General features: G+C 41.0%; 5 protein-coding genes across 8 annotated transcripts; 2 read left to right on the top strand and 3 right to left on the bottom strand.

Moving 5' to 3' along the window:
• The first annotated feature begins 15,118 nt into the window (after nucleotides 1-15,118).
• ZNF397 (zinc finger protein 397) lies at nucleotides 15,119-22,915 on the top strand. The gene is made up of 3 exons (XM_047086935.1): nucleotides 15,119-15,600; nucleotides 15,870-15,993; nucleotides 19,229-22,915. Exons 1-3 carry the CDS (start codon nucleotides 15,187-15,189, stop codon nucleotides 20,275-20,277), a joined length of 1,587 nt encoding a protein of 528 aa, XP_046942891.1. The 5' UTR covers nucleotides 15,119-15,186; the 3' UTR covers nucleotides 20,278-22,915.
• A 1,604-nt stretch (nucleotides 22,916-24,519) lies between these two features.
• LOC124517579 (zinc finger and SCAN domain-containing protein 30-like) lies at nucleotides 24,520-37,107 on the bottom strand. Its single transcript, XM_047086936.1, has 4 exons — nucleotides 36,544-37,107; nucleotides 30,925-31,423; nucleotides 30,484-30,622; nucleotides 24,520-27,278 (listed from the first exon to the last, which is right to left on the bottom strand). The coding sequence occupies exons 2-4, from the start codon at nucleotides 31,330-31,332 to the stop codon at nucleotides 26,347-26,349; spliced, it is 1,479 nt and encodes a 492-aa protein (XP_046942892.1). The 5' UTR covers nucleotides 31,333-31,423; nucleotides 36,544-37,107; the 3' UTR covers nucleotides 24,520-26,346.
• Nucleotides 37,108-37,523: 416 nt separating this feature from the next.
• On the top strand, nucleotides 37,524-60,546 carry LOC124517577 (zinc finger protein 271). 2 transcript variants are annotated; one of them, XM_047086933.1, is made up of 3 exons: nucleotides 37,524-37,583; nucleotides 47,006-47,237; nucleotides 57,567-60,546. In XM_047086933.1, the coding sequence occupies exons 2-3, from the start codon at nucleotides 47,138-47,140 to the stop codon at nucleotides 59,576-59,578; spliced, it is 2,112 nt and encodes a 703-aa protein (XP_046942889.1). In that variant the 5' UTR covers nucleotides 37,524-37,583; nucleotides 47,006-47,137; the 3' UTR covers nucleotides 59,579-60,546. The 2 variants fall into 2 exon arrangements, with proteins under 2 accessions (XP_046942889.1, XP_046942890.1); XM_047086934.1 differs by lacking the exon at nucleotides 37,524-37,583 and adding an exon at nucleotides 46,304-46,370.
• Nucleotides 60,547-73,422: 12,876 nt separating this feature from the next.
• ZNF24 (zinc finger protein 24) lies at nucleotides 73,423-84,062 on the bottom strand. Of its 2 annotated transcripts, none has more exons than XM_047086915.1 (4): nucleotides 83,958-84,062; nucleotides 81,517-82,017; nucleotides 81,122-81,269; nucleotides 73,423-78,976 (listed from the first exon to the last, which is right to left on the bottom strand). In XM_047086915.1, the coding sequence occupies exons 2-4, from the start codon at nucleotides 81,934-81,936 to the stop codon at nucleotides 78,438-78,440; spliced, it is 1,107 nt and encodes a 368-aa protein (XP_046942871.1). In that variant the 5' UTR covers nucleotides 81,937-82,017; nucleotides 83,958-84,062; the 3' UTR covers nucleotides 73,423-78,437. The 2 variants fall into 2 exon arrangements, with proteins under 2 accessions (XP_046942871.1, XP_046942870.1); XM_047086914.1 differs by lacking the exon at nucleotides 83,958-84,062 and adding an exon at nucleotides 83,232-83,551.
• Nucleotides 84,063-102,786: 18,724 nt separating this feature from the next.
• Nucleotides 102,787-110,693, bottom strand: ZNF396 (zinc finger protein 396). Of its 2 annotated transcripts, XM_047086917.1 has the most exons (4): nucleotides 110,277-110,693; nucleotides 109,856-109,997; nucleotides 103,486-103,827; nucleotides 102,787-102,918 (listed from the first exon to the last, which is right to left on the bottom strand). In XM_047086917.1, the coding sequence occupies exons 1-4, from the start codon at nucleotides 110,691-110,693 to the stop codon at nucleotides 102,872-102,874; spliced, it is 948 nt and encodes a 315-aa protein (XP_046942873.1). In that variant the 3' UTR covers nucleotides 102,787-102,871. The 2 variants fall into 2 exon arrangements, with proteins under 2 accessions (XP_046942873.1, XP_046942872.1); XM_047086916.1 differs by lacking the exon at nucleotides 102,787-102,918 and having other exon boundaries at nucleotides 103,312-103,827.
• Nucleotides 110,694-122,545: the final 11,852 nt, after the last annotated feature.

The raw sequence follows: 122,545 nt of genomic DNA, 5'->3' as shown, positions 1-122,545 counted from the left end.
TAAAAAAGCGGTGACAGATATACAAAACTGAATAAGCATAAGATAAATCACACCTTAAGCGTTTTGCTATGAAACTTTCCAAGGCTAATTATTTTTTCTTTATACAACTCAAAAGTAGGTGTTTTAGAATTTACTCTGTTACAGTAGCTTTGTATTCATGAAACTCTGGGCCAAGTGTTCCAGATTATTTGGTTCCTTAGGCTGTTATATTATTTTTTCCTTATAAAGAAAAGGATGAATCCCTTAGATATTGAAAATCTAAATTTTCTATGTTCTGGAAGTATTAAATGTTAGTGGGAATGAGAAATGATACTGCAGTCTCCCTCGGATCCTACTGTAGCTCTGCCCTGCATTATCTGGCCAACAGGTGGCAGCATGCTCCAGGGAAAAGTCTCAAGAATCCCGTGACTGTTTTTCCGGAATATTTGGCAGTAGTACTGCCAAAGTACTAAACTGCGGATAAACAAAAATCTATTTATTCTACTGGGTCCAGCCAAAGTGTATTTCCACGTCTAAAAGTAATTTAAGGTTGCATCCATTTTACAACTAGATCTGGTATCACCACTATTGCCAATTATCACTTGTTAACTCACAACAAGTGTAACACAACACAAACTAACAAGATTCCTGCAAAGCCAGAGAGATAAACAAACAAGGGGAGGGTGGGAAATAAGAAATTGACAACTGTTTGAATATTCTGAAATACTTCTAATATGCACATGATGACCTTTCTAATAAACATGATTAATAGGTGATATACTTTACTGTTTATACTATTAACCCTTCATATATAACTACATTATTCTCATAGATACTAACAATAATAATACTATCAACTACAAAAACTAGTGAGGATTTTAAGGTCGATTAGTTTACTCATTCTTCGTGCAAGTAAACACTTCAGTAAAAATAGAGGTATCTATCCTGTGGCATAGGAACTTCTATTTAGATGAACATTCAACAACTTCATATATTTAATTATACCTGTAGGATTTTACTAGCATATGATCCTTTTACAGACTAATAAAATTATAGTAAAATGTTGGGCAAGTTATGTTTGAAAAATTAACACTCACTTGTTTGAATTTATTTTTGGTTGGTTTGATTAGATTCAGTCATTAGCAGAATGCATTCACTTGTGTGCTTTCGTAACATTTCCTTCTACCATGTTGTCATGCTTACTTACACAAACTGTTAATACTATCCTCGATTTTAAAGCTTTAAGAGATCCTCACATGTTCTCTATTTAAAGGGTTACTACTTGAGTCCCTGGTTTCCATGCAGTTTCCTAGGAGACTGAGAAATCAGTTGCTATTTATTTTTTTTATTTTTTTAATGTTTATTTAATTTTGAGACAGAGAGAGACAGAGCATGAATGGGAGAGGGTCAGAGAGAGAGGGAGACACAGAATCTGAAGCAGGCTCCAGGCTCTGAGCTATCAGCACAGAGCCCGATGCAGGGCTCGAACTCACGGACCGTGAGATCATGACCTGAGCCGAAGTCGGACGCTTAACCGACTGAGCCACCCAGGCGCCCCTTAGTTGCTATTTAAACACAAAACAGTTTAGTTTAGACTAAACTTGCTTAGCTGCACATAATTTACTCGAGACTTGTTTAAAATTACGTAAAGGAGTAGCCACTATGCTTAGAAATGTGTTGAGTATGAATCGGTTTATGACCTTGAATTTCAAAGGAAACAGAGACTTGTATAGCAGATCATCCACTCATTGTGATGGTAGCACAGCACTGGGAGAAGCGCACTTACCATCATTCCACGTCTACCGAATAGTTCATTGAGTTGATAAGTGCAGGACCAATGGTTAGATCTTTCTGTACCCCAGTCTACCCCAATCGTATGCAAACAGTCCAGACATTTGTTCAATGCGTGTCAAAGTGAGGATGACAATGGTGATGGTAGTAGTTTGGTTTGCTAAGAAATCAAACAAAGGAAATTTACCCAAGAACTAAATGGTAATAAAAACATTTAAGGATAATTTCAAAAAATAAGTACTCTCAATTTAATAATATGTTCAAGTGTTTTGCAGGTCCAAGGAATACTATTATGAGTAAGTTAAGAGGAGCAAATGATAACAGAGCCCCTCCTAAGGGCTAAGTGAGCCTTCACAGGGAAATAACCTACACATTGTCCTTGAAGGATGCTGAAGATTTCAACCAAAAGCTCAATGTTATTAAAGTCAGGACAAGGGCAAAGAAATTAAACAATAGCAGGAGAGAAATGGAACATGATTTTGGTGTCCAAGTACACAGGTAGGTAATATCGGTCAGGAGAAAGATGCTAAATGAAGTGGTAAAAGTGTGCACCTTATATTCTGAGGATACAGCAAGGCAGCAAAGACTTACAAATAGGATGATTACATAATCGGATTCATATAAAGATTTCGACAGCAATCTGAAAGATGCATCGGAATAAGAGGGCAGATAGGAATCAAGGAGATTAAGAATCTATTTACAAGAAAGACAAAGGCCTGAATTGAAATCGTGGAAAGGTAAAGACAACAAATTTGAGCTATTTCAGATGGTAATTCAATAGGACCACAGTTTAAAAATTACCAATTTTCGGGGCGCCTGGGTGGCGTAGTCGGTTAGGCGTCCGACTTCAGCCAGGTCACGATCTCGCGGTCCGGGAGTTCGAGCCCCACGTCGGGCTCTGGGCTGATGGCTCAGAGCCTGGAGCCTGTTTCCGACTCTGTGTCTCCCTCTCTCTCTGCCCCTCCCCCGTTCATGCTCTGTCTCTCTCTGTCTCAAAAATAAAAATAAACGTTGAAAAAAAAAGATTAAAAAAAAAATTACCAATTTTCCCCTATACTGGCCCTAAATTTCTGGTTAGTCATGACATTATGAGGTGTTAAAAAAAAAAAAAGTGGGGGGTGGAGGTTAAAGTAAAGTAAGGCAATTACTCTATTATAATTCCACAATAACAATTCATTATCAATAATAAGATTAAAAATAAAGGAAGGTAGTTGAATTGGAATTGGCTGTGTGAATGTTGAAGCATTGTTGGACTATTCACCAATACTGGAATTGATGTTCATACAAACCAGGAATTAAGATTTGGGGCTTTGTAGATGTAATATTGTGATGTAACAAGCAATAAATACCTGGTCTTCATCCCTGGTTCCTGGCACAGAGCTCCTAAAACCCTTGGGATTTTCTGAGTGGTAGGAGTGAGAGAAGAGTTTTGTTATTCACAGTAAGCCCCTTTCAAGTATACTTGAGTATATATGCTAATGAGATGGAACACGAGAGCTGGTTGCCAGAGGAACCAACCACCTGATTAGAAAATTGGAATATTCAGTTTTGCATTCTACTTCTAACCTCCAGGAAAGGGACAGGATACTAGAGATCAAGTTAATCATCAGTGGTCAATGATTTAATCAATCATAGCTATGAAATGGGACCTCCAAAGGAACCTAAACAAAGGCATTAAGAGCCTCCAGGTTGGTGGCACAACCCAAACTCTGTAGGGACAGAAGCTCTGGCACCCAGGACTCTTCCCCACTTCACCCTAATAGCTCTTCATCTGACTGTTCATTTGTATTCTTTACAATAAACCAACAATAGTAAGTAAAGTGTTCCCCTCAATTTCTGTGAGCTATCATAACAAATTATCAAACCTTTGGGGGGCTGTGGGAACCTCCACTGTGTAGCCAGGTTGGACCAAAGCATGGATAAGCTGGTAACCCACTACTTATGATTGGTATCTGAAGTGAAGTGACAGTCTTGTGGGGCTGAGCCCTTCACCTGCAGGGCCCATGCCAGCTCTGAGCAGCTAGCGTTAGAATGGACTGAATTGTGAGACTCCAGTTTTGGAACTGGAGAACCTCTGGATGTGGGGAAACCCACACATTTGGTATCAGAAGTCTTATGAGTAAACAAACAGTTTTCCTTTAGTAGACAAGTCAGGAATGGAAAAACAAACGTGGGGATCATTTATGCACAGAGTGAAATCATTTCTTGTAGATGAAATATATATGAAGAGAGGAGTGTTGAACGTGAGCTGGGCAGAAGCCTGTATAAAGGAAGTAGGTACAAAAGAGGAGCTAGCTAGGCAAAGTGTGGATGGAGCAGTAGAGTGGGAGAAAAAGATAGGCTGTCCACAGTGACAAATGCTACTGTTCAGAATGGATAAGGATTCAAGAGCCAACTTCAAGGTACTGGCAGTTACAAGGTCACTACCTTCAAAAGTTCAACACTAGAGGAATGGTATCAGGAAACTGGATTGTGTTAGGATGAGTAATGTTTAAGCATGTAGCCTTATCTCTATATCCCCATAATTTCCAAAAACTCATACTTTAGTGTAAAAGTAAATTACACTAATTTACTAATCGTGCAGCACATTAAGAAAGTGCAAAAAATGTGACAGCTTTGGCTCTTAAAGAGGCAAGCATTATCAGTCTCAAATGTCACTGAAAAGAACACTTCCATTTCCCCCAACAGCAATGTCCAAACTATATTTTTGTTTTTAATGACTTTTATAATGTACTTAGAGCATAAGAACCAAAAGTAGGGATGGTAATAAATCACCACATCCAGTGTGAAATAAATCCCGAACTTGCAAATCAAAGGATAAAAACAGACACTCCAAAGAAAACAGTATTTTATCTTTAATCTGTTTTTTACAGAATTAAATAGCATTCTTTCATCAATCTTAATCCTAGTGTCCCTTAATTCATTTACTAAAAACACAAAGGGGCACCTGGCTGGCTCAGTTGGTAGAGCATGCAACTCCTGATCTTGGGGTTGTAAGTTCAAGCTCCATGTTGGGTGTAGAGATTACTTAAAAATAAAATCTTAAAAAAATTTTTTTTAATTAAAAATAAAAAACAAACTAAACAAACTAAAGTTCCTGCTCCTGCTTTGACTCTAAGAGTAGATAGGACACCAGTTATATTAAATTGAACTCCAATTCAAACCTTTGTCAAGTACTCCATGCTATCCCCTTAGAAGAAAGGAACAAAACCATTTTCACAAGTAAATATATAAAGAAGTCATCAATGAAAACATATTTTCTCCTGTTTGATCATATCTTCCTGGAGGAAGAGAAAACTAAAATTCATCTGCCCTAATTTTCCTCGCAAAAGGCAATTTTGAAGGGATTTGTCAAAACAACCTATTAGGTTTGCAACCCAGGCCATCAGACAGTAAACACAAAAACCCAAGCAAATGAAATCTGGTCATAAATGGCCCTTCCGTGGTCAAGTGGCTCAATTTCCTACTTCAAGGTAGAACCACTTGGACATCTTCACCACCACCAAACCACCAACCCCACCACTTTTCTTCCCCCTTAAACGCTTTCACTTAATGTAAACATCAGGCCTCTGGGCAGCTAAGGATTTCCCTCTCCAACATGATCACACTCACTGGGCTATGGTGTTTCTGATTTATTATTTTTTTTCTTTAATGAACTTATAATGCTTGTGTGACAAGGGAAAAAAAGGTTTTATTGTTTAAATAGTTCACTCAAGTCACACCAATAGGCCCCAGTTGACATCTTAGAACAGGAATCCCAGTAGACTACAAAGTCTATAAAGACAAAAATAAGGGATTTTGGTGGGTTTTAATCTCTGCTGTATGCCCAGCACCTAAAGCAGGCTCTGGTACATGTGGAAATTTGGACATAATTGTTTCAAGAATGGATCAGCATCTACATATGTCTGACTCTGAAGTCTACATTCTGCCACATCAGTTTCCCAAATTAATTTGATAGTAAGAATCATCTGAGGTATTTGTCAAAAACAAATTCCTAGAACCCTCCCTCAAGGTTGTAACTGAAGGCCTAGAAATGTGTATTTTTAACAAAGACACTAAATAATTCTTACCATTGGACAAATCCAGACTTACAGCACTGTTGTTTCTTCTAGCCTCCACATTCTCCTCACCAAGGCAATTCCTCCTCCCCAAATACCGCCAACACACATTCATCAAACACTTCTGAGTGTATTTATTCACTTGATGCTCACAACTTATTAAGTAGGTAAGTACCATCACTTTGCCTGTTTTTTTTTTTTTTTTTACAACAGAAGAGTAAAGATTAGAACATTTAAGAAGCTTGCACAAGGTCACAGAGCTAACAACAGAGAGAGCAGGGATTCAAACCCAGTGTTGCTCCAGAAACCAAACTCCTAACCATTATGTTATTCTGCCCATTCCCACTGGTCCCATCCTCCCCAAAGTACTGGCCCCAAATGTCCCTTTGGGTACCCATTTCTACTCCTGGTGATGAAAGTCATCTTGTGGTCTCTATATAAGTGATCACAAATTTCAAACTGGTAGACCACATAAAGGAATATCTACAAAACGATATTCAATTGGATCTCTTTAATATCACCCAAAGAAGTTGCCACTTAAAAGGGACATGTTATTACCTGCAGCAGTATAATCCTAAGCATAAAAGCATAATATAATGAATTTTTAAAAGCAAAACAAATACATGGAAATGCAAGCTGGTGCAGCCACTCTGGAAAACAGTATGGAGTTTCCTCAAAAAACTAAAAATAGAACTACCTTACGACCCAGCAATTACATTACTAGGCTATTTATCCAAGGGATACAGGTGTGCTGTTTCAAAGGGACACATGCACCCCAATGTTTATAGCAGCACTATCAACAATAGCCAAAGTACGGAAAGAGCCCAAATGTCCATCAATGAATGAATGGATAAAGAAGATGTGGTATATGTATACAATGGAGTATTATCAACAATCAAAAAGAATGAAATCTTGCCATTTGCAACTACGGGGATGGAACTGGAGGGTATTATGCTAAGTGAAATTAGTCAGAGAAAGACAAAAATCATATGACTTCACTCATATAAGGACTTTAAGAGACAAACAGATGAACATAAGGGAATGGAAACAAAAATAATATAAAAACAGGGAGGGGGACAAAACAAGAGACTCATAAATACAGAGAACAAGCGGAGGGTTATGGGAGGGGTGTGGGAGGGCGATAGGCTAAATGGATAAGGGGCACTAAGGAATCTACTCCTGCAATCATTTTTGCACTATATGCTAACTAATTTGGATGTAAATTTAAAAAAATAAAAAATAAAACAAGTTAAAATAAATTTTAAAAAAAGCAAAACAAATCCAGAAAAGGTAAGCAAATTAGGTTGCACCTTCTGAAAAGTATTTTAAAACAATATATTTGGCCTTCAAGGGGCCTGAACATTGGGCAGTATATAAACTGGTCAGTCATTTACCACCATGCTGCCTGACAAGATTAAAAATTAATTTTTCATTAGGCACTGTCAGAGAGAAACCAATGGGTATTCTATGAATTCACTGTTCTGTAAAAAATTCAAGTAAAACCTACGTTTCCTCCTAAATGATCACTATGACAAGGGCACCTGGTTGGCTCAGTTGATGGAGCATGAGACTCTTTATCTCAGGGTTGTGGGTTTGAGCCCCACGTTGAGTGTACAGATAGAGGACTTCATAAAATCTTTAAAAAATTAAAAATAAATGATTGCTACAACAAAAGAATTGAGGCAAATATTACAACCAAGGCAACCAAATTAGATTCTTAACATGTTCACTTTCCCACAAATAACAGTTAAAATGAAATGAGGTGAATGTCTTTTAGTACCCAAGTCCTACAGCTTTTTTTAAAAAGCTTTCTCTCCAGACTCTCATGATCCTGTCCACAAAACCATGAGAAAATGTTCCACTCTGCTTCTTTAGCTAAGTTGTTCATTTTATTACTCATACTCCATGCACTTTGAAAGGCATCACCTTTCCCCTTGCCTCATCTTAGAATTTATCTCTACTGGATCACCCTAAGGCAGAACAGAGTCCTAACAGAACCACTTTCTGAAGTGGCTGATAGGATTAAGAGCCAGGATGAGATTTGTCATTGTGGTTAACCTGAAAAGGAAGGGAAAAGAGTAAAACAGCAAAGAGTCCGCCTGTAGCTTTAACTCTGTTCCAGGTACAACAAGTGCATGGATGTACCTCATGAGCAACCCCAAGGGCTTTGACATTGATGCAAAGAGAAACAACTTAGTAAATAAGGCCTTTCTTTACTATTGTGGGTACTACAAATAAACACTGTCTTATTCTGTTAATACATCTATTATCTGTCTGTAAAAAATACAAAGCTAAACTGGTGACATCATGGTACCAGTAATAGAATATACAGTGTAATAAGCATTTTTGATATTTCTGTGACTGATGATTTGGCATCTTGGAGTCACAGTGTCATGCTAACAGTCCAAAGATTCTTTTGGTTTTTATATATTTATTTATTTTTACAAACACCTCCACCGTCAGGCACTCTGAAAACTCTTACAAACCCTCCAACCACAGGCCTCAACCAGGTGTTTTGCTCTCTGCTCAGTAGGGAAAATCCCCCCCAGCTACTTCCCAGCACTATAAAAAAAAAAAAAATTTGGCTCTAGTTCTCCCTCCACCCCTGATTCTCCCTGTGAGTAACCCCACTGACCCCATGTGGCATGCAGTGCCTCCCATCCCCTTGACACTTGTAAAAAACTTTTTTTTTTCAAAGGCAGTTGTCTCTGTGTCTGTCCTCTTACTATAGTTGATTAAAATAAATCTTGGGTTCAAACGGTCTAAGCATATTATCCAAAATTTTCCTTTCTGAAAACTTGCCGTCTTTGAACCCTTCAGATACATATTACTAGTTTTAGCACTGTTAAAAGATAAACTGAGGTAGACGAAAATTTTGAGGGTTGTTTTGAGCAAACGTCAGTGAGAACCAGGCAGGGCCAAGCTGACAATGGCTAGGGGCAATCCACCAGCAGGAGCCAAGAGAAAGGGCTTCTAGCACAGACACAGGAGCAAATCAAGGAAATTCTGATTGGCTATTGCTGATCTTGTTGCCTTATTTGAGAACTCTATTAGCTGTTTGTGATTAGCTGTTGTTAAGTGTCAAGTTCTTAATTTCGAGGCTTTTAAAGTCATCCACTCTAACTTAGGTGTTGGTTTGCTTCCCCAGGCTGCTAAGGCGTTAGAGTCACCTTAGTGGCTCCTTGTTTAATTACCGTAATAGCAATTACTGTAGCTCTCTTGTAAGTTTGTAGGCCAGGCCATACTGTAGAGACAACATGGAAACAACCCCTTATGGAGTTTATACTCTAGGAGTTATAGTGGTAAGTGAAGTGTGAAGCGTATCTTTTATTTCATGTGAATCCCTCACTTTTCTTACCAGAGTTTCACATATACTAATGTTCCATAATAAGTGCAGAATAAGGGAATGATCCATTTGCCTTAAGCATCAGAGGCCATTTTCTTTATTCTTTATTATTGAATAGTGGTTTACAGAGACTTAAAAAAAATTTTTTTTAGTATTTACTTTTGAGAGAGAGAAAGAGAGCACACACTGGCAAGCAAGGGAGGGGCAGAGAAAGGGAGAGAAAAAGAATCCCAAACAGGCTTCATCTGTACTTTCCGCTTAACTGGGGGCTCAAACCCACAAACCATGAGATCATGACCTGAGCTGAAATCAAGAGTCAGACACAACCCAATGAGCCACCCAGGTGCCCAAAGAGACTTTAAGTTTATTTATTTTAAGAGAGAACAAGTGAGCAAGCAGAGGAGGGGCAGAGAGAGAGAGAGAGAGAGAGAGAGAAAGAGAGAGAATCCCAAGCAGGCTCCACACTCAGCTTGGAGTCTGATTCAGGGCTCAGTCTCATGACTGAGATCACGATCTGAGCCAATATCAAGAGTTAGACACTTAACCAACTGACCCACCCAGGAACCCCTACTTTCAAGGAGTTTATCTAGCTTGATGAAATTGAAAGAGAGCACTGTTGAATGTGATACAGTAATTCAGGCAGTTAAAATTTACTGAATAGCCTTACTCACCAATTACGGATGTATGAACCAGGAGTGGGGCTTCACCAGATGCTGAATCTGCAACACCTTGATATTAGCCTTTCCAACCTGCAGAACAGTGAGAAATAAATTTCTGTTGTTTATAAGCCACTGAGTCTATGTGGTATTTTTGTTATAGCAGCCCAAACAAAGACCTCATGGCTAAAGTTCTTAAGAATAGTAAGTTGCTATCCCACTGGGAATTTTAACCAAGTCCTACACATTAGCTATAACTCTCGTCTACACCTCTTGCAGCTAAGTATTTGGTTTATCTTTTAAATATATGCACCATCTTATAAGGAATAACTAGAATTTCAATTTCTTTTTCTAGGTCTCACTTTCTTACCTATATAGGTGAATCAGCTTACCTACTGGAGTAGACGCTGCTATTACACACTCAACATTCATCATTCATCTGTTTATCCCCTTTTTCTGCCTCTTGGAAGGCAGACGAGAGTCAGTAAAGTATCCTCCAAACTGAGAAGGCACTTTGAGACCAGAAAAATGACACAAGCCACCCCCTGACCTTTACAGACTCTTACGGTAATGTACAGGGAGAATCAGGCAGACAGACGATCCGAAGCCTTATTCAGCTATCCCCCACTAAGTCTGGCTCTTAATCCCTAGTTTCTATAGAGCAAAGGGCATGAGGGGTGAGGTCATAGGGTAGTTATCTCAAGTGGTGTCACCTGTGCACCAGTTCTAGCTCTACTAATTTTCTAAAGTGGGAACTTCTGTGCATCCCTTTAGGGACAATTAGAAGAAGCCTTCCCGCATTCAGGTCAGGGGGTGCATCAATCTCCAAGGGGCCTGAAACATGTAGACCCCCCCCAAGGGAGGTCACTGCGAGGGCATCAATAGCATGGAGGGCCAAAGACAGAATCAGTGTTCTCAGCACACCTACACTGCCTTAACATTTCTGCCTTTTTAACATAACCTAATTTTGTTTACCTTCCCCACATTGTCTTTCAGGAGAGACTGGCCCCTCATACGTGGAATATGAATTTCAATTGGCCTGAGCCCATCATGGATGCCTCACCACTTTTTGGTGATAGGCACAGACAGTTGAAGCACTTTTAACTAATAAGATAAGAGAAGAAATCTGCTGGGGGGAAAAGTCGTCATTAGTCTTAAAAGGGGGCAGAACAGGGACTCCTGGGTGGCTCAGTCGATTAAGCATCTGACTCTGGGTTTCAGGTCAGGTCACGATCTCATGGTTCGTGGGATTGAGCCCCAGGTCAAACTCTGTGCTGACAGTGCAGAGACTATGTGGGATTCTCTCTCTCTCTCTCTCTCTCTCTCTCTCTCTCTCTCCTCTCCTCTCCTCTCCTCTCCCTCCCTCTCCCATTATAAATAAATAGAGGCATAACATAAGGGTGTTCTCTTTTTCTGCTCTGGATATTATCTGTAATCTGAAACTAAGGTAGTCATTTTAAGACCATAAGGGAAGCCAGACTGGAAAACAGTCCAACACACTTAAAAATGGCAGAACAGGGACACCTGGATGGTTCAGTCAGTTGAGCATTCATGAGCTCGGGTCATGATCCCAGGGTGGTGGTATTGAGACTCATGTCAGGCACCATGCTGAGCACAGAGCCTGTTTGAGATTCTCTCTCTCCCTCTGCCCCTCTCCTCTGCTTGTGCTCTCTAACATTAAAAAAAAAAAACTTTTGGGGCGCCTGGGTGGCGCAGTCGGTTAAGCGGCCGACTTCAGCCAGGTCACGATCTCGCGGTCCGTGAGTTCGAGCCCCGCGTCGGGCTCTGTGCTGACGGCTCAGAGCCTGGAGCCTGTTTCCGATTCTGTGTCTCCCTCTCTCTCTGCCCCTCCCCCGTTCATGCTCTGTCTCTCTCTGTCCCAAAAATAAATAAACGTTGAAAAAAAAAATTTAAAAAAAAAAAAATAAAAAAAAAAAACTTTTTTAACTTTAAAAACAATGGCAGAGCAAAAAGAGGGAAGGGACCTGGGTCCTCGACAATATTGTCAAGCCCTATTTACCACATTTGGTTGGTTCACAGCCAATCCCAGGGATGGCCTTACCTTCACACATGGAGCTATGTGGAATAATAAAAAGGCTTAACCAGTAAGGACATTTAGTAAGGTTTTCTATTACTGCAGTTAAAAGCATTCCTTCTCTCTTTGAATAGTTTCACTCCTAAGTTCCACTCCTACTTCTCCATGTAAGTAATTGTGGTAGACTGGACTCAAGGGTAATGTCCTTCTATGTTCAAGCTGCTCTTCCTGTTAAAAGGTGGAGTCTATTTCCCCTTCCCATGAGTGTAGTCCTTCTGCCAACAGAATACCGCAGAAGTGGGACGCCTCAGTGGCTCAGTTGGTTATGCATCCACCTTCAGCGCAGGTCACGATCTCTTGGCTCCTGAGTTCAAGCCCCACATCCGGCTCTGTGCTGACAGCTCAGAGCCTGGAACCTGCTCCTGATTCTGTCTCTCTCTCTCTCTCTCTCTGCCCCTCTCCCACGGGCACTCTGTTTCTCTCTCACAAAAATAAACATTAAAAAAAAAATAAAGAATACCGCAGAAGTAATGTAATGCCAATTCCAAACCTAAGTCTTAAGAGAACTAGCCTGTTCCCTTTCTTCTTCACTCTGTTGGAAGCCCTGCACCATATAAAGTGCTAAACTCCTTGGGCTAAGCTCCCGAATAATGAGAAACTGCATGGAGAGAGGTTTTATGGAGAATCAAGTAACTCCAGCACCAAGGTCACAGCAATGTGAGTGAAGTCTTCCTGGACCCTCTGATCTCCATTAAGCCATGCAGGCTGCCACCCCGTAAAGCATGAGCTAGCCATCTCTGCTAAGCCCTCCCTGAATTCCTGACCACAGAATTGTGAGCAATAAAACACCTGCTGTTTTATCTATGCAGGAACAGATAACTGAAACATATGGTAATATTCTCTTAATTGATAAAATTACCAGTTGGTTCACAATGATTAAGAACTAAAAGCTAATTATTTTTCCCCAGATATGTGCGTCCTAATTGTGTTAGCTCGCAAAAGATATTTCGAACTATGCATCACCTTGTGCCAAAATTCAAAAAATAAATACAAAGAAAATGTTTGTAAAAACTGAGAGTTGATATCATTAGCAAGTAAAACAAATTCTTGCAAGTTTAGAAAAAAATAGTAACACCTCAATTTAAAAAATGGGAAGAGCCATTTCCTTCAAGAACCATAAATGGTCAATAAACATGAGAGGGAAATACCTTAATCCCAAATTCACTAACCCAAATGAAACTTAAGTTAAAACAACATGAAGCATCATTTTTCATCTACTAAATGGCCAAGAAAAATGTAAACACTAAGTCTTAATGCCTGGTGGGTTCCAGTGAAAAAATGGGAAAACCCTCCGTTACAGTCGCAGAGTCTGGGACGCCAGTCTTCTTGAACAACGGGGACTCGGGCGTCTGTGTTCACGCGCTGCTTGACTTTGGGCACTGTCTATAGCTGTACAGTGGGCATAATAAAGCCACGGCACAGAGCTGCTGTAAGGCAAAAATGATATGCATACGGAAGAGCAATAGAAATGGTTACTTTTTGTCTGGCTTGTTCATCCACGTGTTTATTTTTGTCGGAGATACTGGAAACGCACTGGGATTACAGAAAATCCTAACACTTTTCTGGAAAACTGCAGGGGAGATGATAGGGAGTGGTGGCGGTGAGAGGTCAGGGTAGGAGGCAGCCAAGGCTGGAAGCAGCGCCCTCCCTCGTAAGGCAACCTCTCAGAAAGACGCCCGCCCGCCGACTCATTCACACCCGGGCCTCGACGCTCCGCGGGGCTCCCGGCCGGAGGGAAGGCGATGGGAACGAAGGATCCACGGCGCTGATTGGCTGCCTGTGAGCACGGGGCGGGATACACGGAGGCTCCCGAGGTTGCGCGAGCGGAAGGCCGCGGGCGCGCACTTCCGGTCTTTGTGGCTGGCCGCTTGGAGTCGGCGGCTTGCTCCCTGGCCGCTGCTGGGCTTCGTGGTGAGGGACGCGGGCCCTGAGCGGAGGGAGGGCGGGGATGGGGTGGGCCCGCCGCCCGGGCGGCGGGCGCATGGTGAACGAGCCCTGCTCCCCGGCCTGTCCGTCCCCGGGTCGCGACCCCTTGTCCGGGCGGCGTTTCTGAGCGTCCTGGGGACCAGAGGAGGCCACCTTAGGCCCTTGCTTTCCAGCAGAGAGGGCAGTTACTCCCCCACCCCGTGACTTCGCCAATGCTGAAGTTTAACCGGGATACAAACATATACACGCTAATGCGGCTGGGCTGGCTTAATAAACCTAAATGTTAGCCTAAATACTTCTAATCTCTAAAGTTACTTGTACTGTTAGGATCAAATTTTAATTGATTTGTCCTGCTGTTTCAAGGGCATACCCTCCTATGGATATTCACCCGTCCCTAGAATCAGGTCATGTGTGACCTCTATCACAAAATTTAATACATAATTATCTGTTCCCGTATTTTTCTCTAAATGTTTTCTCTCGTATATTCTAAGTTTTAGAACGGAGATTGACGTTTTTGCTGATTTTGTGTCTCCGTGACAATTGATACCTTTTTGAACACACAGTAAACGTTTTAACAAACGTTTCTTGGTTTATTCCTCTGTAGATTCATTTACTCACAAGCAAAAACCTTTGTATTCTTAAGCCTGGCTCACGACAGAGCCCATGGTAAGTGCCTCTGTGTTTGTTGAAGAAATGCATTGAAAACCAAATTTGATCAAATGGCAGTTACCAAAAAGTGTTTTTATTTAAATCAACTTCTGTTCAGTATGATTTTTTAAAATGTTGTTACTACCGCAAATGAAAATATTATTTGCCATAGCTAGAGGGTAACTAAAAATAAAATTTTAAAAACCAGTATTATTAAATCCTAGCTAGATACAGTTACCCTTGGAAGTCTGAGGCTTATACTTCATTAAAAAGGGAATTCTGCAAGTTTTACAGACAAAGATTTTTTTCCTATACCATCAGGATTGAAAGAAAATTGAAAAGGAAATTTCTCAGTATGTGATTCATGTTAATATTGCATTCTTTTGCTTCTAAAATAATTTCTTAGGGCATTAGTGGTAGAAATTCCACTATGGAAGATAAATGGGATGAGTGACTTTTAGTTTGTTGCTTGATTGTTTATTTAGTTATAGTCTCAAACTTCTTCCCTTTCAATGTATTACTGGCATGACTGATATTTATTATAAATCTTAGAGTTGTTTTTTTTTTTTTTCCACTGCTAAGTTAACAGTGCTTTTGTATCTTTCAGGCAAGAAGAAATTACTCAAAGAAACTGTGAAGTACAGTACTCAGTTGTGCTGAGCTTTTGGCTAAGCTGTTCAAGCCAAAATGGCTGTGGAATCTAGAGCAGTTTCAACCCTGGTACCTCAGAATCCTCAGGAACAAGAACTAATACTAGTGAAAGTAGAAGAAAGCTTTTCCTGGGGTCAGAAGTTTAAGCAGAGTGCGAGTACCCGATCCTGCCAAGAGTTGTTTCGCCAGCAATTCAGGAAGTTTTGCTACCAGGAGACACCTGGACCCCGGGAAGCTCTGGGCAGACTCCAGGAGCTTTGCTATCAGTGGCTCATGCCAGAGTTGCACACGAAGGAGCAGATCCTGGAACTGCTGGTGCTGGAGCAGTTCCTGAGCATCCTGCCTGAGGAGCTGCAGATCTGGGTTCAGCAACATAGCCCAACAAGCGGCGAGGAAGCTGTGACCCTACTGGAAGATTTGGAGAGGGAATTTGATGATCCAGGGCAGCAGGTGGGAACAGGGAGATGTGGTATGTTGTGGGAAGAGAAATTTACAGACTGATGCATGTAGCATCCTCATAGCAGTGGGATGAAAATTTGTCTCTACTGAACCATACCTTGAAGTGACTACTGTGCCCATACCTATCCCTGTCCTTAAATAGGTCTTTTTTTTCCCCTGTTGCTCATCCCTGGGGATGTCATTGACCTCTTTCAGATTTTTACTAAGCATTTTCCCTAGGGAGTTTCTCACAAAATTAACCATGTTTTAACTGATTTCAGGGACCAGCAGTGCCATGGAAGGATCTGACATGTCTTGGAACATCCCAAGAGTTAACAAACATCCCACTCCAACCTTTAAAGACACAGCTGAAACCCTGGGAACCTTGCCTTTCCCCCAAAAGTGGTAAGAAAATAGAAACTCACCTGGGAACTATTATCAGGCGTCTGGTTTTGAGGATACAGAATTAATTGGATTTTACAAACATGCCACATGTGAGCCTCCCCTTTATTACTCTGGACCAGAGGTATTCACTTCAGCAGCTTTGTATTTACTAACCCTCAGGAAGTGCAGTCAGTCTTTCTTGTGTCAGTTTCCCTGGCATTTATTCATTTACTCCTTGGTTATATAACTTAATAGGGTGCTAATACATGTCTGCTACTGTGGTAGGCACTGGGTCTCTGCCTCAAGGAACTTTTACATCTAGATGGGGTGGACAAGTGAAAAGGCAATTGCAATATAGTATAGTAAATTCTAGAATAAAAGTGGGCTTTAGGTACTGTGGGGGCACATATGAACACACCTAACCCAACCTTAGAGGTTCAAGGAGTACTTCTCAGAGGAGGAGACATCTGAGCTAAAATTTGAACAATGAGTAAGGAAAAAACTAGGTAAATAGGGTGGGAGTTTTTCCCATCCTAAAGGGAAAAACTTTTTCTACTCATACACTTCTGACACTGGATGTGTGGGGGTTTTCCTTCACATTAAGCAACACTAATTCTGACACACCAGAATTAGGGCTGACCCCACAGGTTAAAGTTTCAGTCCCACAAGGCTGCCTCCCTTCCTCCCCGCCGCCACCTCCGCTTGTAATGAATCCCCAGGTTACTCACCCTTCTTTCCGATTTGGCTGCAATTCAGACATCACATGACCACCTCCTCGGGTTTCATAGTTTGCCGTAATAGCTCACAGAACTCAGGAAAACACCTTGCTTACCATTACCAGTTTATTATAAAGGACACAGGTGAACAGCCATATGAAGAGGTACTTCAGGCAAGATCCAGAAGGGTCCTGAGCACAGGAGCTTCTGTCCCTGGGGAGTTAGAGGTTCACCACTGTCATGGCACTTGGATGTGTTCATCATCCTGGAAGCTCTCTGAACCGCTTTGTTTAAGGTTTTCATAGAAGTTTCATTACATAGGCATGGTTGATTAGATCATTGGCCATTGGTTAACTGAATGTCCAGCCCCTCTCCCTGGAGGTCAGGAGGCAGAGCTGAAAGTTCCAACCTTCTAATCATATAGTTGGTTGCTTTGGTAGCCAGCCCCTACCCTCCAGGAGTTACCTCACTAGCATAAACTGAGGTACTGGTTGATAGGGGCTTATTATGGGTAACAAAAGACACTCTTCTCACCTCTACCACTTAGGAAAGAAGTTGCAAGCGTTTTTAAAGCTCTGTGCCAGGAGCTGAGGATGAAGACCAAATATATATTTCCTATATTATAATATCACACAAGCAAAGGCCACAAAGTCCTGAAGGTGGGAAAATACAGCCCATTCTGGGAATTGCAGGTGATTCAATTTAACTTGAGAGAATTCATAGGGGAGAAATGGTGAGACATAACCAGAGAGAAAAAGGAGACACAGGTTGTGAAAACTTGTGGGACATCTTAAGTAGTTTGAAGGAGTGCAGTGGAGCACAGTTGAAAGGTTTTGGACAAGGGAGTAGTTGATTGGATTTGTGCTTTAGAATCTAGCTGCAAAGTGGAGAATGGATTAGAGGAAGGCGAGAGTGGAGTCCTGTTAGAAACTGCTGTAATCTAAATGGCCACAGTGAATAAATTAAGATGTATTACAGTGAGAGATGGGGACAATCAAAGCTGTCTCTTGACCAGCATTTTAAGTTGCATTGCAGTAGCTGGTCATGGTTAAAAGTGGAGAATGTGGGAAAGGAGTTGAGGATGATACTCAGGTTTTAGTCTTGAACAGCTTGGTTAATGATGGTGCTATTCATGTAAATGCGAAAATATAAGGGAAAAAAATATACCTGATGATGTGTTTAGCCATTTGGGGGCTTGTGAGATATTCACAAGTAATATCCCAGTTAACACTGGATATGATAGTCTAGAGTTTAATAGGGAGAACTGGGATAGAACTGGGGACCTGGGGAGACATTAGCTTATAACATAAGTAGTGATTGAAACCTGGGTGGTAGACAGTTTGTAGAGCGAGGACACATGAGAACCCAGAACAGCACCTGAAGGACCTTGTGTTTGAGTGATTGACCTTGAATCTAAGGAACAGCCCCCAGAAATCAGACTAACATAACCGGAAGAGAAATGTCTCTAGAGGAAGGTGTGGTCCCAGTGTCAGTGCTACAGGGAAGCCAACTAAATCAGATCCAGAAAGTATTTACTGGATTACACATCTATGACGTTGGTGACCTTGATGAGAGTAGCATGGTGGGGAGGGGGGTGCACAGGTGAGGCAGAAACCAGATTGCAGAACAGAGATGAGTAAGGCTAACTCTTTCAAGAAGCTTTACTCTGTGGGCACCTGGGTGGCTCAGTTGGCTGGGCATCCAACTCTTGATTTCGGCTCAGGTCATGATCTTGCAGTTCATGAGATTGAGCCCTGCGTGGGGCTCTGCTCTGAACGTGTAGGCTGCCTGGGATTCTCTCTCTCCCTCTCCCACTGCCTCTCCCCTGCTCATGCGCATGTGTGTGCAAGTGCTCCCTCTCTCGCTGTCTCTGTCTCTTTAAATAAAAAGAAGCAGCATCAGCTTTACACCGAATGGAAGTGAGGTTGCATGAAGGAGATGTGTAGGCAAGGGGCTTGATTTGAAAAAGATGAGAGGGGCGCCTGGGTGGCTCAGTCGGTTAAGCGTCCGACTTCAGCTCAGGTCTTCAGCTCAGGTCACGATCTCGCAGTCTGTGAGTTCGAGCCCCGCGTCGGGCTCTGGGCTGATGGCCCAGAGCCTGGAGCCTGCTTCCGATTCTGTGTCTCCCCCTCTCTCTGCCCCTCCCCCGTTCATGCTCTGTCTGTCTGAAAAATAAATAAAAAACGTTAAAAAAAATAATAAAAAAAAAAAGAAAAAGATGAGAAATTTGGGCTTGTTTAAATGGTGATGAATGGGAGTCAGCAGATAAAGAGGTTGAAAATAATAGGAAAGGAATAGTAGGTAATTGATCAATTGAAGTTTCAGAGGAAGTAGGAAAGAATAAACTTCAAAGTGTAGATATAGGCGTTAGTTACTCGAAAGGAGGAGGGAGGGACCCTAGTATGGCCCGTTAAAGAAAGATATATGTGGACAGTGACCTCTTTTGTAAGGAGAAGCCTGTATTTCCTCTCACATGGAAAGTAGGTATTGAGAGTGACTGGAGAAATAAAACAGTCTGTTTTTTGCTATTATCGTTTCAGATTGTGAGAACAGTGAAACAGCAACAAAGAAGGACATTTCAGGAGAAAAGTCACAAGGACTTCCCCAGGAACCTTCATCTGGAGGAATTAGTGAACCTGAAAGCAATTTAGAGTGGCAACAAGGAAATGCTACAGGGGAGAAGTTAAGAAGATCCCCTTCCCAAGGGGACAGCTTTAGTCAAGTAATCTTCACACACAAATCTCTGGGAAAGAGAGACCATCATGAGCCTCAAAGCAGCTTGATTCTAAGTACAAACTCTATAACTTATCAGAAAGTTCCTACAGAAGAGAGACCTTATAGATGTGATGTATGTGGGCACAGCTTCAAGCAGCATTCCTCTCTAACACAACATCAGAGAATCCATACTGGAGAAAAGCCCTATAAATGTAACCAGTGTGGAAAGGCTTTTAGTTTGAGGTCATATCTTATTATTCACCAGAGAATTCACAGCGGTGAGAAGGCATATGAATGTAGTGAATGTGGGAAAGCCTTCAATCAGAGCTCAGCCCTCATTAGACATCGCAAAATTCATACTGGTGAGAAAGCTTGTAAATGTAACGAATGTGGCAAAGCATTCAGTCAAAGTTCATATCTCATTATACATCAAAGAATTCACACTGGCGAGAAACCCTATGAGTGTAATGAGTGTGGGAAAACCTTTAGCCAAAGCTCAAAGCTTATTAGACACCAGCGAATTCATACAGGAGAGAGACCTTATGAATGTAATGAATGTGGAAAAGCTTTCAGGCAGAGTTCAGAACTGATAACCCATCAGAGAATACATAGTGGGGAGAAACCCTATGAATGTAATGAGTGTGGAAAAGCTTTCAGTCTGAGCTCAAACCTCATCAGACATCAGAGAATTCATAGTGGAGAGGAACCTTACCAGTGTAATGAATGTGGCAAAACTTTCAAAAGGAGCTCAGCCCTTGTTCAGCATCAGAGAATCCATTCTGGGGATGAAGCTTATATATGTAATGAATGTGGGAAGGCTTTCAGGCACAGATCAGTCCTCATGCGCCATCAGAGAGTCCACACTGTAAAGTAACTTGTGAATACAAGGAATGTTGTAAATATTTTGGTCAGATTTACATCTTTGTTAGTTGAAAGGGTTTACTTTGGAACAAGACTCCAGACTGGTAAACTACCAGATCTTGAGTCATTCTGACTTAAAGCAGCACTTCTCAATGCTACTGCAAATTGTCCTTTGAAAGCTTTTCCTGTGACTAATCAGAACAGCAGATGGAAGAATCACTGCTTCCAGCTTTTCTCTTACTATTAGGAATACTCAGGAGATAAGAAAAATGGGAATATAACATTGAAACCTCATTTTCCACGAGAATGTCACAAAGAGGGTACAGCAACCCAGGCTGTGTCACTGCACCTGATTGTCCACATACCAGGTTTGGGATATGGTGTGGACAATATGAGGGACGTTTTGTCTCAGGAATACAAAAAATTTACTGACCAATTAAGAACAATGACAGGGCAGCAAGACAGATGGGGAAATAGTTCATCAGTGACTTACTGAGCCTGTGACAGCCCAGAAATGAGGTAGTGAAAGAATCCAAACTAATGTATCCAACAGCTATTTTTTGAGGGCCTGCTTTGTGCCAGGCACTAGGAATACAGTGGGAAAGAAGATAGTCTGCACAGTTTAATGGACAAGGAAGACAGGCAGTGATATGGTATAATCACTGCTGTGGGGCATTAGGAGTACCTGACTCAACCTTGGATCAGGGAAAGTTTCTGAGAAAAACGATGAAGGATGAATAGAAGTTAGCCAGGAAAGTAGGCAGGCAGGCCAGGGAACAATATGCCCAGTAGAGGGAACAATAGACGAAGGTCGGGAAGAATGTCTGGCATATCTGAGAAATGAAAAGGCTGTTATGTGTAGAGCATTCCTGTTGAGTTCCTTTTGGGGTGGAGTCATGTCTGTTAAGCATGGATGTAGCCACAACCTGGTGAGCAGTGCTGGTAGTAAAACAGGAGCCAGTGGAGAAGCTTCTGTTACTGGACAAAACCTGGAGTTCTTGGACCACAGGGTAGAGGGAGCTGTCTTGGGCTTGTGTGAGCTGGGGGAAAGGGTTAATAACTATAGTTTCCTGGCCTGTAGGTTAAACTAGACCTTGGGGGTGGGTGGGGTCAGAAAGAGCCTAGCCTAGTGGTTAAGAGGTTAAGCATCTGTTGGGAGTCCTGAATCTTCCCTTTCCTAAACAGAGGACTCCTGGTTCTTAAGACTGTCAGAGCTGCTGTCTGTGTCCTGCTAACTCCCAAGGCTCTGGGTCAGTAGTTGCTATGGCTACCACGTTTGTTTCTGGGGCTACACCCCCACATTTCTAGTGTACTCCCTTGGCTCAGGTGCTAAAAAACGTTGTCAGTCGCCGAGTGACTGACCCCTCACAGGCACCTCACACATGTTCAGTTTTGTCTTATATCAGCAGTATTTCAGTCTTGTGAATTTTGTTAAGGACAATGGTAAAGGGAAGTAGACATAACAGTCATGGTCCATCCAGAGACCACCTCTGACAACCCATCAGGAAACGTATCCCTTGACTGGTGCTTCTCAGTGCAATGCAGAAAGGTGTCTAAGTTAGTGAGCAACAGAAAGTCGTGGTCAGAATACCTAACAGGTAAGAGTTCTAACACACCTCACCAAAAACAGAAATCTGTGGGAATCTGGAATCCTGTGCATAAGAAAATAATTTTCACGAGGATAAGTAGACAGCACTCCTGTTGGGGCATATGTAGATGAGCAGGTAATAACCAGGAAGAATGGCAGGTGGACTAAATGCCCATGCTTGGAGAGAGAATGTGAAGACAAAGGGATAGGATAACAAAGTAACATGGTAAGAGCTATTCATATTCAACTCTTAGGTTTCCTCTCAAGATGAGGACTCAAACAAACTGAAAAGGGTAAGATAATTATTAAGTAGGAATTGATAAAACAGATTACAAAAGGGAGAGATTGTTTATAAAGAGAGTTCTTAACATTTATCAGTAAGAAACATAATAGGTACTTTGCTGAGGGCTTTGTATGTATGTATCTTTCTCCAACAGCTCATATCTTGCAGATGAGGAAGTAAAGGCTTAAGATCATGGGTTAGTCAGTATCCTATCGCTAAAAAGTGGTGAGGTCGGACTTTGAACCCAGGCAATGGGAATCCAGAACCTTTCTGTGGAGCCACTTACCTCTAGAATCTCCCCATGAAAAAGTCCCAGTAGAAAAGATTGTACTTAAGTAAGCAAATCACAAAAGAACAAATGCCAACAGATGACAAATGGTCAGCCTTGCAAGATGTGTATTAAAGCAAGAGTTGAGATGGCACTTTTTCCCCCCTCATCAAATGAGAATTCAGGGAACCTGGGAGTTCAGTGCTGCTGGTGAGATGTGACTAGATACTGTCTCTGGCAATCAATACCAGAAGCCTTAAGCATTGCCTTGTGACTTTAAAATTCTACCTGTAAATGTATGCTTCAGAAAACATCATGAATGTATACAAAGTCTTAAAAGCTGTTAAAATGATGTTGATTGATGTCAAAAGAAATGGCAGCGTATCTTGGGTAAAAATATGTACACTATGACTCCATGTAAAAATATATTTATGCATTAAAAATACTGGAAATAATAATCTCAGACTGCTATACCGGCTAGCTGGTGATAAAATTACAGATGATTTAATTTTTTTCTTGTGATTTTCTGTGTCTTCCAAACTCTTCTACAATAAATACTTTTAAACTTAGAGAAAAAAAAAAGGTTAAAAGGAATGAAAGCCCAGGATAGTCAAGAAATACTAAAAGTACATGCTTTCTGTAGCATCTGTGTCCCTCCCAAGTCCTGGGAGGTTAACTTGTTAACTCCCACATGATGTCCTCATTAAGTGACAGTGGCAGACACACCCATCTCACACTAGTGTACCAACAAAAGCCATCTGTAAATTATAAATCTCTGTTCAACTACAAGTTATTTGTATGAAGGTTATCTGTAGTTGAGAAAAGCAGTAACCTTGAAGTGGAGCTTCTTGTTCACGTAAGTGCTTCTTGAATTCTGCAGCCATGGGCAAGTCACCTCACAACTTGACCCTCGGTTTAAAGGAGCAGGGGTAGGGGTGCCTGGGTGGCTCAGTTGGTTAAGCGTCTAACTTTGGCTCAGGTCATGATCTCACGGTTTGTGAGTTCAAGCCCTGTATCAGGCTCTGTGCTGACAGCTCAGAGTCTGGAGCCTACTTCACATTCTGTGCCTCTCTGTCCCCCCACCCTCGCTCACAATCTGTCTCCCTCCTTCAAAAAATAAACATTAAAAAAAAAATATATATATATATATTTTTTTTTTAAAGGAAGTGGAGTAGATGATCTATAGTTAAAGCTTCAACATTCTGTGTTTATGAAAGAGGAGGCACCAATATAGATTTTCTTCTCCAGCCTTCCCAGAAAAAGAGTAAATAAATTGTGCTCAGGGCCCTCTCATATATTTTGGTATAGAGGCTATCCAAGGGAGTAATGTTTACCTTAAATGGGTCTTGCAGATACACGGATTTTAAAAGATGTGCAATTTAGGCAAGATGCTTAGTTTCCTACCTTTTGCCTTCTCCCTCATTTCCATAGACAGCAATTAACTGTCCAGCTGAGGATTGGAAATTTAAGCAAATCTGACCTTGGTCTCTCCAAGCTCCCCCATGAATCTTTGTTTCTCTTGCCCCATTGAATGAATCCTCAAAGTAAGGGAGATTGCCGATTAGAATTATTTCCCATGCAGAAGAAACTGACCTGGAGAGCATTTCTGCTAAAAGAAAGGGTGAGCTCAATGGGCAGACCTCACTGATACCCACCCACCCCTTGCTTTCTGATGGGTCAGACACTGTTACTCAGTAACCCTATCCTCAGCAGCTGTCTTGTTGGCTGGTGCTAATGATCACAAATCTAAAGGGTCATGGGGTTTTTCTGCACAGGTTTCTTCTAAGGACCTGCTGAGAGAGGAGGGGAAGCCCTGGGCAGTCTCCCAGACTCCTGCCCCTTAAGTGATTCTGGTGGACGCAATGTGTATGGGTGTTTAAAGACGCTACTTGCTCTGGTTCCCAAAGTTTTTCAACCAGCTGTCCCCTAACTTTTGTGGCTTCACGTGGTGAAGTGCAGCCCCAGGGAATAGCTATCAGTTTCCAGACACCTTTTGGCCCAGGAAAGGAGTTAAGAAGCCAATTCCTTGACTTCTTGCCACAACCCCCTCACCCAGCACACCTCCACTCATGTTACCATGCTCCCTATTCCAGAACAAATCATTTCAAAGCAGGGCTTAAAATTCAAATTTTATTACAATACATCTTGCATTACATTCTAACACTAAACAGTTTAAGTATATACTCAAAAGTATAAACGTTAAAATCAATTACTAAAAATGATTTACCAAGAAAGATTTTTACCAATACTAGAGTTGGGGGAAGACAACTAGAAAGTACTCCAAAATGTTAACGTTTCTGTAGGTGGTGGGATTGAAGGTGATTTCTACTTTCTCATTTTCTGTATTACCAACATTTATAATTAATTCACAACCCAGGGGAAAAAAACTATTAAATAAAATTAACATGAAATCATCTGATTGTCACCTATAGGAAAGGGCAACTTCATCCATTTTAAGGGTCTCTCTAGACTTCTGATTGACCTCATTCAATGACAATCCCCCAACCTGTGGACATAAAGACTGTCCCTCTCCCCCAATTTCACCTCCCCTATTACCCATAACAGATTTGATCACCAAGTCTTCAGAAGTAACAGTATCTGGAAGGGAAATCAGGACATCTTAAAAGAGAAATCAAACTTTCTCTTACATAGGAATTGCCTTCAGCAATTAATGGTGGGTTAATTAAAACTGCCAAAATAAAAATCAACAGAGAAGTAGAGTTTTGAGGAATCTAAGGGGGTAATTCAATAAGGATTCATTGCCTTCAAGTAACTTAGTATCTTCTAGATGGTGATAAGGGGAGGGGACAGGAAATGAGGAATAGTAGACCTTGGGAAGGCAGACCTCTCACTCCTATGCTTCTGTGAGCTTCCCATTTCCTGAGCCCTAGGGGCACGGAAAACCAACACTGTCCCTCTAGCCTCCAATATGTCTTCTTTCCGTGGTGTACATACATGCCTTTTTCCATACGATGCACCAAAGTCTACCATCACACTGACTGTTCTGAGTAGCTCAAGGTCTCTTAGGTCACTCTGGGTCTGGGATAGGCTACCCAAATCTGTGATTATAAACAGAAAGAGAGAAATCAACACATGTCCTCTGAACCAGGGTCTACGAGAAGAAATTCCTGCTTGAAAGGAATCCTGATGAAGAGACCTCTACAGATCCTCTCTCCATACCTTTGTATGTGCTATAACCTTTGCCTATAATGTTCTCTTCCCTCTTGCCTTGATCTGCCTAATTTGTACACACCCTTTATTCCTCAACAGAGATTTCATCACCTCCAGGAAGCTTAAGTGACTCCTAAACCAGGTTAGGTGCCCCCCTTGTATTTTGACAGAATCCAAGATTTATCCTACCAAAGAACTTATCACACTTTACTGTAATTACCTGTTTAATAAATATATATGTATCCCATTAGCCCTTAACTCTGGGAGGGCAATGGCCATGTCTGCCCCTGATGGCTGGCACATAGCAGGTGCTCAATAAATAAACAAACCTCAACTGACCTCTGGAAGCTCAGGGCTGAGGAGAGAACTGGCAAGGGGGCAGAATGAGCTATAAACTGATCCAGGACAGAATTCAACATTTCACAACCTCACAATTCAACACCTCAGAGAACCGAATGACTCTCAGCACATGCCTCCAACTGCCAAATGCACGATGTTCTTGCTGGGCAGAGATCCTTGCCATTGAAAGCACCACCTTTCAGTCCATCATGTAAGAAGCTCTTTCAGGATCTCTGCCCCAATCTTGGCCTTACTGTGTAAGTGCTCATTCAACACGTCAACAACCATATTTGTGTGGATCTGCTCATACAGTAAGTACTGACTCAGACAGGAAGGACAGAAACTCTGCTCTTAGGAAACGTCTAACTTTCGTGCAGTCTCACCCCAAAGCGAATCCCTAGTATGACACAAGTATACAACTCTTACCCAAGACTTAAACTCTGGTGTGAGTTCTCTGGTGCTGCATAAGGCCTGACCTATGCCTAAATGTTTTCCTACATTCATTACATTCATAAGGCTTCTCCCCAGTATGGATTCTCTGGTGCTGCGTGAGGGCTGAGCTCTGATTGAAGGACTTTCCACATTCATTACATTCATAAGGTTTTTCTCCAGTATGAATTCTTTGATGTTCAATAAGGATAGAGCTTCTACCAAAAGCCTTACCACATTCAGTACATTCATAACCTTTGTCTCCAGTGTGAATTTTCTTATGCTGAATGAGGGCTGAGCTCCGGCTGAAGGCTTTCCCACATTCACCACATTCATAAGGCTTCTCTCCAGTGTGAATTCTCCGATGCCTAATGAGCTCTGAGCTGCCCCTGAAAGCTTTTCCACATTCACAGCATTCATAGGGTTTTTCACCACTATGAATTCTCTGATGTCTAACAAGGTCTGAACTCAAACTAAAAGCTTTGCCACACTCTTTACATGCATAAGGCCTCTCCCCAGTATGAATTCTCTGATGTCTAATCAGCTTTGAGCTCTGGCAAAAGGCTTTCCCACAGTCCAAGCACTCGTAGACCTTTCCCCCAGCGTGAACTCTCTGTCGTGTTACAACATTTGAGTTCACACTGAGAGTCCTTTCACTTTCGTTACGTCCAAGGACACTCTCTTCTGTGGAGATTTTCTTGTTGAAGACCGCCAGACGAAGATGTCTTTCCTGAGAAGGGAGCTGACTCATTTTGTTCCTTGCAACTGTTCCTTTTGGCTTCTCAAAGATGTGCAGGCCTCCCAAAGCTTCTTCAACTATCTGTCCTGAAGGAGTTTCCCCAGGGAGTCTTCCTGGGGATATCATGGCTGCTGATGCTACACATTCAAAAATTTCTTGCTTTGTTGTTAATACTTCATCACCCACCAGCTTGCCATCTAAATATGTGAAGAGAAAAATACTAGTGTCATTTGATCCCCATGTCAAAAGAAATGAATCTATTATAACCAGAACAGAAAATAACCAAACAAAATAGGTATTTACCTATTAGGAGGAAAACTCTTAAGAACTAGCTTCCCAATCTAGAATTTTGAGAAGTGGCCTGGGGTAGTGAGAGGTGGCACCCTCAGAAAGCAAGGGGGACAAAAAAGAGTCAGCACTGGAGAGGGACGGTGAGCAGGGAAACACATCAGTTAGAGGAGACAGTGATACATAGGAGTAGCAGTGAGAAACCAGGAAGCTAGGAGACAATCCTGGGTTAGAAGAGAAGATGCATTTTTTTGGTAATGAGGGAAAGGAAAAGAGGTGATAGGGAGTGCTCAGGAAGAAGAGAGAGGTCTAAGACTCTTAAATAAATGGTGCTCCTAGAAAAACAGGAGAGCAGGATATACGATTAGGAAATGCATTCAGGGTTAGAACTGAGCAGAGGTAGATGAGCAGGAACTAGAATGCGTTAAGTTAATTGCAGGTTCTGGTAGGTTCTAAGTAGATCAAACAATTATAAGCAAATAGAATAAGACATACAGAGCATGAGAAAAGGAATACTCTAGGATCAGGTAGAAGTCTTATATGTTCACTTTTTCATGTGTAAATGGTGAAAGGTAGATGGAAACAAGAGACAGCTGTGATTTCCTGGAGCCAAACTTTCAGCTCTCACAACAAGCCCCTCTCATTTCGAGATTTCTAGTAGCTCAGAAGGAGACTACTAGATAATGGCTGAGGCAACTTGAATTATTTTGAGGGTGAAAATCTAAAAAACTGCTCAGTTACTTTCATCCTCCCAAAAGTCCTCTAACCTCTGGGGTGCCTGGGTGGCTCAGTCGGTTAAGCATCCAACTTAGGCTCAGGTCAAGATTTCATGGATCGTGAGTTCGAGCCCTGCCTCAGGCTCGAGCCTGAGCCTGCTTCAAATTCTCTGTCTCCCCCTCTCTCTCTGCCCCTCCCTTGCTCTCTGTCTCTCTCTCAAAAATAAATAAATGCTTAAAAAGAAAAGTAGACAAAGGACACAGAGAAAAAAAATACAAATGGCCAATCAACAAATTAAATGATAATTCACTAATAAATAGCTATAAACCAAAAGTCTTCTAACCTTAAATACAGTTACAGACCAGGAAACTAAGGCTCAGGGAGGCAACATAACCTATGTGAGGCCACAGAATTCATAATTTAAGAGCCAGATTCAAAGACACTCAACATCAAGGCTTGCCGTTTTCCCCTAAGTCCCTTCTGCTATTTCCCTACCTGTTCAGTGTGGCCTATGTGGTCTAAAAGCCTTTTAACTAGGGATGTGGTCTTTAATTGCACATTGACAAACATGCTTTTAGCTTTCATGTTATGTAGATGATGCTCCACTGCCCACCCAGACCCGCTTTACTTATAGGGTGCCTCCTTGCCCAGCTGCTGTTGAGTGTTGGCTCCTAACCACCCAGTTGCCCTCTTCTCTGGAAAGTCGCCCTGGCTGATGAGAACCACCTGGCCCAGGATGTTATTTCCACCCTCGCTGCCCCACACCCACCGCCTTAAGAAGGGACAGCTCAGGGGCGCCTGGGTGGCGCAGTCGGTTAAGCGTCCGACTTCAGCCAGGTCACGATCTCGCGGTCCGTGAGTTCGAGCCCCGCGTCGGGCTCTGGGCTGATGGCTCAGAGCCTGGAGCCTGTTTCCAATGCTGTGTCTCCCTCTCTCTCTGCCCCTCCCCCGTTCATGCTCTGTCTCTCTCTGTCCCAAAAATAAATAAACGTTGAAAAAAAAAAAAAAAAAAAAAGAAGGGACAGCTCAGCACTGCAGTTATGCTGGAGGAGGGGAGGGTACCCCAAACCCCCAGAGATTAAGCCAAGGCTAGTTTTACCCAAGACCACATCACAACCCTGCTTCTCTCACTCTATTACAGATTTCTCCTGAAGAGCAAACCCTCCTTTAAATCACTTGTACCCAAATCTCCACATCTCAGGCTCTTCTTCTGGCAAGACATACTGTTAGGCTTGTGAAGAACCTATGGAAAGATTATAACCAAGGCTGTAAGGTCATAAAGCTTCAACAGTAGAGTTTGAGATGGAAGGACACTGGAGAAGGAAGGGGCTTTTCTTCCTGGTGCTGTTGTGCTCTGTTTGTTCCTGCAGCACCTGCTCACCGCCAATTAGTCCCAGAGGCGCCATCCCTCTGGGTGGCTTCCCAGCAAGTCTGGTGTCACGGCACCTCTCCACAAGGGTTCTCGGCACCCCAGAGGGTGGCTACCACAGCACACACACCCTCTCCCTGCACCTCATGAATGGCTTCCCTTGGTACCCTAAAGTGCAGCTTCCCAGAAAGTTCTGGCAGCACAGCACTTCATTGAACATGTCCATCCAGCCATCCAGTGGACCACAGCTGTGTCCTCTCCAACAAGATCTGGATCTCAGCTCTGACAGGGCAGGAGGAAGATGTGGTACTCTCTCACAGATTTGTTCCTTCCTTGGATGCTGTGCCTCAGCCCTAAAGATTCCCTATATGTGTTATTCCCGTATTATTTAGACTTTTTTTTTTTTACCACTTAGTAATTAACCCCATTATAGTCAATAATTCTTTTTTTTAACTTTTTTAAGTTTATTTATTTATTTTGAGAGAGAGAGAGAGTGCGTGCAAAGGAGGGGCAGAGAGAGATAGAGAATCCCAAGCAGGCTCGACACTGTCAGCACAGAGCCCAATGTGGGGCTCGAACTCTCGGACTGTGAGATCATACCTAAGCTGAAGTAAAGAGTCGGATGCTTAACCAATGAGCCACTCAGGCACCCCTATAGTCAATAATTCTTAACATTCAACTTTCCCTGTTCAAGCTACTATGTAGTTTCTATTACTGATACACTATTCATCTCCACCTTAGAGACTGCCTTGCCAGTGGACCATTAAAAAAAAAAAGAGTATATTGGTCTTTGAATGTTACGGGTGTTAGAGAATTTTATTAGAGACCTTAATTCTTCACCCAAAGTTAGAAATTATATTGGAATTTCAGATTCTAGGCAGAGCCAATGGAAGAATATTTCAAGGCACGGAGGGGACCTTTCCACTAGACTTAATGAAGCCACAAATGAATGTCATTAAGAAAATGCACTATGCCAGAGATGATAGCCCCACCATCATCCTCAGTCCCAATGGACTGTGACTCCTCACCTCCCTCGTGGGAAGCCTGGGACTCTTCAGTCTCACTCTTGCACTGGTTCTCCAAGGGCTGGAGCTGTATACTCAGAGACTTCAGTGCTCCTATGGATGTCATTTCCTTCCAGATCATTCCTTGGCCATGAGCCGTGTCCTAGGAGTAATCAAGTACCAGCACTATGATTCTGAGGATACAGAAGAAAAAACAAAACAACAACCAAAAAAAAAAAACCCTAGAACAAAGGGACAAGGCAGCTGGAGTCAGAACCTCATCCAGATGATTAGAAAGAAAACAACAGGACTAAAAGCCCTGGTGCCTTGGCCCCAGTAGACAAATAATAACCCAAAGACAAAAAGTTTGTAACTTTCTGATAGCCACGTCAAGGCCACTCATAACTTACGTAACTATTAACTTATAAAAGGTAAAACTAACAAACAAAAACACCTACTTCTTACCTGTTGCCTTGGTTCGTCAAGCTCTTTCTCCAGCTCCTCCAGCATAGTCACGGCTTGCTCTCCGTTCTCGGGCCGGTGCTCTCGCAGCCAGGCCTGCAGCTCCTCAGGCAGGATGGCCAGGAACTGCTCCAGCACCAGCAGCTCCAGGATCTGCTCCTTGGAGTTCACCTCGGGCCTCAGCCACTGATGGCAAAGCTCCCGGAGCCGGTTCAGAGCCTCCCGGGGCCCAGAGGAGTCAGAGTAACCAAAGTGCCTGAACTGCTGGCGGAAGGTCTCCAGGCCACAGGTGTCTCCCTGAAGGCCAAAGTCCTGCCCACAAACATAATTCTCTTCTTCAACCTTCACAACTATAAGTCCTTCTTGTTCTTTCGAAGCATGGTAGGCCAAGGCTGCAGTTTTTCCTGACATTCTTGGCAGAGACAGTCTGAAAATGCTGCTCAGTTGAGGCAGGGAGGGAATGAAAGTCTGTGTCTAAGAATTCTGATTCTTCAGGTAGTTCCTGAGATGGACAATGTGGAAAAAATGTGTTTAGAATACAAATACAGGATTTTGAAGACCAGCTGCCAGACAGCGTAGTAATGAAAAGTGACTAAAAGGGAGTTTCCATATAAACAATATAGGGATGCCTGGCTGGCTCAGTAGAGCATGCAACTCTTGATCTCAGGGTCATGAGTTTGAATACCATGTTGGACATGGAGCCTACTTAAAACATAAAAATAAAATAAATAATACAAATAAATAAACAATACATTAATGGTGATTCAGGACTTTTTCAAGACATGAAATAGAAAATTTAAGAATCACCAAAATCAACTCAGCCTTTGGAAATAATGCTAGGGTTAACACTGGGGATAATAGTCCTCTTAGATCATGGAAAGCAGGAAAAACACTATGGTATATTATTACTTCTTAGAATAATAATCACCATTTTATTGAGTACTTACTAGATGCCAAACATTAGCTGGGTATTTAACATAAATTTATTTAATTTCCCTAATAATTCTATTAAGGACAATCATAATGTGCTCATTTCTAAATGAGGCTACTGAGAAGCATAAGCTGACCAAAAAGACAGGTAGCCCGTAAGCAAGAGAACCAGATTCTCCAACAAGAGTACTGAGCTCTATTAGCCGTGGGGTCTCCCCCAAAGAAGGGAATTTGCACTTAATAAACACCTATTGGGGCACCTGGGTGGCTCATTCGATTAAGCAATTAAGTGTCTGACTTCGGCTCAGGTCATGATCTCACAGTTTGTAGGGTTGAGCTGTGTTGACAGCTGTGCTGACAGCTCAGAACCTGGAGCCTGCTTCAGATTCTGTGTCTCCCTCTTCTCTCTGCCCCTCTCCTGCTCGTGCTCTGTCGGTCTCATTCTCTCTTAAAAATAAATAAACATTAAAAAATTAAAAAAAAAATAGGGGCACCTGGGTGGCTCAGTCGGTTAAGCTTCCGACTCTTGACTTTGGCTCAGGTCATGATCTCACAGTTCGTGAGTTCCAGCCCTGCATCAAGCTCTGAGCTGAAAGCACAGAGCCTGCTTGGGATTTTTCTCTCCCTCTCCCTCTGCCCACCCCCCTTCCCCCAGCTTGCTCGCTCTCTCTCTCTCTCAAAAAATAAATAAATAAACATTTTAAAAAATCTACCTTTCATGGGCGGGGCACTTTACAGATACTATTTTATTGGGGTTTAACAATAATACTATGTGATAAGTATTATCATCCCCATTTTACTGATGAGGAAACTGAGATTTTTAAAAGTTAAGCAATTTAGGAGCGACTGGGTGGCTCAGTTGGTTGAGTATTCAACTCTTGATTTTGGCTTGGGTCATGATCCCAGGGTCTTGGGATCAAGCCCTGCATCAGGCTCCACACTGAGCACAGGGCCTGCTTAAGATTCTCTCTCTCTCTCTCTCTCTCTCTCTCTCTCTCTCTCTCTCTCCCCCTGTGCCCCTCTCCCCTGCTCTCTCTCTCTCCCTCTCTCTCAAATAAAATAAAGAAATAAAAGTTAAGTAATATACCCAAGGCCCCAACCTGGTACATAGCAAAGTCAAGATATGAACTTAGGATTGCCCAACTCTAAAGTACTTGTTTTTTTATTACAGATAGGGGTTAACCCAAGACAATCATGGTTGGTACTATTTAAGTGATTTAAAAAAATGTTAGGAAAGGGCCATGGAGAATGGCCAGAGTGAATGTACAAACAAGGAAAAATTCTTGACTTTAAGTCACAGGTTCTAAGACAGTACAAAGAAAAGAGGAATGAATTCCTTCATCCATTATTTCGACAAATACTTGAGCTGTGTGCTAGGCAGTGTAGTGAACAGGATTCTCAGGAGTAAAAGGTGTGTCCTCAAAGACTCCATAGTGTGGGAGAGCAACAGGGAAACCAGGAAATACAGTGTGGAAAATCCAAGGATAGAGGGAAGCAGGCAAGGTAGCACAGAGAAAGACAACTAAGACCAGGAAGACCTGCCTGCCTGGGAGAGACATGTCAGCAGTCTGATAAGAGTAAGCCAGGTGAAAATGTAAAGTAAGGTCATTCAGGCAAAGACAACAGTCGGTAGAAGATATGGCCCACTGAGGAAACTGCAGGTGTTTTAGGAAGGCCAGACTAGTGGTTGTCTCCTCTGGCTCAGAATCAGCCATGGAGCATGGACCCCACAACAGACTTCCTGAGTCAGAATCTCTGTGGGTAAGGTTTCAATAAGTGCCCCCAAATGCTTCTGATGTGAAGCCACGGTAAAAAAAAACAAAAACAAAAACAAAAACAAAAACAAAAACAAAAACAAAAACACAGCCAGAAAGCCTGGGGCATAGTTAAGAAATAGTGAGAAAGGAGATACCTATGGTCTGACAGGTTGCATTGCAGAGTTTGAAGTTGATCCCCACAGCCACGGGGATGGCTGGAGCGTCTGTCTGCCCACTCAAGAAGGAGTACAGAGAAGAGACAGAAAGCGGTCTGTTGCCACCACTTGGGCAAGGAGGGCCCGAGCTATGGGAGCCAAAGGTAAAGACAGATTTGACAGGAATTAGACACACACTGGATAAGGGTTTGGAAGAGAAAGGAGTCAAGAACTTGGATTTTTGGCTGGTGCTGGTGACTGAAATGATTTCTTGAGGTATTTATGACAAAATTCAGTCTGAGATACCTACAAAGCAGCGTTCCTAAACTGTGTTTTTTCCATATACACCTAAACAGAGAAACTCAGGAATATTTTTCCTGTTAATTTTTTTAGTATTTGAAAAATACTAAACACATTTGTTTAGTTATCATGTGACGACTGACATTTAAAAAATCCCCTAGCGATGCATCATCAGATCTGTGCATCACTGTGTACATAGCATTTACCAAGGGTTGCATCCTTTACTTAATGACCACTGGTCTAAGTCATGGATCTTGCCCCTTAATTTCAACATGTTTATGATACTATTAAATTTCTGTTATAAATATTATGCTCCTCTACACAGAGTTCCATAGGTTAGCCCTTAAGTCTACCACTGTTTTCACTGTCTCCCAGGCATCTCTACTCTGGATCTCTCAGCTGAGCACCAGCCCTATTTATTCAGTTTCTCACTCCCATAATGCCTCTTGAATTTCTCAAAAGGACCTCAGACAGCACATTCATGACCAATTGATGATTCCTCCCACTCCAAATCTGCTCCTCTCCCAGTGGCCCCCTCTCAGGAAGTAGGAACATCCACCTGGCTGCACTTCTAGAAACCTGAAAGCATCCCTAACACCTCCTTCCCGTGTTTAATGCAAATTAAGCCCTCTTGATTTTATTGCCTATCTCCAGAATCTGCCCCTCCCCATCTCTGCCACCACGATCTTCATGCCAACAACCATCCTCTCACACCATACAGTGACACACAGTATACTTATACTGTAACCAGACAACCTTTTCAAATTGCAAATCTGATCCTGTTCCTCTGACCAGTTTTTTTAAAAAGCAAAAACAGAAGCAAAAACAAAACCTTTAGCCAATCTCTTTGATTATACTCATCTCATTTACAGATGCCCGAGATGGAACCCCAGCCTGAGTCAGAACCTCCTACATGGGGCTTTATATTTGTAAAACATTCTGCAAGTAATTCAGATGTGCAGGCAGGGTTGGGTTAGTCAAGGAGGCATAAGAGATACAGTTAAAGAGAATTTTGATCCTTTCCCTCAGAGCACTTCTCTCATTTTGTCCATTTATATGCTTTAGTGGGACTATTGGGTTAATGCCTATCTTCTCCACGATTAAAACTGTAAGTTACATCAACATTTTTGCTCACCATTTTATCACTATCACTCAATCCAATGCACAGTACAGAATATGTATATGTATATATATATCCACATATATATTCATATATATCCATATATATTCATATATATCCATATATATCCATATATATCCATATATATCCATATATATCCATATATATTCATATATATTTATATATATGAATATATATCCATATATATTTATATATATACTCATATATATTTATATATATGAATATATATCCATATATATTTATATATATACTCATATATATTCATATATATATTCATATATTCATATATATACTCATATATATTCATATATATATTCATATATTCATATATATACTCATATATATTCATATATATTCATATATCTATATATATAAATGACTACTACTATTGTAAAAAAAAAAAAAAGTTTCAAAGAGGCAGTGGTCAACATTGTCAAATGCCCAACAAGGACTGAAAAATGTTTCCATGGCACTTCTCATAGTGCAGGGAGATGACAGCTCACAGGAAAAACACCAGCTTTGGAGTCAAGTGACACAACAGTTTGGAATCACAGCACAGCCTCTTACTAGTTGTGTGACAGCAGTCACCAACCAAACCTTTCTAAGATTCCATTTTCTCTCCTAAAAATGGAGTTAATAATACTTTCATTGCAGTGTTACTATAAGAATTGGAAGTAACAGACATCTAGAGTAGTGCTTGATGTATTAAGCGTATCTTTTTATTCTGGCGTTTTGACATCTGGGCCTTGCTTTCACTGGAAGGACTGTCCTTCCCAGAGCTAGCAGATGCCTAGAGATAATAAACTCACCTACAGGGTGCTTTTCATATGCAAACCAACCCAGAGCCCACACCCCACCACCTCCGGTACTGGGATTTCTCATCCAGGGCCACCATTCCCCTGCCCTAATTACCCAGGGTCAGATGCCAGAAAATCAGGCACAAGCCCTATGCTTCAGAGCACACTAAAACTATTCAAACCAGCCAATCCCAAACCTGTTTACCCTGCCTCACCCATTCCTTCCCACAGAAACCACGATACAGGCTCCTGCCCACTTTCCCCTCACCTGGCCTCCTGACTGATCCTGTGATTTCACCATGTGTGACCATGTGGGGCATGGCATGACCCCTCCTCTTGGAAACCATGAGTAACACACTATCTTTGCAATGGCAATCATCTCCAGATCTGTTGGCCTCACCATGCCTAAATAATAAAACTTAAATTTTAAAACACTTGGCCCATAGCAGGTTCTCAATGCATGGTAGATATGGCACAAGGGAAAGGCAAATTCCACATCACAAGGCATGGGATATAGAATAGGTTTTATTGGGGAAACTTACCAGCTAGGGGTCAGTAAAATGAGCACAGGTCCTGTGATTCTTCCATCATCCCACAAAAGGGAATTCTGGAGAGAGGTGCTGCTGTTTCAGGGAAGAGCTCCTTCTAACTTCTCAGTGTCAATGTTAAGAAAGCAGCCTTGTCATTGGGGGCCATAGGTCCACTGTTTGGTTGATCTATGTTTATTAAGTGCCAGTGTTGACACAGTTGTCTAGGGAACCCCTATGGAGAGGGCTGGAAGCTTAGATAGGGCCCTTCCCTCTGGGAGGAGAGATCCTGGTCCAAGCTAGCTCTTAGTCCAAGCAACTCAAGGACCTCCAGGGCACTTTTGGACAAAACTGCTTGTTACAGCATGGCTGTTACTATAATGTATCTGCATTGTTTGCTTACTATATGGTAACAAAAAACACTGAGTTTTTATTGTAGAATCAAGCACTGTCTACCTGTTCATTTCATCTTCACAGTCCTTTATGGTCTAGATTCTACTGTTTAACTGAACAGAAACTGATGTTACTTAATTTGTCTCAGGTCACATGGTTTGGAAGTGATGAAATCTGGACTGTTCTGAAACAAAACGGTCTGACTCCAGAGTCCATACTCTTAGATATGTACTCTGTTGAACTGCCTTTTCACATCTGCCTTCTCCACCAAACCAACGGCCCCTTCCAGGAGGTCTGTGTTTTCCCACACATTTCTTCAACAATACAGAATGCTTACTTTGTGCAGGCACTGCGCTAGGCACTGAGCAAAGAATTATAAATAAGACCGTGTCCTTGCCATTACAGAACTTAAAATTTTAGTAGGGAGGCAGACGTTAAACAGAAAGGACGCATAATTACGTGATAAGAATTACAAAGGGGAAAGTAGAAAGGGCTCTGAAGGTGACTGACAAAGAATCTATCTAACCTAGACTGGGGAAGTCAAGACGGTCAGCTGAGATCTGACTCAAGAGCGAGCTCTGGCCGCATGAGAAGTGGGAAGAAAGATTCCATCAGTTTATCTCCGACTCCTCAACCCGTGGCCTGGCACACGGCGGAGCACGGTAAGTGCTTGTGAAGTCAAAGGGCACTAGGGCGGGTGGATGGGCAGGCAAACGAACAAATGCGTGAAGAAATGGCCCGACTGACGGATGCGCGGACGGACGGAAGCGTCGAGGTGGGGCGGCCATCTGGTACGGCCGCAGGCTCTGCCTGTGTCACGGCCAGGCTGAGGCAAAGCGGCGGGGAGGGCAGAGGCCGGACGGGGGCGGTTTGGGAAGCACCCGGGGCCGCGCTGCCGGACCGCCTCACTCACCCTTCGCTCGGCGGGCTGCGGGACAGACCCCAAGGAGGGAGCAGAACGGCCTCGGGCGGCGCGCGCCGGAAGTGGGAGCGGGCGCACCCCTCTAGGAAGCCGGGAGGACTGCATATTTGCAGCTCGGTGGCGGGCGCGCCGCGCGGAGGCTTGGGAAGAGGGATGCGAAGCCGGGGAGGAGTGCGCCTCTGCGGGGGACCTGGGCCCCCACAGCCCCGCTTCAAAATGGTTGACAGGCGACGGAGAGAAGAAAAAAGAAATACAAGAAGAGAGAGAGAGTTATCTCCAAGGATATAAAAATAGAACCTTCCATCTGTACATTTGGGGAAGAGGAAGACATGACCACATTCGTACACCACAAACGCCTGCCTTCAGTGCCAGTTCTGGACAGTTCGGGGTGGAGTGCGTGGGGACGGAGGGGAAGGGCTCAGCCCAGGCTTGGCGAGGGTGCAAAGCGGAGAATCGACCCTGCCGTCGTGGGCAGGGGCGTGCAGGGCCATCACGGAGCAGAAGAGTGAGAATAATTTTCTCATAGAAGGCGTTACTCAAGCTGAGTCTTGTCTAACGACTAAAATGTTGACTTAGAGGAGTGGCCAGAGGCAGAGCACCGCAATGGGAAGTTCAGGGCATGCTGGGGAATTAGCCCAGCATCTTAGTTGGCTGGAACCTAGGCTGAAGGATACAGTGGTGTCACGTTTCGAGAGTTTCAAATGCCACTCGGGAATTTGGAATGCATTTAGTAATCAGTGCAAGCCGTTTACACGTGACAAGGCCTGAATTATACTTTGGGGAGGTATCTTACGTAGTAGAGTGGATTAAAGGGCAAAACAGGTAAGAAAAAGAAAACAGGCATTTGGAAACATGAACTTAGCAGGATTTGCTAGTATCTGAAAATATGATTGAAGATAGAGAAGGGGATGACATCGCCAAGGGAGATCTTACGGGAAAATAAACAGGGAATGATAAAATACCAGTGTGTGGGGGTGGGAAGAGCAAGAACATATAAAGAGGAGCTTCTCAGAAGAGAAGAGCCCAGATGGTTCAAACATCATAAAAGTCAAGCGAGAGTTTCAGGAGAGAGAACAGGTTACTAGCAGATGGGGCAGAGAGCTGGAGGAGGTGAGAATTCAGGTGATGCTGGTTTTTTGGTTTTTTTTTTTAAGCAATGTGGGTTTTTTGTTTTTTTTTTAACATTTTAGTTATTTTTGAGAGACAGAGACAGAGCAGGAGCAGAGGAGGGTCAGAGAGAGAGGGAGACACAGAATCCAAAACAGGCTCCAGGCTCTGAGCCTGTCAGCACAGAGCTGGATGTGGGGCTTTAACTCACAAACCATGAAATCATGACCTGATCGTAAGTCGGGCGCTTAACCGACTGAGCCACCCAGGCACCCCAGGTGATGGTGTTATTAAGGGGAGGGGCAAAAGAAGGGCTGGAGAGAGATTACCTGTGGAATGTACTTGCCAGGGGTTAAGAAGTGTATGATAAGACACTGAAAATAGGTAATAGTTTCTTTGAGAAATGTGGTCGTGCACGAAGGGACAAGAAAGGACACTTGGTTGGACTAGACAACAAGATTGAAAGATGTCTGTTTTTTAAAGATACTAGAGATCTAATTTGTCGAAAAAAGGTAAAATGTGAGTAGGAAGAAAAATTGAAGATAGAAGAAAAGAGAGATACATAGCTGATGGGGAGAGAATGATACCAGATAGGTGGAGTTGTCTCAGAAAATAAGATGAAGCATTATAATAAAAAATGGTGCATTTTGGTCTTTGTTTTTTGATGCTCTGAATGCAGAATAGCCAAACAGTATTGGTTAGTAATGCTGATTTTATAAGTAAATAAGTGTACATACAGTTTGTTGAATTTTCACAAACGGAACCTCCTCCTGTTCCAGCACTCAGCAAAGAAACAATATTATCGGTCTTCATAAGTACCCTCTGTGCTCTCAAGTCCCCACCCTCCCCCCTGAAAGATAGCCACTACACTGAACTCTGAACATGATAGGTTGGTTTTGCCTCTTCTTCTACTGTATATAAATGGAATTCAATATGTACTTTTTAAAGTCAGTCTTCTTCCAACATTGTGAAATCCATTCATATTGTTTTGTGCAGATGTATGCCATACATTTTTATTTCTAATAATATTGTAGGATTATACCAATATCCATTCATTCTATTATTGATGAACATTATTGAAAGTGAGGTATTTAAATCTCTATATAATTTTGGCATGTTAAACCAACCTACTAGGTAGGTTTACACTGGTACACACTGAATCGCAGTGTATAATTCTTTTTTATGTATTAATGAAGTTAATTTGCTAATATTTTATTGAGGACTTTTGTGTCTATATTGTTAGAGATATTGGTCTGTTTTCTTTTCCAGATCACTTTCTTTTCCTGTGATATCTTTGTCTGCTTTGACATCAGAGTAATTACTGGCCCTCTCTATTTTCTGGGAGAGATTGTGAAAGACTGGTATTCTTTAAATGTTTGATAGAATTTACTGGGCCTTTGCTTTTCTTTGTTAGAAAGTTTTTTATTATTAACTCAATTTATTTACTTTTCATACATTTATTCACATCTTCTATTTCTTTCTCAGTTTTAGTAATTTGTATATTTCAACTAATTTGTCCATGACACTTATGTTGTGTAATATGTTGGCATGAAGTTATTCATAGTATTCCCTTATATTCTTTTAAATTATTACCGAGTTGGTAGTGATGTCCCCTCTTCTCTGCTTTTGTTAATCTCTCTCTTTTTTTCTTGGTCAGTCTATTAAAGGTTTGTCAATTTTTGCTTATATTTTCAAAGAACAAAATTTTGGGTTCATTGATATTTCTTTATTATTTTTCTGTTTTCTATTTCAGTAATTACTACTCTAATCATTATTAATTCCTTCCTTCTGCTTTTTTGTTGTTAAGTTTACTGCCTATTTTCAAGTTTCTTAAGGTGGAAACTTAGATTATTGACACGAGATTTTCTTCCTACATAGGCATTTTATTTTAATTTTTTTAAATATTTATTTATTTTTGAAAGAGAGAGAGAGACAGAACATGAGCCAGGGAGGGGCAGAGAGAGAGAGGGAGACACAGAATCCAAAACAGGCTCCAGGCTCTGAGCTGTCAGCACAAAGCCAGATGCGTGGCTTGAACTCATGATCCTCAAAATCATATCTTGAGCAGAAGTCAGACGCTTAACCAACTGAGCCATCCAGGCATGGCAACCTAGGCATTTTAAGGCTATAAATTTTTCTCTACATGCTGCTTTGGATGCATCTCATAAAATTTTATATGTTGCATTTTACTTTCATTCAGTTAAAATATATATATATTTATATTTACATAAACATTTTAAAGAATGATATATATATATTTATATATTTATCTATATGGATAAATATATATTTATCTATCTATATATTTTTTACAGAATGAGAGAGCACACACACACATGTGAGATAGGGGCAGGAGGAGGGAGGGAGAGAGACAGACAGACAGACAGACCCAAGCAGGCTCCACACTCAGCATGGAGCCCGTCTTTGGGACTCAGTCCCACAACCCTGAGATCATGACCTGAGCCAAAATCAACTGGTGAATGATCAACCAACTGAGCCACCCACTCAGGCGCCCTGAGTTTAAAATATTTTCTAATTTCCTTTGTGATTTCTTCTTTGAAGCACAGGTTATTTAGATATGGGCTATTTAATTTCCAAATATTTGTAGAGTTTCCAAATTACCCTGTTGCTTGTATGCCCCTTGCGACAATGGAAGCTTCATCAGCCCCTCTCATTTGAGGTGGCTCTGGTCTCTCAGCCCTCAGAAGTGGAACCCCTCACTGGGTACCCCATTTCCTGCATGTAGAATCCTAGAAATCTGACAGGCTTCCTTCATTTTGTCCTGTCTCTGTCTGATTCAGTCCAAGCTGGCAGTATTTCTGGTGATACAACATTCTCAAAAACCATGCTGGTCTTCTGTGGATATCAAGGGGATCCCACAGTTATATGCAGGGGTTCTCCACAGATCCTTCCTGGATAACCCCATTTCTGTTTCTGGTTTCTGTTGAGATAGTTGATTGGAACCATGAGTCACACACCCAGTCCTCTCCACCAAAAGTTTTCTAGCTACATTCATGGCTTTGTCTCCAGAGCAAGGATAGGCTGGGAAATTTTCTAAATTATCAAGTACTGATTCCTTTTTTGCTTAACAGTTCCATTCTCAATTTATCTCTTTCCTCTCACATTTTACTATAATCAACAAGGAAAAACCAGAACACATCTTTCATACTTTGCTTGGAAAGCTCCTTGTCTAAAAATCCAAGTTCATCACTTACAAGTTCTATTTTCCACTCAACAGTAGAACATGATTCAGCCAAGTTTCTGTTAACTTTGCAATAAGTGTCACCTTTTCTCCAGATTCCAATAATATTTTCTTCATTTTTGTCTGATACCTCATCAGGAGTGTATTGAATATTCAATATTTCTAGCAAAATTCTCTTCATGACAATATATGTATTCTCTAAGATGAAAGAACACTGCTCTACTATCCTTTTCCCTTCCTTCCAAGTCCTTGCCAGAGTCACCTTTAACATCCATATTTCTACCAACAATCTCTTCAAGGCAATGTAGGTCTTTTCTATCATGAGCCTGAAAACTCTTCCAGCTTCTAGTCATTACCCAACTCCAAAGCCACATCAACATTTTTAGGTATTTGTTAAAGCAGCACCTCACTTCTGGTGTAACAGAGTGGCTTAATACCACAGAACTTTATTTTCTCACAGTCTGGAGGTTGTAAATCCAAAATCAACGTGCTGGCAGGACCATGCTCCTTGTGAAGGTTCTAAGGTTCATGCCTATTGCCAAACTTCTGGCAGTTTTTGGCAGTCCTTGGTGCTCTTTGCCTTGTAGATGCATCACTTTAATGTCTGCCTTCACATTCACATGGTCTCTTCTCCCTTCTGTGAGTCTCCTGTGAGTCTGAACTTACCTTTTCTTATAAAGACTCCAGTTGGTGGATTAGGACCCACCTTAATCCAGTATGATCTCATCTTAACTTGATTACATCTGCAAAGACCCTATTTATAAATAAAGTCACATTAACAGGTACTAGTGGGGGCGCCTGGGTGGCTCAGTCGGTTAAGCGTCCGGCTTCGGCTCAGGTCGTGATCTCGTGGTTTGTGAGTTCGAGCCCCGCGTCAGGCTCTGTGCTGACAGCTCGGAGCCTGGAGCCTGCTTCGGATTCTGTGTCTCCCTCTCTCTGTGCCCCTCCTCCGTTCATGCTCTGTCTCTCTGTCTCTCAAAAATAAATAAACATTAAAAGAATTAAAAAAAAAAAAAACAGGTACTAGTGGTTAGGATTTAAACATATCTTTGGAGATGGGGGAACACAATTCAACCCACAACAATGTTAAGTACAAACGAAGAGTCGTTCAAACTTCTGTGACTTGGTTTTTTAGTTGAAGACTTCAAACTGATGCCAGTGACCTCACTGACTGAAAAGAAATGATCTGATTTGAATTCAACTCTAGAGGTCTTGGGGAGTTTTGGTGTTTCTGATACAAGCCTATGCATCTCTGTCAAAGTGAACGTTGGAAACCGATTATATTGGCCATTATTTCACTTTCTGAATCTCAGTTTTCAGCATGGGTTCTGTTTTTAAAAAGTCACAGTCAATTGGAATGCATATTAACATTTCAAAGACATTGGATTGTCCATAATTTAGATATATCATTCACAAAACAGGAGCAGTCTACTTGTTAATCTTTATTTGACAAAAAGGAAAGTCAATTTTTTTCATTTGGCTTCACAATTTGGATTTATTTCCCTTGTTTACCTGGACCTAGAGATTAATTTTTAGATTAAAATTAATTATTTGTGAAGACTGATTATACAGTCTAAAGGAAATTAATTTCTCATACAATATAATATATGATAAGCAAAAGTTCACATGTAGGTCTTGATGTTCAACTTTCTGAAGAAGAGGTCTATAGTTTTTATCATATTCTCAAAGTAGTCATATTATCCAAAAAGGATTAAGAACCACTACTGTAGAACCTATGCCTAAATCAGACATATGTTAGTTTGGCCTAGTTTCCCGCAAGAAGAAATGTAATAGGAAACAGAAATCAGGTAGAATACTGGTGGGTGAGCTATCAGTTCTATTCTTGAGAATCTCATATCATTTCCCATGCCTGCATTATCACTCCTGATCTCTTTGGAAACCTTTGAATTCTTTTTACCTTACTGAGAGGAACCTCTTCAGTGTCAGCTGGTGTGGACCACAACTGGGTCTAGGGTTGTTCTGGCTGACTGATCAAACTGTTAGATTCCAAGCTGGCTTCTTAGCCTCAGAATGCATCTTTGGTAAGACTCCACAAGGCAACAAATCTAGCACAATCTGAAAAAAAGTTTGATTTCCTTGGTTAAATGCTCACAAAGTCTATGTTCACATGATCATTTCCATGTAAAAAATTAACAAAACCCTTAACTTTGCACATAAGAATTAACCTCTGGTTAACCTCTTTCTCATTCTCTTTTACTAAAAACCTTTCAAAAGTAGTATGTCAACTATGGTATTCTCATATACTGCTGGTGGGAATGAAAAACAATTCAGCCACTCTGACAAACAGTGTAGCAGTTTCTTAAAATGTTAAACATACAACTACCATGAAAGAAAAAAGTATATGTCCATGTAAAGTCTTGGACACCAATGTTTGTAGCACCTTTATTTGTAATAGTAAAAAACTGGAAATACCCAATTCCCATCAACTCATGAGTGGATAAATAAATGAGGGGATAAATAAATAACAATGGAATATTATTTAGCAACAAAAAGGAATGGACTACTAATACACACAGTAACATAGATCTCGTAATAATGCTCAGTGAAAGAAGTCTGACCAAAAAAAGAGTGCATTCTGTATAATTCCATTTAAATAAATCTCTAAAACATGCAAACTAATCTATAGTAACACAAAGCAGAACAATGGTTGGGAGCTGTGGGAAGAAAGGGAGGAGATACTAAAGATAGAAGGAAACTTTTTGGGTTGCTGGTTGTGTTCACTATTTTGACTGTGGTGATGGTTTCACTACTGTATACATATGACAAAACTTATCAAATTGTCTACCCGAAATATTTGATGATCGTTATATGTCTGTTATATCACATAAAACTGGTTTTTAAAAAAGTATCTACACTCCTTTCTTGGGAGGGCTGGACCTAAACAAGTTATTTACAGGGATATCAGGGCCTCAATTTGTACACCCCTAAGATTTCAGAGATCAGAAGAGGGTCTTGAGCTGGGACAGAAATACCTCTACTTCCACCTCAACCATCATTTCAGCCAGCCACCACTTTCTCAAATCTGTACCTCGTCTTCCCAACATCTCAACCTAAATCACATGTCTCAATCCTTCTCCTAATCCCCCCTTACTTCCCAAGATATTTCCAAGGACACAACAATATTCTTTCCTATCATGATATGCACCCCACCCCATCCCCCCAAATTTCAGGTCCTTCTTCTCACCCTGATCCTTTAGCCACAATGAGGACTGTACTGGCAAGAAAACTGTTTAGTTTCTAGTTCATTTATTTCTACTCTAGTCTTTATTATATCCTTCCTTCTACTGGTTTTGATTTTGGTTTGTTCTTTTTTTAGTTCCTGTAGGTGTAAGATTAGGTTATTTGAGATTCTTCTTGCTTCTTGAAGTAGACTTGTATTGCTATAAACTTCCCTCTTACAACAGCTTTTGCTGCATCCCAAAGATTTTTGGACTATTGTGTTTTCATTTTCATTTGTCTTCACATATTTTTAAATTTCGTCTTAAGTAAGCCATTTAGAAACAGACCCTGTGGCCTTCCTTGATGGCAAAGTTTATGAAAATCCAGCTTCCCAGCAATTTGGGAATTGCTGAGCATTCCTTATTTTTAGGGCAATGGTTCTCAAAGTGTGGTCCCAGAGCCAACAACAAAAGCACCTGAACCTGGGCTCCCACCCCAGACCTACTGAGTGGTAAACTCTGAGGGTGAGGTCCAATAAAAAGTATTTTGACAAGGCTTCCAAATTATTTGGAGGCATGCCACTGTTCTGCGGGAAAAAAACAGAGAGGACAGGTAGAAAGTTAGAATGGAAGCACACCAGCAAATATGAAAGGAAGGTGGAGTGGGGATTCAAAAAGAATAAGATAATAAGAACTCATTATTATGTAGTCAGAAAACCCACCCTGCCCCAGAGAGTTTTCCTGAAAGGTGTTTCGACATTCACGTCAAGAACCGGCAGATAGGCCAGCAAGGTACCTGTCGCTGGCTCACCAGGTCGCTAGCTACAGCTCCGCTGAGGTCAGCTTCGCGGAGATTCACGGGTTAACGCTCGGCAAACACCATCCGACCCGCCGCCGTGGCCGCCGCCCCCTTGCGTGTGCTCACGTGCGAGGCTCCGCGCCATAGAGCTGAGCAATCCTCCCAGATTCCTAGAGCGGACGCGGCGATGGCGGGTTCGCAGCCTGTGAGGCTTGACAGTGACCTGGAGAACAAGTCAAGGTATGGGTGGTGTCAGGTCGCGGGGGCCGGGGATCTCGGGTGATCTCGCCTGCTGTGCTACCTTGCAGCGCCACCAGGGAGCCTTGTGTGTTTTCTTGAGTCCTTGGAGAGTCTAGGCCGCCGGGATCGCCCCCAGGCGCAGCTCCTGGGCTCGGTGGTTCCTTGGCCTAGTGTGCTTTGGGTATCCGGTCAGCGCCTCGGCTTTGCGTTCACCTGAATGAACACCAGAAACTTTGGGGGCAAGTGGAAATCAGGAAGGGGATGCATTCACGCAGATCAGACGAGCGTGCCAGGGAAAGAGAAACCTGCACGTGTGAGTGATGGAAGAAGGGAAAGAGGGAAAGAAAAACATAATGATGAGGGATCAGTAGTCAGTTCGGTATGATAAAGGCACCCAATACAGTGTTAACCGCTGGAACAAAAGTTTTAATTCCCTCCCCTGCCTTATCTTTCCAGGATGCCCTTATTTCAGTAGCATTAACCTCCACTTATGTTGGAAGGTTTTTAGACTTGGAATTGAGTACACATATCCAAAGAATGCCTGACTCTAGGATGATGAGGGAGGAAACTTAGTGAGAAAAGCTCGTGGAGATTAAATGAGATTTTGTTTTCTCCCTCACTTCTTTTACATCTAGGGGATGTTTCTGGTGGTCTAGTCTCAGAAACTTTATCTCCAGTCTCCACCATGATTCCCTTCCAAACCCAGTGGTGCCCAGTTGCCTCCAGGCTTCAGACTCCTATGTGGACAAGAAAAGCTTACTAAGGAAATGGTAATTCTCCAGTTGCTGCCTGAGGTGGTAAGTGGCCCGTTGCAGCCCATGGAGATCCACTTCAATTATGAATCTCAAGAACACCGCCTTCTGTCAGGTGAGAAGCCGTGTGTTATATCTTTCTTAATGGTTTCAGGTGGTGGGGAGGGTTGTTACTGGGGCTGTGTTAGCTTTTTCAAGTGCTATTGGTGTTCTTCACTGCCTACCCCTCACGATATTAGGCACTACTATCCCTTTAGTGCTGCAAGCACAGTCACATGGCTTTACTGTGAATTTTAGCAATCAAATTCTCATGGAATTCCCTCCTCTCCTTAAATCCCCAGAGTTAGCCATTTTCCCATTCTAACCACCTTATCACCAATCTATCAGTGTTTGATATTTTCCCTTTAAAATCTTCTATGGGGCGCCTGGGTGGTTCCGTCAGTTAAGCGTCCGACTTCAGCTCAGGTCATGATCTCCTGGCTTGTGAGTTCGAGCCCCAAACTGCTGCCAGCTCAGGGCCTGGAGCCTGCTTCCCATTGTGTGGCTCCCTCTCTCTCTGCCCCTCTCTGTCTCTTTCTGAAAAATAAATGAACACTATAAAAAATCTTTTCAAGTCATCCTTTTTATGTGTTGTAGTGGCATAGTTTAAAGTTTGGAAGTCTGATAGCCTGGATTCAAATACTAGCTTTGTCATCATTCTGTTTCCTCATTTTATAAGTATATAATAACTCATACTTTGGAGGTTATTTTGAGGATTGTGTCTATTACCACATAATAAAGAACCTCAAAACTTAGTGACCTAAAACATGAGACATTTTTTTAAATGTTTATTTTTTTTTTTAATTTTTTTTTCAACGTTTTTTTTATTTATTTCTGGGACAGAGAGAGACAGAGCATGAACGGGGGAGGGGCAGAGAGAGAGGGAGACACAGAATCGGAAATAGGCTCCAGGCTCCGAGCCATCAGCCCAGAGCCTGACGCGGGGCTCGAACTCACGGACCGTGAGATTGTGACCTGGCTGAAGTCGGACGCTTAACCGACTGCACCACCCAGGCGCCCCAAATGTTTATTTATTTTTGAGAGAGAGCACATGCATGCGTGCGTGCACACATTCTCCCCCCCTTCCCCCCCACACACACATGAGAGTGAGGGAGAGGCAGAGAGAGAGAGAGGGACAGAGAATCAGAAGCGGCCTCCGTGCTGACGGCACACAGCCGGAAGCGGGGTTTGAACTCACTAACCGGGAGATCATGACCTGAGCTGAAGTCAGACGCTTAACTGACTGAGCTACCCAGGGACCCCAAAACATCAGACATTTTTAAACCATGTTTTCTTATGGTTCTGTAGGTCGTCAATTTAGGCTGGGTTCAGCTGGGCAGTTTTTCTCCTGGTTGTCTGGGATCACTCATGCAGTCATCTAGTGGCTCAGCTAGGGCCAGGGTCTGAGTTGGTATCAATCATATATGTCTGGCTACCGGGTATGGCTTGAGTCATGTATCTGCAGCAGGCTAGCCCAGACTTTTTCACAGGGCAGCCAGTCTCCCATACAGAGAGAGGGAAAGCCCTGGGATGCATAAGCACTTTTCTAACCTATTTTTGTGTTATACTGAAGTTATAATGACCAAAGCAAATCACATGACCAGTTCCAGAGTCATTGTGGAAGAGAACTGCACAAGGGTATGGGCATTTGGAGCGTCTCATTTCCGCATCGTATTTTGCTGCTGATTTTGGTTCTCCCATTGCTGCGCTTTGGCCTGTGAAATTCACCTTCTATTGTCATTTTCTTTTACTCTAGATCTTCTGCCTCTTTATAGTTTTGAAGTATCTCTATTTTACTTTGTTTCTTCTGTGTTTAGTACTTGTCTTACCTTAAGAATCTATTCTCAGGAAGCTAGCTCTCATTTTTCCTCAGAATCACTGCAGAATTGGGTCTACTTTCAGTTTCACATAAATTAATATACATATTGTATGTGTTTGTGACTTTTAGAGTGTGTTTAAATAACTTTTTTTTTTACTATAGAGTAATATAATTATATAAAGTGCATTTATAAAACATAGAAAGGCACAAAACAGAAAAATTAACCTACAACTCCAGCATCTAGAGGTAGTCACTGCTAACGTCAATGTATCTTTCAAATAATTTAACTATTCAACAAATACTTATTATTGATATATGTTTATTAATCAGATTATAGCTTATTAATTGTTACTAACCATATACTATGATTAGTTATTGAGGGGTTACTCTATGTGGGCACTATTATAAGTGCTGGGCATATAGCAGTGAACTGAAAAGGTAAGTCTTTGCCCTCAAGGAGCTTACATTCTGGTGAGAGAAACAATGAATGAATGAATGAATGAATGAATGAATGAATGAAAAATAGAGTATAGATAGTGATAATGGTTATGAAGAAAACAAACCAGGATGTATCAGTCTGGATTCTAACAGGAAACAGGTGATTTGAATGCAAATTCAGCAATCCAGTGTTCCATGAAGAGGATGGGCAGTATTATAGAAATTAACAAGGGATGGAGAACAGCCTTGGGATCCAAAAAAAAAAAAAAAAAAAGGAGCAGTTGCTACCTTTAGGCCTAAAGCTACAAAGGGAGAGACTAATTAACCAGTTCCTGGAGAGTATACTTGTAAGGTAGAGCTGCCAATAGGAGCCATGGCCTTTGCTCAAAGAAACACATTACTTCCAGCTCCTGGCCCAGCAAGAAGAGACTCTGGATGTAGAGTGAAGAGCTAGATCTCAGTTTCCCTGGGATTTAGCACTGAAAGTCCTATATCCCAAGAACCCCCCTCTGTTGTGGACAACCAGGATAGCTGGTCATTCTACAATTCTCCTCCTACTTTGGGCCAACTCTAACTGCAAGCCAGAGGACACAGAACCCCAAGAGCTGCAGTATCAACCTCTTGGAGCACAGAGCAAAGTAAGCAGTAGATCTAGAGGGTCAAAAAGAGAATATCCCATTACAGTCCACCCCTTTTAATCTATAATATTTACTTTTGTTCTTTGTTTGGGTTATGTTCCAAACTTAGCAGAAAAACAGTCTCTTAAGCTACCATTTCTTTGCAGGTTGACTTGTAATTAAATTATATTCCCATCAGGGGTGCCTGGGTGGCTCAGTTGGTTAAGCAGCCGACTTCAATTAGGTCATAATCTCACGGTTTGTGGGTTTGAGCCCATGTCGCATTCTGTGCTGACAGCTCAGAGCCTGGAGCCTGCTTCAGATTTTGTGTCTCCCTCTCTCTCTCTCCCCTCCCCCTGCTCAAGCTCTGTCTCTCTCCCTCTTAAAAATAAGTAAACATTAAAAAAATTGTTTTAATTATATTCTCATATGAAACATAAAACTTTACTGCCACTGGTGCTTTTCCTATTAAGTATTGAGGAAAAGGGAGGGAAAGGCATAATAACCTTAAAGTAACTGCTACAGTTTTTGCTATTCACAAAGCCAAAACTGATAATCAAAACTATCTTCTTACATCACCCATTCCATATTGCTTCTACCCTCTGCCAGAATCTTAGTGGCAGGGTTCTTTACCTAGTTTAGTAACAGAAACCTGTTTTCCTGGATGATCTGAGTCCTTGATGATCCTGTCTCTTCCATATTACTTCAGTGTACCATTGACTGGGCATTTTAGATATGAGAGAACTTGGAAGCACCTCCACTGAATCCCCTGACTCCTAGACCTATTGTTCCTTGCCCTTACTATGTAGCAGCAGCCAGTTCCCCAGTAGCAATTGGTATCTGTCATCCTGGCCAATAGAGTGACACTTTCTCTCCCTGTTGGTTCAGCCGCATGAGGAGCCCAAAGTGGCCAGGAGGCAGTCTCAGATTCAAATTTAACAAAATCATGACTTTATTCCATGGTAGAAGTATTTCTTCTTTGAGAACCAGAACCCCAAGCCCATCAAACCCAAGATTAGGGGAATAGAAAGTAAAAATAATATAAGTGGGTTATTAGTTATATAGTAAGAAGAGACATTTATTACTACTCCTCTACCCTTAGCTCCTATACCCATATATTCTGGCCATGGAGAAGGCAACACTGTTTATTGTTCTCTGGTTTAAGGCATATATTGCATCCTGTATGACGGTACCCCAAACTTATCCGGGTGTTGTTGCCTGGCTGGTAACTGTAACTGAGCCTTCAGTAAATCATTCCACGATTACTGAAACCCACTTACTTCTGGGTGATGGGACATGTGGTAAGACCTGTGAATTACCCGTGTATGAGCTTATTGGTGTACTTCCTTCCCTGTGAAATGACTAATTTGGAGGCAATATTGTATAGAATTACCATGATAATAATACACATTCTTTTAAGTCAATGGTAATTTGTATCTGGGCTGTCTGTTTAGTCCTTTGAAAACAAATTGTTGCTCTCTTTGTGATAGAAGGTGTCAAGTGTGATGAATCTGTCCCCTAGTTGCTGGCTAGCTCCCCTCCAGGGACCTTATTAGGGGCTCAGTGTTGGACCCAGCAGATGGCTACATGGGTGTATAGCTGTAATGATAGGCATATCAGCCTTGATAAGCAGACATCCATATTATTGAGCCCATGCATAGCCTCCATTCCTGCTGCCATGACCACTTTGTACATAAATCCATTGGGCAAGCATTAGTAAAAAAAGGCTAATTGACATTCATAACATGAATCACTATGCCCATCTGATTGAGAGGCTTTTTACAGAGAATGCCCTTTGGTGAGTATTTACCCAGGGCACAAGTATATTCATTATTTGCCCATTCTAGGAGATCTAGCCTCATAATTTTCTTCCAGAATCCTTATTTCTAGTCTTCCAGTCTTATTCTTTGAGGTACCTAACTAATTATATAACCCATTAGTCACTATCCTTGAATCATTATAGGCATGTATCTTAGGCTATATTGCCTTCCATGAAAATGGACAACCAGGTGTATACCTGAAATTGTGCCTACTGGGAAGATTTGCCTTTACCAGTGTGTTTCAGGTCACTCCAGAGTCAGGGAATAAGTGAAAGATGCATTTTCAGCTAGTGTCCACATGCTGGTCAGGCCCAACTATACCAATTCTGTACTTTTTATTCCTCTGTTAACTGGTAAGAGGGAATCCCCATCAGGCCATGAATGTAGGCTAATGGAGAGGGGTAGTGGAGCAATAGGAAAAGGCACTGCGGCAACCCAGGTCACTAGCACATAGAATTTGTCTTCCAGACTTGCTTTTATACTGGAATGCTGATTTGTGTGTCCAGTTTCAGATTTGATGGATCAAATAACTAGTTCACAATGGTCAGTTTGTAATAGTCATTTGGTGCTCCGTGTTCAAGCATTAAGTCTCTATTAGTGCCCAAGTGCAAGCCAGGGTCTGCCTTTCACTTAGAAAATTGTTTTTGACAGAAGAGAGTATGGCCTTACTTCACTATAGTTCTCTTCTAGAGGCTTGCAAGAGGCCTGACTGCTGCAGACACTTCTTATACCATTGGTTATCCTGATAAATAAAGTCATGTGACAGGACAACTTGCATTGCAACCTCGACTTCTGCAGAGCCTTTTATTACTCTAGTCTCACTCGAAAATAACAACCTTACAAGTTACTCATATTAGTTATTTCAGCACATTCGACTGTGGTCTTTGTTGCCTCAAAAATGCAGGGCTTATCAAGTATTGTGCCTTTCTGAGGTGATAACAGTTGGTTAGAGACAGAAGTGTAGTAAAAGAACAAGCCCTATGAGGGCTTTCAGGCAGAGGGAATAGCAAATGCCAGGGACCTTTTGGTGTAGCAGGAACAGGGTCAGTTTGGAATAGACAGAAAATAGGGGTAGTTGTGGAATGAAATGAGAACAGAGAGAGAAAGGACGAGATGGAACTTTCAAGCCATAGTAAGGACATGGAATTTATTCCTAGTGTAAAAGGAAACCATTCGAGCAATTTATGCATGAAAATAACATATAAAGGTCACTCTGTTGTATGGACAATAGAAGAAAGGTATATTAGTGAGAAGAAAACAAATGTTTCAAGAAGAGAGTAATCAACTATGTCAAAAAAATAAGTAAGATTGAGAATTGGATTTGTCAAGATAGAGCTTATTAGGAATTCTAGTAAGTGCAGTTTTGATGGAGTTAAGGAGATAAAAGCCTGATTGCAATGGATTAAAAAGAGAATAGACTTGGGGCACTTGGGTGGCTCAGTTGGTTAAGTGTCCGACTTCGGCTCAGGTCATGATCTCATGGTTCATGGGTTCAAGCTCCGCATCAGGCTCTGCTGACAGCTCAGAGCGTGGAGCCTGCTTCAGATTCTGTGTCTCCCTCTCTGTCTCTGCCCCTCCCCAACTCCTGCTCTGTCTCTCTCAAAATTAAATAAACATTAAAAAAAAGAGAGAGAATAGACTTAATATTGGTTAGAATATAGAGCAGTGTGAACTCATACACTCAACAATGAGACCCCAAAATTCTGATCCTAAGTTTATATAACCTGGAGAAACACTTGAATATGTGCATCGAGATAAATGTACCAGCAGATTCATATCAGCATTGCTTGAAACAACAAAATGTTACTGTCCATTGAAGGAGAATGGGTAAATAAAATGTGGTATATGTCACGCTATAGTAGTGAGCATGAATGGACTACAGCTACACACATGAATATGGATGAATCTTCCAAACATAATGTTGAACAAAAAAAGCAAGTTACAGAATATATGTGATACAATTCCTTAAATGTATATAGTTCAAAACATGCTCTATTTGTCTTCTAGAGCTGCCATAACAAAGTGTCACAGACTGTGTGGCTTAAACAACACAAATTTATTTACTCACAGGTCTGTGCATTAACTTTGGTCATCTATGCTTTGCTTTCTTCTAGAAGATTTATAGTTTTAGATTTTCTATTTAGGTTTATATTACATTTCTAGTTAATTTTTGTGTATAGCATAAGGAAAGAGGGTTAATTTGTGTTCTTGTTCAGTTCTAACACTTTTTGTTGAAACGAGACTGTTCTTTTACCATTGAATTGTCGTGGCAACTTTGTTGAGAATCAGTTGTACATATATGTTTGGATCTATTTATGGACTCAGTCTTTTTTTTTTTTTATGTTTATTTATTTATTTATTTTTGAGGAGTGGAGGGGTTAAGAGAGAGGGGGACAGGGGATCCGAAATTGACTACATGCTGATAGCAGAGAGCCTGATGCCACTCAAACTCACAAACCATGAGATCATGATCTGAACTGAAGTCAGACACTTAACCAGCTGAGCCACCCAGGCACCACTATTAATGGACTCAGTCTTATATTAATAGATATGTCTGATCTTATGCACTGCTTTGATTACTGTAGCCTTATAATAAAGTTTGAAATCAGGTAGCATAACTTGTCCAATTTTGTTTTTCCTTTCCAAAATTGTTTAGATTCTTCTGTGCATGAAGTTTATAATCAGTTTGTCAGTTTCTACAAAAAAGCCTGCTGAGGGGTGCCTGGGTGGCGCAGTCGGTTAAGCGTCCGACTTCAGCCAGGTCACGATCTCGCGGTCTGGGAGTTTGAGCCCCGCGTCAGGCTCTGGGCTGATGGCTCAGAGCCTGGAGCCTGTTTCCGATTCTGTGTCTACCTCTCTCTCTGCCCCTCCCCCGTTCGTGCTCTGTCTCTCTCTGTCCCAAAAATAAATAAACGTTGAAAAAAAAAAAAAAAGCCTGCTGAGGTTTTGATTGGGGTTTCATTGAATCTATAGATCATTTGGGGAATGATTCCATCATCTTAACAATATTAAATCTATCTTTCCGTAAGTGATGGCATATATTTCTGTTTATTAGGTCGTCTTTAACTTCTCTCAGCAATGTTTTGCAGTTTTCATTATAAAGATACCACACTTATTTTGTTGAATTCATTTTCAAATATTTCATTTTTGGTGCAGTTAAAAAATGTTTTTAGGGGCACCTGGGTGGCTCAGTTGGTTGAGTGTCTGACTCTTGATCTCAGGGTCATGAACTCAAGCATATTGGACTCTGTGTTGGGTGCGAAGCCTACTTTAAAAAAAGTTGTTTTTTTCTTTTGTTTTTAAAGAGAACACAAGCATTAAAACCACTTGTGTTTAATTTTTTTTTTTTTTTACTGTTTATTTTTGAGAGAGAGAGAGAGGGAGAGAGAGACACAACATGAGCATGGGGGGGGGGGGCAGAGAGAGAGGGAGACACAGAATCTGAAGCAGGCAGGCTCCAGTCTCTGAGCTGTCAGCGCAGAGCCCAATGCAAGGCTTGAACTCCCAAACCGTGAGGTCATGACCTGAGCTGAAGTCGGACGCTCAACCAACTGAGCCACCCAGGCGCCACCTCCCCCCCGCCACTGCAAAGAAAAGGTTTTTAATTTTAGGCTCTAATTGTTCATATCTAATGTACTGAAATACAGTTGGGTTTTGTATATTGCTCCAATAAACTCATGTACAACATATAACTTTTTTGACACACTTTAGTATTTTCTGTAGACATGATTGTGTAGTCTATAAATAAAGACAGTGTGACTTTTTTTTTATTTGTATCTCTCAATTTTTCTTGTCTTGTTGCATTGGCTAGCAATATTGAATAGAGATTGTATAGTGTTGAGTGGTAAGAGAGGTCATCCTTATTTTGCTCCCTTGTTCCCAGGAGAAAAGCATTCAATGTTTAACCATTAAGTATAGTGTTAGCTGTTGCTTTTTCTTTCCTTTGTATTGGAATTGTTAATTTATATATCACATAATTGATGTTTGGATTTAAATATACCATATTCTTGGGGCACCTGGGTATCTCAGTTAAGCATTCAGCTCTTGGTTTTAGCTCAGGTCATGATCTCACAGTTTGTGAATTTGAGCCCTGCATTGGGCTCTGCACTGGTGATATGGAGCCTGCTTGGGATTCTCTGTCTCCCTCTCTATCTCTGCCCCTCCCCTGCTTGCTCTCTGTCTCTCTCTCTGAAAAATAAGTAAACATTTTTTTTAAAAAGGAAAAAATAAATATGTCATCTTCTTATTTGTTTTTATTTATCCCATCTTTTGTTTCTTTTTTTTTCTCCTTTTGCCTAATTTTACATTATCAGGTTTTTTTGTTTTTCCATTTTTTTCTCTATTAACTTACTGTTTATACATCCTTTTATTGTATTTAATTGTTACCTCATAGCAGCCTTTTTCAGATGTGATTCTGTGAGAATTAAGCACCAATGCTCTAGGGCATTCATTGTAATCAACGTACTGATGTTTCTCCTGCATATCTATTATGGTACTAGCTGTGAACTTTCTTTGGGAGAATTAAGAAAATGGTCATTCAAATTATTTTCTGTTTTATTCTCTTATGGAACCCTGGTTGAAATAGGCTGCCTTAAACCTATTACAACATATACGTTTGATTTATTACAGTTTATCTTAGTGTACTATTTCTAGGACAATCCAAAAATCTTATAATGTTTTAGTTTTATGGACTTGCCTCCTCTTGTGCTATTTTTGCCATGTATTTTAATTCTCTATATATTGTAAACCCCGTAAGAGGTTCATGTTGCTTAAGTCAGTCAGTACACATTTAGATTTACCCATAAACTTAACTTTTTCCAATGTCCTTGCCTCTGGTAAAGGGAAGAAGCCTCTACTTGGAGACCTGAGATTTTTTACTTTCGCCCTTGAAATTAATCTGTGTCGTGTTTTCAGCTCTCTAGACCATTTGCAGTCTGACAACTGTGTGCCTTTTATAGTAAACCCCATTTAACAGTGGACTGATAGTCAAGAATTTCAGTGGAACTCCTACCGTCACAGACATCTGATATTGTTAAGCCTAGGAATGGCCTCCTCAAAAATCAACTCAGAAGAGATTTTTGATCTTTTCCTGATTCACACACTATACTTAGGAAGTCTGGTTACTGAATGTGGCTCTTTCTTAGCCACTTCCTTGTAGTAATCAGGACAAAAGAGATGAGAGATTATAAAGACCTATTTTTGAAAATTTAAGATTCTGTCCTGACCATTCCTGGACTTCAATAGTTCCTTCTTTCCCCTAGTAGCAGCCTCTGATCTGCCTGGTTGGTGGTCCTCCCAGTGACAGCCAGGCTGCCACTGCCTCCTCCCCCTCTTCTTCCTTCCCCCTCTTCATCCTTCCCCCTCTCCCTCAAGTATTCTTTCACATTGTTTACCTTACCTAATGTTAATAAATTGCTTATGTATTAGCTTTCATTTAGTCAAACTGTCATAATTACTATGACTAGGTTTCACTATTCCCAGATCTGTGACAGACGTATACAGAACATATCTGGGTGAGACACTTCAATAAATGGTTGTTATGGGCCATTACTTATTGATTCTTCCCAATTTCTCTTTCGGAGGGTCATTTTCAGTGTTTTGGAGCACTCCCCTCTTGTGATGGCATTTTATAGGTAAATACAAATCTGTTTCACCTCAAACTTTCTTACACTATGGAGAATACATTCCATTTGGATTTTTTATTGTTCTAGATGGTGAGACTAAGACCAAGATTGGAGAGGTGGCTTCAGAGGAGGAAATTACAACAAAAATTGAACCATTGCCTGAAGAGTCTGGCAACCCCAGAAATGATGTTCTCCAGGATTCTGAATGCAGAAGATTCTGTGAATTTGGAGATACATTAAATGAAAAGGATCAAAATCTCTTTAACAGAAGACAACATAACTGTGATGAATGTGGGCAAAGCTTTGCTTGGAGTGCAGGCCTTATTAGGCATCGAAGAACCCATTGGGAGAAACCCTATGAATGTGATAAGTGTGGAAAGGCCTTTAGTGTGAGCTCAGCTCTGGTTCTGCATCAGAGAATTCATACTGGGGAGAAACCCTATCCGTGTACTTGGTGTATTAAAAGTTTCAGTCGGAGCTCAGACCTTATTAAACATCAAAGGGTCCACACTGGTGAAAAACCTTATAAATGTGATGAATGTGGGAAAGCCTTCAGTCAGAGTTCTGATCTTATTATCCATCAGAGAATCCATACAGGAGAAAAACCCTATCAGTGCAGTCATTGTACTAAAAGCTTTAGCCAGCGCTCAGACCTGGTTAAGCATCAGAGAATCCATACTGGAGAGAAGCCTTACACGTGTAACCAGTGTAACAAACATTTTAGTCAGAGTTCTGATGTTATTAAACATCAAAGAATCCACACTGGAGAGAAACCATATAAATGTGATGTGTGTGGAAAAGCCTTCAGTCAGAGCTCAGATCTTATTCTGCATCAGAGAATCCACACTGGGGAGAAACCATATCCATGTAATCAGTGTAGCAAAAGTTTCAGCCAGAACTCAGACCTTATTAAACATCGAAGGATCCACACTGGAGAAAAACCCTATAAATGTAATGAGTGCGGTAAAGCTTTTAATCAGAGTTCAGTCCTTATTCTGCATCAGAGAATTCACACTGGGGAGAAACCCTATCCATGTAATCAGTGTAGCAAAACCTTCAGTAGACTTTCAGATCTTATGAATCACCAGCGAATTCACACAGGAGAGAAACCTTACCCATGTAGCCAGTGCAGTAAAATGTTTAGCCGAAGATCAGACCTTGTTAAACATCATAGAATTCATACAGGTGAAAAGCCCTATGAATGTGATGAGTGTGGGAAAACCTTTAGTCAGAGCTCAAATCTTATTCTACATCAGAGAATCCACACTGGAGAGAAACCCTATCCATGTAGTGATTGTCCTAAGAGTTTTAGTCGTCGTTCAGACCTTGTTAAACATCAAAGAATACACACTGGAGAGAAGCCATACGGGTGTAACCAGTGCAGTAAAAGTTTTAGTCAAAGCTCAGACCTCACTAAACATCAGAGAGTGCACTCTGGGGAAAAGCCCTATCATTGTGATCATTGTGAGAAAGCCTTCAGTCAGAGTTCCGACCTTATTCTTCATCAGAGAATTCACACGGGAGAAAAACCGTACCCATGCCCACAGTGCAACAAAAGTTTCAGCCAGAACTCAGACCTCATCAAACATCAGAGAATCCACACTGGGGAGAAACCATATAAATGTCTTGAATGTGGAAAGGCTTTCAGTCAGTGCTCAGCTCTTATCCTACATCAGAGGATCCACACTGGGGAAAAACCATATTCATGTGATCAGTGTGGCAAAAGCTTTAGTCGGCGCTCTGATCTCATTAACCATCAAAAAATCCACGCTAGTGAAAAGCCATATAAATGCGATGCATGTGGGAAAGGCTTCAGCACATGCACTCAACTTACTGAACACCAGGGAATCCACACTGGGGAGAAACCCCACCGGTGTAGTCAGTGCAACAGAAGTTTTAGCCAGCTCTCTGATCTTATTGATCACGAGATAGTCCATTCTGGGGAAGACAGTCTAAATGTGATGAATGTGGGAAAACCTTTGGAGTATACACCAACTTTACTCAGTACCAGAGACACTACACCAGAAAAAAATCTTAGGAATGCTATTGATGATTATGAAAAAGGTTTTAATCAATGCTCAACTCTTTTGCTACAGTAAGGGGGAAGAAAACCACTGGACAGAAAATAATTTTTACAATGAAAGTTTCACTGAGAGACATAACTAAATTTAAAAATTCTGAGGAGGAATCCTGTAATTGGGAAAAGCTTCAATGTGAACAAAAATGTTACTGAAGGTCAGCAACAATGGAAAGGAATTTCTGTCTGCTAAAATGTAAAAAAAAACAAAAACAAAAACAAAAAACCTTTAGCCTTTTATTCAAATACAGTCCACAAGGGAAGAGTTTTATCATTAAAGAAATGTATAAGTATTAATACAGAACCTTATCAGATATTGTAAAAATCAGTGTGATGGGGCGTGCAGTCAGAACTCAGAAAGAAGTGTACTAGTGTTATAATCTCAAACCTTTAGAGAGCCCTAATTACCTATTGCATATCCGAGAAGTCACCTTAGAGAATGTAGGGAAAACTGAATTCCCTTCCGTATCTTAATTGGCATGTATTCTGATGATCAGCATGCCATTTATCTCCTGACAATGGAAGAGTCCTACCTTATGCTACTGTTAATTATCTGTCATTAAATTCCCTCTGTGTGAACATGCTATGCTATTCTGGTATTAAACTTATTAACTACATAACTCCAGTGTCCCATTTTCTCAGAAAATTTTCTTTGGCCTAGTTTTGGTTTTCCTAATGCATATGACTTTTCAAGTTCCTGCAGTATTCACAGCAAATATGGACTTGTTTTGCTTTCACTAATGTAGCCCATAAACTTGATTGGTTTGAAATCCTTCTTCACTACCATTTAATCACAGCTCCTAAATATGTGAAACAATTTTTTTAAAAAAGAGTTCCATATGTCAGAGTGTGAGGATTTCTCTTCCACTATGTGTATCTTGTCTCTATAGATTGAACAAAAATGAGAGCTAAAGTAATATCCAGTATGACTAATTTGTATAGCATATTCTGTCTAAAAATAAAAAGACATTGATTTTTTTCAAGTGGCAACGTTTATCAGACTATTTTTTTAATGTTTATTTATTTTAAGAGAGTCTGAGAGCAGGCATGCAGGCAGGGTGTGGGTGGGGGCAGAGAGAGAGAATCCCAAGCAAGTTCCATACTCGGAACCAAGCCCCACGTGGGGCTTGATCCCATGAATCATAAGATGATAACCTGAGCCAAAATCAAGAGTGGGATGCTTAGCCAACTGAGCCACCCAGGTGACCCTGTTTGTTGATTTCTGACATACATGTTGATAATAGGCTACACACATGTATATATATATATATATATATATATATATATGCAAAGTTTTCAACAGAAAAATAGAAACTTTTTTAAAAATAAAAATCTCAAATTGTTTTTCTAGTATTAACCGCTTGTTAAAATTCCATTATTGTCCTTTAGTTTGAATATTCCCCAAAATCACCCAGTTAATATTTCACTTTAACACATTGTTATTTACTACGTGCAAGGTATTTTTCTTTCGGTTTTACTATACGACGAATATACTGTCCCAACAAAGCATAAGTGACAAAGCCTGATGTATACAGAAAACACATGGCTCAGTGTAATCATAAAGGTAGACAAGATGCTTATAAGAGCCCAGAGGAGGTAAGGTTCAATTATGATTAGAAAGAAAAGGTAAAGTTTATGGAGCCCTTGAAATTTGAGTTTTGAAGGATGGGAGTAGAAGCATAAAGGCAGAAGGAAGTAGTCAACAAAGTAGTCAACAACAAGAAGCAAGCAAGTATGTGAAATGATGTGAAGTATGTTCATTCAATAAACATTCAGCATCATACTCTACTAAGTGCTACTGAAGGGGTGAGAAAGAGTTCCTGCCCTTATGATCAACAGTTCATGAAAATAATTACTAAAACATGTACTTAAAAGAGTCAGAATGAGGGGTGCCTGGTTGGCTTAGTCGTTAGGTGGCCGACTTCGGCTCAGGTCATGATCTCGCGGTCCGTGAGTTCGAGCCCCGCGTCAGGCTATGTGCTGACCGCTCAGAGCCTGGAGCCTGTTTCAGATTCTGTGTCTCCCTCTCTCTGACTCTCCCCTGTTCATGCTCTGTCTCTCCCTGTCTCAAAAATAAATAAAAGGTTAAAAAAAAAAAAAAGAATGAAATGGAAATAAAAAACAAGGTAGGAGAAAAGACTTAAGGAATGCGATGCTAAACAAGCAGGCACTTCAACTTTCTGGCGTTTAGTCTCATATGGAAAATAGAAAAGTACTAGTTATGGCTGGGTTAAGTTTCATATTTCTGCATTTTGTTCTCAAGGTACTGGAAAGCCATTGAGGTCTTTGAACGAAGAAATGACATGATCATCTTACTGCCTTCAGAAGAATAAAATAAAAGGGGAAAGAAAGGGGCGCCTGGGTGGCTCAGTCAGTTAAGTGTACCACTCTTGATTTTGGCTCAGGTCATGATCTCATGGTCATGAGATAGAGCCCTACTTTGGGCTCTGCACTAAGCATGAGCCTGTTTAAGATTCTCTTCCTCTCCCTCTGCCCCACCTCTGCTCACTTGTGTTCACACACGCTCTCTCTCTCTCTCAAAAATATAAATAAATAAATAAATAAATAAATAAATAAATAAATAAATAGGGAAGGACAGAAAGAAAAACTATTTTGGAAGCCTGGAAGTAAAAGCATGAGGGTCACTAGTAGAGGAGCTAAAAGGTATTCACATGATGATAAGTTGTGAAGTCAGTAGGAAAAAAGTGTACAATGAATTATCATCTGTTCCTTTGGGAATTAAAAAAATGAAGAAGAAAATAGGATGATGGAGTTTATATCTGAAGTGTACCCCCCTCTCCTGAGAGTAAATTTTAAGAGCCGTCTGCTTACTACACACTTCTACCTAGTGTCATGAGCTTAACACACACCCGCATGATATCTTCCTTCTGAATTCCCTGTTCTGGTGAACTGCACTGCTAAACACCTTGCCGTACAGATGAAATAACTGGTAGCCATCCTACGCTCCTCACTCTCCCCAGTTCTCTAAATCAACCTGCTCACTAGGTCTTAGAAATGAGTTATAAAAGTAACACTACTTATACAAATCTAATTTAAAAAAATCTGACAGTAACAGGCGTTGACAAGGATGTGGAAAAAACTGGAGCCTTCTTCATGTTGCTGGTGGGGATATAAAATGGTGCAACCACTTGGAAGTTTGGCTGTTTGATTGCTGATGGGTATAGGGTATCTTTTTTGGAGTGCTGGGAATGTTTTGGAATTAGTGCCAATTGCTGCATATTTTAGAATTTACTAAAAACCACTGGAGTCAACCCTTTAAAATAGTAAATTATATGGCAGGTGAATTATATGTCAATAAAAAATTAATATGCAAAAAGCTACCTCGACCAAGAGAAAGAACATATGTTTAGAAATAAAATCACAAGTGATAAAGATATTGGAGTTACCAGACATGGACTTTAAAATGACTATAATTAATATACTCAACAAAATATTAATGTTACCAGAATTTATTAGATAGATTCTAATAGATTCTAATAAAATCTATGAAAACTGTTTTATGGAAGTTCTACACCTGAAAAATATAACAACTGCAATTAAGAGCTCAATTGATAGGATTACCAGCAGATTGGATACTTTGAAGTGGAGATTGGTGAACTGAAAGATGTAAATAAACACCAAGGTGGAAGCAGGGAGGGGAAAAAGAAACAAAATGCAGAGGAGAGCATAGGCATCATACCTAATATTGTAAGAAGATCTAACATACAAATAATTTGAGCCTCAAAATGAGATAAGAGATGATGAGAAGAGGCTCTATTTAAAGAAAGAGTGATCGAGAATTTTCCAGTACTCATGAATATCAAGCCATAGATTAAAGGAGCACTACAAACACCAAGCAGAATAAATACAAAGAAAAATACACTTGAGGACATCATAGTACCTAACAAAACCAAAGGAAAAGAAAAAATATATATAAAAAAAGAAAAAAACACATTATATTCAAATAAGCAACAAATAAGACTGAGGACTAACTTCTCAACATAATGCCAGAAAATCATATAATATCTTGGAAATAAAACTTTTTTTTTTTTTTAACGTTTTTATTTATTTTTGAGACAGAGAGAGACAGAGCATGAACGGGGGAGGGGCAGAGAGAGAGGGAGACACAGAATCGGAAACAGGCTCCAGGCTCTGAGCCATCAGCCCAGAGCCCGACGCGGGGCTCGAACTCACGGACTGTGAGATCGTGACCTGGCTGAAGTCGGACGCTTAACCGACTGCGCCACCCAGGCGCCCCGGAAATAAAACTTTTAAAAGCAAAGTCAATATGTATGGTGACATACAGTAGCTACACTTGTGGTGAACATAGTATAACACGTAGAGATGTTGACTCCTATGTTATACACCCAAAACTAGTGTGACATTGTATGTCAGCTATACTCAAAAAAATAAAATTAAATTAAAAAATTTTAAAGGCAATGTAAAGACATTTCTGGATAAACAAAAACAAGAGAATTCACTGCCCATAGATTCAAACAAATACTGAAAGGAGTTCTTCAGGAAAAAGGGAAATGATTCCAGACTGAAAAACAAGTTTAAGAAGAAATGAAGAGCCACGGAAAGTGTAAATCTGAGGGCAAATCTAAATGAAGATGGGTTATAAGAAAATATAATAATGCCTCAAATCAGGACCTAAGTACGTTATCAGGGAAATGGTAGAAGTACTAATTTATAATGGATTCTAATAAAACAAGAATGCCTGTTGTAATATCTACAGTGAAAGAGGAGTATAGGGATACTTGGGTGGCTCAGTCAATTAAGCTGCAGACTCTTGATATTGGCTCAGGTCATAATCTCACGGTCATGAGATCGGGCTCTCCGCTGAGTGTAGAGTCTGCTTGAGATTCTCTCTTTCCCTCTCTCTCTCTTTCAAAGTAAATAAATAAACTTAAAAAAGAAAGAATATAGTATACATGGATAATATAATTGACAAAATGACCTAATTGACATATAGATAACAGTGCAACCAACAATGCCAGAAAACCTCCTTAAGGTATGCAGAGGGCATTTACCAAAACTTGCCATGTGCTTGCTTGTAAAGCAAGCCTCACCAAATTTCATCAGATTGAAATAATTTAGAGCAGTGCTGTGCAATAGAACTTTTTATGTTCTTGTCAGTATTGTTCACATTTTAAAATGTGGTTAATGTGCCTGATGAACTACATTTTATTTAATTCTAATTAATTTAAATAGCCACCTCTGGTTAGTGGCTACCACATTGGACAGCAAGACTTAACATATGTTTTCAGACAACAATGAAATTAGCTAGAAATCAGTAACACACACACATACACACTAAAAAAATTCCCAAGTGTTTGGAAATTAAGACCGTTCAAATCACATATGATGGGGCACCTGGGTGACTCAGTTGGTTAATTGTTCGATGACCTCGGCGGTTTGTGAGTTTGAGCTTCATGTCGGGAGCCCCACAGCAGGCTGGCAGTGCAAAGCCCGCCTGAGATTCCCTCTCTCTGCCTGTCCCCCACATGCATACACGCTCTCTCTCAAAATAAATAAATGAACTTTAAAAAATAAATAAATCACCTATGAATAAAAGAAGCAAGCATAATGGAAAATTTAAAGGTATTTTTCTCAAGACAAAAATAGAAATTATGGAATACAACTAAAGCCCTGATTAAAGAGAAATTTATTTTAAAAAATTAAAAGTAAAAAAAAATTGTAACATTCAGTGCATGTGTTAGGAAAGAAGGGGCTGCAGTTCAATGATTTAAATATACATTGCAAGAAATTAAAAAAGGAATAGCAAGTAAATCTGAAGAAAGAATGTAGAGAGAAGTTCATACACTGCTGTTCTGGGTTCCCATTGTAACTTAAAGGGAAATTTGCACCATGTCCAGAACGTTTGATGTCCTGCAAATGAGGGAACAGCGTCTTCTCAAATTCCTTGCAGCAGGAACCCGCTTAAGGGCAGCAACTTGACTTCTAAATGGAAAAGCACCTCTACAAAAGGAAAAGTGATGGCATCTTTATCATAAATCTGAAGAGAACCTAGGAGAAGCTTCTGCTGGCCTCTCATGTCATTGTTGCCACTGAAACGCAACTGATGTCAGTGTCATGGCCTCCGGGAATACTGGCCAGCGAGTTGTGCTGAAGTTTGCTGCTGTCGCTGGAGCCACCCCTGTAGCCGCGCACTGAAGAAAATGTTCTCAGACCCTTAGGCTGAGCAGACGGGCAGGGCTGCCTCTGCCAGCGAAACAGCAGCAGCAGCCAACTGCACATGGTCTTTATTTTATGTTCATCAGGTATAAACACCAAAGAAGCGTGGGAGGAAAACACAAAGAGCCTCCAGACATCTGGTGTTTACGTGAAAGCATGTAGGGAAGATGTGCAGTTCCAAGGACTGCTAGGCAATTACAATGGGTCTGTCTCCTAAGCGGCTCCTGGGAGATCGTGGGGCTCTCTTCTCATAGTGCTATCGCGTCCGACAGCCTTGAAACTGGAACATCGCTGACGTTTCAGCAATTACCCCATTCACTTTCCCAGGCCTTACAATACACTCTCCAGAAATAACTCCACACACCCCTAATGCTGGCCGCTTTTCTCCCGGAAACTTCACTAAACAGATGCAGGCAGCCTTGCGGGAGCCAGGACTTCTGGTGGTTGCTCATCCCAGGGCTGACTACCAGCCTCTCACAGAGGTGTCTTATGTTGGCCTGCCTACCACTGCTGTGTGTCAACACGAACTCATCTGCTCTACGTGGACATTGCCATCCCGGGCAGCGAGGAGGCTCACTCACTGGGTCTGGTGAGGTGGATGCTGGCCCACAGATGCTGGCCATGAAAAGGCCTGCTGAAAAGGCTATGACCACGAATGACTTTCAGGGTGAATGGACTGCTCCAGTTCCTGGAGTTACTGCTTCTCAACCTGAGCTCCCTGGCTGCTCGGAAGGTAGGCAGGTGCCTCTGTGCCTACTCAGCAGATCCCTACTGAAGACCGCAGCGTGCAGCCTGCCACTGAAGACTGGTCTGCAGCTCCCACTGCTCAGGCCACCGAATGGCTAGGAATGACCACTGAGTGGTTTTAAGCTGTTCTTCCACAGACTGTTAAACAGAAAAGGGAAATATGGTCGGCAGAAAATAAACGGTTTCTTTGAAAACAAAACAAGAGTGAAAGGAAAGAGGGGCGCTTGGGGGGCTCAGTCGGTTAAGCGTCCGACTTCGGCTCAGGTCATGATCTCACAGTCTGTGAGTTCGAGCCCCGCGTCGGGCTCTGTGCTGACAGCTCAGAGCCTGGAGCCTGCTTTGGATTCTGTGTCTCCCTCTCTCTGACCCTCCCCTGTTCATGCTCTGTCTCTCACTGTCTCAAAAATAAATAAAACGTTAAAAAAAATTAAAAAAAAAAGAGTGAAAGGAAAGAAATAGTAGATCGTGAATTAATGAAATAGAAAACAAATATTTCAGTTCAGTTTTTGAAAAGAATACAAGTGATAATCCCCCGGCAAAACTGGTCAAAAAAAAAAAAAAAAGTACCGTTTGTCAGTGTCAGTGTAAGGAATGCCAAAGTGAACATTACTATAGATCTACAGCCATTACAAATATAACATAAAGGATGCCATTAATGATTTTATCAAAAATTCTGAAATTTTATCCAAAATTAACACAAGAAGAAATATAAAATCTGGATAGTTCTGGGTCTATTAAGGAAATTATCTGTAATTTAAAATTTGTCCCATAAATACTCCAATCCAGATATCACAGTGGGGAATATTTCCAGACATTAAAGGAAGAAATAAACCAATCTTACACAAACTCTTCAGGTAATAGGAAAATATGGTACATTACCCAACTAATTTTATGGAAGCTGTGGATTATGCTCCTTACAGAGGAAGATTTTATTCCTGGAACAAGACCAGGAGGAGCCTGGCTTTCTCCAGGATTTTGACATATGCATCTTTCCACATCTTCCTAAGATATCCTCAGGCCCCTGATCACTCTAGCTTCAGGGAGCTACAGCTGAGCCTCCAGGGCATATTGAAAGGAATCTTCTTTCCAACGGTGGGGATCCAGTTCTATGACAGACTGAATCTATCTACAATATCATACAATGCATATTTATCACATTACACTTCTCTAGACAAAGTGTTATTTGTTTATAAGTGTGGTTTTTGGTTAGATATTTACATTGAATTTCATTTAGTCTGCTAACTCAATGATACAGGTAATTGCATGGGGCCAGTGAAATTCTCAGACCATCAGCTGGTCCAGAGGGCCCCATACGAAGTCCTATAGGAATGAGAACATTTCATGCCTATAAGCCATACTCTAGGGAAAAAAGTATCCATCTAAATTAGGGGCCAGCAAAGTACTACAAGAACGCCAGCCTGCCACCTGTTTTTGTAAAGTTTTAATGGAACCCAGCCATGCCTATTTGTTGTGTATTATCCATGGCTGCTTTTTGCTATAATGGCAGAGTTGCATAGTCGCAACAGAAACTGTAGGGCCCCAAAGCTGAAAATATTTATTATCTGGCCCTTTACAGAAAACATTTGCTGACCCCTGACCTAAATGAGAATTTACTTTCTTTTTAACATTTTTTGATTTTTTTTTTTTGGCTGATTATAAATGTGCTGCTAGCTTATTGTAAAAAGAAAAAAATGGTAATATGTAAAAGAATAAAGATAGAAGTCACTGTCTCTGGAAACCTATTTTGCAAACCTAGAATTTCAGTGTATGCCATTCTACATATATATGTACTTTTTTTCCAAAAATGATACCAATAATGATAAACTAAATATTGGGACATTTTAAACTAAATATGAACATTTTATATATCCATGAGCATAGATAGCTCTACATCATTTTAAATTATGACTATAATGAATATTTCTAATTGCTTTCTCAGTATCCCCTGCACCCTGCCCCTGCCTCAAGCTTTCTCAATAATAGCACCTACCCTGATTTTCCTTTAATAATTCTCCCTCCCCCTTTCTGGGCTATTAAATTTTCTTTAACTTTGACTTTTGACATAATTTCAAACTTCTAGAAAATTGCAAGAAGAGTACAAAGAATTCCTGTATACCCTTCACCCAGATTCCCCAAATGTCGACATTTTATTATAATTTCTTTATAATTCTCTATCTGCCTGTTTTGTTTATCCAGATATCTATCTATCTATCTATCTATCTATGTAGTTTTTTTCTGAATAGTTTAAGAGTAAGTGGCACATGCAGTTCCCCTTTGACATTTAAATAGGGCAAAAAGGAAGGGGATTTTGAGCTAAAGTGATAATCGTCTGACTTAATGATCAGCAGCACTTAAATGATCTGGCTGCTATGCTGAGAACACAGTAAAATACAGCAAGCAGGGAAGCAGCAAGGCCCTTGGCCTGAGCAATAGGAAGGACAAAATCGCCACTTTCTAAGATAAAGAAAACTATAAAAAGAACATGTTTGGGCACAAATTAAAGGTTTGATGTTAGGGCATGTTAGATTTAAGATGCCTAATTAGTCATTGTACCAAACCCAGTTTAAAAACTGCCTCCCATTTGCAGAGTGGGTGTTCTGCTCTGATACTGATAACCCTCTAAGATGGCCTGCACCTCCACCCCTGAGGCTGCAAGCCCACAAGACTGCAGGGACGGACTCCCACTCCTCCCGTGCTGTATTGTCTTAGAGCGTGGCTTCCTGGTGGTGGCTGCTGGAGAGGAGGAATTCATGGCCTTTGATAGAAACTGACCAGAGGGAGGGAGAGTCTGCAGAAAAGTCTTCTTCCTCCCCTACCCCATGGTGAGGTGCGATGAAGTGGTCTATAGCACTTGCGCTCTGAACACAGTGAGACTAAGCAAACAGCTGTTCTGAAGCTGTGGACAGCTCAGTAACACCCACTTGTATTCTCCTGCCCTTCATCACCTCCCGTTTACCCTCACTTATCCTTTCCTGGGATTGCATCACCCCAATAAAGTATTAACAATAAGGTTTTTTATCTTAGGCTCTGTTTTCTTAGGAACCAAGACTAAAGCAGGCATCAAAGTGGCTATTCCTAGGATACATAAGGCCGCAGTTCAGAGAAGAGGTCTAGGCCGAGATACAGATTTTGCAGTCATAGATGGTATTTAAAGAGATGAGATCACCTAGGAAGAGAATGTAGGTAGAAAAGAAAAGGGATTTGAACACTGAGTCCTCAGGCACTCCAACATATAAAAGTCTAGAGACCCATGAGGAAATAGCACCGTTGAGACTGAGAAGAAATGCCCCACGAAGCAGAGAAAACCCAGGCATGTTGTTCTTGACGCCAAATGAAAATGTCAATTATGCAAAATACTGCGGCTGATGGCTCGAGTAATAGAAGTCTAAGAAATGAGTATTGGAATCAGCAATGTGGAGGTTAGCAAACTTTACAAATATTTATGTGGATAAGAATTTGTATAACGGGGATACCTGCATGGTTCAGTCGGTTGAGTGTCACTCTTGATTTCGGCCCAGGTTGTGATTCCAGGGTGGTGGGATTGAGCACCCATTGGGGTTCTGCCCTGAGCATGAGGCCTAAGATTCTCTCTCTCTGCCTCTCTCCACCACTCGCTCGCTCTCTCAAAAAAAATTTTTTTTAATTATATACGGTAATGTCACACCTCTGATTCCTGATGTAATTTGTATTTTCTTTCTTTCCCCGTGCCCCTGCCCCCTCCATGAGTCTGGCTAGAAGTTTATTAATTTTATTAATCTTTTTTAAAAGTTAGCTTTTGGTTTAAAAAGAATATAGAGGGGCACCTGGGTGACTCAGTTGGTTAAGTGTCTGACTTTGGCTTAGGTCGTGATCTCAGTTTGTGGGTTTGAGCCCCACATCAGGCTCCTCACTGACAGTGAAAAGCCTGTTTGGGATTCTCTCACTCTCTCTCTCTCTCTGCCCCACCTTGATTCTTTGCATTCTTTCTCAAAATAAATAAACTTAAAAAAAAATATATATATATATATATATGTTTTTTTCTCATTTTTCTATTTTATTGACTTGTAATCTAATCTTTGCTATTTCTTCTCTTTTCTTTGGGTTTTATTTGTTCTTATTTTGGTTTCTTAAGATTTAGGTTGAGGAAACTGAATTGACTTATTTTTCTAATGTGTTTTATAGCTATAAATTTCCCTGTAAGAACTGCATCCCATAGATTATTTTTTCAAATATTTCTCTATCCCTCCTCTCTCTCACCTTTGAGGACTCAAATTACAATTACACATATCAGGGCACTTGAAGTTGTACCACAGCATGTTGATGTGCTATTCATTTTTTCTCAGTTTTTTTTTTTTTTTTCCTGTTTTTCATTTTGGGTAGTTTCTATTGCTATGTCTTATATACTATACTTTTTTCCTTGCTTTCTTGTTTTATCCAGTTAAACCCATCTGTGCATTTTTTTTTTTTTTAATCTCAGACATCGTAGTTTTTGTCTCTAAGAAGCTTAGTTTGGTTGCTTTTTTAGAACTTGCATGTCTCGATGTGTCTCCACTAGCTTCTTGATCATATGGAATAGTTATAATTGTCTTAATGTGCTGGTGTACTAATTCTTTGTCATTTCTGGGCTGATTTGATTGATTTTTCTTCTTGTGGGTTGTATTTCCCTGCCCCTTTGCAGGATTTATAATTTTCGATTGGATGCCAGACATTATGCATTGTGCCTTGGTGGGTGCTGGATATTTTTTATGTATTGTTTTGTTCTGGAATGTATTTAAATTACTTGGATACAGTTTTATCCTCTCAGATCTTGTTGTTAAGTGTCTTGTAGGGAGTATGAGTGTAGGATTCATTTTTGTCCACTAAGGAAGCAGGACCCTTCCTACTGCTTGAACCCAGTTTCTCAGCCTCAGCACTACTGATATTTAGCTCTGGGTAATTTATTGTTATGCATTATAGAATGTTTAGCAGCATCTCTAACCTCTACCTACTAGATGCCAGTAGAAACCATCTTCTCTGGTTGTAACAAACAAAAATGTCTCCACATGTTGCCAAATGTCAGGTGGGGTGGGATGGGAGGTGCAAAATTGCCCTTGAGCACACTACACTGACGCCTGTGATTGTTAGGTTTTCTACTCAGGTACCCTTTGTGAGTTCCACTGATTTTTCCCTCTAATCCTTTTGGATGGTTCTTCCCCACCTCAGGTAGTTTCCCTACACACACATGTGCTCATCAGTATTCAACTTGAGAAGATTTCCAGTGTTCTGTCTGGTTTTCTCCTATCTGGTACATTGCCCTGCCAAAAGCTAGCCACCTTGGCCTCCCAGGACGCCTTGCTCCATCTTCTCAACTTAGGGAGCCTGCCTGGCTCGGCTTGAGTTCTCCTTCCCCATGCTGTGGCCTAAAAACTCTCTCCAGGTAGTAAACTGAGACAACCCAAGTTTGCTTCATTTGTTTCCCATCTCTCAGGGATCCCCTCTCTCCCAGCCTTTGCAGTATAGATTTTGCAGCATTTGTTCAGGCAGGTTAGATCTGGGATCTTGGCCTAACAGATTTTGTGTGTTTGTGATTTAAAAACAAAACAAAGCATAATAGTCAGAAAAATCCAGGAGAGGAAAATCAAGAATGCAAGATGAAGATTGTTGGGAACATGCCTTGAGTAAGTGTGAGAGGACAGCTTAGATCCAGTGGAAGATTCAGGCAGAAGCACAGAGGATCCAAAGTTAAGAGGAAAGAAGGCATTAACAAACCAAATTATAGACACTTTACTCTTTTCTAATTTGTTCTTCCTGTTGCAAATATTGGTGTAATAGGTATAGATGGGGACAGGTATAGAGAGATCATTTATATAGGTATATAGAGAACATCAAAATGTTAATAGGACTGTGGACTCATGGGTGACTTTTGGGGTGATTTTTATTTCTAACCACCAGAAAAAAAACATTTTTAAGAATTTAAAAAAACAGGTAACTGGACACGTTGTTCTATTCTCAGGACCTTTGCCCCAAAATGGTTTCCCATCTTTCAAAGTCAAAGTCCCAGTCCTACCAATAGCTAACCAGGTCTTCCAGGATGTGGCCCCACTCTCCACCCTTACCCCATTTATTCCCTGGCTTCCTCACCTACTTGACCTCATTATTCGGCTTCAGTGACTCCACCCACTTGCCGTTTCTTGAACAAATCAGGGACTGCTCCCACATGAAGTTCTTTACACTTGCTATTCCCATGTGTGGAACATCTGTCCTCCAGAATCTCTTGGCTTTTTGTATCATTCCTATCTCTCCTCGAATTTTTCTTTTCCAATTTATTTTCTCCATACTACTCATCACATGACATACAACATGGGTTTTTTTTTTTTTCCCCTACTGCCATGTGTAGTTTCCACACATAGAAGCAATGGATATAAATTCTAACAACTAAGTTTTGGCCATTAGCAACTTCAAATCCCCAAGCCTGGCAATAAAATAAGGGCCCGAGAGAATGATGTTCGGGGGTGGCAGGGGATGATGGTCATAGGGAGGGGCTTCAAGAGTCTCGTACAAGGGATGCTTGAGGGGAATGCCCCAAAAGCAATGGGTGGAGGTGGGTACAGCATGGACTCGGCAGTGTAGTCCCCAGTCTGAGTCCCAGGTTAATAAATCTGTACAAAGGATGGAAAATAAATGCCAAAGACACAACTGTGTGAAAAGCTTTTCATCCACAAACATTCCCAACACCAATGTTTAGATACTGTTGGAATGTAAAATGTTATGTGTGGTATAGAGAGAGTGGAGTAACAAATGGCAGAAGTTGACAAAGGCCAAGTCATGGAAGGCCATGCTAATTTTATTAACCTATATAATGCATAAAGTGTTAAGTCTAGAATTTAGAATTACAAAGCTTTTCTACAAATCAATAAGAAAATACAAATAACCTATATTAATCAGGACAGAAACCCAATTCAGTTATTTTAAACAAGAAAGGGACTTTATTGGCTCACAAAACTTTAAAGTTCGGAGGTAGGGCAGGCTTTAGGCACAGCTGGATCTAGGGCCTCCAGAAAAATGACATCGGAACTTAGTTCTCATTCCTTTCTGCTAGCCTCTGAATTTCTCCTCAGACTCTCTCCACATGGTGTAAATTCAGGCTTACGGTCCTTAGTTCGTGGGATCCCTGTAGAGCCTTCTTTCCAAGAGTTCCAGCAGAAGTTCTGTTGAGAGCTCGCTTTAGCCTGGCTTGAGTTACATGCCCATTCTTTAATCACTGTGGCTAAGAAGCTGAAGGACTCAGGAAGGCCAGACCTGGTCATGTACTCATCTCAGCCACAGGGAATGGGTTCCCCACAATAAATAAGGATTCTGTTACCAGAGGATGGGGAAAGAGATGCTGAACAACAACAACAAAAGACCCAACAACATATATCCACACATAACCCAATAGAAAAGCTGTAATAGGTAAAGGATATGAACAAACAGTCCATGATAAAAATGGCCAATAAACTATGAAAATAACCTCATCCTCACCATTAATCAGGGAAATACAAAATGATTTTTTCTTCTTTTGCCCATCAGATAAAAAAAATTATTAAGTGTAGGTAAGGCTATGTGGGGAAATGAGCACTTTCCATACATTTGGTGAAAATAAAAAGTTATGAAGACCTTTGGAAAGGCTAAGATGGGTCTATCAGGAAGCACATCCTTTGACCCAATAATCCACCTCATACAACTCCGTCCGAAAGAAATTCACACACATGCACAAAAATGTATGAAGAAGATGTTTACTTTGGCAGTGTAATAGCAAGAGACAAAATAAGGGAATAGTTAAATAACGGGATTTTCATAGTACTGGATCCTATTCAAATCAACCATTAAAGAAATTTAAAGACCTAAGGATTTGTTTCTGACACACCTGCCCCCCCGCAAAAAAAAAAAAAAAAAGGCAAGCTGCAGAAAAATCATATACATGATCTTATTTATGTAAAAATAGCATTTATATGTGTATGTATACTCATATGGAAATGTATGGAAAGGGAACTAGATGGAGGTATATGAAACTAGACAGTGGAATGAGACTGGAAGCACTGGAAAAAAAGGGTCTCTCTTTGCTCTTCTAGTTGTGTATCATTTAAGTTTTATAAAATGAGATGGTAGTCATTTATTAATTAAAAAAGAAAAATGGGCAAAGGCAGTTCACAATGGGAAATGCAAATGGCCAATAAACATAAAAAGATGCTCCCCCTTATTAACAAAAAGAAAAATTCTGCCCACCAGAATGCTAAAAGTATTTAAGGATTCGGGGTGGGTGGAAGTGTAGGCAAACAGGCACTCAGTTGATGGAGTTGTAAATTGGTACCATCTTTTTGGTGATATTTCCCAAAATGTTAAACGTGCACATTCTCTGACCCAAGAAATCTATTTCTATCTATTTATCCTACAGAAATATCCACACAGGCAGCAAAATACATGGGTAAGAATGTTAATAACTATGCCTTTAGCCATAATTAAAAAATTGGAAAGAACTTATTTTCCATCAGGAAGGGGTTGGTTAAACAAATTCCAGTATATTCATGCAGAGGAACGGTATGTAGCCATAAAAAAGCAGGTCTACATCCTAGTGGGAGGGGAGGCAAGTTTCAGTGCAGTACGTGTAAGATGGGGATAGGCACCTACCTCATACGGCTGCTGTGAGGGCTAAGAGTTAATCCGTGGTAAAGCGCTTCCAACAGTGCCCGCACACAGCAACCACAAGTGTCAACTATCAACACGTTTGCTTAAATATGCTTAAATATGCCTAAGTCCGGAAGAATAGCAAACCAAGTAATTATTCGTTCTGAGTAGACTGTGAAAAGGAATGTCCTTTTTCATTTAACATTTCTGTACTGTAGAAAATGCAAATGAATATGTTTATTAATAAGCTTCCAAATTTGTTAACCATAAAAAAGCAGATTTATCAATCAAGGTTTAACAGCCATCACTCACTACACTGTGAAAAAATATATATTCCTGTAAGTTCACAGAACTACATTTGAGTTTTAACTCTAATTGGCCACATGCAAGTCACACAATCTATGAATCTCCCTTTCCTTGACTACAAATCTAAGTGAGAGAGGCATAGCGACTGACCCAACGCCTGGAGTGCAGATTCTTTTCACACAACCCTCCCTTCAATTCACATCAACGTGATAAACATACTGTTCAACGATCGAGTGAATACCAACTGGGTGTGGATGTGGGGAGTCTAACCTCCAAGAAAACCAGCAGGAAATTCAGCAATAATGAGCAAATGCTCAGTAGCCATTGGGCAGTTATCAGCGGCCTGCGTGCCGTTAACAATGACTGCTCTTTTAAGAACCAAACAGATGGCGCTGCTTGGCGACTGCCAGGTCACTTCATCAGAGGCTGGCCAGCCCCCAGAATTGCTAACCAGGATTATCTGTGTGGGTATACATTAATATCCGAAATAATAAATCACTGAATAGCCATCTTAAATCAAGCTGTCTAGTGGGGACGTGGACTAACAGAAGATGACGAGTACACAGACTGCTGCTTCCTTTTCCCTTACACCCTAATCCAGTCTTTTGGGGTCCAGCCCACTTTCCCCACAGAGCCTTGCCTTCGCCTCAGAATCCTTTCTAAACAACACACAGGGATCAGAGCTGGCAAGACAAACTTGTATTTGCCAAGTCTAACACTGCTTTTTCTAAGCTCTGACGTTATACCAAACATCTTTGGCATTTATGACAAATGTACCACAGGGAAGTTTCTTTATATATGCAAAAGAGGTAAGATCTAAAAAACAGGGTGAAATTCTAGCCATTGAGAGGATGCTCCCTTCTTACCTACTCTGATACAAGAATTCTGTCATCTCAGCAGAAGTATTAAAAATATGCCACCTCAAAACCTACTTGGAAAGAAGCCAGTTATAAATAAATAAATCAACTCAAGATCATTTTATCTTAGAGCGGAGGAGTTTATAGCTTTATTGGACATTGACTTGTTTCCTCTCAGCCACAAAGAGAAAAAGACCCAAACAAAAGTCCCTACATTTTCTTGTATAACTTAAAATACATTATATCATTACTACATATTTATACTTCAATAAATCTTAATCTATAAAGCACATTTCTTATAATTAATTGTTATCAGAAAATCTATAAACAAGCTCCATTCTGCCTCACTCTTCCACCAGCTGGCCTTGCATTTATTACTATGCTTTTTAACAGGCTCATGCAAATCTCACCTTCCATTTTTTAAATTTGATCCAAGCACCAGATGTAACCAAAATCTCTGGAACTATGAAATCTTTTTATTCAGATGGGTCATTTTCCACACAATTAATGCCCACTATAAAAAAGCCTTTTCTCATATTCTATATTTTAACTTCCAGAGTTTTCCACTAAACAGTAAAACCACAGTACTTGGGATTCTCAGCCAAGGAGTATATAAGCCTACTACTACAATGTATTACTTTTATACATTTTTTAAAATGTGTTAAGACTTAAAATTAAAAAAAAATAGTTCAATCAATTCTGATAGTTAATAAACTAGTTGTTAATAACCTATTATTTTTTAAATAGAACAATCCATTCAACTTAACATGTAAGTACAACCTCAATGCTACTAGAGATTGATTAGTTTTTTTAAAAGACCCACAAACCTCCAAACCATGATGGAGTATCTTGGACTCACCTCTGATTGCTGGAGAGCTGGCCAGCTCTCTGAGCTGAGTCTTCCTTTCCCCCAAAGACAACACCCTGGTAGGAGGACTATGGCTCCGGGAATCTCAGAGGTGACCTCCCCCAGGACTGCTCCGATGGAGGGAAACAGCTCACTCACATGAAACAGCTTTAGACCAAACCCCCGATGATTTACAGTGGAAGAAACATCTACCTACCCATGGTAGGGTTACAGTATCTAGCACAGTGCCTCGTCGGTAGAAAATGTTTAATAATAAATGCATGGCTGCTCTGTTAGCCTGCTGTGCAACCCTTTTGTACCAAAGGAATAAAACAGCCAACCTGATACTTGTTGCCCACCTGTCATGGACATTTCTGTCCTTCACCAAAAGAAAGGCAAAATAAATTAGATCTTCAAGTCTCTTTTGTTTTCTAAAAGCCAAGACAGACCATTACCCTTCTGTTTACATTTGCCCTTCAACACTGCTGTTCACTACAAATTCCTCCCTAGTGTTAAGATTTCTACTCTTGTAGTTTACAACTGCTTATTGTTCACTGTCCACTTTCTACCGATAACACAGAACATTCTCATTAGCAGGATGCCTTCAAATTACAGACAAGGTAAGTGTGTTTTGAGTTTTCCTGCAGGCAGATAATTAAATGGAGATAAATTCTTGATATACTTCAATTCCTGGATCATGATATTTGTTTTATCTTCCCCAATCTAGGTGTCCCATTCACTTTTGATGTTTTATCACCATCACTTCTCATCTGAGTTTTAAGGCTCATTTTACTTTGAGGCTTTTGGTCATCCTTTATCTTCTATTTTCTGAATGCATATCCAAGTTAGGTAAAAGGAAGCAGAAGGGTACGTTTTTAAAAAAGGATTTAGGTTTTCAGATTTTATAACTCCTACGTTGCCTTTTAATGTAGAAGGGAATGTATCCTTGCAAAGACATTTCAATGATCAACACAGAAACAATGTCTGTCTAAAAAAGAAACTTTTAAGGGACAAAGAATCAGGTAGTTCATTATTTGGAAAAATAATAAGAATATAAACATCACATGGAAGATTTAGGCATTAACACCTGAATTAAGTTTAAAATTTCAGTTTCTAGGCAGGTATGATACCATTTCTTTCACGGTAAAATAAAATAATGGTGGGTGAAGATTTTCTACATTTCCCAGTGGATTTTCTAACCGTCTATATAGGGAAATAAAACTATTATGTATCATTTCATGTTTTTAATTTTGTCTTCATTTCTGAAGAAAAAGACCTGAGTGCTGATTTTTTTTTGTAATTTCTTAAACTTTCACAACATTCAGAAGTTTTTCTGCATTGTGTCTTCGCTGATGTCTAAAAAGATTTGAGCTCTGACTGTAAGATTTCCCACACTGAACGCATTCATAAGGTTTCTCCCCAGTATGGATTCTCTGATGATTAATCAGCCCAGAATTCTGGCTAAAGGCTTTTCCACATTCAAGACATTTGTAGGGTTTCTCTCCAGTATGGACTCTCTGGTGCTGCACGAGGATAGAACTTCTGCTGAACGCTTTCCCACATTCAACACATCCGTAGGGTTTCTCCCCGCTGTGGATTCTTTGATGGAGAATGAGGGCCGAGCCCTGACTGAAGTGTTTTCCACATTCATCACATATATGTTGTTTCTTTCGAGAGGGGTTTCTTTTTCTTTCAAATCTGCCCTTGGGGAAACAGGCTTCTCCATACTTAAAAATCTGAGGAACACCTATATTGAGAGTGCCCGGAACTTCGTGAGATTCTACCGCTGAAGGAATCTCCTGCTTTGGAGCTAGAGCTCCATTTTCAGTCCTACCATCATCATCTGAAATAGAGACAAAATGTAAATATCACTCATTTCCTATTCTGGGAGGGAAGAGACCTGAAGAAAACTTTAGTAAATGTGAACTAAAAGTAAAGAGCTTGCATTCATCTATAAACAGCAACCTGAAAACCAGTGTTAAGGTTGACTACTCCAAAAAAGGAAATTAAATGACTGATTCTGAGGCTAAGGGGGTAATGGCATGCTCCCATAACGAAGAACTAAAATGTTATATCTGAATAAAAGCAGGACCATAAGCAAGTGTGCTTTACAACACTCGTCAGAAAACAAAGGGCAGAAAGATGTGGCAGATTCTATATGATTGTTAGACAAAGTGCTGCAGCTAGGTCTGGATGAAATTTCATAAGAAATATAAAAATTGCCCGTTGGGAAATCCTTGTAATATTCTTTTGCTTTGAGAAAAGGAGAAATTACACCAAATCATGATGGTGTAAATAATAAGTGATCTGTCAAAAAGTGACTATTTCTGAAATGAGCAAGATAAGGCAGGTCACGGCCAACACTACACTAAGAGCAGAACCCAGAAGATGTCGTAATAAGAGACTGAGGGTAATAGGAGCTGAGGGTATTCTGTTAACTCAGGACATGACACTTACATTTAACAGGCCCTTGGTAAATGAAAGTTTTCCTGTAAAATACCCTACTTGGTATTTGCCATGGTACTTAGTTAGGTGAGTTATTATTTTTAAGCCTCAGTTAGATAAGTCTAGTGAAACAAAAGCCTGAATTAATTACCAACATGAGGTACTATCACCCACCCGCAGGACACAGTATATTTAAAGACTGTCCTGAAACTTCCAGCCTGTAAGAGTACAAACAGTTACTACAGGGTGAGCAGCAACAATTAGAAAATAAACAGTGAGCAAGTCTATAATAAATGATGAAGAAAGGGATAAAGTCAAGAGAGAAGACTAACAGAAAGACTGAAGGGTTGCAAGGGGTCAGGGAGGCCTGGAGACATGAACAACGGAGAAGCAAGTGTTAAAGTTATGTGGGGACAAATGGCACAGAAATAAGTTCCCAAGCGTCATAAAGACTAGACTGCTGAAATGAAGCTATTTACAAGCGAGGGAAAATTATTCTAAAATTCAGGCAGGGGAGAAATTTTCTACCCAAGAAAATGCCACCTCCAATGACCAAGGATAGTGGTTCTCAAATTTCATTCCAGACACAATGTCCCATGAAACATGTAAAACTAACGGTTTTCAGCAGACGTCAGCCCCACCCCATCAGTTCTGGTTCACGAGCACTGGGATCTCGCTCTCCCTCTTCCTCTCCTCTCTCTCCCTCTCGAGAGTCCCCTCAGATGGGAAGAAAACCTGATGAGACTCCATCTGTGGCACATACCAGCGTTACCTACAACTACCTCAAGGAAAGATTCCCAAAGCAATCTCAAAAACAAATATGAAAAAAATCCAGCAGTTTTAGGAATATACTAGGTTGTATCAAAGTATACTAAGTATGTGGTGTCAACTGCCAATATACTGCAAAGACTAGTTTTAAGCGATTTATTGTAAATCTGAGCTCTTTATTTAATTCTTCTATACTTAAAGCATATTTTAGCTATGGAGCCTACTTTTGCATAAATACTTAGAAAAGGTGAAGAGTTTTACCCAAAATACATTTCTACAAAAGATGCTTCTTAGAAAAAAAAGACTCTAGGCAGGATGTTAGAGAAAAAAAAAATGGCTAAAAATTTAGAAAAGACTTCAGTGGTGGCTACAAAAAGAATAGGTAGATGTGAAGAGGCTTCATCTAAGCTTATTATACCAATAGGATTAGGCAGGAGATTGAAAGGATGTGAAACAGATGGCAAGTAAACAATACTGAAACAGAGGGACCTCATCTACAGGTGGATGCTGGCTCAACATAAGGCAAATGCCAATCTGAAATGGGGAGATCTTCAAGAAAGAGGTAAAAGGGAAGAAAAGGATGATGACGTTAATGTCTAAGATTAAAAGACCTGAGGGTCCACAAATCAATTGTTGACTGTGTATACACAGTCTGTCTATGTGTACAAAATTAGGTTAAGGTGATTATTCCCTATCCCCTTTTGTCCAAAGAGTTCTGGACAAAAGGCCCACACTCTCTTTCACCCTCTAGCCCACTTGAAGTTTTGGTCCTCACCACAGTGCCTTAAGGAATGGAGCTCCCAGGATGCCCACTTGAGCTGGTTCTCCACAGCATCCAGCTCAGAATTTGGTAATCCCTGAGCTTCTTCTTGAGATACTATCTCCTCTACTAGAACTTCCCGTTTTCGCCGACGGAGAGAAACCTGGAAAAAATAAAGTCTGGCTCAGCTGAGAAGGAATCTGATGAGATTCAGAATTAAAAACACGTAAGAGAACCCATACAAAACATATAGTGCGGTGGTCTATATGACAAAGCATAGCCAGGGGGAGCAGTGCAGGGGCGGGAGGAATACACATAATTCTAACTTGGTTGAGTGGAATGAACTCAGCAGCCCTGCCTACTGCTATGCCAGTGCTTCTGCCCCAGGAGAGTGACACAAGCAGACTCACCGGCTGTCCAGGGTCATCTAGCTCACTCTCTAAATCCTCCAGCACTGTCACTGCCTCCTCTCCGTTCTCCGGATGATGCTCTCGAACCCAGGTCTGCAGTTCCTTGGGCAGGATGGCAACAAACTGCTCCAGCACTACCAGCTCCAAGATTTGTTCTTTTGTGTGTGTCTCTGGCCTGAGCCATAGACGGCAAAGTTCTCGAAGCTGGCTCACAGCTTCACGGGGCCCAGGTGAATCCTGGTATCCAAACTGCCTGAATCGCTGTCTGAAAACCTCTGGATCAGGAAGATGGTTCCAGGGGATGCTCGATCCCTCTTCACCATCAGGATCCTCCTCCAACTTCACTCTCAGTATTTTTTCCTCTTCATCTGGAGTTGGGATTATAAGTATTGAATCTTCTTCCACGGACTGTGCAGACATCCTGATTTATAATACTTCAAGAAAAGTCAATCAAGGCAGGATACAGGCCTCAGGGAAATACCGCTTTCTTCACAGGCTCTCCTAAGGCACAAGGAAAAAAAAATACGTCAACTACCAAATATCCTAAGAATCTGAACATGTGCTGATAAAGGAAGTAAAAGATATTTGTTTTTCTTACCAGATTAAAAATTCCAATCAATAACCTACACCAGAAGTTGGCAAACTACAGCTCACAGCCAAACGTGGCTTGTTGCCTATTTTTGTACAATGTTTGTACTAAGAATAGTTTTCACATTTTTACATGGTTGAAAAAACCACAAGAATACTTCATGACACGTGAAAATAATACAAAATTAAAATGTTTGCGTCCATAAATAATTCTATGTATTTGCTGACGGTTCACACTACAATGATAGAGTTGAACAGTTTCAACAAACACTACATAGTCTGAAAAACCTAATATTTACTACCTGGCCCTTTAGAAAAAGTTTGCCAAGCTGTGACCCACTAAATCAACAAACCTTATTTCGTTAATCAAAAGAATCCAAGTAAGAACCAGTCCAACTCAATGTTTTCTAAATGCATTTGACCCTGGAACACATTCTTTGCAACTCAGGACACCCGTAGGTCAACTCAAAAGCAGGGACTGCTTTTCTGTTATCTGCTTAAAATTTTCTTAACAAAATATTTTTTAATGGTTAGGTTAAGAGTTCAGAAATATTTTTTAAGAACGCCCTGAACTCAAAATATATGTGAAAAAATATCCACTTGCTCAGTAACAGATCAATACTGAAAAAACCAACCACTAGATGCCACGCAATGCAAATATTCAGCCACTCACCACCCCCAGAACTACATTTAAATCTGTAATGACCGGCATTAATCACAGCAAACTCAGTGAATAAAAGGTACTTTCATAACATCTTAACTTCTTGCAGTGGCCCAGAGTCATCATCGCTCACTGGATGACTCACTGTTTCCCCAGCTTCTACCTTCAGGGAAATCTTGTGCTATTTCTGATCCTTTCCTTGTATTTGCACAGTCATGCCCATGCCATTGTTTACAACACATACTAGGAATGAACCACGCAGCTACTCAATGTATCTACTGAGGGCCAGAATCTGAAAACCAATGGTTTCAAAAAACTTCTTGTAACCCTCACAAGTCTAGTTATCACAAAAGACCTTATCACAGACAAGTAATGCAGACAGGTTTAATTAAGTACCCTGGAGTGTGGCGGCCTTCTAAATAGGGTTTAGCCAACAGATGAGTTGGTTCCTATTCCAGGATCCTACCTTATCAAAGTCTCAATCATTCTATAGAAAAGAAATGTATCTTCCTTTTACGTTCTCTTATTGCAGCCGGCCCTTGGGCCGTGAAGGAGGTACAAGGTGGGCAGGCCCGCGATCCCTAGTGTTTGGGCGGGGAGCCGAGTCCCAGGTGATCTCCTCGCCTCACTCCGGCAGAGTTCCGCTGCCAACCCCGCCCCGACGTCTCCTAGCCCCTCTTCGCCGCACTAGCAACGGCGGATTTCGGATGACGGAAGGCCACACTGCCCCAACGTCGGGGCCTCGGCGGATTTCGGATGACCGAAGGCCACACTGCCCCAACAACGTCGGGGCCACGGTACTTCCGCCCGCGTCCGGCGGAACTACAAGCCCCGACAGCCCCCGCGCAAGGCCCGCCCCCTCCCACCTCCGCCCAAAATGAGTCCCAGAACCCTCCGCGAGACGCCAGGCCTCGAAATAGAACAAAACCGGCCGAGGGGGGAGGGGGGAAAGGCGAGGGTCGCGGAGGACACAGGGGATGGAAGACTCTCCGATGGTACTGAAAGCCCAATCTGGCTTTCCATCTACCTCTACCAACCCCCCAACTGCTGTATACGGAGACAGCGGCCTGTCCGCGCCTCCCGGCAAGCCGAGGAAGATCCCGCCAGGCTTCTTTTCTGTCTCCTACCAAAAGGACTGCAGCCCCTTAGCCCAGCGTCCCCCTCACGCCCTTCCCCCCATTCTCTCGCAAACCTCCGACTCGGGATCCGCAGCAGCTTCGCTGTCCAAAGCAGACGCAGAAACGCCGCTCACAAGCCGTTTCCCAGAAGCCCCCGGCACGGACTGCTTCCGGTCTGCGGGTCCCAGGAGGCGGGGAGAGGCGAAGCCCCGCGTTGCCATGGAGATGGGCTCCGGGCGGGGGAGGGGCGGTGCGACGACAATGACCGCTTTGAGACTGCGCTTGGCCTGGCGCCTCTCCTCGGATAGCCCAGAGTTCTGTGTTCCGTTTAAGAGACAAGGAAAAGAAAGGGAGAATTCTGCCATTAAGATAGTCTTTACGGATTCATAACCCCTGTCACAGGAGTTATTATCTCATGTGATCCTCGCAGTAGCCCTCTGAAAGGAGTAATAAAGGCTAGTATTTATGAATGCTTACTACGTTGTACCAGCCACATATATTGTCATTTTCACAACAACTGTATCATGGTAGGAACTTTTATTATCCCCATCTCACAGCTGAAATAGATAATTGAGGCACAACTAAGTAACTTTCTACAGCTCATAACTAGTAAGGGGGAAACAAGATTTGGCTCCCACTACATGTTACACTACTTTATTTTGACAAAATTATCAGGGAAACGAGAGGAGACTCTTAATGAAGTTTTGGCAGTGATCTCAGTGAATTTGCAGAATTCATGGTCCTCTTCTGACTTCGGGCTTGACATTTTATACCACAAAATAGCTGCTGAAGGTATCATTTAGAAAGTAAATCAGGGGTACCTGGGTGGCTCAGTCAGTTAAGTGTCCGACTTAGGCTCAGATCATGATCCCTCGGTATGTGAGTTCCAGCCCTGCATCGGGGTCTGTGCTGACAGCTCAGAGCCTGGAGCCTGCTTCGCATTCTGCATCTCATTGTCTCTCTGCCCTTCCCCCACTTGTGCTCTGTCTCTCTCTGTCTCTCGAAAATAAATAAATGTTAAAAAAAAAAAAAAGTAAACCAGCCCACTTCATTTCTCTATTTCAAGACCTTCAATGGATCCCCACTGTCTTAAGTATGACATAAAAACTCCTTACATTGGCCTGCAAGGCCCCTGTGGTCTGTTCCCTGCCTCCCCACTCTGACCTCAGTTCTTAGGTTCATTGTGACCCTAGATTCCTAGTCTCAGTGGAAGTCTCTCCACCCTTCATGGCACAGTAGAGTGATCTCATTTATTCATTCTCCTGTTTTTTGCTTTTTCTTTTCTTTTTCTTTTTTTTTTTTTTTTTTTGTCTGTAAGTTCCATAAAGGCAGGGACCTTGTTTGTCTTGTACACCACAGTATCCTCCCTAGTTCTAGGATGCTGACTGCCTGGTACATGGAGAACTCAATAAATATTTCTTGAATAAACGAATGAATTGTGGACTGGTCACGTTGCTGCTTTTGCCAGGTCACATGTCATGCATCAGAAACCACACAAAAGAACCCTGTTGTTAAAGGTCTATGTTCAAAGCACAGGTCCAGCCTTCCAGAAGCATTGCAGGATTCTCAGGCTTCAGCTTTCTGCCTCATTCAGGCCTTCATAAAGGGCCCTCAGCCTCCACTGGCTTCGTGAATGAGAGAGCAAGTGAGCAAGCTGTTGATGGTATAGTACTGCTTTACACTCGGACTGGAACTTTGTCTCCCCGGCATGCCCAACTCTGGTGCCTCTTCTCTCCATTTAGGAGGCCACAGAAATCCAGCCATTTCACTTTCCTACTTGACTACTGCCACCAAGCTGCCTGGCTGCTCTTCCCAAACTTTTCTTCTTTTGTGACCCTAAAAGCTAGCTCAAGGCATTTTTTATTTATTTTATTTTGCTTTAAGAGTTTTTGCATCTAATTAATGTTAGAGAACAAAAAAGCTTAACAACATCGAACAGAAATAATTGGGGAAATAGAAAGTGTTGCAAAATTTTATAAAACTCTTTGCCTGGGATTCGTTCTATTATTCCTAATTCTACGGGTAAATGGAAACCACAATGAGGTTTCCCTTTCTAATTTATTCTAATTTCTAAGCCTCTAATGTCAAAATCTCTAATTTTGAGGCCAGTGACCCATAACACCCACTTTGAAATACCATCCTTCTGAGCCCCATTATGTGGGCTCTTTCCTGAATGGTGGCCCCTGTTGCCATCTTAAAGATATAGTCAAGATAGAGCATCACATTCCTCTGAGAAACCTGAGTGTAGGGAATAGCTCCATGCCAGCGCTGGACAACCAGCAACATAGGTCACGTAGGTGAGGCTTGAACTGAAGCTGATTTGAGTCTTGGCAGAACACCTTGTGATCCTCCCAGAAGGTGAGAGCATGAGAAGCTTGCAAGGAGCTGCAGTAAGGCCATTTGCCACTCAGGTGTCTGTCTTCCAAGAAGGCTGTTGTGAGACAGGTCTTCATTGCTTCCTGGGTGGTGATGAGGCTTTCTGCCTCACCTGCCTGGAGTACAGCTGCAGACTATAAACAGCCTTAAATACAGCAGGGTTTTAGCTCCTCAGCAACAAGGTATTCCATATCTCATGTTGAAGTCATCTGACTCCTTTTGTTATCCTTTTGGTGTGAGACAAAAGCTCATGGGGAGTTGGTACCTCTTGGCTACTCTCGATTTCACTGTCTTTGTAAATACTGATCTGTTTAAACTTAAAGAAGGCTCATTGTTTCTCTACCAGCCAAATCTCTTGACCTTGTTTGAAAGCATCTCATTCATTAACTAATGGTAAAGAAACAAACACAAGAACCAGATAGATACTACCTGGGTTCTAGAGACCTAGACATGACTACAATGAGGTCATGATTCGTTCCTTTAACATTACTGTCTTGTTTAGGATATAAGCAAGAAAACAAGTATTTATAAGGCAATGTAGAAGTAATACAGTAGGGGAGCCTGGGTGGCTCAGTCGGTGAAGCGGCCAATTCCCAGTTTTGGCTCAGGTCATGGTCTCATATTTTGTGAGTTTGAGCCCCACACTGGGCTCTGCACTATCAGCATGGAGCCTGCTTGGGATTCTCTCTCTCTCTCTCTCTCTCTCTCTCTCTCTCTGCCTCCTCCCACTCTCTCTCTCTCTCTCTCTCTCTCATAACGAATAAATAAACATTTTTTTTAATGAAGTAGAACAGTGAAAGCAAAATATGGCAAGGGGAGGGACACCTACATGAGACAGTGTGCTGAAAGGGAAGGGAGGAGGCACACAAAGATGGAGGAAGCAAAGTAAGAGAAGTTTTCACATTGGAAAGAAATCCACCGACATTCAAATGTAGTGTTAATCAGATTTTGTTCAATAATAACCCTTTTTATGGGCACTTGGCTGGCTCAGTTGGTAGAGCATGCAACTCTTGATCTCAAGGTTGTGTCCCATATTGGGTACAGAGATTACTTAAATAAATGAACCAAAAAAAAATATCTTTTCTAGGCTTTTCTCTAACACTTATTTTGAAGCTCTCAGTCCTTCCCTTCAGCTCAAAAGTATTTCCCTCTGGGCATTTATTTTTGTAATGTTTATTTATTTATTTTGAGACAGAGTGAGAAAGAGAGAATGTGAGTGGAAGAGGAGTAGAGAGAGGGAGAGAGAGAATCCCAAGCAGGGTCCATGCTGCCAGCAAAGAGCTGGACAGGGGCTCAATCCCATGGAACTGTGAGATTATGACCTGAGCCAAAATCAAGAGTTGGATGCTTAACCGACTAAGCCACCCAGGTGCCTCATTTTTAAAAAATGGTTATCCCTCTGGGCATTTAAAATACACTGGTTAGGGGTGCCTGGGTGTCTCAGTGGGTTAAATGTCTCACAGTTATGAGATTGAGTCCCCACTCCAGCTCCATGCTGGGCATGGAGCCTGCTTAAGATTCTCTCTCTCCCTCTTCTTCTGCCCCTCTCTTGCCCACCCCCCCCCTCAAAAATAAAGTAAAATACACTGGCTAAAGATTGCATTTTAGCCAATAAGGGCACTGCACCAGGAGTCTTTTGGTTGCAAATGGCTAAAAGCCTATAGCGGGCATTGTTAACTTCTTACATAAAGCACTCCCTATTACTTCTAATACACCCCATTTTTTTTTATTGGAGGGGGGCAACACTCTGCCCAGACATATGCAGTGATTGAATTAAGCCATCCATGACCATTCTATTTCTCTTTGCCAGATAGTCACTTCACCTCCCTGGCAGCTAGGAATGGCCATATGATTCAGTTCTGGTCAATGAGATGTAAGAGGAAGTAATTCGTGTTGCTCAAGAAATGTATCTAATTCATGTAAGTTATCAAATTTATTGGCATAAAGTTGTTCATAATATTTCTTTAATATTCTTTTAATATCTATTGGACCAGTAGTGATATCCCCTCTTTCATTCCTAAACTTGGTAATTTTGGGGTTGTTTTTCTTTATCAGTTGGCTTCCAGTTCATCAATTTTATTAATTCTTTTTTTTTTTTTTAATTTTTTTTTCAACGTTTATTTATTTTTGGGACAGAGAGAGACAGAGCATGAACGGGAGAGGGGCAGAGAGAGAGGGAGACACAGAATCGGAAACAGGCTCCAGGCTCTGAGCCATCAGCCCAGAGCCCGACGCGGGGCTCGAACTCACAGACCGCAAGATCGTGACCTGGCTGAAGTCAGACGCTTAACCGACTGCGCCACCCAGGCGCCCCAATTTTATTAATTCTTCAAAGAATCAACTTTTGGCATTATTTGCTCAATTATTTGTTGTCTATTTTATGAAGTTCTTTTTTTTTTAACATTTATTTATTTTTGAGAGAGAGAGCATGAATGGGGGAGGGTCAGAGAGAGGGAGACACAGGACCCGAAACAGGCTCCAGGCCCTGAGCTGTCAGCACAGAGCCCGACGCGGGGCTCGAACTCACGGACCATGAGATCATGACCTGAGCTGAAGTCGGCCGCTTAACTGACTGAGCCACCCAGGTGCCCCATGAAGTTCTTTTAAAAACAAAATTAATATACAGTAAAACTGGCTCTTGTTGTGGCATATAGCTCTATGAGTTTTAACATATGTATAGATTTGTGGAACTACCACCAAAATCATGATACAGAATAGTTCCATTATTCCATACAACTTCCTCAAGATGCACTCAAAACTGTCCTACATCCCCAACCCAAACAACAACTAATTTATTATCCATCAAAAGTTTTGACTTTTCCAGAGTGTAATATAAATGGACTTATAAAGTATGTCACCTTTTACATATCTTTCATTCAGCATTATGCCTTTGAAATTCATCTGTTATTGCATGTCTCAGTAGTTTTTAATTGCTGAGTGTAGCTGAGTAATATTTTACTGTAGGTATTACAGTTTGCGTATCCATTCAACCATTGAAGGACTTTTGAGTTATTTCTGGATTTGGGCAATTATGAATAGAACTACTATAAATACTCATGGGTAGGCTTTTGTATGTACATAAATTTCTATCTCTCCAGAGTAAATATCTGGGAAAGAGACTGCTGGATCATATGGTATTATGGACTGAATGTTTGTGCCCAGCCACAAAATTCACATGTTGAAGCCCTAACCCCCAATGTGATGGTATTTGAAGATGGGTCCTTCAGGAAGTAAATGGGTTTAGATAAGGTTATGGGGGGGGTACTCATAATAGGATTAGTGCACTTTATAAGAAGACATGGAGAGAGCTTGCTTCCTCTCTCTCTCTCTCTCCCCACCATGTGAGGGCACTATGAGAAAGTGGTCATCTGGAAGTCAGGAAAAGAGCCCTCACAGAGAACCAAATCAGCTGGCATCTTGATCTTGGACTTCCCAACCTCCAGAACTGTAAGAAATAAATTCCTGTTATTTATGCCACGCAGTCTATGGTATTTTGTTATAGCAGCTGAAGCTAATATATCTGACCTTTTTCTTTTTTTAGTTTCAATAAATTGAATTTTAACTTTTTTTTTAAAAAGAAGCATTGAGCCAGAATCAACAATATATGACACATAAAATATGAATCTGGAAAATAAGCATTAAAAAATTATATACATAAAAATCATATATATGTATAATATGTATAATGTATTTTTTATATATGGCTTTTTCCCCCTCCCTAGAAAATCTACCTAGAGAATAATGTTGGTGACCAATATGTAAAATGTGCAACTGAAATTATGTTGACATCTATGTTTAAACATTGTAATGAATTAAAGGAGATCAATTAAGTTAAAGGAGATTCTCTGTCCCTAGAGAGAATGTGTGAGTGTTTCACATGCTCCACATATTCACCAGCACTTGGTGTTATCTTTTGTTGTTGTTTAGCCATTCTAATATGTATGTGGTCATATCTCATCATGGTTTTACTTTTTGTTTATTTATTTTTTTAAAGTAGGCTTCATGACCAGCGCTGAGCCCAAAGCAGGGCTTGAACTTATGACCATGAGATCAAGACCTGAACTGAGATCAAGAGTGGGACACTTAACTGAGTGAGCCACCCTTGGATGCCGCTCATCATAGTTTTAATTTGCCTTTACCTAAAGTTTAATAATGTATAGAAACTTTTCATTTGCTTGTTTGCCATCCATAAATACTCTTCTGTGAAGTGTCTGTTCAAGTACCCCCACTCCCAATCCACCTCTTTTAAAAAATTTTTTTTACTGATAAATTTTTGAAGTTCTATATATATTCTAGATAAAAGTCTTTTGTCTTATCACTTGCAAATCTTCTCCCAGTCTGTAGCTTGAATTTTATTCTTAATAGTATGTTTTACAGAGAAAAATGTTAATTTGGAACTCCAATTCATCCATTGTTGTCTTTCACGGTGCTTTTGGTGTCATAACTAAGAATACATAACACCAGGACATGAAGAGTCTCTCATGTTTTCTTCTAAAAAGTTTTATATTTTTATATTTAATATTAGGTACATGATTTATTGTGCATTAATTTTTGTATAATGTATGAATTATAAGTTGGGGGTTTACGTGGGGAGAGGGTTTGCATATAGATGTTCAGTTATTCTATTTGATAAGAAGTTTGTTTCAATTGCCTTTGCATCTTTATAAAAAAATCAATCAGCCATATTTTTGTGGGTCTATTTCCAAACTCTCTAGCCTATTATACTAATCTATGTGTCTCTTTGCTAATACCATAACCTTGATTATGATAGCTTTATCATAATTGTTAAAAATCTGGTAGCATGAATCCTCCAACTTTGTTTTTTTTTTCAAAATTATTTCAGATATTTAGCACTCCATATAACTTTTAGAATTAGTTGCTTATATATATCTACAAAAATATCCTACTGGAATTTCTATCACAATTACATTAAATCTATTGATCAACTTATGGACAATTGGCATGTTAATTTTATTGAATCCATCAATCAATCAATACATGATATCTCACCATTCATTTTGATCTTTGATTTAAAAAATTTTTATTTTTAATTAAAGTGTAGTTGACATACAATATATTAGTTTCAGGTGTATAACATAGTGATTCAACAATTATATACATGATGAAATGCTCACTCTGATAAATGTAGTTACCATCTAGTGTCATACAAACTTATTATGATAGTGTTGACTATATTTCCTATGCTTGATCTTCTTAGATTTTATTCATCAGCATTTTGTAAATTTCAGTGTACAGATCCTTCCCATGTTTTGTTCAATTTATTACTGAGCACCAACTGGTTTTTTGAGCTATCTAAAATGATATGTTAAAATATCTAGTTGTACATGGCCAATATTTATAAATATATAGCTGACCATTGACAACATGCATTTGAACTGTGTGGATCTGCTTACACGGGGATTAAAAATGAATAAATACAGCACAGTACTGTAAATGTATTTTCTCTTTCCTATGATTTTCTTAATACCATTTTTTCTCTAGCTTACTTTATTATAAGAATACAGTATATAACGTGTAAATATGTGTTAGTTGACTACATTATAGGTAATTCTTCTAGTCAAAGGTAGGCTATTAGTAGTTACATTTTTGGAGAGCCAAAAATTATATATGGATTTAAAAAAAATTTTTTTTAATGTTTATTTATTATTAAGATAGAGAGAGACAGAGCATGAGCATGGGAGGGCCAGAGAGAGGGGGAGACACAGAATCTGAAGCAGGCTCCAGGCTCTGAGCTGTCAGCACAGAGCCTGATGTGGGGCTCCAACCCGCAGTCTGTGAGATCATGACCTGAGCCAAAGTCGGATGCTTAACCAACTGAGCCACCCAGGCACCCCTATATGTGGATTTCTGACTGTGCAGGTGGTTTGGTGCCCCTAACCCCACATTGTTCAAGGATCAACTGCAATTGATTTTTGAGTATTGACTTTTATCCTACAACCTTAACAAACTCCTGTATTAGTCAAGGTTCTCCAGAGAAACAGAAATAGGATCAATTTATAACATATATATATAAAGAGATTTATTAGAGGAATTGGCTCATGCAGTCATGGAGGCTGAGAAGTCCCACAGTCTGCTGTCTGCAAACTGGAGAACCAGGAAAGCTTGTGATATACTTCCGTCTGGTTGCTGTACTAGAGGCAGGAGAAGATGGATGTCTCAGTTGAAGCAAAGAGAGCAAATGTGCCCTTCCTTTGCCTTTTTAGTTCTGTTCAGACTCTCAAGGGATTGGATAATACCCACCCATAATTGGTGAGGGTGAACTTCTTTCCTCAGTCTACTGATACAAATGCTAATCTCATCTAGAGATACCCTTACAGACACACTCAGAAATAATGTTTTATCAGCTATCTGGGCATCCCTTTACCCAGTAAAGTTGACACATAAATTAACCATCACAATTCTATTAGAAGCTTTTTTAATGGATTCAGTGGAATTTTCTCTGTGGATAATCATGTTATCTACAAATAGAGAAAGTTTATTTCTTAACTTCTAAACTGTATTACTCTTCTTTTTCTTGCCTTATTGCACTGACTAGGACTTCCGACACAATGCTGCGTAGGAATGGAAAGAGTGGACAAACTTTCTTTGTTCCCAGTCTTAGGGGGAAAGGGATTCAGTCTTTCATAACTAAGTATGATAATGACTATGTTTTTTGTTTTGTTTTGTTTGAGACTTTATATATTTTTAGAGCAGTTTTAGGTTTACAACCACATTGAGAAGGAGGTAGAGAGGTTTTCCATATACCCCCAACCTCCACACATGCACAGCCTTCCCCATTGTCGACACCACTCACCAGAATGGTACATTTTTTTACCAAGGACGAACCTATATTGACATATCATAATCACTCAAAGTCCATGGTGTATCTTAGGGTTCACTCTTGGTATTGTACATTCTATGAGTCTGGACAAGTGTATAATGACATATCCATCATTATGATATCTATATACAGAGTATTTTAACTGCCCTAAAAATCCTCTGTACTTTGCCTATTTCATCTCCCCTACACCAGCAACTACTGATCTTTTTGTCTCCATAGTTTTGTCTTTTCCAGAAAGTCCACTATATAGTGGAACCATATATATGTAATCTTTACAGATGGACTTCTTTTATTTAGTCATATGCACTTAAGGTTTCACCATGTGTCTTCATGGCTTAAGAGCTCATTTATTTTTAGCACTGAATAATATTCCATTGTCTGGGTGTACCACAGTTTATGCATCCATTCACCTATTGAAGGGACACCTTGGTTGCTTCCAAGCTTTGGCAATTATGAATAAAGCTGCTACAAACATCCATGTGCAGGTTTTTGTGTGGACATACATTTTCATCCTCTTTGGATAAATACTGAGGAGCATGATTGCTGAATCATATGGTGAGAGTATGTTTGGTTTTGTAAGAAACTGCCAAAATGCCTTCCAAAGTATCTGTACCATTTTGCGTTCCCACCAACAATGACTGAGTTCCTGTTGCTCCATACCTTCAACAGCATTTGGTGTTGTTGGTGTTTCACATTTTGGCCATTCTAGTTGGTGCGTGGTGAACTCTAGGTTTTTAACAGATGCGCTTTATCAGTCTGGGGAAATTACCTTCTATTTGTAACATTAATGGATGCTGAATTTTCTCAAATACTTCTTCTGCATCAACTGATACGACAATGTGGTTTTTCTTTTTGAAATTTACTAATCTGGTGGATTACTTTAATTTTTGAATACAGGGTCAACCAGATAGTCCTGGGGTAAATCCCACTCATTCCAGGTGTTTTATTGTTTTTATACATTGCTGAATTCAATTTGATAACATATGTTGAGGATTTTTGTGCCCACATTCATTAAGGATTTTGTTTTTCGATCTGTTATTCTCCCTGTTGTTTACATTGGGTAATTTCTGCTGGTCTATTTCATCTGTCAGTTGCATTCTTCCGCTGACCTCATCCAGTGAATATTTTGGTTGTCGTATTTTTTCAGCTGTGAAATTTCCATTTGGGTCTTCCTTATATCTTTGATTTCTTTCCTGATGTTTTATTTATTTTTTTTATTTTTTTAATGTTTATTTATTTTTGAGACAGAGAGAGACAGAGCATGAACAGGGGAGGGGCAGAGAGAGAGGGAGACACAGAATCTGAAATGGGCTCCAGGCTCTGAGCTGTCAGCACAGAGCCCGACACGGGGCTCGAACTCACAGACCGTGAGATCATGACCCGAGCCGAAGTCGGACACTTAACCGACTGAGCCACCTAGGCGCCCCTTTCCTGATGTTTTCTATCTCTCCATTCATTCATTCTTTCTTCTTAAGCGTGGTTATAACAACTAATTTAAAGTCTTTTTCTGACAATTCTAACATGTGTGTCATTTAGACAGTGGCATTTGATTTTCTTTTTCCTTGAAAATTGAGATATTCCTGGTTCTTCCTATGCCTAATAATTTTGCATTATATCTTGTACATTTTGATACTATGTTATCAGATTCTGGATATCTTTTAAACCCTAAACAGAAAGTTGATTTGTTTTAGCAGGCAGTTGCCTTAGGTAGAGTCAGGCCCCAAGTTCTGTGAGGACTGCCGTTCCAAAGTCAGTTCAGTTTTCAGACATTTCCAGTCCTTTGTGCATGCTCCCCAGTGGCCAGTCTGGGTCTGGGAAAGTAGTCTACCCTGGAGCTCAGTTCTCAGTGCTCTGCTATTGAGGGTCAGATCCATGCGTGTGTAGTTTAGAGGCAAGCAGAGGTGTTCATCCATTACTTTTGGGGACTACACTTGATCTCTCTCCTCTTTGCAATAAACTCAACGTTTCCTAGCTCCCTGAAGCCTCCCTTCATAGTCTTCCAGCTACAAAGCTAGGGTTTTCTGTTTCCTTGCTCTGCTATTTACTTCTCTCAACTGTATCTGCATCCTGGTTCAAGCAACGATAGGAAACAGAGAGAAAAAAAGCCATTGGGATTGGCACCATACTCTTGGAACCAAAGCTCCTCAGATCAGAGAGAAGGGCTCCCCTCCCTCTGAGTTTAAGATGACTTCCCTGTGACCCCTGTCCTTGCTGTGTTGCTGCTGCCGCCATTGTCATAGTATTGCCTGGAAGGCTACGATAGGAGAGAAGTCAAAAGAAGAAAAAGAGATATGGGTTTCCCCCATTGTTTCTGACCTTAGGAGCCCCTTTTCTTAGGCAAGACACAGAGCACTTCTCTTAGAGTTCTTCCTGTTCTCTCTCTGTGTGCACTTCTGGGTTTCAGGCTGCCTTTGAGTCTAGGCTGGGAGATACCAAAGTGAAATAAGGGTAAATTCAGTGCAGTTCAGGGGAACTTCAAATTCTCATCTTCTTCCCCAATCTGCTTGCTGTTATTTACTTTGAGGAGTCCTCAGGGAGCAGCTGCTTCATGCATTCTGTCCCAGATTCTGTGGGAATCTCTCTGTGGAGAGAGAGACAGAGTGGAATGTGCTTACTCTACCTTCTTTAGAACCGAGCTTCTATTCTTATTTTTTATCATTTTGTGCCTTCTACTTATTTGGCTTTAAATTCCTATATTTTTTCCCCTAGATTCTTAAGGTAGATAATTAGGTCACTGAATTTAAAACTTTCTTATATTCTTTTTATTTTTTAAGTTTTAATTTTTTTTTTATTTTAGAGAGAGAGTGTACACAAGTTGGGGCGAGGGTCAGAGGGAGAGGGAGAATCTTAAGCAGGCTCCATGCTAAGCATGAATGCAGGGCTTGATCCTACAACCACAACCCTGGGATCATGACCTGAGCCCAAATCAAGAGTGAGCTGCTCAGCTGACTGAACCACCCAGGCGCCCCTTAAACCTTGATTGTTTTCTAATGTAAGTATTTAAAGGAATGGTACCTCAGGACTTGAGTCCTGTTTCTAGGTAGTTTTCCTAGATCCTTCCTCCATGTGTCGGCTTCATCTGCCAGCTATAGCAGCAATACCTGCCATCATAGCCACAACAGCATCTGGAGATAGAAAGGTATCATCTTTTATATGTCTCTCTTTTAGAGAAAGCAAACTTTTCTGGAAACCATAAAACAGGTTTCCCCTAGCATCTCATTGACCCAGATTAGGTGATATGCCCATTCCTAAATCAGAATTACTTGCAGGTAGAATAGGATTACCATGACTGGCTTAGATTAATAATTTGGGGTTGAATGAATATTGAGAAGTCAAACTGTATGATCACTTAGGTGACAAGACTGCTAATAGGTGATGAATAAGAGAAAAGTTTAATGGATTAATCCAGTTCTTTTTTTTTTTAAATTTTTTTTTCAACGTTTATTTATTTTTGGGACAGAGAGAGACAGAGCATGAACGGGGGAGGGGCAGAGAGAGAGGGAGACACAGAATCGGAAACAGGCTCCAGGCTCCGAGCCATCAGCCCAGAGCCTGACGCGGGGCTCGAACTCCCGGACCGCGAGATCGTGACCTGGCTGAAGTCGGACGCTTAACCGACTGCGCCACCCAGGTGCCCCGGATTAATCCAGTTCTAATGCAACCTACTGACCTGTCCAAATGGAGATATTCTACTTACAATCCTGACAACTCCTTCTGCCGTGTACTAGAGTCAGCCAAGTTGCATAGGAAAAGATAGCAGATGTTTACCTGCTGATCATTAGCTCAGACACTAGAGTTCCATGTGTTATATAAGCTACCAACCAATGTCATTCTAGCCTTTAAATAAAAATAATCCTTCAGTCGTAGACAAGCTAGTTAATCTGAGCTAAATTAAAATTCAAGTAAGATTAAGAGACCCAAATGAGATACATACATTAGGTAAAACTTCAGGAATCAACAATTAATTTTGCATATAGCTTTATACAAGGAAATGCTTTGAATTCAAGATGGAAATTACAGCTAATTTTAATATTATTTACTAGCCATCCAGGATTTGTCTATATGGTCCATCCAAATCTTCTTCTAGGGCTGCTAGTGTAGTCTCATCCTTGCCTGTCCTCAACGTTAGTGGAAAAGAGAACATTATTTGGGCTTACATTCAGTCGTCCTTTCACCAAACACTTGTCTGGATTTTATCTCCCAGGTCCTCTGCCTTTCAACAACATTCATTCCATAGGGTTTTTACTTCTACTTTTGCTAGAATATGAACTTTATTAGGGCAGGAATTATATAAAAGTAATCTCCTCTTTGTTTCCCCTAATGCTTTTTTTTTTAAATTGTGGTAAAATGTACGTAAAATTTACCATTTTAACCATTTTTAAGTGTACAATTCAGTGGCATTAAATACATTCATAATGTCATATAACAATCATACTACCCATTTCCAGAACTTTTTAGTCAACTCACACAGAAATTCTGTACTATTAAACAACTCCTCATCCTCTTCCCCCAACACTGATAACCACTAGTCTATTTTGTCTCTATAAATTTGCCTGTTCTACACACCTCATATAAATGGAATCATACAATATTTCTTTTTTTGTGTTTGGTTTCCTTCACTTAGCATAAAAGGTTTTCAAGTTTCATCCATGTTGTAGCATTATCAAAGTTTCGTTGCTTTTTAAGGCTGAAAAATATCCGTTATATACATATATCTCTCACATTTTGCTTATCCATTGATCAATTAATGAACACTTGGTTATTTCCACCTTTTGGCTACTGTAATACTGCTATGATCGGGGTGTTCAAGTATCCGTCTGAGTCCCTGCTTTCAGTTCTTCTGGATATACACCTAGGAGTGGAATTGCTCGATCATATGGTTATTCTATGTTCAGCTTTCTGAAGAGCTATAAAACTGTTTTCCACAGTGACTGCACATTTCACATTACCATCAGCAATGCACAAGTGTTCTGATTTCTCCACATTCTTGCCAACATTTGTTACTTTTTGTATTTTTAATCAAAGCCACCTAAATGGGTATGAGGATATCTCATTGTAGTTTTCATTTGCATTTCCCTAACGATTAGTGATGTTGAACATCTTTTCCTGTACTTATTGGCCATTTGTGTATCTTCTTTGGAGAAATATCTATTCATGTCCTTTGCCCATTTTTGAAATGGATTGTTTGGGATTTTTGTTGTTGTTGTTGAGTTGCAGGGGTTCTTTATATATTCTGGATATTGATCCCTTATCAGACATATAATTTGCAAATGTTTTCATTCTACAAGTAATTAAGTGCCTGTTATGGGTCAGGTACTGTGCCAGATGCCTCTGGAACACCAGTGAATGAGTCAGTTCATTCTTTCAAGAAACATAAAATAGCAGGGTCAACACAGAAGCAGATATGTGTCCATTCGGTGGGGTTTTAAAAAGTTATCACAATTCTTCTCAAATATGCAAAGGAAAATGGAGCTGATTTCTTATAACTGATGTTTTTACTTCTTGAATCTCCACCCCATTGGGTGGGTGGTGGTGGTAGTGGAAGAATGTAATTATTCATTTCATTTTAAGTTCAACTCCCTAACATGGCTATTCCTTGTTCTGCCCTTTTCTGCCATCTGGATACCTGGGAAGGGGGTTTCACTCACACTAGGTGAGGTAATGCTATAGATTAGGTCTCAGTTGGGCTTGCTGTCCTTTTCTAGTCTCCAGTCTTCACAGTTGGTCTGCTGTTGTGTTTGCTCATCAAATTTATAGCAACCAATGATCTGTTCTTTTGACTAGGCAGGAAGCCAGTATCCCTTCCTTTGTGATTTGTCCCCACATCAGTTTTAACCACCCTGTAAGGTATGGCTGAGACTCCCAGCTGATTCTGGGCCCACTGGGTCCTGCAGCTCTTAGCTATAAGACCCACAAATTTTGTGCAACAGTCCCAACTCTCCCAGGTGGTGCAATCAGCTCTTTTCCAAGGTCCCCATTGGGCATGGAGAACTGCTATAGGTCTTCTAAGTGAGATGTTAGCTGGTAGAGGCCCTTTGCCCAGCACTACAATGCCATTTTTACAATAGTTCAGTGTTGGAAAATAGGAAGTCTCTTCAGCAGTTGCTCTCCCAATGCAATCAATAGGAAGGGGGTGCAGTCCTCTCCCCTTTCAATCCCCTCTGGCATTTCTGCAGGGATTGGCTGCAGAGATGAAGGGACACCTGTGTCTGATCTCTTTGCCTCATCATTACCAGGGGCAAGAGGGCTTTTCATTTATCTCATGTCTTCTTTCTTCCCAAAGTATCATTCCTCCTCCTCCTCTTCTTTGGGGCCGTATTTGCAGCTTGATATTTTAAAAATATTTTGGGTAATAAATACCAGTAAGAACAGACTGCTATGTAAAAAATAGAAGGGTGTGGTAGTGGTCCCCAGCCTACTCTCAGAGTGTTAGGGTAGGCTTCCTGGAAGAAGCCTAAGCTAAAATCTGAATACATAGGAGTTAAGTGCAGAAGATGTTAAGAGTTCAAAAGGAGCACATGCAAAGGCTGGAGGCAGGAGAACTTCTGAAAATTCAGAATATCTTTGGCATAGAGTATGAAGGCAATGGCAAGAGATAAAACTGAAGAGGTAAGCTGTGGTCAGATCATGAAGAGTCTCAAAAACTTTTAGGAGCTAACTGTATATTAAAAGCAATGGGAAGCGTATGTTTCGAGCAAGGAAGTGACATGATCAAGCATATGTTTTTGAAAGATCATTTTGGTTGAAAGAAATGGAAGCATATGAAGTCAAAGCTAAGTCACTTTGCTCCCCCTCACTCAGGGATTAGCTACCATCTCAAATTTTGTGGATTAGCTACCATCTCAAATTTTATACCAGAAAAGTATAGAGTTGGAGGGTCAGTCACATCACCATCTTTAAATATTGAAGAGATGCATTCTCAAGGAAGGCAAAGGATGAAGAAATAGAAGAGGGGATAGGTAATTACTAATGGCAGCCAAGGTCCTTCAGAGGTGAGAAGGAATGATGAGGGGCCAGTGAGACCCCTCTTTCATTCTGAAGATGGGAAATGATGGGTGAAGTGTAGATGGGTTGGCAAATTTGATGGCAGGAAGTTTTTTTAAGTTATTTTTCCCCCTGTAACGCAGGAGGCAAAATCATAGCCAGATGCCCATGAAGAAGGTGGCCAAGGAGTATAGCAAACATTGTTGGCTGACCCATTGTCATTCCCAATCCCCACCTGCCCTGCTGCTTCCCCTCTAGAGGTTGAAAACCCATGCTTTCTGAAACACATTTGCAAAAAGGAAACATAGCAGAATTTTGCTGGGGATTCTTGGAAAGCTTTTACTTTTCCTAGTAAAGGAGATGGTCGTTGCTGGAGCTCCACTTCCTTTTTCTTCCTGACTTGATCCTGGATGTTATTCCTGAAGCTCTCTTGCCTGATAAAATAAACATGAGGGAATGACCAAAGGGCAGAGACCACATCCAGACCAGTTGTTGTTCAGCTGCTGATTGACAGCCAGCGTCAACTAACCTCCAGCTTTCTGGTTACAAAACCTTATTTGTTTAAACCATCAAAGGTGGATTTTGCATCCAGAATCATTCCTGATACAGGTAAGTTTAAGGACAATGATAAACGTGTGATCTGGTTTCATGTAAAGAGAGAACATAGGCTTATAGCTAACATTAAAGGCCAAGATGAAGTTAAATTCTTAAAAATACCGATTTCATTTGGGAGTATTCAGCATCTGTGGGAATTAATCTAATAGGGGTGCTAATATTGTGCTAATTTTAAAAATCAAGGTTAGCCGAAATCATATTAATTCTCCATTTAAATAAAGTAGCCCCTTCCACTCATTAGGCGACTTTTTTAAAAATGGTTTTAATGTTTATTTATATCTGAAGAAGAGAGATACAGAGCATGAGTGGGGTGGGGCAGAGATAGAGGGAGACACAGAATCCAAAGCAGGCTCCAGGCTCCAAGCTGTCAGCACAGAGCCAGACGTGGGGCTTGAACTCACAAACCATGAGATCATGACCCGAGCCAAAGTCAGACACCCAACCGACTGAGCCACCCAGGCACCCCTAAGTAAGTGACTTTTATAAGTGCAAGGTCACTCAGTACACAGCAACAGCCTTAAAAGTTTCGTCATGAACTTAGATGATATGACTCATACCACCTTCTTGTGGAGAAATTCAGATTACTCACAATGCAGGGAATACAACCTTTTAAGGTTTGTGGCAGCACCAAGTGAAGACAACTTCCCTCAGAACAGTTGATTAAGATTCTGTCATTTTAGGGGCGCCTGGGTGGCGCAGTCGGTTAAGCGTCCGACTTCAGCCAGGTCACGATCTCGCGCTCCGTGAGTTCGAGCCCCGCGTCAGGCTCTGGGCTGATGGCTCGGAGCCTGGAGCCTGTTTCCGATTTTGTGTCTCCCTCTCTCTCTGCCCCTCCCCCGTTCATGCTCTGTCTCTCTCTGTCCCAAAAATAAATAAAAAACGTTGAAAAAAAAAATTAAAAAAAAAAAGATTCTGTCATTTTATTCACATAGTAACAACAAACTCTTTCAATAATTAAGCAATAATTCACAATACATATTTCTGAGGCATTTGCTGCTTTAATAGATGGCTTGTTCCTTTCTTTAATTATGAACAGGATGAGCCCAAATACTCCTACACTTTTAATAACTGAAAATATACAAAACCCCATATTCCTATTAACTACAGCTACAAAGTATAATCACTATCAGAAAATTCTGTAATTACAATTTACATTCACCTCTCTCCTTACCAATCTTATGTTATTAATATTCTAAGTAGAGCATAGTAATCCCATATTTGTGTCTGGAGTTACTCTAAGTACTACATATGGTTGGATTTTCTGATAATGCAATGTTTATACTTCACAAGAAACCCGCTCAGACAAAGAAGTTTACTATGAGTCCCCTCTTCCCTTCTCCTGAAGACTTTCATTTCTGATGTTTGCTTTCCATATTGGGTAACTGTGGCACCACAAAAAACATTATAATGCATGTATTCTTGTAATAGTTTTATCAAGAATCTCTAGAAAAGGAAACGTTATGTTGTACACTGTCAGAATAATTTTAATAACATACCAGTCAGTCATTTTATTTTTAAAAAAGAAATCTAATTGATTTAACTATGGGTAAAACTCAGTGGACTCTTTAAATTGAAATTTGGTAATGTCTTCTTTTGTACCGGAGCATCAAAACCCAGGGTCTCATGTCCTGACAACCTGTCTACAAACAAGCCTTACTAAGCATGCATAAGACCCTGAAAAGGTTGTCTTGTGATGCCTGAAATATATTCACAGCTGATTTATGCTAGAAAGGGGGCCATGAAGAACAGTGAAGGATAGTGGTCAGTTGTTAAGGGTTTCCTTTTCCTTTTCCATGTAAGCTGTGGTACTTCTCCATCACACGCCACACTTGCTAATATTTGTATTATATCAGTCTTAATTGGACAGTATTTTCATCTCCCTTTTTTCATTTTAAGATGACCATGAACCTTATGTGAGCACCCACAGATAGCCCTATTTATTAGAATGTTCCTTATGTAGAATGTTCCTAAGACATGTAGAGCCATCTTACTGTTTTCACGGATTTATTTCCAAATTACATTGTAAAGGAGATTATTTATTTCCTACATAGAAAACTACTTAGTATCATCAATAGTATATAGGCTTTTGTGAATTTCCATAAGAGATTAAGTGCCTTTACTCATCTGCCTCCTAACAATGAACCTGGACATTTCAGCCTAGGTCTGAAGGTATCAATTCTTTTGAGTCTTCTCAATCCTATTCTCGTATTTTGAATCTGGTAAGAGAAAACAAATGGTAAAAATGTTTAAAATGCTCTAATCTTTGGTCTGAGAACTCCAATGCTCAAGTTATGGAATAGAAGAAAACACTTATCTTGATACTGATTCCTTCTCAACAGGGAAAATATGTTTGTCTAAAAAGAAATATACTAGTTTATTACTTGTGTTAGTAATGGAAATAGAACATGTTTGGGAATATCTTTTCAAGCAAGAGCTGCCCTGGGGATGGAAATTTGAATTCAGCTTTAGAATCTCAAACATCTGGATTGACACTGCACTGATAAGCAGAAAAGCAAACAATGATGGTAGAAGATATTCTACATTCTCTCCTGTAGCTCTTATGACTTTTGAAAGCAAACCAGTGCCCACTAAAAACTACTGAAATACTGAAACAGTGTGTGTGCCTTCTGTCTTATCCTGCTGACAAAGCTCTGAGCAAATGCTTTGATTCCCTTACAACACTGATGGGACTTTTTCTTTAGTGTGTCTTTTCCTATGTCTGAGAAGATTTGAGCTTTGACTAAAGGCTTTCCCACATTCATGACACTTGTAGGGTTTTTCCCCAGTGTGAGTTCTTCGATGCTGAATCAGGACTGCACTTCGGCTGAAAGCCTTTGCACACACATCACAAGCATAAGGTTTCTCTCCGCTGTGGATTCTATGATGTAGGATAAGGGCTGAGCTCTGACTGAAGACTTTGCCACATTCATCACACTTATGTTGTTTTTTTCCAGAAGGGTTTCTCTGTTTTCTTTCAAACCCACTATCTTGTTCACAAGCTCTTCTATACGTGAAACTCTGGGAAGCATTCATATGAAGGGTGTCAGAAATATTGTAAGGCAGTTCTATGGTTGGAGGAGTCTTTTGCCTCGAAGCTGAATTCACATTGATAGTTTTGCTCTCTTTAGCTGAAATAATATAGAGAAAAGCAATTTCACTCATTCTCTGTTCAGAAAGAAAGGTAAATTGAATGATCCAAATGAAATACATATGGATTATTTATTAGCCAGCATGTTTGTAAAATAGCATCACAGTGTGGAAGATGAGGATGCTAAGACAGAACACATTGAGAACATCATAAAGCAAGAGGGAAAGCTTTACATACTAAGGAGACAGTCAACTATAAAGATGAAAAGCACCATGCAAAAAGTAGAATGGTGAGTAGAGGTAAAAAGATATATCAGAGACTGAAGAAAATCTGGAAGAAAAGAGACTACAAGATAAGGAATAATGGGAGAAGCAGAGAAACAAGCAGGAGACAAATGTGGCAGTGGGTAGTAATAGATAAGACTTAGTGCGAGGGTCAACAGAGAAAAGTTTAATAATGAGGAATGAAATGAGGAAAGCCAAGGGTCAAAAATGAATATAGAAAATAAGCTCAAAAAATAAAAATTAGGGGGAAAAGGGGGGAGAATTACAGACTGAGATAACAGACACCTCAAACAAATCAAGGGTAGCACAAAGCACCCATTTATGAAAAACCTCTACTCTTGTATTTTATAGTACTAGTTGAATGGCATTATTACTGGTTTAAATAGAAATCATTTTGTAAATGGTAAGCATTGTCTCAAATTCACTTCTGATACCTCAAACTCTAAAGTGACCTCAATGTCAAAATCCAAGGATGTCCACACTTGTCACCTTCAGTTAACACAGTACTGGAAGTCCTAACCACAGCAATTAGACAACATAAAGTAATACAAGGCATCCAAATTGGTAAGGAAGTAAAACTCTCACTATATGCAGATGACACGATACTATATCCAGAAAACTCTAAAGACTCCACCAAAAAACTACTACAAGTGGTAAATTGAGTAATGTTGCAGGATACAAAATCAATGTACAGAAAGCAAAAAACGAAATTAAGAAAACAATCCCACTTACAATTGCACCAAAAACAATAAAATATCTAAAAATAAACTTAAAGAGGTGAAAGACCTATCCTCTGAAAAGTATAAAACATTTGATGAAAGAAATTCAAGATTATGCAAAGAACTGGAAAGATACTCAGTGATCATGGGTTGGAAGAACAAATATTGTTAAAATGTCTATACTACCTAAAGCGATCTACAGATTTAATGCAATCCCTATGAAAATACCAACAGAACTAGAACAAATAATTCTAAAATTTGTATGGAACCATGAAACACCTTTAATAGCCAGAACAATCTTGAAAAACAAAACAAAACAAAACTGGAGGTATCACAATTCCAAAGTTCAAGTTATATTACAAAGTGACAGGAAAACAGTATGGTACTGGCATAAAAGAATGAAGCTGGACCACTTTATTACACCACACACAAAAATAAATTTGAATTAGATTAAAGACCTAAGTGTGAGACCCACAACCATAAAATTTTGGAGAGAACAAAGGCAGTAATCTGACATCAGCGATAGCAACATTTTTCTAGAAATATCTCCTGAAGCAAGGGAAATAAAAGCAAAAATAAACTATTGAGGCTACATCAAAATGAAAAGTTTCTGCACAGCAAAGGAAACAATCAACAAAACTAAAAGACAACCTACTGAATGGGGGACAATACTTGCAAATGACATACCCAATAAAGGGTTAGTATCCAAAATATATAACAAACTGATTCAACTCAATACCCAAAAAACAAATAATCCAATTGAAAAATTGTCTTTTTCCCAGAAGACATAAAGAAGAAGATATACAGATGGCCAACACACATGTGAAAAGATGCTTAACATCACTCATCATCAGGGAGATGCAAATCAAAACTACAATGAGGTATCTCACCTCACACCTGCCAGAATGGCTAAAATCAAAAACACAAGAAACAAGTGTTGGTGAAGATGTGGAGACAAAGAAACCCTCTTGCACTGTTGCTGGGAATGCAAATTGGTTCAGCCACTGTAGAAAATAGTATGGAGGTTCCTTAAAAAGTTAAAAGTAGAACTAGCCTATTATCCAGCAAATGTACTAGTGAGTATGTACTCAAAGAATACAAAAACACTAATTCAAAGGATACATGCACCCCTATGTTTAAAGTAGCATTATTTACAATAGCCCAAGTATCCATCAATAGATGAGTGGATAAGGAAGATGTATACACACACACACACACAATAAAATTATTCAGCCAAAAAAGAATGAAATTTTCCCATTTGCAACAACATGGATGGAGCTAGACAGTATAATATAAAGCGAAATAAGTCAGTCAGAGAAAGACATGATTTCACTCATATGTGGAATTAAAAACAAAACAAATTAGCAGGGTGGGGGGTGAAGGAGAAAGAGAGAGAAAGAGAAAGAGAGAGAAAGAGAGAAAGAGAGAGAGAGAGAGAGAGAGGCAAACCAAGAAACAAAGTCTTAACTATAGAGAACTGATGGTTACCAGAGGGGAGGAGGGTGGGGGAATGGGAGAAAAAGGGGATGGGGATTAAGGAGTGCACTTATCATGATGAAAGATAAATAAAAAACAAAACAAAACAAAAAATGTAGAAAAGGCCTCTGTGAGGACATTCAGAGGTAGAACATAGTCCTTGCCAACTCTGAGATCCTAAAACCTGGCTTTAAGGCTAATTACTTTTGTAGTCACTGCCACAAAAAGCCGCTGAAGCAGGGATGGTTCCCTCTTGATCCTGATGGAGTGTGAACAGACTTTCATTTTTCTCTTAGTTAAGCCAAGACAACTGCTAGACTGGAGGTGTTAAGTCCCCGGCACAAGCCTCTTGGGAGCAGGTACTTATCCAGTAAGAGAAATATTTTCTAAATCTCTACATTTCTGTATTTTATTTTTCCTATATTTTCTTATTAAAATTCTCTTGGAAAAACTCTAACTTTACTTAGCTGATCAAACCCCATAGAATAAGGAAGCAGTGCTGGGGGTAGGAGGGGAGATACTCCCAGTTGGGGGTTCCCTTTTCATTTCTGACTCCCATTTTATCCAGCATGATCATCTAGAAGGAAGGTTTCTGCTTAGATGTCACTCATCAAAGAGGGCTTCTCCACCACTTTATTTAATAAGACTCTGTCCCCACTTTATTTGATAATACTTATCCCCCTCACTTTGCTTTGGTTTTTCTTTCCATAGCACTTATTTTTTTAGTATCTGCAATGGAAAAGCTATGCTAGCCATTTTGAAGCACTTTTGTAAAAAGTGATGCAAAGAATTCTTCTCAAAGCTAGAACAAACAATCCTAAAATTTATATGGAACCACAAAAGACCCCAGTAGCCAAAGTAATGTTGAAAAAGAAAACCAAAGCGGGAAGCATCATGATCCCGGACGTTAGCCTCTACTACAAAGCTATAATCATCAAGACAGTATGGTATTGGCACAAAAACGAACACACAGACTACTGGAATAGAATACAGAACCCAGAGATGGACCCACAAATGTATGGCCAACTAATCTTTGACAAAGCAGGAAAGAGTATCCAATGGAAAAAAGACAGTCTGTTTAAGTGTCTTTAAGTGCTTTAAGTGTCTTTAAGTGCTGGGAGAACTGGACAGCAACATGAAGAAGAATGAAACTGGACCACTTTCTTACACTACACACAAAAATAAACTCAAAATGGATTAAATACCTAAATGTGAGCCAGGAAACCATCAAGACCCTAGAGGAGAAAACAGGCAACAACCTCTTTGACCTCAGCCACAGCAACTTCTTACTTGACACGTTTCTGAAGGCAAGGGAAATAAAAGCAAAAATGAACTACTGGGACCTCAATAAGATAAAATGCTTCTGCACTGCAAAGGAAACAATCAACAAAACTAAAACGCAACCAACAGAATGGAAGAAGATATTTGCAAATGACATATCGAATAAAGGGTTAGTATCCAAAATCTAGAAAGAACTTACCGAAACGAACACATGAAAAACAAATAACCCAGTGAAGAAATGGGAAGACATGAACGGACACTTTTCCAAAGAAGACATCCAGATGGCTAACAGACACATGAAAAGATGCTCAACATCGCTCGTCAGGGAAAAACAAATCAAAACCACATTGAGATATTACCTCACACTGGTGAGAGTGACTAAAATTAACAACTCAAGGAACAAAAGATGTTGGTGAGGATGTGGAGAAATGGGAACCCTCTTGCACTGTTGGTGGAAATGTAAACTGGTGCAGCCACTCTGGAAAACAGTGTGGAGGTTCCTCAAAAAATTAAAAATAGAACTACCCTATGACCCAGCAACAGCACGACTAAGAATTATCCAAAGGAGGGGCGCCTGGGTGGCTCAGTCGGTTGAGCGTTCGACTTCGGCTCAGGTCACGTCAGCTGTGCTGACAGCTCAGAGCCTGGAGCCTGTTTCAGATTCTGTGTCTCCCTCTTTCTCTGACCCTCCCCTGTTCATGCTCTCTGTCTCAAAAATAAATAAACGTTAAAAAAAAAAAAATTAAAAAAAAATTATCCAAAGGAAAAAAAAAATAAAAATAAAAATAAAAGAATTATCGAAAGGATACAGCAGTGCTGATTCATAGGGGCACATGTACCCCAATGTTTACAGCAGCACTTTCAACAACAGCCAAATTATGGAAATAACCCAAATGTCCATCAACTGATGAATGGATGAAGAAGATGTGGCTTATATATACAATGGAATACTACTTGACAATGAGAAAGAATGAAACCCGCCATTTGCAGCAACAGGGATGGAACTGGAGGGTATTACGCTAAATGAAATAAGTCAGTCAGAGAAAGACAGATATCTTATGTTTTCACTCATGTGGAACTTGAGAAACTTAACAGAAGACCATGGGAGAAGGGAAGGGGAAAAATAGTTTCAAACAGAGAGGGAGGCAAACCCATTAAGAGACTCTTAAATGCAAAGAACAAATGGAGGATGGATGGGGGGGGGCAGGGGGAAAGGGGAAATGGGTGATGGGCTTTAAGGAAGGCACTTGTTGGGATGAGCACTGGGTGTTGTATGTAAGTGATGAATCGCAGGAATCAACCTCCAAAACCAAGAGCACACTGTATACACTGTACGTTAGCTAACTTGAAAAGAAATTATATTAAAAAAATAATAAAATAAATAGAAAATTACTTCTGTTAACAAATACCAAAAAAAAAAAAAAAAAGTGATGCAAGGAGCAACAGAGGCCAGTTTAGCATGTGAGGAAAAATATTCAAATTCGAGTCACCACAGGAGGGCAAAGTCATCTTAGCAGCAATATGGCGATTATAGTACTAGATGTCACCAGTAACCAAACAAGAAGAAACAGAATATGATGAGGTAGACTAGGTATGATATGATGAGGTAGACTGTGACTTTATGGTCCCTCAGAAGGGCCCTTAGGAGCTGCCTGAAGGTAAAACGTCTGAGAACAGGCCAGGTTGGTGCCCTTGTGGACCAACAGTGCTTGCTCCTGCTTCAGTTAGAGTAGCTGTGTTTTCATCTGTTTTACTTGCTGGGACTCCATGTAAAATTTCATTTGAGAAAAGGGTCATGCTTCTTTTTCTTTTTAATGTTTATGAGGTGGAAGAGAGGGGGATGGAGAGAGAGAGAGAGAGAGAGCGCGCGCGCACGGGGGAGGGGCAGAGAGAGAGAGGGACAGAGGATCCAAAGCGGGCTCTGCGCTGACAGCAACAAGCCTGATATGGAGCTCGAACTCACAAATTGTGAGATTATGACCTGAGCCAAAGTCAGATGCTCAACCAACTGAGCCACCCAAGGAGCCCCAAAAAGGGTCATGATTCTTAAAGAAAGGTTTGAAAATCCCATGGAGATGATGTCAAGGATTTAAAAATCTGAAAGATATTACAAGACTCTATGGGTAAGAAACAAGAACAAAATACTGAGAGTGATCATTATTAGCACAACATATAATGGTGGAAGTTCCCACGTGAAGAAGAGGCAGGAGGAGAGATCTGCGACCTCTTACAGAGAGCAGCTGAGATGTGTGTGGTCAGGTGAGAGGCCACCTTTGCCTCCCACCATGAACTGAATCCTGTCCCTCACCTTTTTGTCTTGAGTGAAACTCCCGTGATGTTAATGGCAGCTGCTTCTTAATGGGCTTGATCTGGCTATTTGGTGATTCCCGATGAATTTCCCAAGGTGTCAACTTCTCTGCAAGCATGTCCTCATTTTGTCCAAAAAACACCTGAAAGCAGTTAGGCATACCTGAGGCTGAAGAAGAGACCCACGTTGGGACTTTGAAATAAAATAAGAGAGAAGAAACTATGTAGAAATATCCTGGGACGCAGGAAAAGGGAGGAAGAAAGCACAGCCGTGTTCAGTTTTCTGGCACAGCTGGGAGTACATTCACCACCCAACATGTTTAGCGTGTTCAGTGGGAGTACAATTTGAGAGCTCTACCCCAATAATGGCCCAGAGCTTCTAACCCAGCCTGGTTGCCCATCCGTGCCTGATGCCTTTTTACCTGCTCAGTTGGCCCGTCAAGCTCTTTCTCCAGCTCCTCCAGCATAGTCACGGCTTGCTCTCCGTTCTCGGGCCGGTGCTCTCGCAGCCAGGCCTGCAGCTCCTCAGGCAGGATGGCCAGGAACTGCTCCAGCACCAGCAGCTCCAGGATCTGCTCCTTGGAGTTCACCTCGGGCCTCAGCCACTGATGGCAAAGCTCCCGGAGCCGGTTCAGAGCCTCCCGGGGCCCAGGCGACTCCTGGTAGCCAAAGTGCCTGAACCGCTGGTGGAAGGTCTCTGGGCTGCAGGAGGTGCTCCAGGGGAGGCTGGAGTCCAGATCACAGATCTGCTCTTCCTCTTCCATCTTCACTATCACAATGCTGTCAGACTCCTCTGAAGGTTGTGGATGGAGTGAGGACTTTCTCAATTTTGCAGACATTTGGACTGGAAATAAATAAGTTGGCTTTAATCTTCAGGGAGGTAAGCTTTCCTTAAGGACACTCCTTAAATACAATTAAACAAACAGGTGGAAACAAGACACAGACACGTTTCTTAGAAATACAACACTGGGGGCACCTGGTGCCTCAGTAGGTTAAGCCTCTGATTCTTGATTTCAGCTTAGGTCATGATTTCAGGTTCGGTTTGTGAGATCAAGGCCTGCAGAGGTGGCTTGGGATTCCCTCTCTCCCTCCCTCTCTCTCTGCCCCTCCCCCATGCATGCTCAAAATAAACAAACTTTTTTTTTTTAATTTAAAAACAAAGAAACATAACACTGTTACAGAAAGTACTGCCCTTAATCTTAACATAAACCATGCTTTCAAAGAATACTTCCTTAAGAGAATTGAAGAGCTAAGATGGCATTAATTCATATGCATGAGTAATTCCCAATTTATTCTGAAAATCTTGCACATAAGGCTGACTAAATATCACAATAAGAGATCAGCCAGGATTGTGCAGGAACTCCTGGAGAACAGAAATAAGGGAAGCCTGAGAAAAATTATGACTCTGGGGCACGCTCAAACAGCCAATTAATTTTTTCTAGCCTGTTGCAAAGAGCATTAAGAACTAGTCTCATGAGAGAAGTATTCATGTGGATTTCTTTTCAACACTTACTATTAAACAGTATTAAATAAAACATTAAGTTTAATACTATTGAACAGCATTAAAACAATACTATTTTGACATTAAAGGAACTATTTAAAAGAAAAAGTAATTGTACATTCCCTAATCTTAATGTGCTTCTATTTTTTTCATATTCACTTCTACTTCCCATCCATAACATCTGCATTATTTGCCTATCTCTTTAGTGTAGAATATTTAGGTTGTTTCTAAGTTTGACTACCATAAATAATTATGGGAGGCACATTTTCAGGAATATATTTTTCTCCTTTCAAATTATTCAAGGATATCCCAAGGACTTGGCTTGCTGGGGTCAAAGGAGAGCGGCAAATGTCTTGCTAGGTACTACCAAATGAATTACTGAAACGATTGTTCACCAATTCACAATGTCAACAGCAACTCAGTGATGTAATTTCTCCAGGTATCATGAGCTTGTCAGCAGGAAGGGGGTGGAAAGACACTTCTAGCACTATATGCATCACTGATCACTGATGGCTGATTACAAAATCTTATAGGTGACCCGATTTTTCTTTTTTATGCAGTTGACCTGAACAAGACCCGTGGCTTCTTAAAACTCTAGCAGGTGAGAGACAACGTTACCAAGTAAATAGAAGAAGGTTATATACACTGCTATGCAGCAAATGAAAACAGCTGACACAGAGTATTAACCATGTGCCGACCACTGTTCTCAGCACCTTAAAGAGAAACTCCTTTAAACCTTCTCAAAAGTCCTGCACGCTTACTTCCATGCCTGCCTTGTAGATGAGGAACCTGCCAAGCTCAGGTAGAGTGACCACGGGCAAAGGGGCAGGGATGGGGCCTGATTCCGGGCCATCCACTTACCCACAGTGCTGCGTGGTCAAGAGGCCGGGGGCAGGGGTCCGGGTGCCGAGAAGGAGCAGCAGACCCAGATGATCCTGCGCCGGGGGAGAATCTAGGGTCGAGACCTGGGCGGCGGGAAAGGTTGAGGCCATGAGTTCGGACGCCGTCTGGGAGCGTTACATTGAGGGACTCTAAACTAAAAGCCTCTGGAAGTCACGGAGAGAGTGGCGGCCGGCACGCATTCTGCCTCTTCAGCACCTGCAGCCGCGTGCCACCTCCACAGCTGCTCTCGGCGCTACACAGGAGACTGGGAGACCGAACCGCCAACACACGCGCGGGCCTGTGACCAACGGGCTCCCTCCCTGGAGGGGAGGCTTCGCCGAGAGCCCGGAAAGCGGCGTGCTACGGCGGAGGACCGACGCTCACCCCAGCACCCCTCCTCCAGCGGGGCCGAGTCGCCGCAGGTTGGCGCCGGAGGGTCTCCGGACGCGTAGCCCACCTGCCCCACCCCGCCCACGCCTCTCCCGCGCGGGGCCCCGGCCCCGCGAGACCGCGGGCCGCGCGCGGGCGTTGAGGACGCTGCGCGGAGGCCAGGTGAGCGCGCGCCGGCGGGGAGCCGAGAGGGTTCGGCTGTGGCGGCAGGCGCCGCGGGGCTGCACCGGGAGGACGAGGGGAGGGGGGGTCCCGGCGCGCGGCTAGGGGGCCTAGAGGTGCAGGACCGGCTGAGGGCCGAGGGAAACGCCGGGGGGTGACAGGAGCGGGCGTGAAGAGGGGTTGTGCGGAGGGACGGTCTGGGAGGGCGGCCTCGGGGTGTCGTCGAGGTCCGCGCCACCTCCTCCCAAACCCCGGGTGAGGACGCCTGTCCATGCAGCCTAGGGGATCAGAGGGGGCCTCGGCTCTCACCTCCCAACGGGGAAGAGCGACCCCGCGTTTTCCGGAAGATGCCGGGAAAGCGCCCGGTCGGAAGCTGCTTCCGGTCCTCGCGGCTGGGTTGGGAGCCGGCCCGGGTTGAGGGAGCGGTTGCCATGGAGACGAGTCGCCGCCGCAGGAGGCCTTTGGTGAGGCGACTTCCGAGTTAGCGGAAGGGGATAACCCCGACGGTTGGGAATGCGACTGCTTCGCATCCCAGTTCACAAAACCCGGGGTGGTTGTTTTTCAGAGTGCTTCTACTTAGGTTATTCCATTTACTTCTTCATTAACCCGGTAAAGTTATTCCCACTTAACAAGAAATAAGTCCAAAGGTTTCGTGACTTGCCCAAGATCACAGAGAGGAAAAACTCCTTAGCTTTCTGCCTTTCAGTTCAACCTGCCTCTAATACCATCCGCGCTACTGGGGTTGGTTGTACTCCAAGTAGTACTGTTTTAAGGAAAAGATTTGACGCCACCCCCGCCCCCACCCGACTCTTTCACGGGAGAACCGAATGACCCTTAAAAAGGTGACAACCCACCTACACACATATTTTGGCACCAATATATACGTATATATTTCCTCAGATAACCTTTTAAGTAAATTTAAAAATGTGAGGCCAAGGGGCGCCTGGGTGGCGCAGTCGGTTAAGCGCCGACTTCAGCCAGGTCACGATCTCGCGGTCCGTGAGTTCGAGCCCCGCGTCGGGCTCTGGGCTGATGGCTCAGAGCCTGGAGCCTGTTTCCGATTCTGTGTCTCCCTCTCTCTCTGCCCCTCCCCCGTTCATGCTCTGTCTCTCTCTGTCCCAAAAATAAATAAATGTTGAAAAAAAAAATTAAAAAAAAAATGTGAGGCCACAACCCCACATATTGGCTTCCTCTTCCACCTACTTTCCATAGGGACTCCTGGAAAATGTAGTTGTAGAGGGAAGTAGGGAATTAGGGAGAGAACAGAGACGCTTGAAAACCACTTGGTAATAAACGACAATAAGAAAAAAAAAACCACACCTTTTGGTATGACCTCTCCCCCCACCCCCCCCCCACCCCGCCCCGCACCAAGTATGCCCTTACCAGAGTCCGAAATGATGAGAGAAAAGGCTGCTTTATTCCAACTGTACCAGACCTAAGGGTTAGGGGAGAAACTTGTCGCTTAGTTAATCTACAATGACATTAAATTTGAAGAAATTCTTGCACCAATAGGGGACTTTCACAGGATAAGATTATTTGTTGAGGCAGCTACTAATACAAGTAGCAAGACAGTCCAAAAGTGCAGAAGGGAATGCGTTCACTCTGATGGTGGGTAGGTTAAGTTAGTCAAGGCAATGAGGCATCCGAAACAGGAGCAGTCAATTTCTGACAGTGGTGTGAAGTCATAGAAGGTAGTTTAAGGAGAAAATGGACAGTAATTGAAGGCTGCAAAGAGAATAAGGAACTATTCTTGGGTTTGAATTCTACCAAATATCCAGATCATCCCAGAAGATGAAGCTAAGAAAAAAGTAAAAGAGTGTTTATGAAAAGTTTCATAGTGTAAGGGGAGCCTGGGTGGCTCAGTTGGTTAAGCCTTATACTTCAGCTCAGGTCATGGTGTCATGGTTGGTGAGTTGCAGCATCTCATGGTTGGTGAGTTGCGGGGTTGGTGAGAGCCCCGCATCTGGCTCTCTGCACTCAGGCTTTCTGCTGTCAGTGCAGAGCCTGCTTCGGATAGAGTGGAAAGTTAGCAGAAATAAGGTCCTAGTAGAAAGATCATCTGCTAAGTACCAGATGGGTGATACTCACTGAGAATTCAAACGTCAGACACAGATTTTTGCTCTTTAGGAACTGATAGGCTAATAAAGAAGAATGGTATATAGATTGACTATTCTAAACAACATGGTAGCTGTTCTGATGGAGCTAACTACAGGATACTATAAAAGCACAAAGAAGGTGTTGGGGGGAGGGTGGAGAGAGTGGGATTGGAGTTGTTGGGGAAAGCTGAGTGCCATGTAGTCGAAACTGAGGGACCAGTGAAATTTTATATTTGCTGGGATTGAAGGATGGCAGGCCATGAGTGGCTAAGGATGAGGATGAAGAAATAAGAAGTTTCGAAAGATGTGGCAGGCCAGGTAAAAGGCTATGAACTAAAATTTTAATCAGGGTCTTCTGAAGTAAAGTCTGCCTGAGTAGTAAAGAAACTTCAGGTTTCTGAAGTAAAGTCTGCCTGAGATTCTTAGCATAAACCATTTTACCAAACATTCTGAAGATGCTCAGACAACCTGAAGATAATATACACCTTCCCAGTATGCATTCCTTGATGATCAATAAGGACTGGGTTCTAACTCCCATTCCCCAGTGAATGATCTGCTGCTGAATAAAGTTTGAGCTTTAAGTAAAGATTTTTCGAGAAAATGTCCCCAAACTGAAAGACGAGTATTCACAGATTAAAAGGGCCAGCCCTTTGCATGCACCACACAAGGGATGAAGACCTGTATCATTCTGGAATTTCTTACAATACAGGACAAATTTGAGATCCTAAAAGCTTCCAGAATCTAAGGAGCTGCAAGCTAAGATTTGAAAAACAAGATGATTATTAGACTTCTCAGTCTAGAAGATAATGAACAATGCCATCAAAATCTTGAGGAAAATTAATTTCCAAATTAAACACAGCTGAATCATATTCAGAGTAGGAATAAGGACATTTTCAGACATGCTAAGTGTTAAAAAAAAAAAAAGTTCCCTCCCATGCATCCCTTCTCAGGAGGCTACTGGAAGTCTGCCCTAAAGAGAGAGTAATCCAAGTAAGACAACACGGATAGGGGATTCAACATAGTAGGTAATGAGGGAAATTCTTGAGAGGGTGATAAAGGAGATCCCAGGAGACAGATTTGGAGTTAAGAAGTAGAGGGATGGAGTGCTCAAGGCACATGCCTCAATGGGGGAATAATAGTGCAGATAGAGTACTGGGTATGTTTGTTATATTCCAATGCTGAGAGATTGATGCTTCAAGTTGAAAGTTAGTGATTCTGGCAGGATAAGTGATTGATAGAAGACGAAGCAAAGGGCAGAAGCAGCACTCATTTATCATTAAGTTCAGGCAAACAGAATGGTGTGCAAGAAATTTAGGGTACATTAGAAGGCTTAGCTATGGATAATGCTTACCTAGTCATTATAATATGAACACTGAAATTTGATCTAACCAAGTATATTGGGAGGTTTGGGGGAAAGGGAGGAATGATAATTCTGTGTATGAGGGAAGTGTGGCTGCATAAGAGAGCTAAATCCTTATATTTCATAATATGAACTTAATAATATGTAAAAGTGAAATATGAAAAGAAATAGCTGTCTTAAATTATTTAGAACGTGAAGGTAAATCCCCACAGAAACAGCTATAAGAGTGGAAAGGGGATGTAGTCCTGCAAAGCAGGACTTAGTGGTGGAGGGGAGAGGGGACTGCTCTTGTCCATTCTAGGTCTTCTAGACCAATTTGAATTTTTAATTACATATACTATAACATCAATTATAGAGAATAAACTATAATTGTACCTCCCCTTCCCTTTAAGCCTTTTTTATTAAGTTTATTTATTTATTTTTGAGAGTGAGAGAGCAAGTGAGCAGGGGAGGGGCAGAGAGAAAGGGACAGAGAGAATCCCAAGCAGGCTCCACGCTGTCATCACAGAGCCTGATGGCAGGTCTCTAACAAATGAACTGTGAGATGAGGACCTGAACCAAACCAAGAGTCAGACACTTAATCAGATGCTTAACCGATTGAGCCACCTAGGTGCCCCAAAAGGTTATTTATTTTTGAGAGAGAGAATGAGCAGGGAAGGGGCAGAGAGAGAGGGGGACAGAGGATCCAAACAGGCTCCGAGCTGACAGCGGAGAGCCTGATGTGGGGCTCGAACTCACAAACCATGAGATCATAAGCTGAGCCAAAGTCAGACACTTAACCGACTGAACCACCCAGGTGCCCTCCCTTTAACCCTTGTATAAAGAAGCCTCCACCCTTATCCATTCACTGTCTTCCCTACTGCCATATATGTATGATTAACTTACTTTCATCCTTCTCAGCATTTCACATTATTTACAACAGTACTTCTTCCCCTTTGAATTTTGTCCTTCATTACTCCTCTGTCCTTCTAAACACAGTGGTTCTTCTTGTTCTGCAATCCCACATACAATTAGTGTTCTTGTTCTGTCTTTGGTTCCTGTAGTTTTCATGTTATAGGCTCTCTTTGGGCCAGCTCATGTACTTCCACCTATAAGCCTTTAATTACCAACCCTGAACTAACGAGTACCAATTTATGTCTTGAGACCGATCCTCTTCTTGAGCCTCCTCCCCATAGAGGTGACTTTATGAAACATGACTACTTGTTTGGTTCACAGGCACCTTAAACTAAATGTGAGTTCTTCTTCACTTCCTCTACACTTGCCTCTTTTTCCTCCTTTTCTCCTGGACTAGTACCACGATCCCCCCAGTAGAAATCTGGGATCTTCCAAGATGTGTCTGTTTCACTCATGTACATGTCAGAGAGGATCTGTGTCCCATTCATCCTTGTGTTCTCTGTGTCATTTGTTCCCTTTAACATAATTAGCACATTGATCTCTAGTTAATGTATGCTCCATAAATATGTGGATAAAAATAGGATCAAACTGATAAAAGGGGCAGTTTCTGAAAATTAACAAAGACTGTTCAGATAGATTTAAAGGCTTAGTAGTTACCAGGAGGACAGATAATCTGCAAGAAGGAGAGCCCATTGGATCAGAGAGCTGCTGCAGGTAGATACGTTGCAATAAAAGCATAATGGCTCATGACATTTTAATATGAAGAGATAGAGATAATAAATTTCATACAGTACTGAAAATCCATATCTGGTGCAACAGTAAAGCCTAATAAGAAGAGAGATCTATGGTAGAATTTCAGAGTCTGCTATATAACCTTGGGTGTTTAGCACGCTGCCCATATAGAATCTTGATTCTCCCCTTTCTTCCAGGGCATAGGGCTTCAAATATTCATTTGTGAGTTGGTTCTCCCCAGACTGGAACTAAACATTTGGTGATAACCTGATTTTGTGCTGCATTAGTCTCCCAGGGCTGCCATAACAAATTACCATGAACTTGGTGGCTTCAAACAATAATTTATTATTATCTCATGGTTCTGGAGATTAGAAGTCTGAAATCAAGGTGTTGGCAGGTCCATGCTCCCTCGGAAAGCTCTACAGAAGATTTCTTCTTTACTTCTTTCCAACTTCTCATGGGTGCCAGCAATACTGCATCGTTTCAATCTCTGCCTCTGTCATCACATGGACTTCTCTAAGTGTGGCTCCATGTCTCATCTCCTTTTAAAAAGCCACCAATCATTGGATTTAGGGCCCACCCTCATCCAGTCTGACCTCATCTTAACTAATTGCATCTGCCCCCAAAATGTACTTTTCTAAAGAAGGTCACATTCTGAGTTTCCAGGTGGACATGAATTTTGGGAGGACGCTATTCACCCCATCACATGCCTTTGATAGCTAGCAGTTTATTGAAATTCATCCTTTGCTGTCTGTAAACATGCAATGGACCTTTTAAATATTTTTCCTTTGCCAACAAGCATAATGTTATGAATTGTCAGTGGGAGGCTCTGGAGAGACTTTGCAGGGGAAAGGGGCTTCCCTTCCTGGTTCCAGTGTGCTGACTGTACAGACTCAGCATGTAGCTCTCCTGGATCCAGCAGGAGATTGCCCTGGCAGCAATTTTCTCCTGCACCCTCATGGGCAGTTTCATAGCAGAGTGCCTCTAGTGAGATAACCTCCAGTAAATGACTTTTGCTTGCACTCTGGAGAAAAGACTTCCAGCAAGTTCCATTACCCTGGAACAATAGAGACATATCTGCTATGTGGTGAGCCATGGCCATGCAGTGTAGAGGAGACTTCTAATAATCAGGCTGATACTCCATGGATATAAATCAGTCTTTTAACCTAGTAACCCTGTGCTTGCTCGGTGAGCCGTAAAGTGGCCACAATGGCAGGAATGGAAGCTATGCATGGGGTTCAAAAATGTGGACTTCCCCTACCCAGTGCTGACCTGTCTAACATTACTGCTGAGTACTTAATCTGTCAACAGAAGAGACCAACAGGAGGCCCCTCATATGGCACCACTTCCCGTGGGGACCAACCAGCTACCTGGTGGCAGACTGATTACACTGGGCCTCTTTTTTTCATAGAGGAGGCAGAGAGACATCCTCACTGAATATACATGTTTTCTGAATATGGATTTGCCTTCCCTTAACATAATACTTCAGCCAGGCATACCATCTGTGTACTTGCGGAAGTATTTATGGAATGCTTTATCCATCGTCTTGGTATTCTGCACAGCATTGCCTCTTATCTAGGAGCTCATTCCACAGCAAAGGAAATACGGCATGGGGCTTATGCTTATGGAATCATCTGGTTTTACTCACATATTCTATCACCTAGGAGCAGATGGCCTAATTTAAAGTTGGAATGGCTCATTGAAGCCTCAGTGGTGGTGCCAATTGGGAGACAATACCCCAAAACAATGTGATTCTGTCTCACAGAATACAGTAGATGCTTTGAATCAGCAACTGTTATATAGTGTTTTCTCTCTCATAGCCAGAACACATGGATCTGGGCATCAAGGGGTAGAAGTGGGAGTGGCTGCTCTCACTCTTAAACTCAATAATCCATTTGCAGAATTATTCTTGCTACCCCAGAAACCTTGAGCAATGTCGTTATGGAAGTCAGTCTCCAAAGGGAGGAATGCTTCCACTAGCAGACACAATGGTTCAATTGAATTGGAAAGTGAGAATGCCTCCTGGACATTTTAGACTTCTTAGGCCATTGAACCAACTGGAAAAAAAAAAAAAAAAGTCACTCTAGGTGAGGTGCGTAAACTTGAGTTGCTGTACAATGCAGATAAGAAGGACTATGAAGCCAAAAGAGTTGCCTGGAGGTGCCTACGAGTGAAGGTTTGGATCACTCCAGCTGAATTTCTGGCTGAGGATGGGGGAAATGTGGACTGGGTAGCGGAAGAAGGAAGATGGAGATATCATTGACAGCCTCACAGCAAATCACGGAAACCGTGACAGTAATAGCTTTGTATATTTCCTATTTGTTTATTATATATGTTGTTTATTTTATGTGCCAACCATTTTCTTCCATTTCCTTCCCATTGCTATTTTATGTATGTATAGGGGAAAGCTAACTTCACAATTTCTTCATTAGGTAACAGAATTTGAGGAGTAATTAAGATTATCAGTGATGGATACATTGACTGTTGGGACTGTGCTCTCCATATTTTGAGGAAAAGGTAAGAATTTTACCTTTACAACTACTAAATAGTTGTATTTTGTCACAAGAAAAATTGGAATTGTGTTACTGATGTACAAAAGTTCAAAAATGTATGGAAGGGTGCACATGGAAGCTGAATAGCGAGAGGGCTAGCCTCATTTGCATCACTGCTTTTGCTTGAGCTGTTCTTTCAAAATTGAGACATGGCTTATTTTCACCATGAAGTTTCTTCCAAATACCTTACCCTATAGTGATTTTTCCCCTCTTATGTCCCTGAAGAACTTGACTACATCACACATTTAGCACCTAATTATACTCTGAATGTAATTTTCATCTAATTATTTGATGTATTATACTGCCTTTCCACCAGTTCCGGCCCTCTAGATCCTGAGCTGTTTTAGGACTGTGTCTGTCTCTCTCTTTTTTTTTTCCATTATCCATCAAAAACACACGTATGAATATGCACTCAATGATTACCTCTTAATTAAATAGCTGTCCTTCCTCACTTGCTGCACTGGTTAATGTGCTTCTTGCTCCAAATTCAGTTTCAGTTAATATTGTTTTCCCAACCTCATTTGACTGAAGAGTACTTTTTAAGTTTATTTGTTTTTGAGAGAGACAGAGACAGTGTGAGCAGGGAAGAGACAGAGAGAGAGGGAGAGAGAGAGAATCCCAAGCAGGCCTCATGCTGTCAGCACAGAGCCCAATGTGGGGCTCGAACTCATGAAACCATGAGATCATGACCTGAGCCGAAACCAAGAGTCAGAAGCTTAACTGACTAAGCCACCTAGGTGCCCCAACTAGAGGGTACTTTTGACATTAATATGCAATTTCTCAAAACCACTTGAGAATTAAACAAAATTTCATCCTGGGTGGCCCAGTACGTTGAGTGTCTGACTTTGGCTCAGGTCATGATCTCATGGTTTGTGAATTTGAGCCCCACTTCAGATCTTCTGTTGCCCCTCTCTGCCCCTCCCCCACTTGCAGTTTCTCAAAAATAAATACGCATTAAAATTTTTTCATCAGTTTTTGTTTGACATGTAGCAATGACTTATGTAAAATATTTTATCATTACATATTTTATCATTACATTCTTTAAAAAATATACTCTATAACATTTGTAATTTAACTTTTTCCCATTACTTAAAAATAATTATGTAAAAAGAATTAAAATGACATACTGTAGTTCTTCAAAAAATTAAAAATATTGTATGATCCAGCAATTCCACTTCCGTGTATAATCTTAGAAGAATTGAAAACAGAGTCCTAAAGAGATATTTGTACACCCATGGTCATAGCAGCATTATTTACAATAGCTGGAAGGTGAAAGCCAAACAAGTGTTTACTGAGAGATGAAGGGATAAACAAAGTGGCATTTGACATGCAATGGAATATCATTCTGACACATGCTGTGACATGAATGAATCTTGAGGCTATTATGCTAAGTGAAATAGGTCAGTCACAAAAAGACAAACACTATGTAATTCCACGTATATGATTGGAATCAATAGAGTAGTGAAATTCATAGAGATAGAAAATAGAATGGAGGTTGCCAGGGGAGGGGGAATAGGGAGCTGTTGTTTAATGGGTACAGTTTCAGTTTTGCAAGATGGAAAGAATTGTGGAGATTGTTTGCACAACAACATGAGTATCAACTGTACACTGAATGGTTAAGATGGCAAATTTTATGTTATGCATATATTACCATAATTTTAAAAAATCCAACAGTGTATAAAATGAAATTTTTAGAGAATATTATTTAGAAACCAGTAAAAGAATACTGACAGAAATTAAAGATAACCTAAATAAATGGAGTGATATCCTGTGTTCATGGGTTGGAAGACCTGATATTGTGAAATGACAATTTTTTTCCAAAATTATCTGTAGATTCATTGCAATCCCAGTAAAAATTGCAGCACTTTTTCTGGAAATTAAAAAACTGATACTAAGGTTTGTATGGAAATGCAAAGAGTTAAGAGGAGCCAAAACACTCTTAAAGGAGAAGAATGAGGTGGTAGGGTTTGCCCTGTTGGTTCCCAAGTTGCATTAAAAGTGTGCAGTAACTAAAACAATGTAGTATTAATGTAGGGATAGTAAACATATCTGTGGAAGAGATTAAAGGTTCCAGGAACAGATTCCCACATACATGGTTATTTGATGGTTGACATGAACAGCG

The sequence above is a fragment of the Lynx rufus genome, unplaced genomic scaffold (genome assembly GCF_022079265.1).
Source record: "Lynx rufus isolate CCGP_SWC_20201006 ecotype Redwood Valley unplaced genomic scaffold, mLynRuf1.p SCAF_22, whole genome shotgun sequence".
In the NCBI taxonomy this organism is placed as follows: domain Eukaryota; kingdom Metazoa; phylum Chordata; class Mammalia; order Carnivora; family Felidae; genus Lynx; species Lynx rufus.
Note: the sequence above shows the minus strand (reverse complement) of the source record. Positions and strands in the feature narration are given on the sequence as shown.

Coding starts and splice junctions, on each gene's coding strand:
- ZNF397 (XM_047086935.1), top strand. CDS start 15,187: ATGGCTGTGGAATCTAGAGCAGTTTCAACCCTGGTACCTCAGAATCCT. Junction 15,601..15,869: donor TTGATGATCCAGGGCAGCAG/GTGGGAACAGGG, acceptor AACTGATTTCAG/GGACCAGCAGTGCCATGGAA. Junction 15,994..19,228: donor TTGCCTTTCCCCCAAAAGTG/GTAAGAAAATAG, acceptor TTATCGTTTCAG/ATTGTGAGAACAGTGAAACA.
- LOC124517579 (XM_047086936.1), bottom strand. CDS start 31,332: ATGTCAGGAAAAACTGCAGCCTTGGCCTACCATGCTTCGAAAGAACAA. Junction 30,623..30,924: donor TTGACGAACCAAGGCAACAG/GTAAGAAGTAGG, acceptor GATTACTCCTAG/GACACGGCTCATGGCCAAGG. Junction 27,279..30,483: donor CCAGGCTTCCCACGAGGGAG/GTGAGGAGTCAC, acceptor TCACATATTTAG/ATGGCAAGCTGGTGGGTGAT.
- LOC124517577 (XM_047086933.1), top strand. CDS start 47,138: ATGGTAATTCTCCAGTTGCTGCCTGAGGTGGTAAGTGGCCCGTTGCAG. Junction 47,238..57,566: donor AGAACACCGCCTTCTGTCAG/GTGAGAAGCCGT, acceptor TTATTGTTCTAG/ATGGTGAGACTAAGACCAAG.
- ZNF24 (XM_047086915.1), bottom strand. CDS start 81,936: ATGTCTGCACAGTCCGTGGAAGAAGATTCAATACTTATAATCCCAACT. Junction 81,270..81,516: donor TAGATGACCCTGGACAGCCG/GTGAGTCTGCTT, acceptor TATTTTTTCCAG/GTTTCTCTCCGTCGGCGAAA. Junction 78,977..81,121: donor CCATTCCTTAAGGCACTGTG/GTGAGGACCAAA, acceptor TCTCTATTTCAG/ATGATGATGGTAGGACTGAA.
- ZNF396 (XM_047086916.1), bottom strand. CDS start 110,693: ATGTCTGCAAAATTGAGAAAGTCCTCACTCCATCCACAACCTTCAGAG. Junction 109,998..110,276: donor TTGACGGGCCAACTGAGCAG/GTAAAAAGGCAT, acceptor AACTGCTTTCAG/GTGTTTTTTGGACAAAATGA. Junction 103,828..109,855: donor GTTTCACTCAAGACAAAAAG/GTGAGGGACAGG, acceptor ATATTATTTCAG/CTAAAGAGAGCAAAACTATC.